At 44.0% G+C, this 121,896-nt stretch overlaps 2 protein-coding genes and 1 long non-coding RNA gene across 13 annotated transcripts; 1 reads left to right on the top strand and 2 right to left on the bottom strand.

Moving 5' to 3' along the window:
- Positions 1-349: 349 nt before the first annotated feature.
- On the bottom strand, positions 350-5,359 carry LOC309328902. The gene is made up of 5 exons (XR_014150872.1): positions 5,243-5,359; positions 4,705-4,780; positions 3,402-3,480; positions 1,719-1,808; positions 350-468 (listed from the first exon to the last, which is right to left on the bottom strand). It is a non-coding gene; the product is annotated as an uncharacterized lncRNA (long non-coding RNA).
- Positions 5,360-7,832: 2,473 nt separating this feature from the next.
- On the bottom strand, positions 7,833-19,907 carry LARP6 (La ribonucleoprotein 6, translational regulator). Of its 4 annotated transcripts, XM_081839070.1 has the most exons (4): positions 12,403-12,618; positions 11,967-12,014; positions 9,805-10,000; positions 7,833-9,121 (listed from the first exon to the last, which is right to left on the bottom strand). In XM_081839070.1, exons 1-4 carry the CDS (start codon positions 12,435-12,437, stop codon positions 8,030-8,032), a joined length of 1,371 nt encoding a protein of 456 aa, XP_081695196.1. In that variant the 5' UTR covers positions 12,438-12,618; the 3' UTR covers positions 7,833-8,029. The 4 variants fall into 4 exon arrangements, with proteins under 4 accessions (XP_081695196.1, XP_081695198.1, XP_081695195.1 ...); XM_081839072.1 differs by lacking the exons at positions 11,967-12,014; positions 12,403-12,618 and adding an exon at positions 19,839-19,907; XM_081839069.1 differs by lacking the exons at positions 11,967-12,014; positions 12,403-12,618 and adding an exon at positions 19,112-19,514.
- Positions 19,908-22,907: 3,000 nt separating this feature from the next.
- Positions 22,908-84,846, top strand: LRRC49 (leucine rich repeat containing 49). 8 transcript variants are annotated; one of them, XM_081838919.1, is made up of 17 exons: positions 22,908-23,186; positions 25,630-25,692; positions 27,841-27,928; positions 29,692-29,886; positions 31,652-31,742; positions 33,306-33,509; positions 38,460-38,526; positions 40,834-40,977; positions 43,472-43,533; positions 47,862-48,009; positions 51,672-51,755; positions 52,707-52,861; positions 64,336-64,573; positions 66,741-66,926; positions 70,010-70,119; positions 76,199-76,352; positions 84,156-84,846. In XM_081838919.1, exons 1-17 carry the CDS (start codon positions 23,127-23,129, stop codon positions 84,360-84,362), a joined length of 2,256 nt encoding a protein of 751 aa, XP_081695045.1. In that variant the 5' UTR covers positions 22,908-23,126; the 3' UTR covers positions 84,363-84,846. The 8 variants fall into 8 exon arrangements, with proteins under 8 accessions (XP_081695045.1, XP_081695041.1, XP_081695044.1 ...); XM_081838915.1 differs by having other exon boundaries at positions 23,015-23,186; positions 84,535-84,846; XM_081838914.1 differs by having other exon boundaries at positions 23,016-23,186; positions 29,746-29,886.
- The last annotated feature ends 37,050 nt before the right edge of the window (positions 84,847-121,896 follow it).

Below are 121,896 nucleotides of genomic sequence, written 5' to 3'. Positions count from 1 at the left end.
GGTGGCCCCTCCCTCCTAGAGCATCGTTTTCTGTCGAAAGGGTGGAGGAGGAGAAGCAGCAACAGCTTTTTCAAAAGAGAGAGGTTGTCTTTTCCATCCTATTGTAACCTTTTGCTTTTGTAAACTCAGCTTGTTGTAATAACCTTATGAGTGACATCTCCCTGAAAAGGGAATGAGTAAATGCCAGAGCAGAGAATATTCCAAAGAGCAAAGGTCCATTCAGGAATGCTTAAGAGGGCTGCGTTTACGGTAAACATTGATCCACTCTTGTCAAATGACTGCTCTTGCTCTGGTTTGTTTTCATTTTACCACTTGCAGGTTCAAGCTTAACCCCAGCAAAACATTCTCATTTGGTGCTGGCAAGTTTAATAAAAGCACAAAGAGCTTAGAAGCCGTCTAGGTCTTTTCTTTCTTCCTTATCTTGCTTGCTTGCCTTTTAACTGGTCCAGAGCCAGAATCGGTCACACACTACAAAATACCAAAGAGAGTTGCAAATTGTATGAAATAATTCACAGCCAAAGCCCCAAGAGAAGATGGGCATCTTGCCTTCCCAGGTGGCAGATGCAGCAGGTGGAGCATCTCACAGTGCAAGGTATCCCTGGACAAAAGCTAGGGAGGCTTCTTACCTGACTTCATCCTTCCAGCAGAGGGTTGCAGGTGCCCAGAAAGGGATCCTGCTCCCAGCCCACTGTTGCCTCTCTGGAAATGGCCATCAGCACTGCCAGTAGGCACTCAAGCAGTCTTTTACAAAGGCTTTGTTCAAGCTTAAAATTGGGGCAAGGAGGGCATACTGAGGACGTATGCAGCTGCCAGTTTCCTTGCCCTTGACTTAGGCCTGCAAGCTTTGCAAGGGTGTCATGCTAGATGGGGCCTTAGAAGTCATCTACTCCAACACCCCTGCAATAGTATTCCTAACAGCTTTTACTGATAGAATTTGCTTTCCAGATCCTTGTCCACCTTCACTCCCCTTCTCAGGGACATCTCCCCCCCCCCGCCCCCCACCATTCAGTCCTGAATGAAAGTAACCAAACACCAGGTAACGGAGATAGACCTATCTCTATCTCAGACTTTGGAAAGCTGCTGCCAGTCAGAGTCAATAATACTGGGCTATGCAGCCAAAATAGCCTGATTTCGTATAAGGCAGCCTCCTCTGTTCCTATGAAATATATCACATTTCATTATTTGTTTATCCTTGCAACAACCCTGTCAGGGGAGCGCATGACTTGCCCAAAGTCACCTAAGAAGAGCCTGCTGCACAGGGGCCAACCAGATGCCTGGGGGAAACCCGCAAGCGAGCTCTGAGCACAAGAGCCTCCTCTCCTCTTGTGCTCTCCAGTGACTGATACTCAGAAGCATTGCTGCCTCTGGCTGTGGAGGCAAAGCATAGCCGTCATGTGCTTGAACCCAGGCCTCCCTAGTCCAAGCTAGTCATGATCCTTCACGCAGAGGAAGTCCTGTGACCACATTCGCACAGGCGGAGGCATTGCTTGAGTGTTGGGCATGCATGTGTGAACTGGCCCAAACCCACTCCAAGAACCTGCAGGTGGTATTCAGCTAATCCTACTCAAAGTAGCTCTGCTGAAATTAATAAAACCAAGCCAGTCACATCTTGAAGGGGGCTGTTTTGTGCAGGCAGAGCTAGCATTGAAAACCACACGCTGTATCATCTGAAAGAAAGAAAAGAAGGTGAGAAAGGAGGGAAAGACCCAGGCACTGACCAAAGGGTTTGCCAGCTGCTCTCCAGGGCTTGACGGAATTGACAACATTGACATAATTGATCCACTTTTGTTCCCACGTAAGGCCAGGTCCTGAAGAAAGGAAAGTGATGAGTTTAGCATAGTTTCCCATGTATGGAAGAAAAAATATTCTTCTTAGGAATGAATTGAGGGTGCTGCACTCTGATCTTCATAATACATGCCCCTCAATCTCCAAACAACAAGAGACTCCAAGGGTTCCAAGCGCTTTACTTGGGGTTCACTTTCCTTGGAATGAAGGTCAAGAGAGACCGCAGTGTCTTTAGGATAGATGGTTTTATTTATCCCTATGTGCGGCCTGAGCACAGGATGGAGGGGCTCACAGAGTCAGCACCTGAGGACAGTTTGCTTCTCCATTAGTCGCAGCTTTGGGTCCCACACAGAGCAGTACAGAAATTACTGCCTTATACAAGTGAGACCCAGGGGCAGCACTGCCCATCAGGACATGGGCCTGCTTTCCAGGATTTCAAGCAGGGGACTCTCACAACCCTCTCTGGAGGTGCCAGGGGTGGAACCTGGGACCTTCTACTTGGCTGCAGCTCTTCCTCCAAAGCAGTTCATCTCTCTTGCTGGATGTGGTGGAAACTGCGGTCAGAACCTGGGGAGACCTGTTGCCTTGCCATCTGCCTGCCTCTACTCATGCACTGCCTGCATACTTGTCAACAAAGCAAATATCACACTGACAACGCAAGCTGGTGCCAAAGGCATTGTTCTGCTTTCCTTGGGATCACATCATCGAGGCCAAGAGGGGATCTTGTCGTCTGGGCAGCCCAGAACCTCCCTACACACTGCTCAGGCTTGCGCCCCAGGGAGGTCACTAATGCTGCTAATGCAGCAACATGACTTCACCCCCGGAGGTGCACTCCATTGTCTCTTGAGACAGACAGATGCCAACAACAACAATTGGCTGCAGGTCAGTGGGAGAATGCCCTGTGTGCAGAAGGCTTCGGGTTCAATCCCTGGCCTCCCTGGGCTTGGAAAGACTCCATGTCTGAAAACTGGGAGAGCAGAATCAAGTCTCTTTTACTACATTGGTCTTCAGACTCAGCAGCACAAAGCGAGAGAACAAAATTTAAGCTAACAGAATTCACATAAACTTGCATCATTAAAAATCACTACTCTTTAAAATGAGTAATTAAATCAGTAATTAGGGTTTTAAAAAACAGAACATATTCCTATTAGAGCATAATAAACATACATTACTTTTACAGATAGGTAGCCGTGTTGGTCTGCCATAGTCAAAACAAAACAAATTCCTTCCAGTAGCACCTTAAAGACCAACTAAGTCAGTTCTTGGTATGAGCTTTCGTGTGCATGCACACTTCTTCAGATGTGTATCTGAAGAAGTGTGCATGCACACGAAAGCTCATACCAAGAACTGACTTTATACATTACTTTGTTTAGCACAAAACACTATGAACTTATATCAAGGTGCATTATCCTGTTTTCAAATCTCCAGGGCAATTTGTAGCGGAGAGTGAACTGTGTTTCCAGTTTCAATCCAAACAAACATGCCTCAAGTACAAGATGTTTGCAGAAACCTTGGCAAGGCGTTCCTGGGAATCGCATTCTATGGCTTTTGGGTGGCAACAAGGGAGGGATGAAGGCACCTTCAAGACATCAGCTTAATCCTAATAAGGCTTTTACCTGTAGCCTCACTCAGATCAATGATCGTGGCTCCCCGGTGTTTAATGCATTCTCTCATGAATCCACGGTAGTCTACAATCTTCAAGGAGACAATAAAATAAAATTAGGAATATAGGAAGCTGCCTTGTACCAAGTTGGCCCATCTGCCCCCATCTCCCCATCTAGCTCACTAATGTCTACACTGGCTGGCAGCAGCTCTCCAGGGTTTCAGGCAGGACTCTCTCTCGGCCTCCATGGTAATGCCAGGGATTGAACCAAGAAACTTCCGCATGCATGGTGGGCGGAAGCTCTGCCCCTGAGCCACGGGCCGCCCCCAACTGCATTACCAACATGCTTTCCCCACACTCCTTCAGTAATAATCGTTTGTCTTGTTGTTTTTAACATGTAATTAATTTTCAAAAATTGCACTGCTGTGTTCATCATAATCACCTCCGTTATGGAGGTTATGGCCTATAGCTACGTTAGTGGTAACAATTGACTTTGCACATAGAAGGTGTCAGGGTCAGTCCCCGCCAGCATCACCACCTAAATAGCTTCCCATTTCTGGAGAGCCACTGCCAGTCAGAGTAGACAATACTGTACTGAGGTGGGTGGATCAATGGCAGCTTTATATACAAGCTTACTTTGAGGAAAACAGAATAAATTATCAGTACTTGTTGGGGTGAGAGAGAGAGAAAGAGCGAGAGAACAAACCAAGGTTATAAAAGATATCCAAGTTGATTACGCATCTTCAGGAAAACACACATTGAAGTTTGCAGTTATGCCAAGAGGTTCCTACACTGGAAGCTTGTCTTGCAAATTGGGTCCCGGCTGAGTCAGGAAAAACATTTCAAAGCCATTAGACTTGTAGACACAAGGAGACAGTCTCAGCTGTTCAAATAAATTGCAAATGGGGCACAGGGCAGGGACAGTCCTTTAAACATTCAGAGCCCCAAACCATAGAGCTGCCCGTGTCAAGTGCAGTACGGGGGTTGTGTTCTGGGTTATCGTATGTGTCAGCAGTTCCATGTAAGCCCATTCCGGCCCCTTCTGGGGCCAAAAGAGCTGTGTGCATCAGCAGTTTTGCGTGTTTTGGTTGAGAGCAAGATGGTCATTCCCTGTATATGGCAGAGGGAAATAATCCAGACTTTCAGCCATGGGCAATGTGCACTTTTGGTCGCCCAACTCAGCCAGGAAACAGATTGTCTCCCAAACACTCTTCAAGGGCAGCCCTGCATTGAGCTCATAATGCAATTGTCTAGGCTTGGAGCCACACCAAGGCCAAGACAACAAACAAATAGGGGGGAGGGGAATCCATACTTACAGGACTAGGAACGTAGAGGCAGGCGGGCCTGTGGATGCCATATTCTGGGGCGATGGCATAGGGAGGCAGGTAAGCTCTGTGAAAAAGGCATGACAGAGGACAAGCAGGGCTTAGCTTTCCTGTTCTTTTCTGACAAATGAATCCTACACCTACTACAATAGAAATCCAGAAAGGCTGTGCCCACCCAGCAGGGCAATTTCCTCCACCTGCAGAGCCACCCACAGTAGAAGAGCCTGCTGCGGCGCTCCGATCAACGGGCGGGCTGTTCCCCAGACTCAACCCTCGGGCCCCAAACTCTTGGCCTGGCGCCCCTGAAAGCCCAGCGCCCGGGTGTCCCTCACCTCTAGCACCTATGGGTAAGACGGCCCTGAGCCTCAGCCAGCATGGCCAGTGGTCAGCAGGGATGGGAGCTGTCATCCTGCAACATCTGGATGACCCTGGCAGGTCCCCCACCCTGCTTTAGAGATCCTCTATCACAGTCCCAGAAGCAGGGAGGTCCTCAGTGTGAAGGCACCTCATCTGAGCAGATGACACTTACCTGTAGGGGAAAGCCATATTGTCTTCATCCCAGCACTTGGCTGGCCCTAGGTCTGATTATTATTATTATTAATACCACTGTTACCCTACATACGTATTACCCATGATCTCACAATGGCTCCTGCCTGAAGCTGATTGGCCATTGTGCTGTGTGGCTTCACTGCCAGGCTGGACCCATGGGATACCAAGACTTATTAGGAGGCTGGAGCAGTAGAAAAGTTGTTTATTCACAAGCAGCAGAACACAGAAGCCTGTGGGCCCAGACCTCACTATCTGCCCCCCCCCCAGATCTTCCCTAAGCCCCCCTCCAGGCCACACCCCTTGCCAGCCTTGCCTCTCCCTTGCCTGGATGGAGAGGTGGGCACAGGAAAACCTCAGACGTAGCTGGAATGCAACTGGCCTTACCAACGGTTAAGAGCTGCATCTGTTGTTTTGCCCACTGTTGCCTCTGGCCCTGCTGCTCCTGGCATGTGGCCCCCAGAAGGCTTCCCATGAGGGAAGGTGGTCCTGGGCTGAAAAGGGCTCCCCTCCCTTGCTCTAGAATCAGAATGGGAAGGCATCTCAAAGGTCGCCTGCTCATGAGGTGAGGTGAGGCCATTGCTGCAGGCGGCTGGCACATCCAGCCTTGTGGAGAGCCTCCTCTGCTTGTTGGCTTCTCTGCTGTGCGCTGATGGCAGCGGGCAGGGCTATTTTTCTAGAAAAAGAGGTGCCGGAATTCACCATGAGCACCCTCCCTTGTTCTCTTAGAATGGCAATGGCACCCACCAGAGAGGTGCCGGAACTGAGTTCCGAATCCAGTGTGTTCCGGCTGGAAAAAAACCATTGGCAGTGGGTTCATGGCAGTAGAGGAGTTGGGGGTGGCAGGTGCACACATAAGAGCAGCGGGGGCAGCATTTTCTGCTTTGCCTCTAGCAGCAAAATTTCCTTGGCTGGCCCTGCCATCCATTCCGTAGTGGGGCAGGGTAGTTGTTTTTCCTCCATGGTGTCAGGGAGTGGACTGAGGAGGAATGGTGGGAGCCCCACCCCCTTCTCCTGAACCTTCCCAAGGGCAGGAGGACAGTATTGATGCAGAACAGTGGTTTGCAGAAGGGCATAGTCTAGAGGGGGAAAGCTGGGAAATAGTGAGTGAGGAGCAGCTAGAAGAGGAAACACCAGGAGAGAGACAGCTGGCAGATTCAGTGTCCTTGGACAGCATTCCTGACCCCCCTTCGCCTAAGACTAGACAGGCTTTGAGAGTGATAGAAAAAAAGCGCAACAGCAGCAAGCTCAGATTACCCGACGTAGGAGTGGCATAGATTAATGGAGACGGGGGGGGGGGTGAACCTTCACTGGGAGCAACACCATTTTTTAGGGAGATATGCATTCCTTTGTCTCCTGCTGTGATTATTAAAGAAACTCTGATAAGAATGCTCCTTTTGTTTGATCTTACAATCACTGCCACCGGGGAAGGGATCTAATTCCCCAAAGTCTGACACATAAGCATCTCACGTCCTGCAGTCTGCCACATCACTTTCCCCAACTGTATTTCCCAGTAACCTTTAGATTCCTCAGAACAAAATCTTATCAAGGATCATGAACAGCTTACCTGAATAAAAACAACCCCACTGTTGCTGGTTTCTCTCTGAAATACACAACCATGCCCACTCAGAGGCATTCTCAGATTATGCAGGTGGGCAATGTCTAGGTCCAAATAACCGGGTGACCCCACACAAACTAATGGCCTACCCTAGAATGTGCCACAGGGATCCAATAACTTCCCCCACCTCCAACCTAGATGAATGTAGCAAATTTTGGTTCAAGTGTTTACAGATTCCCTCAGAATTTGTGTAAATATTTTCCATCATAGCAGGGCCCCAAAATTTACTCCATATTAGTTTTGCTGAACCCAGTATTCTTTGCAACACTCAAGGGTCCTGCGGGGCAGGAGAAGACAAAGCAAACCCATGTCTGAAAACAGTTTTATACATTCCACAATCCAATCCACAGCTGCTTGGCTTGAAGCCTGATGAGCCAGGAGATAAAACATTTTTTAATGTTTGTGGCTTTTTATTCATACCAATACACTTTTTGTCTAAAAAAACACTCAGAATTGTCTTTTTGACAGTCAACGCTAGCAATATATCAGAAACTCCAGAGTTCCTTTCAAAGATTACATACAAGAGAGGCTTCGACATACTGTTAAAATAATGGGTACAACTCTGAGCATTGCACACACTAAAATATATTTGCACTTTGCAAAATAAAAAGGTTTCCCCCCTAAAGTGTTTGGTTATTCCTGTTACAGATAGGTAGCCGTGTTGGTCTGCCATAGTCAAAACAAAAAAATTCCTTCCAGTAGCACCTTAAAGACCAACTAAGTCAGTTCTTGGTATGAGCTTTCGTGTGCATGCACACTTCTTCAGATACCCGAAGAAGTGTGCATGCACACGAAAGCTCATACCAAGAACTGACTTAGTTGGTCTTTAAGGTGCGGTATCTGAAGAAGTGTGCATGCACACGAAAGCTCATACCAAGAACTGACTTAGTTGGTCTTTAAGGTGCTACTTAGTTGGTCTTTAAGGTGCTACTGGAAGGAATTTTTTTGTTTTGGTTATTCCTGGTACAAAAAAGAGAAGTAAAATGCAGCAGAGCTGAGAGTTCAGCCAAAATAAAATAAAATGAAGACAACATATAGATTTAAGTGCGAATATAAACATACAAAGCTACACAGATAGAAAAGCTTTTTTTAAAAAAAGGAAAATACTACAGCAATGCAAGTCCTTGAGGAAGACAACACTGGAACAGTCCATCAGTTCAATGCACCACACGAAGCTTCTTCGTTCTTTGTGGGCCTGTTCCTTTCGTGGCAGTTATAGAATCCCTTCGTACCATCAGGGCCCCTGGGCAGACGCAGAACGCCAACGGGTAACCCAACTGCAGTCGGTATTTTGGGACTCTGCATTGGACTGCCTACAGGACTTTTCTCTTGTGTCAGTGTCTGAGCTTGCCGCCGCCTCTGGACCCACGGGCTGCTGGAAGGAGTAACACTACTGTCCGATGAATAATCCATGCATCTCCTTGATGTCTCAGGGCTGGTGCTCAGGCTAAGCCTTCCTTCTCCAGCAAGTGGGGACATCCTGGACACTTTACGCAGTGCAGAAGGGCTGCTCCAAGGGCTGGATCTTGGAGACACGTTTGGGCTAAGATGATTGTTCTGGTAGGCAGAAAGACTCAATTTGTTGGAAGAGTTGCTTCTGCGCCCAGACATGGGTGATGCTGGGTTGCTCTCAGGCTCGGAGGAGCTGTTGGCTGAAGATTCATCACCAATGAACTGAAGTTCTTCAACCCTCTTGTTCACTGAACGCGTTTTGCTGAGAGCCTTGCTGGAGTCTTCTTCACGGTTCTTGTCTTTGAGGACCTTCTTTTTTGGAGGCTTCATTCCAATGAGGATAACCTTCATGGCAGTTTCGTTGTCCCTGATGCACATAGACTCGTGAGCTTTGATAGCAGCATCTACCTCTTCAAACTCGATGATCGCACATTCTTTGGTTCCCACTTGGCTGTATCGGCTGCTGAATCTCTTGATATCTGGTGGAAGATCCCGACCAGGCTTGAGGATGCGAACCGACGAGATGACACCAAACCTGACAAAGGCTTTGAGGAGATGCTCCATTATCTTCTCTTGAACACATCCATTCTCTTGTCCTCCATCTGGAGGATGGAGATCAGAAACCAAGCAGATGTCATAGACAAGCAGCATCTTGCTTGGGAGATTCTCGCTAGGGAAGATGGGGACAGGAGTGTTACGACGGACCTTCCTGTTGTCTTCATTCAGCTCCAAAACATCAGAATATTTCAGGGCATAAGATGTGGTTCTCCAGTCACGGGTCAAGTGTTTTACCTGTAAGGGAAAGGTAGCTCATTGAGAAAAGGCAAAAACATTCCTCTTCTCCCACTTGAACTATCTATGGTCTTTTAAACTGTTGAGGGTATTGTTTTCGTTTCTTTCTATGTTATGTCTTTTGTGGTTTTATATTGTAAACAGCCCTGTGATCCTCAGGTCAAGGGTACTAGAGAAATTCAAAGAAACAAATAAACAAAACACCAGAATAGTATGACATAGCCATGAGTGAATGGGAGAAGCTTTTGTTCACTTGCATAATTTGCCATTAGCCTGGCAGACCAAGGGACACAGGCACACACAACCTCCTTCAGGCTGCTGGAGGGAGCAGCAGGACACTCAGTGGCTCTGTGCTGGGCCAGCTGCATATCCTGCAAGACAGCCAGGACTGCATTCTTGCATTGCAGGGGGTTGGATTAGATGACCCTTGGGGTCCCTTCCAACTCTGCGATTCTATGACTGCCTCCTGCAGCTTTAGGCTGCCTGCATGGCCCATGTAATTGAAAGACAGCAAAGCTTTCTTATCGTGGAAATGCCCTCCGGTATCCAAGTTCTGGGCTGACACACAAGGGAAAAGGGACAGGAAGGGAAAACCATATGCATATAGGAGCATAGCCTGAACGGACTCCGCTGGCCCTTCTGGTTGAAGCAACACTTTGCAGCCACCATGCAACAAAGGTCACCTTTTTGAAAGATGTCAGGAGCTTGACACTGACGTATCCCATCTTGTTCCTCCGAACATGCTTCAGGAGAAAGGCATCTTTTTCAAGGTTTTCATCTGAGAAGTAATACTCAATCTGGGCCACCAGCTTCACGATCAGCTCCTGCTCCGGAGGTTTCCAGTTGTGGCCAAAGTCATCCCCATCATTCTCACCACCACTAGGAAGAGAGAGAAAAGAAGACAATATTGCTCAACACACCTTGATGTCTTATTACAATTTTACACCTGCATTTCTGCTTCTTCCAAGGGAAATATTGCTGCAAGGTGGAATCATTCTTGCAAGGCTCCTTTCAGAAGAGAGTCCTTCTGACCTACAGAAGCATTTCTTTTAATGGAATCACCTGAATAGGAAACTAAAACGATGGTTTCATTTACAGATAGGTAGCCGTGTTGGTCTGCCATGGTCAAAACAAAATAAAAAAATTCCTTCCAGTAGCACCTTAAAGACCAACTGAGTTAGTTCTAGGTATGAGCTTTCGTGTGCATGCACACTTCTTCAGATAGGTTTCATGTGACACTTAATGTGCAGCTATGCAACAATGGTCCTACTATGATGTTTCCTCAGAATTAAGCCTTGTTCAAGCAATGTTCTGAGAAATGTTAATTATTATTTTCCCATTTGTAGCTTCTATTTGCTGTTGCTTCCTGTTTAGTGTGACAGTGCTGTTACCGATTAATTGCTCCTTCGCCTGTCGGTTCCTGATCCAGATTAATTACTGGTTTTGTTTTTCTTTATCTTTACTGTGATATACTGTCTTTTTGCTATTCCAAAATAACTATTTCACAATAAAAAAATAAAAAATAAAACTGGTAGGAGAGCAGCCATTATGACTCTCCTGCAGGGAACTAGAAGTGACTGATTTTGTACTTCTAAACCTTTGTACTTCTAAAAGCCACAAGCGGAAGCTTCTAATTCAAAGGCAATGCTAGCACTGAAAAGCTTCAATAGCACTTTGCTATTCTACACCTGTTTGAGTGGCGCTACAATCATATTTTAAAATTAAAAGAAGAAAACAAGGCGCCATGAATCAGGCCCAAAGGAAAACAAAATCAATGAAATGTAATGGGTTGCCAAGAATAAAGTCTGTAAGAATCAAGTACAGTATGTAGAACATTAATGAACAGTAGCAATTTTAGATGGTAACCAAAGTCTTATGAGGTTGTCCATTTTCATTCACGTGTCACAATGTGACAGAGCAGGAAAGAAAGCATGTGAAATCCATGTATTAGAGGGAGAACTGGACATGATTGCCAGCCCTGGGAATGATGACAAAATGGTAATAATAATAAAATCTGTGCACTTCACAGGGTTGACAAGCTTGTTTGACTTACTGATGTCAGGCCCAGAAAAACACATTTTTACTTTGCAGAAATCCAAAGCCATGAAACACTAAATCCTGCAACTTATGTAGAACAATTTAAGGCACCAATTACCAATCCTATATAAGAACCCAATAAGAGCCCTAGGACTGGATTAGACCACAGGCCCATCTGTTCTCACAGTGAACAAGCCTCTCCCTTTGGAGAGCCCCAGGCAGGATTTAAGAGGACCAGCCTCCTCCCCTCTTGTGCCCCTAAGCACGCCCAATACTGGAGGGTGCAGATGGCCATCGTGGCTATTTTTGGGGCTATTTTTAATCAACAAAAGTCTCTAAGTGCTTTACATAAAACAATATGAAATATTCCAAAGAAAATACTGATAAAATCCCCAGATACATGGAAGTGTGTTTTTAAAACAGGAGACATGTAGGTGTCTCCCCCCATATATATAGAGAGAGGGAGAGAGACAGAGAGATAGAGGGTGCTCAAAGTCAACCATTTAAAAACAAATACATACACATACACACACACACACACACACACACACACACATATATATATATATGAATTACATGTCTGGGTAGGCTTGCCCAAACATAAAAGTTTTTACGCAGGCATCAGAAACAGTGCAGAGAAAGCCCCTTCCTAATATTAACAGCACCCACTGACAGCCTTATCCATCACTACATCTTCTGCAAACAAAAAACACATATTTTAGTCACCTCTCTCTAGTCCTCAAGGGCAGTAAAAACTACTTTGTTAAGTGGTGGAATTATGCCAGGTCTTGATAAACGGATGGCCCACCAGAGATATGATTCATCAAGTGCTGTTGTCTTACAAGTGTCACTTGGTCTGGAAAAAAAGAGAGCAAAGATGCTGAATACTGCTCTCCCCCCCCCCATTTAAAAACATAGATTGTGTTTTTTGAATATATCACACTGAAGAGTGCAATATACTCTTGTGCCTCAGCAGCTTTGGAGAGGCAAAGAACATAGGATTAGCCTTGACGTGTGCCTGTGTTTGGATTGTCTGATGATTCACAGGCAGATGAGTCACAATCTAATGTGGTTGTTTTTCTGGCTCCTTGATCATTTCTTTTTTGGATTTTGCCGTCTCCATAATTTTGCACCCCTCCTCTTCCCTTACCAGCCCCCACTGGATATTCAAATGCAGATTGCTAGGCTCTGTGGAGGCATTGGGGGGGGGTTCTCCTTCTCCACCTGCTCCACTGCTCACATACACACATGGATTCAATAGCAGATGCATTCCTGCCATTTCAAAAGGGAGGTTCCATCAGCCACACTGGGCAGAAGCAGAATACAGAGGGGCTTGGGTTGCCTGAGCCCTTGTATCCCAGCTCTATGATGGAGATCTTCTGGAGGTTGTCCACCGTGTTACAGAGGCCCAGCTGGCTTCAACTAGAAGCTGGACATTTGGTGGCACTGGTCCCTTCCAACTGAGATTCAGCACAGGAATCCTCGCTTTTGATTCTGGAGACCCATAACTGATAAAAACTGTCCAAACTAGGTTATCTTGGAATACTGCTATGTATACCCTCTAGAAAGATGGGGAGCACTTGGATCAAAACACATTAATAATACCTGGGATGCTATTGAAACATTATCATCAATTTGAATAATATGGCAACACAAAAAAATAATTTGACCTTTTCTCCCACACTTTGTGGGCAGAGCAGACTCTAAAAATAGGGAAATAAATGGGGATATGGAAGAGCTGAATAAATTCGGCCATATTAACGTTAGGCCAATTGATAGACGAGAAGGATGAATTTTATGTATACTCTTTGTTAAGAGTTATAGAATCATAGAATCATAGAATCATAGAATCATAGAATCATAGAGTTGGAAGAGACCACAAGGGCCATAGAGTCCAACCCCCTGCCAAGCAGGAAACACCATCAGAGCACTCCTGACATATGGTTGTCAAGCCTCTGCTTAAAGACCTCCAAAGAAGGAGACTCCACCACACTCCTTGGCAGCAAATTCCACTGTCAAACAGCTCTTACTGTCAGGAAGTTCTTCCTAATGTTTAGGTGGAATCTTCTTTCTTGTAGTTTGGAACCATTGCTCCGTGTCCGCTTCTCTGGAGCAGCAGAAAACAACCTTTCTCCCTCCTCTATGTGACATCCTTTTATATATTTGAACATGGCTATCGTATCACCCCTTAACCTCCTCTTCTCCAGGCTAAACATGCCCAGCTCCCTTAGCCGTTCCTCATAAGGCATCGTTTCCAGGCCTTTGACCATTTTGGTTGCCCTCCTCTGGACACGTTCCAGTTTGTCAGTGTCCTTCTTGAACTGTGGTGCCCAGAACTGGACACAGTACTCCAGGTGAGGTCTGACCAGAGCAGAATACAGTGGCACTATTACTTCCCTTGATCTAGATGCTATACTCCTATTGATGCAGCCCAGAATTGCATTGGCTTTTTTAGCTGCCGCGTCACACTGTTGGCTCATGTCAAGTTTGTGGTCAACCAAGACTCCTAGATCCTTTTCACACGTACTGCTCTCAAGCCAGGTGTCACCCATCTTGTATTTGTGCCTCTCATTTTTTTTGCCCACGTGCAATACTTTACATTTCTCCCTGTTAAAATTCATCTTGTTTGTTTTGGCCCAGTTCTCTAATCTGTCAAGGTCATTTTGAAGTGTGATCCTGTCCTCTGGGGTGTTAGCCACCCCTCCCAGTTTGGTGTCATCTGCAAATTTGATCAGGATGCCCTTGAGTCCATCATCCAAGTCGTTGATAAAGATGTTGAATAAGACCAGGCCCAAGACAGAACCCTGTGGCACCCCACTAGTCACTCTTCTCCAGGATGAAGAGGAAGCATTGATGAGCACCCTTTGGGTTCGGTCAGTCAGCCAGTTACAAATCCACTGAGTGGTAGCATAGTCAAGACCACATTTTACCAGCTTCTTTACAAGAATATCATGGGGCACCTTGTCAAATGCCTTGCTGAAATCAAGGTAGGCTACATCCACTGCGTTCCCTTCATCTACCAGGCTTGTAATTCTGTCAAAAAACGAGGTCAGGTTAGTCTGACATGACTTATTTTTCAAAAATCCATGCTGACTATTGGTGATCACAGCATTCCTTTCTAGGTGCTCACAGACTGTTTGCTTAATGATCTGCTCCAGAATCTTCCCTGGTATTGATGTCAGACTGACTGGGCGGTAATTATTTCCCCTTTTTGAAAATAGGGACAACATTTGCCCTCCTCCAGTCTACCGGGACTTCACCTGTTCTCCAGGAATTCTCAAAGATGACTGCCAGTGGTTTTGAGATCACATCTGCCAGTTCTTTTAATACTCTTGGATGCAGTTCATCTGGCCCTGGAGACTTGAATACATCTAAACTAGCCAAGTATTCTTGTACTATCTCCTTAGTTATTCTGGGCTGTGTTTCCTCTGCTGAATCATTTGCTCCAAATTCTTCAGGTCGGGCATTGTTTTCTTTATCGGAGAAGACTGAGACAAAGAAGGCATTGAGGAGTTCAGCCCTTTCTGTGTCCCCTGTTTGCATTTCACCATCTTCTCCTCTGAGTGACCCCACTGTTTCTTTGTTCTTCTTTTTGCTACGAACATACCCATAAAAGCCGTTTTTGTTGCTTTTAACCTCTCTAGCAAGCCTGAGTTCATTCTGTGCTTTAGCTTTTCTGACTTTGTGTCTACACGTGCTGGCTATTTGTTTGAATTCCTCTTTGGTGGTTTCCCCCCTTTTCCATTTTTTGTACACATCCTTTTTTAATCTTAACTCAGTTAAAAGTTCTTTAGATAGCCACCCTAGAGACAGGCACAGAATGCTGCAGAGCTACTATTCTACGCCACTGCTATGGGGGATGCCCAGTGTCAGCTCATTAAGACAGCGGCAATCCAAGATTATGCCTAGGATCTTCCAGATCCATTTATTTCTAGGTGACTCCTTGCAAGCAGCCAGTAGTGCGTCACAGTCCAGAGGGAGACTTCAACAAGCCAATCACACTAATTAACAGCAGCTTCCTAACAGGCCGTCCTGCCCTATTTCACTAATCTCTGAGTGATGCAGCCACCCTAATCTTTTTTCCTCCACCATGAAAACAACCACCTGCCCACTGCTCCAGAGTCTTGATGGAAAGAGGTGCCCAGCAGGTCACTCGTTCATATGTGTGCATGCGTGCCTGCATAAGACTGCAACACACACCCATACATCCAGCACAGCCAAAACTCTCCCATTCTCCAAGTGTCATTTGGAGATAGCAAGCAGAGACTCATACACTCCCTGAAATGAAAGTCATAGCCACATTGATGTGAGTTTCAGTTAAAGAACCCATGGTCTGAAGTGGATTTGTAAAGTGTAGTCCGGTGCAATCTCCAGTTAAAGGGTGTGGAAGGTGACAGGTCTTGGTGTCCCCAGTGGTGCAGTTAGGTGATTTTAGAATTTGGACTTAATGGCTTCAGTCTCTCTCCCTCCCCCCTCCCCCACTTCCAAATGTGATAAGCTGGTCCTACTGCCCTTGGGAGTCCTCCTGCTCATTTGACAGGTGGGGCACTGTGCATCTGCCCCCAAGTCCTGCCCTGGCACCACTGCCCATTCCTCTCTTGCACAGGAGAATCATAAATTCACTTCTCAAGATTAATGACCCTGAACTGAATTTGCAATAGAATTAGAAGTGGTTGTGTCTGCTGTTTGTTATGTACTTTAGATCACCTTGTTATGACACAATTTCCCTAAATCTATGACTTTCCTTTCTTGATTCATTCATCTTACTGTATTTCTTCCATAACATTTCATCAAGGAAGCTACTTTCTCTTAGGAAAAAGTTTCTGTGTTCACTGTTCCAAGCGGTGGTGCTGGCTATTAGCTTAGATAGCTTTAAAAGTGAATCAGGCAAATTTGGGGAGGAGTGGAACCTGCACATCTAGCAAGGGAAGATAAAGTGCTAGGAAGTAACAAAGGGGTTCACTCTGGGGCCCGATTATGGGCTTTCTAGAGGCATTTGGTCTGGCACCATGGTAAGCAGGATGCTGGGCTAGACTAGATGGGCCACAGGGTTCCTGGTCCAGAGGGGTTCCTGGAAGCAAAGCCTTACAAGGAATGGGTATATCTAACCTGGAGAAGAGAACATTAAGGGCACAGAGGATAAGCTGACTTCAAACACCTGACTTCAAACATCTGTTATGTAGACAATACAGATATGTTCAGTGTATGGGAAAGGCAGGGAACCAAATCTGGGCTCAACATGAGGCAGAGCATCTCAGTGGTGATGCTTGACAGTGGAGCAAACTCCCTTCACTAGAGGTATTTAATTCCCCCCCCCCCAATTTTTTAAATTAATTTTCCAAATTTATAAGAAACATAAAAGAAAAACATTACAATATTAAAAAGACAAATGAACAAACATATATCCTAACTGTTAACATCCCACTTTAATTATCATTATTGGATGACTTCCTCAAGTCTCCCTAGCTGAGTTTCCATATAACTCATTGTAGCAGTTTTCCAATATCTAATTTCGAATAAAATGAACTTATTCAAATAACATCTGTCTCTCTCTTCATAGTGTTCTCTATCCATAATGTTATACAATTTAACATATTTAACTCCTAGGCCAATTTGGTACTTACAAATAATTCTACTTATGTTATCTTAGAATATCTAACCAGATAGTTCACTGGAGGTATTTAAGCAGAGGTGGGAGGTCCATCTGTCAGGGAGGCTGTAACTGTGGATCCTGCATTGAGCAGCTGGTAGGACTAAAGGACCCCCCCCCCTCACGTTCTTCATGAAAGCAGAAACTTTATGGGTGGTGAAGAAAAACTCATTTGGCACATCCTTAGCTGCCGGCATTAACCGCCCCCCCCCCCTTGGAGGACAACATCGGTAATAAGGCTGGCGAAGGTGCAGCCCTCCAGATGTTGCTGGATATCAACCCTCCTCACCGGAGAGTTCAAGCCCCGCACCATCTGGAGGGGCCACCGGCTGCCCACCCCGAACTTGTAAGCGCTTCCGAAGGTGGCTTGCTGACACCCTCCCAGCGCACCAGGGAGCAGAGCCAGACGGATTTCGCGGGATGGAAAAGTAACGGAGGTCACCTCCTCCTTCTGCTCCTCCTCTCCTCCTCGGGGGCATCAGATTACAGCGCAGCGCAGCCCCCCCGCCCCCCTCGCCAGTGCCAGGTCAGCAGGAGATCCCTTCCTCTCGTCTGCCAGGCTCCCGGCCAAAGGCGACTTTGCAGCATCGCATGGATGGGCTGGACCGGAGGAGGAGGAGGAGGAGGAGGACAGGGCGAGCGACGCTTGGTGCAACATCCGGCTCCAGTTGCGCCCAGCTTCCTGCAGGATTTGGGAGCCTCTTGGGTCGCGTCACGCGGCGCCTGCGTCAGCTACTGCGCTAGGATCCCCTTGAGGATGCGGGGCACCCGCCCGCTCCTTGCCGGGGGGAGAAGCTAGCCCCCGTGCCCCTTGGCAGGGGAGCCTCTGCGTTGTTTATGGAAGGGGGTGTTTTAACCGCATCTATAGCAGGAGCGAATATGGAGCAATAGCAAAACATCATGCAAGGGGGGGGGAAGGGAAGGCGGGCCCGACGGGGGTGGCGCGGGGGGGGGAGGATGTTATTCTCTCTTCCAGATGCTGCAACACTCTGAGGCTGTGCACACATGGCCTGCTTAAAACGCGAGGTCGTACTTTTCCTCAATTCGAATCAAAGCTGCTTTGGGAAGGAAACACATCAAAGCAGAGCACCAGGATGGATAAGGCAAAAGCTACGTGCGCACCGCTTCCCCAACTGCATGCAGAGTCAACGGAACCGTGGGGGCCGCCCTCTGCCCACCACCCCTGACAATTGGCCAGGCTGGGTGGGATGTCAATGGGAGGGGGAGTCCCGCAACATCTCGACAGTCACGGCTGAGATTCTGTTCCTTCCTTGGTGGTGGAAGGCAGGTGGCAGCAGTTTTGCCAAGGTGAACAGTTCCAGTGTTGGCTAAACAGTTGTTTCCTGCACAGCAGAGGGAAGGGAATGCTGGGAGTTCCCAGACTGCGCGATTGGAGAGGGGCAAATGTGAGGGGACAGGACAGGGAGGAATTGGGGTAGAAACGTTTTCACGGAAAGGGCGCCCCCATGCCCAAAGGGCAGCTATAAGGAGGACTGGGTTTTGGTTTTTTTATGGACCTCATTCTCTTCACATCTTGGCAGAGCCAAACTGGATGTGACACCAAATGCATCTTTAGCAATCATGGTGGAGTTTGTCGGAGAAGGGCAGAGTTCAGCGGCAGAGCCCATGCTCTCCATGCAGGAGGTCTCGGGTTGAAGCCCCTAAGTAAGGAGCTAGGGGGACTTGGTTTAATAAGACAGTTTCCTATGGTCATGGATAGATACCGTAGATAGATAGATGATAGATAGATAGATAGATAGATAGATAGATAGATAGATAGATAGATAGACAGACAGACAGTAGCAGGTGAGCAAATTTAGACACTTCGAGTTGGGGGTGGGGGGTTCATGGAAGGGGAGGAAAGACTTAAGCCTGCTCTCTTGATATTCTGTGGACCTGATGGAGTACCACACACACACCTGCCACCATTTTTTTTTTAAAGAATCCTGATACCACTCAGCATCGCATCTCTTTGGTCTCAAGATACCAAAAATAGAAATGTCTTCTTTGTGCATTGAATTAGTGCTAGTCAGTGGCGTAGCCTGGGTTGTCAGCACCCGGGGCAAGGCAAGTAATTTGTGCCCCCTAACCCATGGATTTGCGCCCCCTAACCCGTGGATTTGCGCCCCCTAACCCTAACCCCCAGATGTTGCGCCCGGTGCGGCCGGCCCCCCCTGCACCCCCCACGCTACGCAACTGGTGCTGGTTACTGTGTGGATGGAATATGAGCTGAAGTGCATTATAGCAAATGCAATCACAGACACACGGCCACGCGTGCCTAAAAGGGTGACTGCGCACGTTACCTGGTCACTCTGAGCTGGATCCAAACTGCCTCCTTGTAGCTAACACAGGTCTGGAGGCTTAGCCAGCGGCTCCACCGATTCACCCGCCTGCTCTCCGGGGCGAGCTCCCCTCCATCATAGATGGAAACCGCTGAACTTCCTATGGAAGCTCGTGGGGGGGAAACTTCTATCTTTCTTTGCCTCCTCGCCCACTTTCTGTAAAGGAGAGTTTGCGACTTTCCCCTTGCCATCGGGCTTTTTCTTTTGCAAAAGCCCCTCACAAGGGCTGACACCTCTCCATTCCCCAAATGCAGAAATCCTAGACTTCGAGTCCTGCCTCCCCAGCCGGAGCGGGAGACTTCGCGCGTGGATTGTGAGCCTTATTCACTATTGCGGACTAATAGCGCCGTTTGGATCATCCACCAAATACGGCGAGTCAAGCCTCGCTAAACGGCTTCACGAAAGAAGCAGCAAAGAACCGCGTTGCTCTAGCCCAGCCCAGCCCCACCTCTGGCCGGGGCTGGAGGGGGAAAGACCGGGAGCAGCTTCAGGAGCGGACTCCCGCCTGGCACCACATGCCGCTCGCTCTGCAGTGGCCAAATGGCAGCCTGGCAGCGAGGCAGCCCGCTTGGGAGCGAGGGACACCGCCAGGCGCTGCCCGGGACCTTTTCAGCGGAGTCAGCCCAGGCCAAGCCAGCCCCCAAGCGGGAGGTGGAGGGCGAAGGGCGCCGAGGAAGCCCCGTCCTACCTGGACCTCCCGCCGCCGAAGCCGCCGTCCCGCCCGGCCTCGTCCTCGCTGCCGCTGCCGCTGCCCGCGGGCTCGTCGAGCCGGGCATCAGGCGCCGCGGCGACGCGGATCTCCACCGGGCCGGCGCCCCCGGCCCGCCGCCCGCCCGCCTCCGCCATGCCGCGCCCGGAGCCGGGAGGCGCCGCGTCCCCCTCCGCCTCCTCGCCGCCGCCGCCCGCCTCCTCCAGCCGCGTCCCGCTGGCCTGGAGCCCAGGGCTCTCCCCGCCCGCTCCTCGGGTTTAATCCCCGCCACAACCCGGCGAGGCCGGGACTGGAGCCAGGTCCCCGAGGCAGCTTCCGGGCCAAGGGGAGAGGCGACTCCGGGTCTCTCTCACCACACCGGGCTGACCAGGGAAGGAACTAGCAATGGTGGCTCTAGGGGCAGGTAGGTGGTCAGGTGCCCACAATTCAGCCCCCCTCCAAACCCCACCGGCCTCCTTTATAGTCAGCTGGTCTCTCTGAAGCAAGTCTCAGGAACCTAGTCCAGGGGTTTGAGGGCATCAGCCAGCATACAGACAGCTGTGATCTGGTTGACATAGGGTCCTTGGACTTTCAATAAGCTTTCACTGATGAGTAAGATTAGCAGTAACCATGGAATAAGAGGAGAGGTCCTCTTGCAGATCAGGAATTGGTTAAGAAGCTGGAGGAAGCAGGAACAGTTTGTCAGATATTGGAATGGAGAGAGCATTGGGGTGAGCAGTGAGGTGGCCAAGTCTTCAATACTAAAATGTTCAGGTTGAAACAAAAAGATATTGTGAAGAACTCCAAAATGATCTATCCAAATGGAGTGAAAAGGCAGTAAAATGGTGATGTGATTCAATCTAAACCAGTGTCAAATGATAACATATCGGGGCAAAGCCCCTCAACTTCATATAAATGCTCAAGGGTCTGAACTGGCAGCAACTGACAGGAATGAGCCCTTAGGGTCATAGTGGACATCTGAAGATGTTGACCTAGCTGTGAGAAAGGCAAATTCCATGCTATCATAGGAAAGGAACGGAAAATGCAACTGCTGATGGAATGCTATTACACAAGTTGATTGTACAGTCGCATTTGGATATTGTAGAGCTGGCAAACTTGGTTCAGAAAAGGGGAGTGAAAATGATCAAGTGGGACATTTTTGTTCAGAGAAAAGACAAGAAAGAGGTGACATGATAGAAGTTTATAAAATTATGCCTGGCAGGAAGAACAGGGATGGAGAAAAGTTTTTCTGCCTCTCATAGCGCTACAACTTCAGCACCTGCTTATCTACTCACGATGGTATGCTTTTGAACTGCTAGGCTGGCAGGAGTTGGGACAAAGCCACAGGAGCTCACCCCATTGTGTGGATTTGAATTGCTGACCTTAGGATCATCAAGCTCAAGAGGCTTCATGGTTTTGATGACTTGGAAAGCTGTCTGCAGACAAACACCGGAGATGAACGCTGTACCCCATAGTCAAATTTGACTAGACTTAACTGTCCAGGGGTCCTTTACCTTTACCTACAACTTGTGGACTTTCAATTAAGTTGAATGTTGAAAGATTCAGGACTGATAAAAGATAGTACTTTTTCATGTAGTGCATATTTAAACTATCCATGGTTGGTAGTAGCGATGGCTGTGCTCTGCCTCCAAAACTGAAGGAAGCAATGCTTCTGAGTACTCCTGGCTGGAAACTACAGGAGGGGAAGCAGTTCTTGTGCTCAGGTCCTCCTTGTTGTTTCCCACAGGCATCTGGTCAGCTACTGGGAGAAGAGGATGCTGGACTAGATAATAGAACAGTAGAGTTGGAAGGGACTCCAAAGCTCATCTAGTTCAACCTCCTGCAGTGCAGGAATCTCAACTAAATCCAGCAGATTCTTCTGATGTCCTTAAATAATGCAATGGCATCTTCTCCAGATGCTGCTGAAGCCCAGCTCCCCCATCCCTGAGTACTGGCCACTGAGGCCAGGGCCTGATAGGAATCCGGCAACATCTGGTGGGCCACATGTTCCCCAGCCCTCGCCATAGGGGTGGAGCAAGGCAGGTGCCTCATGCAACCCACACCTCCAGCTTCCATGTGAATGTTGCTAAGAGGGTAGTCAGGAGGTGTCACCTCACTCCCTTTGTGACTTAGCTGGTTACACCTGACATTTGGCCGCAGGAGCAATGCCTTGACCTCTTCCACATGCGCTACATCAGGAAGATTCTGGGCATCACATGGCAGGACAGAACTACAAACAAAGATGTGCTGTTCCAAGCTCATGTTACCAGCATGCTCGCACTTCTGTCTCAGAGACATCTATGCTGGGTTGGTCATGTCCGCAGAATGGAAGATGACAGGATCCTCAAGGACCCGTTCTGGGAGGGGAGATGGCTTCAGGCAAAGATGTCTGCCAACATGACAAGAGGGTAGGCAGCATTAACCCTGTCATGTGGGAATCCCTGGCAGCACCTGGAGACAGACATGTTTTGTATCCACAGCAGTGACCACAGGAGGAATGAACACTGAGAGGATTGTAGAGAGAAGAAATTCCCTGGTGCATCTGCAGCGGCACAAGCGGATACCTTCATCTGCCCCAGCTGCAACAAAACATGTCTCTCCTGTATCGGTCTCTCCAGTCAAAGCTGGTGCTGTAACCTTCCAAGTGCACTCCTCCTTTATCTCCTGAGACAGATGGATGCCAGCACCAACAATTTATTAAGTTTAATGGCCTCTTTCTCTTGCAGCGGGCAACAAAACTGCTAGCATATTTTCCAAGCTAAGCAGGGTGCAGCATGCTTTTGAATTAGATGGGAGACTGGTACGTGTCAGTATTCCTGCATTGCAGGGGGTTGGACTAGATGACCCTCGGGGTCCCCTCCAGCTCTACGAGTCTATGATTCTCGGGGCGCCTTTACAAAACCGAAAGAAAGCCCCGTGCTCCCACTGAGAGCGTCCCGTGAAGGCCGATGTCTTTAAAGGCGGCGGGTAGCCCTCCAGGATGCTGATGGACTCCAACTCCCATCAGCCTCAGCCAAGCGCTGCCGGTGCTGAGGGCTGATGGGAGTTGGAGTCCGGGAAAGTCGAGAGGCCCCGCCCCGGCAAGTTCGCTTCGAAGCCTCGAGAAAAAGGAGGGAGCGGAGGGCGGGGCCTTGTCCGGAAGCGCCGCGGTTGCTATGGCGACTGCCGGGTGGCTTCCGGCCGAAGGGGAGCGGGAGGAGGCGTCCGTCGCCCGGAGGGGTTTGGGCGCCGCCGCCGCCGCCGCGGGAGGAGGAGGAGGAGGCGGAGGCGGAGGAGGAGCCCGTTGCCATGGTGCCCAGCAAGTGCCGGCCGGCCGCCGCCGGGGCCCGAGCGGGACACGCCGTCTCGGTAAGCGGGGGGCGGGGGGCGGGGGGCGGGGGGGGCGCCTCCCTCTCCAGAGCCCGCTCTGAGGAGACACCAAGGGGGAGGCAGAGCCGCGCCTCACGGGCCCTCCTGCATTTGTGCATTTCACGCTTTGGAATCCATATATTTAATATTCATCTACCTTTATAACGTTTTCTCATCCTTATTTATATGGATGCAAAAACAAGTAAGGTGCTGGAAAAAGGCAGGATATAAATAGAATAATAATAATAATAATAATAATAATGCAAATGAATGTAATAATAAATACACATACATCTGTATTTATTGTTATTATGTGTGCACTAGTGGCCAAAACTGTGGAAACCTTTTGGGAAAAGTGTATTTCCAAGGTTTGATGGCATATAACACCACTTATTTTTGGAGTAATACCATAAAATTATATATCAGTGGAAAGATAATTTAATGAAGAATGTAATGCAATAACTTTTATGAAGGATTATTTATTACAACAGCAGTCATAAAAAAGAAATGTGAAACACATAGAAAAAATGAGATATACAAATTTTTTCACCATGTCAGTTAATATTTAGTTTGGTAACCTTTACCTTTAATTACGGCCATACAATGCCTTCCCATGCAGTGAATCAAGTTTTTTAGTTCTGCAGCTGTAATAATGTTAAACCAAGATTGAATTATTGCCTGTATTAATTGGGTTTTATTGCTGGGTTGTTTCTGACTAACAAGTTTCTTTAGTCGGCTCCATAGATTTTCAGTTGGGTTAAGGTCTGGGCCATGTATTTCTGGGCATTTACATTCCCATTAATGACGCAAATTCTGCCCACACCTTTTGCTGTCCTACAACCCCAGATCATAACGCTAACTGAGTGTTTCACGGTAGATGTAATGCAGGTAGGATGTAAATCTTCTCCAGTTCTTCTCCTCACGTATTTCATGCCATCACTACCAAGCAAGGAGATTGGGGTCTCATCACTCCAAATAATACTGTCCCATTGTTCCGCTGTCCAGTTAACATGCCCAGTTTCCTCCTTTGAACCTTGGAATTCTAGCATTCCTTGGAATTCTAGCATTTAGCATTCTAGCATTTAGCATTCTAGCATTCCTTGGAATTCTAGCATTTAGACAATATTCCTGCAGTCTGTGTTGAACAGTCCTTGCACTCAACTTCACATTACCTTGCACCATGTCATCTTGTATACACCCAGATGATTTTCTTCTGTCACATAGGCACAGTCTCTCATTTCTTCTATCATCACTTGCTGCTGTGCACCTTTTCCTGCCTTTACCAGTCTGATTTTGTAGTGGCTGAGTCTCCTGATACCTCTTCAAAAAATTAGAAATGCCACCTTTGGTTAAGTTTCCACCAATTTTTCTTCTGATTTCTTCATAACTGTACCCTTGTTCACTTAATAGTACTATTTCACATGCTTTCTGGGTGACCAGTCAACTCTTTGTGCCATTTCTTTAATTTTATTACGTTTTACAAGCTCACTAAATGAAAGAACACAAAAGAATCAACCAACTGAAAATGTCCTCCTCTCATCTCCAGTACATAGCATCAGCAGCTGAATCCTACTCTGACATTGATTGAATCATTGCCAAAACAATATGATACCTGATTGGCTCTCTAAACACTCCTGCTCATTAGCTACATTCAGATGAAGGAAAGCTACTGCATATCAACCTAAGCAAGTTGTGCTTCCTTTTTTCTGGTTACTTGGCTATAACTTTTGATAGAATACAGATAATTGAACAAACTTTGTTGCATTACATTCTTCATTAAATTATCTTTCCATTGATTATATAATTTTATGGTATTACTCCAAAAATATGTGGTGTTGTGAGCCATTAAACCTTGGAAATACACTTTTTCCAAAAGGTTTCCACAATTTTGACCACTAGTGTATGTTATCACCTTCATCTGTAATTATTATTATTATTATTATTATTATTACTGTATTATTATTATTATTATTATTATTATTATTAGTAGTAGTAGTAGTAGTAGTAGTATATCCCACCTTTTTTCCTAATAGGGACTCAAGCCAGCTTACAACTAAAATAGAAACGTATTTTTTAAAAAAATCATTAAAAACAATTAAACAGTAAAATTCATATAGTGACCACATACAGATCATTATTTATGTTCCAATTTTTATTTCCATTGCTTTTAAATTCATATATATCTATATGAGGTTTTAATCTTTCTTTAGCATACATTGGAATGTTTGTTATATGACATGTGATCAAAAACTGGTCACTGGATGTGGTGGCAGATTCATTAGTGATCTTCCATCACTTATTTCAGATTATTGGATTATAGAGTGTATCTGATTTTCTAGCATTCTTCACCTTCTGTTTCAAATTATATATTTTTCTAGCATTCTTCACCTTCTGTTTCAAATTATATATTCCTGCAAGTTATTAATACCTCTTCAATTTCCAGGCCAACAATTATGGGCTTCAGCTGGTTCTCCAGAGTACATCAGCAGCAGAAAGAACCAAGCCTGTGAGACCTGATTTTTTATTATTGAAATACAGCTGTACACAGTTGTCCAGTGTATTTGATGTTTTGTGTCATCAAATGATAGAGTACAATGCTTTCAATGAAATTTCCCATATGATTTGTAACTGTGCATATGATCTAATGTAGCCTTTGTCAATCTAGTGTCCTCCAGATGTTTTGGACTACAACAATCATTAGCCCCAGCAAGTTTGGCAGTAGTGATTGGAGCTGATGAGTATTGTAGTCCAAAACATCTGGAGGGCTCCAGGTTGACAATGGCTGATCAAATGTTTGATGTTTTATTGTGTTTTTTATATTTTGTTGTCATCCTGTGAGTTACCCTGAGTGGCTGGGGCAGTCCAGTCAGATGGGCAGCATATAAATATAATAATAGTAATAGTAATAATAATAGTGATCCAGGACATGAAAACACACGTATCTATATACGCTACATCACTGGTGAGAATAGCCAGCAGCACTTCACTTGGCTACTGATTTTTATTGCCTTGGTAGGTGATCCAGGCAGGGCACATTGCTGCCAACTCCTTTTTCAATTTCTTTACTGGCACCACTTGGTTGTCTTTTAAATGTATACTGTATCTATGAGTACACAGCCTCATATTAACCGTGTGCTCCAGTAAATCACTCCTTTCTTTCAGTTACCTATCTGGGAACAGCTTAATAGATATTATTAAGATATCCTGTCTGCATGTCTTTAAAAAGAAGCATTCAAACGCAATGCACTAATGGTCTATCTGAGCAGCATGAGGCATAGCATTAAAGCAGCTGGTTAATATACAGTGGGCCTACAACTTATGTGGGGGTTCGATTCTAGGGGTCTGTGCTGAATTGCAAAATTGCTCAAATTCAGGAAACCCAGGAACTGCCCCCCAGAACTGGCAGCATCCCAGAACCCTTGCGTCTCCTTCCCAAAGCCCAGTAGGTGAGGTGCCACCTTGCTTCCCAGCCTCTGGGAAGGAGGTGCAAGGGTTCTGGGAGCTTCCCAGGGCCCTGCCATGATCTCCCCAAAGCATGGTAAGCAAGGGAAATCCTCTGGGTGTACATGTGTGTCTGTGGAAATAAATAAACGAAGAGACTCTGCTCTCTGTTGCTTATTTATTCCCTCCAGATAATGTTGCGATTGCGCATGTAAAGTGAGTGCAAATTGCAGATTTACTGTACATCTCCTTCTCTGTCCCAAACTGTAAGGGAATCCCACATGCACAGTGAGGCATTGACTGCCCCCTGTTGTGAATATTATGAAATGTGATACTGACATAGAAGTGTACATTGGTATTCTACATCATACACATGCTTGGTTATATGTGTGGTGAGGGGAGGGGGTACAACTTAATGGGACTATTGATAGGACAATAGGAAGCTGCCTTATACTGAAACAGATTGGTCCATTTATATTGTCTTTGTGTGTATTGTCTACATCAGGCACGTCCAATAGGTAGATCGTGATCTACCGGTAGATCACTGGACGTCTGTGGTAGATCACTGGTAGATCAGTGGCTCCCCCCAAAGAAGCTCAACAAGTTTGGGTCCCCTGAAAAAAGCTCAGCATTCTTGACCTGAACCCCTAAAAAACTGGGCTTTCCTCCTCCCTAAGAAAAGTTCAACAACTTTGACCTGAACCCCCCAAAAGGGGGTAGATCACTGCCAGTTTTTAACTCTATGAGTAAATTGCAGTCTCTTGGGAGTTGGCCACCCCTGGTCTACATAGACCACCACCAGCGGATCTCCAGGATCTCATGCAGGGGACTTTTCCACCCCTCCCTGGGTTGAACCTGGGGCATTTTGCCTGCAAAGCTCTACCACTGAGTGATGGCCCTTCCACATATGGAAGTAGTTCTCTGTATCCAGTTTCCTGTGCCTGGACTGAACTTCCCAACCACACCAACATATCATTGGGCTGTTATATTAAATTTCCAGTCTACATCTGAAACCAAGGTCACAGTGCAATCCTATCTATACCTGTATGTTCAGAAGTAAGTCCTACTGAGTTAAGTGGAACTTATTTCCAGAAAAATGTGTGTATGATTGCAGCCTTATTGCAGTCTCAATACATGCAGATCCACGTTTTTCTTACTTTCTCATTTGTTTGCATTGACGTATAATGGTTTGTTGTAATAATTTCTGTTGCAGCTTGAGTTCAGATTACACAAAGAGCAGCCGTATCTTCATAACAGATTCTTGCAGCATGATCTTGAAAAGAACTATTCAGGAAAACAAGGTAACATTGTGAGACTGACTCCTCTTTTTTAAAGTTTGCATGCCAACCATGAAAAGAATAAATGTTTTTACAGCTGTAGCATATTTTCATTATTTGTAATTTAATTTCTCACTGTTTCTTGAAATAGGTAGCAAAGCTGTCTGCAGGCAAACCATAGATTTTTTTCTAGTTTAGGACCACTTTGAGATCCACACGGCAGATACAGTTACTGTGAATTTACTGCTGTTGCATTGATGTTGCCTGCAGCAAACACATAAAAGGGTGGCTGACACACCCAGTGGGGATGTGTTGGGGAGACCCAGTCCAAACAGGTTCTTAAAACTTTTGCAGGGGCTTCCAAAGTCACAGGTCATCCACATTTGACATGCATGTTCTAGGAAATACTGGTGTTTTATTATTTTGGTGTTATGTTAAGCGTTTGTATTTGTATATACTTTTTACATATGTACAGTGGTGCCTCGCAAGACGAACGCCTCGCAAAACGAAAAACTCGCAAGACGAAAGAGTTTTCCGTATTTGAGTCGTTCCGCAAGACGAATTTCCCTATGGGCTTGCTTCGCAAGAAGAAAGCCCATAGGGAAATCTCCGGGGACCTCTTTTAAATGCTGGCGGTGGGGAGCAAAGCCTTTCGCCCCCCTCCGGCCTTCAGAAGAGGTCCAGGAAGGCCGGCGGGGGCCGAAAGGCTTTGCTCCCCACCGCCAGCATTTTAAAAGCAGTCCGGGATAGCAGGGAAGCACGCTGCGCTTTCCCGCTATCCCGGACCGCTTTTAAAATGCTGGCCGTCGGGAGCAAAGACTTTCGCCCACCGCCGGCCTTCAGAAGAGGTCCTGGACCTCTTCTGAAGGCAGGCGGGGGGGAGCAAAGACTTTCGCCCACTGCCGGCCTTCAGAAGACCTCCGCTGTCCCGGGGACTTTTAAAATGCTGGGGGTGGGCGCGAAGGCTTCGCTGCCGCCTGCCAGCATTTTAAGATCGCCCCGGGACAGCGGAGAAGTCTCCGCTGTCCCAGGGGCTTTTAAAATGCTGGCGGTCGGCAGCAAAGCCCTCCTGTCCCCGGAGCTTGCGGGGTGGGAGGTGGGGAGAAGGGCTTTTCTTCCCACCGCCAGCCTTCAGAACAGCCTTCTGAAGGCTGGCGGTGGGAAGAAAAGCCCTTGTCCCCGCCCCCCAGCCTTTAGAAGAGGTCGGGGGACAGACTGTCCCCGGACCTGGTCTCAAGGCAGTTTTCATAGGAACACATTGATTGATTTTCAATGCATTCCTATGGGAAACCGTGCTTCACAAGACAAAAAACTCGCAAGAAGAAAAAACTTGCGGAACGAATTAATTTCGTCTTGCGAGGCACCACTGTATGCCGCTTTGAGTCACTGGATGTAGTAAGCAGTGAATAACTGTAATAATAATAATGATCTGCTTGATGAGGGGGATAGGAGATGATCATTCTAGCTCTGCCCCTGACTGCAGTCTCTGTTTCTTTTCATGAGTTCGAGGGGTAACTTCCATACTGTGGAGCCTTTTCTACTCATGTAGGCTCTCTCCTATGCATGTAGAAGTTGAGTCTATAACACATGGAGGGAGACTGTGGTCATAGCAAGTATGATAGTTTGTGAAATTCTCACGTATAGCTGATAAATTATAGCATACCTGCTGATTTCAAAGGGACTTCATCCCAAGTTAGTGTGCCAAGGAGTGCAAAGGACTGCAACTGTAGTTCTGTATTTTGATGAGCAGCACTGTCATAACCCTTATATATATATTTTCCCCCCAGCCGATGGAAGATTAAGTCCTTTATCACGCAGTAAAAAGTTGTATGTCCCTGTAGCACCAAATTTTGCAGATATTCCCGGCATGGAGGTGAAATATGGTGCAGGCTCTCTGGCAACATTTGGAGATTCCTCCTTTCCTAACCCTTCAAAATACAGACTTCAACAGGGCTGTCATAATGCTAGTCCAAATATTTCAGGTAAGTGATGAGCACCGATGTGGTGGATAAAGCAGGCCTCCAAACATTTGGCGTCTGTTGAAAGACAGGTAAAGGAGGACATGATAGAGGTGAGCATGATGTGGCTGATATGGAGAAACAGAAATGTTTCTATGTTTCATAGAACTAGAACCCAGTAGGGGCATCCAGTGAAAGTGAATGGTGGTAAATTTAGGCTGGACAGAAGGAATTTTGCTATTGCAAGACGTTGTGAGGGTGACCAATTTGGATGGCATTAAAGGGGGATTAGACAAATACATGGATGGTAAGGCTGTCATTAAATACCTGTGTACTACCTTCATTATCTGAGGCAGTAACTAATAAGTACAATTATTAGTTGTATCCCACTACCTTTGGATCTTCTGATAAATTGAATGAATGAATAAACAAACAAACAAACAATAATACAATTATTATTGCTAGGTTTCATGCTAGGTATGAAGCTGGGTTGAACGTTGGGCATCTGTGTAAAGATCTCAGCCCTGTTCTGTGCCTCTGCTCCTCTTCGCATAACGGGCACTGCATCTTCCTTTCCACCTTTCTCATATCTTCCAATGCTTGTTTATTCCAGTTCATATAATATTTATATTCATCAGTATTATATTTAATTATTATAGTTAAGTAATATATTCAAGTCTTCCATGGATCTCCCCACCCCAGTCATGCTTTATCCTTAGAACAATCCCATGATGCAGGTTAGACTGATAAATTGTGATTGGTCAGTAAGATTCATGACCAAGCAGGGATTTGAACCTGCAGCTCCCCAGTCTGGCACTCTTAATCCAGCCTTCCCTAACTTGTAGTCTGAAACATTAAGAAGGCACAAACTCCCATTAGCCCAGGCATAGGCAAACTTGGCCCTCCAGATGTGTTGGGACTACAACTCCCACTGTCCCTAGCTAACAGGACCAGTGGTCAGGGATGGTGGGAATTGTAATCTCAAAACATCTGGATGGTTGAGTTTGCCTATGCTTGCATTAGCCCCAGCCAGTGTCACCAGTGACCAGGGATAATGGAAACTATAGTGCAAAACATCCTAAGGTTGGGGAAGGCTATGGAGTTATACCATGCTGGTTCACATTATTATTATTTTTATCATCATCATCATCAATGTTTTTATTTAATGTTATGCTGGAAACACAACCCCACATATCATAAATGTAACATACATACCCTCACAGTTATTAATTTCATGGTTGCTTTGGCCAGTGCCTATAAGCCTTCAAATGCCTGGGGAGTGAGACAGACAGATGCGCCTCACCAGGGAGGGTATTCCACAGATGGAACCACCACCAAGAAGGCCCTGTCATGGGTCCATGTGAGCTGGGCAGCAGTTAGAGGCAGAACTACCAACAGGGCCTACTTGCTGATTGTAGCTATACACTTAGATGCATAGTTTGCCCTGCCCAACAAGAGGAATAATATTTCCACAATAACCCTGACTTCTCTTTCCTGTATAGTCATGGCTAATTTGGACCTTATAAGCATAGATATGAAATTAGAATATACATACTTTCCTTCCATGTGCCATATTGCCATGTCACTTACAAGCATTTCCCAACAATACTGCTTCCGACTGGCGCATAAGGAGCACATCCCCTTCCTTAACTCTGGCATTGCAACCTTGGCATCAAGTCTCTCATGTTTGTTCCTAGAGCTAGTTAGACACGTGCATCATTGGACAGTAAAATGGTAATATGTGTTTTTTTAAAAGTTAAATTCCTTTAAATGTTTATTTTTCTATTAGATAATATCACTTATGGGAACACTGCTTTTCCCCTAGTGCACCGAACTGCAGAAGAGAAAATGCAGCATTCTGACAGGCTGACCCTTGAAAGGTAAAAATAGAATTGGTGGGTGATGCTTTTCACAGTAATGTACATGTTTACATAGAAGGTGTTATGATATCATATCACACATACTCATAGGATTGCAGCCTTAGGCCACAGTCATAATCCCATTTACCTGGGAGTAAGCTCCATTTGAATTCAGTGGTACTTATTTCTGACTAGAATAGAATTGCACTGTTAGTCTGTCTGGGAAAATCATGAGCAGTGGCTAGTATTAAGAACTTCAATGGTTGTATTCCTATGTACATAAAAAGGTAAGGCTGCACAACCCCCATAGGAGGATTTGTAGTGCCATATCACAATCCTGGATTTCCATGAAGTTGGGGTGGTGGAGGGAAACAAAAGAGAAGGAAGGTTGCACAACAGCAGTGGACACGGCATGGGAGTGAGAAGGGAGAAACATCGAGGGGTGGGGAAAAGTGGTGGTTAAAATAACCGCAAAAGGTTGAATAAAGCAGGGTTGGAGAAAGCTGATAGAAAAATCATGGATTTAAATAACAGCGGAAGTTTGAATAAAGTACTATGGAATATTTGAGGGCAAAATGTTCCCTCAGAACAGGAGTTTACCTGTTTGGGAAATCAGGTCCTTTGCATTGCCATTTCCCCCTGGTTTTCTGGTTTTCTCTTTTAATGGGTACTCATGGCTACAGTGCATGCTCTGTCCTCATTGCAATCTTTTTGACTTCCTGATATTTTTGTGGTTTTGAAAACCTTGGACTTCCCCTGAGTATGCTGATACCTCTACCTTTTTTCTCACTGCTTCAGTCATGCCAACACATGATAAATGATAAATGATAAATTTTATTTATATCCCGCCCTCCCCAGCCGAAGCCGGGCTCAGGGCAGCTAACAACAATCAAATAATCAAATAATCAAACATTTTAAAAACATTTCATTATAAAAATTAATTAAAATCAAATTGGTGGCAACCGTTAGGCAAGATTCTGTGCAGGTTGCCAGAGGAGGGAGTCAGGCTGCGCCCTAACCAAAGGCCTGGTGGAACAACTCTGTCTTGCAGGCCCTGCGGAAAGATGTCAGGTCCTGCAGGGCCCTGGTCTCTTGTGACAGAGCGCTCCACCAGATTGGAGCCGCAGCCGAGAAAGCCCTGGCTCTAGTTGAGGCCAGCCTAACCTCTCTGTGGCTTGGGACCTTCAGGATGTTTTTATTTGAAGACCGTAGGTTCCTCTGTGGGGCATACCAGGAGAGGCGGCCCCGTAGGTACGAGGGTCCTAGGCCGTATAGGGCTTTAAAGGTTAAAACCAGCACCTTAAACCTGATCCTGTACTCCACCGGGAGCCAGTGCAGCTGGTATAGTACCGGATGAATGTGATCTCGCAGCGAAGACCCCATAAGGAGTCTCGCCGCGGCATTCTGCACCCGCTGGAGTTTCTTGGTCAGTCTCAAGGGCAGCCCCACGTAGAGCGAGTTACAATAATCCAGTCTGGAGGTGACCGTTGCGTGGATCACAGTGGCTTGAGTTTGCTATTAGAAGTGATTCCCTGTGTTTGTTGTCACCTGTACTAAACATTTCTTAAAACTTTCCCCTTCTAGACAAAAGCTGACTGTTTGCCCAATTATTGATGGAGAAGAGCACCTTCGTCTGCTGAGCTTCCAGCATAACTGCATAACACGGATCCAGAATATCTCTAATTTGCAGCATCTTGTTTTCTTAGATCTGTATGATAATCAGATAGAGGAAATCAGCGGCCTTACTACACTAAGGTCCCTCCGTGTCCTTTTGTTAGGAAATAACAGGTAAAAAAGGGAGGGGACCTTGACATACTTAAAAAAACACTTTCTAGTGTTCTCTGTGAAACTTGCATAGGGTGTGTTCACTGTAATGTCAAATAAGTCCCCCTACGGTTGGCAGAGTCGGAATGCAACATAATCTACTACTTATTGCTTGGGAATCACGACTTACCTAGCTGTCTGCTTGCAAAGTCAAAGCCAGCCCTGACTAATTTGGACATGTGACAATACAGAGGTGACTGTGGTATCAAACTAAGGTACAGAATTTGTGGATATGAGAAAAAGAATAGCAGTTTTGCCAATTTGTTCCCGAAGCAAGAACAACCTGGGGTGAATGCAGACTGTAGATTTTGAAATCTCCATAGGTGTACCTTGAAACGAACCCTCAAAAGTCACTACCTCAGCTGCCAAAATATTATGGTATGTTTATTAACCTTCCAACTTCTCAGAAGCATACAAAGCCCAGGGCAAGTGGGAACACGGGTTGCCAGTGGGAAGGAGTGTAGAAGCAAATGGAGTAGACAGAATTGGTCGGCTATTAGACAGAGACCGTTAATGTTGGGCCAAATTATGTAATTATACGCACACAGGCATGCTTTGCCCAAATTCAGTGCATGATCTGTGCTATCAAAAGTCTTGGCTACTTCTACAGTACAGTGAAGTGTAAACTGACAACATGGGTGAAACTGAACCTATAAATTTTTCGCTCTTTAGGGCGCACCTGACCATAGGGCGCACCTAGTTTTCAGAGGGGGAAATCAAGAGAAAAAATATGATCCCCCCCCCCAGCTCTGGGAGCAGCGGAGAGGCTGCACGCAGCCTGTGCACTTCTCCCAGACCTTCTCCCTGCTATTGCGGGAGGTGGGGGAATTCCACAAAAGCCCACAGGAGGGAGAAGGGACTGACTCGGCCAGTCAGTCCCTTCTCCCTCCTTGGGGAAAAGCCCCCAAGAGCGGCACACTCTTTAAAGGCTGCGTGACTCCTGCGGGCTTTTCTACGAGGTGGGGGAATTCCTGTGGGTGCTGCTTTCCCCCACTGCCAGCCTCAAAACCAGGTCAGGGAGCAGCGCAAAGGCGTCACATTCCTTCCCGCTGCCCCCCGAGCTTGTGGGGCTGGCGGTGGGGGGAAGCGTTGTTTCCCCCACCGCCAGCCTCAAAGACCAGACACTCCTGGCTTCAGCAAAAGCAACGTGAAGCCTCCAGAGCGCAGGCTTCGGAGGCTTCGCGTTGCTATCGCTGAAGCAAAGGAGCCCACATTCGCTCCATAGGACGCAAACACATTTCCCCTTAATTATTGGAGGGGAAAAAGTGTGTCCTATAGAGCGAAAAATATGGTAGGTCTCTTTGCAGACCCCATAAACACAGCAACCTCCCTAATCAGAGAGCTCATTACATTTGCAATGGTGTCGGGCCAACAGGTGAATTTTGCAAAGTTGGAAGCTATGTGCTTCAGCACCGCTCCTCACATCCAAAAAGAACTCGCTAACGCAGGCATAGTCAAACTTGGCCTTCCAGATGTTTTGGGACTGCAACTCCCATCATCCCTAGCTAACAGGACTCGTGGTCAGGGATGATGGGAGTTGTAGTCCCAAAACATCTGGAGGGCCGAGTTTGCCTCTGCCTGCGCTAACGTCCCCAAAGTAAAACTTTGCCACACCAAGTTCAGATACCTAGGGGTACAAATAACCAGAAACCTCAATAAATTATAGCTCCACAACTACAACCTCTTGTGGCGACAAATTAACAAAGACCTAAAGAGATGGAACAACATGAACTCTCTCAGACAAAATAGCCATGATCAAAACGATCACCCTCCCAAAACTAACCTACCTATTCCAAACCCTCCCAACCTGAATTCCCCCAGCCCAACTCCATAAATGGCCCCAAATACCTGCACCTCCCCTCCTCAGAAGGACGATGGGAAATCCCCAACATAGAAGCATATTATATTGCCAACCAAGTACGTCACATAATCCCATATATACTAGAAGATGAGACAAAACAATGAATACACCTGGAGAGGGACACAATTGAAAATACCTGCACCACAGCATACCCATTCCTCCCAAACGGAGGAAAATTCCCACAACACTAAACAGGTACACACAGACCATGCTTAAAGCATGGAAAGCAGAAGTAGGTAAACTGTCCCCAGCCCCAGCCCCACTAATTCCCCTGGTGTACCACCCATTATTCCATCACACAGCACAAAACCTCCAGATAAAAACCTGGCAAACCAAAGGCTTATATCGCCTAACAGAGTTCTATCAAAATAACAAACCCTTATCAACACAAGAAATACAAGACAAACTAGAAGACACCCAAATGCCCTGGCTGACACACCACCAATTACATGCCCTTGTAAACAATCCAGTAGTAAAATCAGCAGCAACTAGGCCCCTGACAACCTTCGAAAACCTCCTAACGACAAAGGGAAACGGCAAAGGGATGGTATCCGCAGTATACAAAATACTACTCCAAAATCCCACAAACCCCCTAGACATAATCAAAAAACAATGGGAAGACGACATAGGCTATGAGATTAACCCCACTCAGTGGACCAGAATTTGGTCTAAACCTCCCTTTAAATCCATATCAACGAAAAGGAAAGAACTCACTCTGAGACTCACAGGTGGTACCTAACACCGAGGAAATTAGCACTAATACACCCACGTACCTCATCAAAATGCTGGAGAGGGTGCACCTCCACAGGCACATACCTCCACATGTGGTGGGAATGCCCCAAAATCCAACTATTCTGGACAACAGCCATATGAGTAATATGCAAAATAACTAAGCAAGTATTAGAAATCACCCCAGAACTGGCCCTACTAAACATCTTCCAAGACAATAATTCCCACTCATATCACAAAGAACTCATCACCCACCTACTCTCAGCAGCCAGAAACATCATAACCAGACACTGGAGAGACCTGTCAGGAGTAAGCATGGACCAATGGTACCAAGTAGTATGGGAAACAGCCTTACGAGAAAAACTACCCAATCAACTGAAACTGACACGGGGACAAATAGAAGAAGACGCCTTCACCCCGGTGTGGCTCCCTTTTATCACATATACAGCCCAACAAGACAATGACAAGAATCCACCAATAGCATATGAATCAATATGGCTAACCTGATCCAAAAACACCCAGCCACCCCACTCACACATGGAAACAACAACCACCACAGCCAACCACAAACAACCACACCCTAGGCCAACCCCAACCTCTCTCACCACCAAAGGAACACAAGTGAATAGTAAAGAGAACCTGCACAAGTGACGCTGACACAAAACCCCGCACATAAATTAAGTAAAACAGAAACATCGCCACCTGACCCCACCTCACTTACTGTCCCCCCCCCCACCTCTTTCCCCCTTTTCTTCCTAATGTAACACTAATGTCTCAACAAATGAAACTAATCTGTAGAAAATGTAACTTGGAAAAAGAGATATTGCACATACTTTTGTAAACCAATAAATCTTTAATAAAAAAATACATTTTTTAAAAAAATTGTGCAATTGACAGCATGCATATTTCAAGACCCTAGTAAGCTCTGCAAATTTTTTTCCAGTTGATGGCAGAAATGTACATATTGGCTTTGAATAATAAAAAATAATAAGAGTAAGATTATTACTATTAATATCCCTCTGGGTGGCATGTAGAATACAGTGGTACTTCGGTTTACAAACGTAATCCGTTCTGGAAGTCTGTTCTTAAACCAAAGCTGTTCTTAAACTGAGGCGCGCTTTACCTAATGAGGCCTCCCGCTGCTGGTGCCCTTCTACCATTCGGCTTCTGTTCGTAGACCGAGATAAAGTTTGCTAACCGGAACACTACTTCCGATTTTGCAGAATTCGTATACCGAATAGTTCGTAAACAGAGCTGTTCTTAAACCGAGGTACCACTGTATATAAAAACATCATAAAACATTGAACAAGTAGAAAAACAGAGTATCTTATACCAGCTTGCACTCTGCTAGAGAGCAAGCCAAACTATACATGATAAAGACTCTGTACTATCTGAGAATATCGGGGCTGGGATAGCCTAGGAGCAGGAGCTAACCTCAGAAAGAGTCCCAGCTTTGCCCTGCCAGCTTTTCCCTGTCTTGTGTGAGGGGAGCCTGAGGAAATCGTCCTCCTTCTGTGAGGCTCCCTCCCCCCAGCACTGCAGAATGGTACACCACCTCCCTAGGAGTGAGCAGCTCCTGAAAATCCCAACATTTTCCTCCGAGACTCTTTCCAAGCTTTACTCACCACTCCTGCTGGTCTCAACCGGGAACCGGGTGAGAGTGGAGGAGAAATGCAAGATCCGCTTCCGCACACTCGAGGTGCCTCAAACTCGGAGGGGGGTGGGGTTGTTCAGTTGCGGCTATTAATGCAAGTCTGAATATGGGACAAACCACAAGTAACTATGAATTAAGTGGGGCTTTCTTCTTTATTTACTTCTAACCACCCTTGGATTGGAGGAGGGTGAGTTCCTGGTGCCAGTCAGGAACAGATTGCTAGGAGATTCATAATTTCACTCTCCTTTATTGGAATGCTTAGTACTGCAAGAAGTCTCAGAAGCTGCTGTTTTCCCAAGTTTGCTGTCGCATCTTGTCCTGTACCCACCTTCTTGCTAAGCACTCCACTTCCAGAATCCACACAATTTCAAGCTGGTGTATGGAGGTCTTCCCTTTTTTTCTGCCTCTGTTCAGCATGTTGGCTTTACCATTTACGTTAGCAGCAGGGGTAGATCTGTGGTTGAATCCCACTGTCCTTGCCTTCACATTGGGGACCTGTGTATGCTGGAGGTTCTGGGATGCACTGGCATTCTGCTTGGGATTAGATCCTCAGGTGGTTGGTTATGCTGGACAGAAGCCCATAGTAGATTAAAGCCTGGGCAGGGGTCAAATGGGAATAAATTTCCCCTCCTTGAAATAAAAATACTTCTTGAATGCTTGAATGTTTCAGAATAAGGAGAATATCAAACCTGGATAACCTTGTAAGCCTTGATGTCTTGGACCTTCATGGAAATCAGGTATAATGTGATAAATGCTTTTTCAGTTTGTACCATGGGGTACCTGTTGCTGGCTTTTTAGGTGTAGTGCTGCTTTGCATCTCCCCTTTGTTTTCATGAGACTTGCTAAATTGAAGGAACTTAACTTTGCATAGTTTTTCAGAATCTTACATTGAGTTAATTATGCCATCAGCCTGTGGAGTCTAGTGTATCATTCATTTCGTCAGATGACTAGATAACCACCTGCTCCTTCACTATATTGAAGAGTTAAAGTGTTTGGGGGCTTTTTATTTCGAAAAAGACATCTAGTGGGTTGGGGGAGCACATCTAATGTTTACAAAATCAGATACCATCTTATTAGGACGTCCATCCGACCTTGTAGAATCTGGGCCTTTAGTGTGGTGGCACATTCTCCTCGAAGTATCCTTCCATTACTCTTCAGGTGCCATCTCTCTTTTCTGTGCCTATCAAAGACCCTCCCTTTTCAACAAGCCTTGTAAGGGGAAAATCTATCTAATCTGCAACTGTGTTGGATTTGAAACTGTTCTGACATATAAAATTGGTTTGACATAGGGAATTTTTGTAATTACCTTTATTGATATTTTCACTATGGAATCACTTCAAGTTATTTTTTGAGAAACGATTATTTAGTGGAATCAAATAAATGAAATAACTGATCTCTCCTGTAGGTGACATATTAATAATGTTATCATGTTGATTCATTATGTTTGTACAGTTCTGTGCTTTTTAGCCAATATTGTTGAGATCCACTAAATGAATCAGTTAAATCGGTCATTTTGGTTATTTGGTCTACAGACATTGAACATCAAACATATGTTATCAAGACAACCACAGCAGAGAGAAAATGCATATATGTGCACACAAATTGTGCCTTTTAAAATAATAAAATGTGTGAACAGTCAGAAATAGTTTAAAATACATAAAATTTTGATTGTCCACTTTTTCCATTTAGTAACTAACCTGGTTTTGATGGCTATGGTGAGGAACATGGCTATATTTTCTGTGACCTTATGATTAGAGTCTGCCATTAAAATTGCAACAGAACCCACCTGACTACCAAAAAGTGTTAGTCAGTTCATGTACAGGGCTGGCATCAAGGATCAGCAGAGTTGAGCACCTGCTAAGGGCCCATAGGAGGCTGATGGAGAAGAGTTCCCTCCTGGACCTGTTGCAACAAGCAGGCTCACTTGCTGAGGGACAGGGTGAAGGCGAAGCATGGAAGGTGTCTTGCTCAAGAGCCCTCCCCAGGAAGTATTGGGAGCAGCAGTGAACCCTGGGCCTGGCAGAAATGGCAGCCCACCAAAACATGCAAAACTGCCCATCAATTTATTCAAAACAATAGGGAAAGATTAGCTTTCTCTTGTGTCATCATACAACAAGGCCGGCCAAAGAAGTTGATTTCTAGTAGGATCAGGGTAGAAAGAAGATCCCTCTTCACACAAAACATAATTAATTTATGGAATTTGCTGTCTTAAACTGTATTGATGGTCACTGGCTTAGATAGCTTCAAAAGGGATTAACATTCATGGTGCTTTTTACTAAAATGAATTCATGTGTACAGAGGGGAGTATCCTGAGTATTAGTTGTTGGGGAAGGATGAGTGAGAAGGATAAGCTGAGAAAATCATGCTTAATCTTGTGTGTGCTCAAACCGTACTGTAATATTTGAGCATCTTTGTTTCTACTTTAGTTAACATAATTTTATAAAACCATATATGTGTGTGTGTCTGTGTGTTGATCTATAGATAGTTTGTGTGTGTTTTAAAAAGGAAAGAAGGAAAGCTGTGATAGGAAGGAATTCCATTAACACTGACAGAAGAAGTTAATAAATAACATCTCTATGAATTCTTCATGAATCCCAGATTTCTGCTGTTCTGATAAATGCTTCTGCTCTTTTGAAAGGAGGCACTGCAGGGACTCCTAGCAAGAAGCCATCTTTGGAGAGTTCCAGTCTTCATTCTTAGCCACTTGTTTGTTCTCCATTTCTGTGTGATGTCAGCTGTACTGCTTGCTAACCCTATTATTTCAGTTATTTGCTTCTTAAGTAGTTGGTGCTCTACAATTAACTTATCCTTTGCATGGTTGCTTGGAAGTAAGTCCTACAGTGCTTAGTGGAGCTTACTCCCATGTAAGTGTGCATAGGGGTGTGACCATAAACATTTCACTCTTTTACCTCCATAAGATCTGGAGGCACAGTTCAGGCTTAGAAGAGAAGCTGCTTGTTTAATGGTGTCATTCTTAGAGGGGGGAAAGAAGGGTTGGGCTCAACTGATACAATCCTCATTCTTCCTCCTCTTCTCTTTTACAGATTGCTATCATAGAAAATCTCCACCATTTAAGTGACCTCAGAGTGCTGAATCTTGCCCGGAATTGCTTAACATACATTGAAAACCTGAACGGACTAGATTCACTGACGGAACTTAATCTTAGATATAATCAGATCAGAATTGTGGTAAGTGAACTGAATCCATTTGCTCTAGAAAAAAATGCTATAATTTGAATGAACTATATTGCTTTTGGAATTTTAAAACAAATTTCATTCAAAACAAATTCAGTTTTCTTTTGGTGGATTTTTTTGGGGGTATCAATGTATATTGTCATGTATAGTCTTCAGTTGAAGAGAGAGCCTATGAATACATATTTTGCAGGAGATCTATCCCTAAGGGATGTTTGAATTGCTGCAAGCCTTGGAATCTTAAGGTCATGGAAAGTCAGGGCAGACAGAAGGTGTCTAATGGCCATTGTCTGAACTGTATTGTTCTTGAGTAAGAAGAGGGAAAGCTGAAGGTTCTAGGCAAGGAAGAGAAGCAGAGGTTAGATATCCATACACCAAGGAAAGGAAGAGGTTTTGGGAAAGGAGGATTGCAGAAGAGCATGGCTCAGAGAAAAGGGGTGGTGGTCTGAGTTGGACAGCAGGGAAAGGCGCGCGAGAGAGAACCCTCCCCCAATAGTTTAAAAATTGTTTAATTAGCCAAAGACCTGGGAGAAGAGGAATGTTTTCGCCTGGCGCCTAAAGATATGTAGCAAAGGCTCCAGGCAAGCCTCCCTGGGGAGAGCATTCCACAAGTGGGGGGCCACCACAGAAAAGGCCTGTTCTTGTGTTGCCACCCTCTGGACCTCTCACGGAGGAGGCACATGAAGAAGCGTCTCAGATGATGATTGCAGGGTCTGGATTGGTTCATATGGAGAGATGTGGTCCATGAAGTCCATTTGAGTAGAAAATCAGCACATCAGAGAGGGACAAAATTGTCCAGGCCATTCATTGTTGTGATAGGTTTCTCCTTGCTGGCAGTGTTTGTTTTTCCTCTACACTACAGTGTTCTAAGCTGGTCCTGAGGATCTTATAACATTAAGAATTTGGTATTAGAGTTTGCCTGTTTTCTTCTTCCCTTCTTTGACCCCTTTCCCTTTAATATCACAGCTTTTTAGATTATAAGCCTGAGGGCAAGAACTTTTTTTATTTGTAAGACACTCTGGGAGTTTATCCAGCTAGAGAGTTGGGGGGTATAAATAGATTGAAATTGCTGCATTGTCTGTTAGAATCTACCTTTTGCTACATTAGCCATCTAGACTGTGCGCTCAGGACAATTGTTTAAGAAGCAACTAATCCTTGTTATCTTGAGCATAGACCTTGTGGTGGTGAGAATGAAACATCTGCATGACAAAATGAGTCTTGCTTTTCACATTGTGTAGGGAAGGGGTTTTTGTTCAAGAAAATCAACAATCTTGCCTATCATGATGTGGGTGAGAAACACCATGGACTGGCCCATATCATGACCCACATATTTGTCCCGCTCCTGAAAGCCAAGGAGACCCCTTGGTTATTGTTTTTGTATGTTACTATGTTATACATTTTTGTGTTTTTATATTGTAAACTGCCCTGTAATCCTTGGATGAAGGGTGGTATAGAAATTTAATAAATCATCGTTATCATTATCAACATTATCTTGGTGTATTTGTATCCACTCATTGCAAGTTGGAGAGTTGCCTCACCCACTGAACTAATCAGTTTGGTGGTGGCAATGGCAAAAATAAACATCTCTGACTCATGGAAGAATTGCATGGATTGTTAAAGTGATGTTGTTGTTGTTGTTAATAGTAATAATAATACAGTGGTACCTTGGGTTAAGTACTTAATTCATTCTGGAGGTCTGTTCTTAACCTGAAACTGTTCTTGACCTCAAGCACCACTTTAGCTAATGGGGCCTCCTGCTGCCGCCACGCTGCTGGAGCATGATTTCTGTTCTCATCCTGAAGCAAAGTTCTTAACCCGAGGTAATATTTCTGGGTTAGCAGAGTCTGTAACCTGAAGCGTATGTAACCTAAAGTGTATGTAACCCGAGGTATCACTGTAATAATAATAATAATATATACCTTCCCTGTGTTCCCACAAAGGCTGTGCATTACAAACTGATAACCATTTTGTGAGATCTGGAGTGCATTTCTGTGTTGTCTGTGGTGGGACTCCAACTCGTTAAGCTACTTGAGGAAGCAGGGAAATGTCTGCAGAGCACATTTCAGTATTGCTTGCTGCTGGTTGGACAGCTGCATGCATGAGTTAGCACTTGGATGCTTTAGACAACAGCATGACTACAAAATTGGATTTTATTTTGCTTGCCGTTTCATAGCGGTCTGCTTTCCCCTGCAGCTGAAACCCTGAGTCAGCACCTCAGTTCCTTTTTTGAGAAGCCTGCTCAAAAAGAGGCCAGCATCTACTGCCGCTGCGTTTCCCCTCTCTTTTGCTCAACACTTTCTGTTGCAAGCAGTCCAGCTTATTTTCCAAGAGGATCTATGCACCACAGAGGGATGGAGTTGGCACTGCAGCAAGGTTACAGTAAATTGCAGTAGGCATGTTTCATCCTCCAGAGAAGCAAGAGCGTATAGAGCATGCTGCCCTTCAGATGCTGAATTGGGTCTTTTTTCTCTCTCTCTCTCTCTCGTTCTAGAAAGATGTGGATACTTTGCCCTGCCTCCAACGTCTCTTCCTCAGCTTTAACAATATATCTCGGTAAGCGGAAACTGCTGGTGGGCGGGGAGAGAATCCGTTTGCTCTCTCAGTGCCTCACGTATTACCACTATCCATTTAAAATTAAATATTTGCCAGTGGTTACTTTTGTCTGACTGGTAGACAAATGATACAGTATACGGAGAAAGAGAACAACTATGAACCCAAAATTTAGCAAAACATTTAATCTTTTTTTCTAAGTGCACAGAGAAGAAATGTTTCTCTTCTGTTTTAAAATATGTCATTACCATACTTAAGTAGAAAGCCCGCATATTGATACTGCAGAGTCAATGTTAATCTGAATTAGTTTGTGAATCACTATTATTCTCATTATTTTAAAAATGCCCTAACTGGGTTTAGATTATACAGCCTGTTATATTTGCTCCAGACTGTCATGTAAACTGATGTCTCTTTAATTGAAGTTACAGGCTTCCATTTGTGCAGCTCATTGAGCATCCTTTTTTTAGTTACTAAAATGCAGCTTGTTCCTTTCTATGCTACGCTTCAACCTAGTTATGAAATCAGGAGTAAAACACCTTTTTTTTTTAAAAAAAGAGCTGCGTTTTCTGAATCTTATTCTCCCCACCCCCTCCTTTATTCTGTTTTTATATAATTTTGGCTGCAGCATTTAATTAAGCCTGTTTGCAAAATTAGCGAATGTATTCTTTCCTGGATGCACTTCCCCCTTGATCACAATTTAGTGTGTCTAACATCCTTTCTCAGAGGCAATTACGTGTTGCAGCGATTCCTCACTGCAGGATATTCAGCCTGGGATTGCAGCAATTACTCACACATTGGGAGGGTGGGGGAGGCAGGCAAGGGGTTTTGATTGCTCTCAGTGGAATTTAACCACGTGGAACTACTGCTGTTTGTTTTATTGTGCTTATGTTCTGGAGAAGTGGAATGGGGAAGTGAACTAATTGAAATAAGTGAAAATGGTAACTCTTTTGTTGTGAAAGTGTTGCTTGTTGGCTGCAGTTTAAACTGTGGAAGGATATGTGCCATTTGCTGGGTAGAGTTTTCAGTACTTAGGAGTTTATGTATTGCAACAGTGCTGAGAACCTAAACTTCACATTCAGTGCATATCCTTCCATAGATTGGATTTGGCAGCATTATTTAGAAATGAACACAGCCATTTTACCAACACTCCAGCTTAATCTGCCCCGCCCTCCTTTATGGTTTGGATTGTTTCACTTTGAATGATACATAAATCCTACCCTGATTTAACTTTTTTTTTTTTTAATTTTTTATTAAGAGTTTTTTAATACAATAAAGAGAAAAAGCCAGCATAAGCAAAAAAGAAAAAAAGAAAAAGAAAAAACAAACATAAAATTTAGCATCGTGTAATAACCAACTTTTCTTCATTTTTGGACTTCCTCACGTCTCTCGCTCCTACTTTCCAAATTTATAAAACTTTAACCAGCAATTTATCACCTTATTTCCATTCTTATTGTACACATTTCCAATATTTTGTCCCTAACTTTGAATATTTTTATCTAGGTCTTAAATATCTAATTTTACCATAATATTTATTTAAAATTTATTTTTCTCATAAACTTCACTCATTCTCATAGTCTTTTCACCAAACTTTATGGTGCCCTGTTATTTTCAAATCCCTCATCCTTCTTAACACTCGTATAATTTACAGTATTTTTGTAGATAGTCCTTGAATTTCTTCCAATCCTCTTCCACTGCTTCCTCTCCCAGGTCTCGGATTCTGCCAGTCATTTCTGCTAGCTCCATGTAGTCCATCAGTTGCATCTGCCATTCTTCCAGCGTGGGCAAATCTTGAGTTTTCCAATATTTAGCGACAAGTATCCTTGCTGCTGTTGTTGCATACATAAAAAATGTTCGATCATTCTTTAACACCCTCTGGCTAACAATGCCCAAAAGGAAGGCCTCTGGTTTCTTAGGGAAGGTATACTTAAATACCTTTTTCAGCTCATTATATATCATTTCCCAGAAGGCCTTAACCCTGGGGCAGAGGTGAAAGAACGTTCCTTCAGTTTCCTTACATTTCCAACACTTATTGTCTGACAGGTGATATATTTTTGCAAGCTTGACTGGGGTCATGTACCACCTATATAACATTTTCATAATGTTTCTTTCAAAGCATTACATGCCGTAAACTTCATACCGGTGGTCCATAACTTTTCCCAGATTTAACTTTTTTGGAGGGGGGGAGTGTTTGACTGGGCTCAGCAGTTGAAAGACTGCAGAGGTATATTGCTCTGCCTTTAGGATGTAAACCTTGCAGTCAGTGAGAATTACTTTCTGCTCAGTGTAACTGAACATCATTTTTCCAGTGTCCCAGTTTCTCTCAAGCAAAGTTCTGCTGTGGTGGTGGTAGTTCTGTACTTGGGGAAGGGAGACTGTGAGTTAGAAAAAAGAAAACTGCAATGTCTAGACTGGGGCTGAACTTAAATGGCCCTTTCCTGAGTTTGCTAACTGTTTCTTGTGCTGTGAAGTTGGAGGGGTCATTCTCCTGTGATGTCACGCTGGACTCAGGAGGGTTTAGCTCTTCCAAATGCTCTAAGGCAGGGATGCAGTCACCTCACAGGAAACTGTTTCATCAGCTCTGTTCACGGAAGTAACCCAAGTTATGTTCTTGCTGTTTGCTTGCCATTCTGTTGTCACATGCAAAACTTTCTGTACTTTCTAGGCGAATCATTTTTGAGATAGCCATGATGTTTATCACTCTTAGTGCTTAAATAAAAAGTGATGGTTCATTAATATTATGTTTTTCTTTAAAGTAGAAGCTTAAGTTCTTGACACTTCAAATAGAGATGTAATAATTGAGGGTGTGTGTATGAGGGAAGAGGAGTTGTACCTCTGGCCATGCTCCTTCTGGGTTAGTTTGTCCAGGTAAATGTGTACATCAGAAAGAGGGAATCTTCTTTCCAACAGAGGTCGTTCCCCCCATCTTTCCTTCTCTGTGACTAGCCCTCTCTTGTATTCCTTCAGTATTCCCCGTTGGTATTTCCCCCATTTATCTTTGTTTCTATCTCTCTGTATTTCTAGGCTTTCATGCGTTATTTCTCCTCCTACCAATTAATATAAATTATTGATAAAAGTAACTGAAGGTCATTTCTACTGTTACTTCTATATATTTCATAAATTTTATACACTGATTGTAAAAACAACAACCCTCAGAGCGGTTTTCAAAAAAATAATAAAATCATCAGTAAAAGGAACTGACAATAATTTTAAAAGTTCAAGAAAATTAAAATCAACAATAAACTAAAAACAGATAGAAACCTATAACTAAAAACTGATGTGTGTTTTAAATACCTTATTTTTGTCTCTGCCAGCTGGCCATCTGTTTGGGGAAATTAGATAGAGGATTTGCACTGGAATTTGATGCCCGGGAGCAGTAAATAATGGACTTCATCCCCAATTTACCATTTGGCATTGGGCCTCATCCCCTGAGCCACTGCACCTGGAGGACCTCTGGGTTCCCACTTAAATCATCAACAGCAGCCGCCATTCCTGCATGCCTGAGGGTGTGTCCCCCTCCCTTGCCTCAGTGGGACCAGCAAACAGGCCAGAAGGTTTGCAGTTAAATCCCCTCTGAATCAGTGGTCTCACATACGTATCTCTTTGGCCATTGCACCCTCCTGCCATTATCTGAGCCCCTGCCTTTACTTGCGCTCGTTCACTGTTGAGACTTTGTATTTTGTTCAGTTCAGGATCCTATTGCATGGGAGAGCCCTATGCTACCCCCTGCCCCCCCCCCCGCCGCTGCATTGGTGTTGTTGGGCAAATTTGACATTGGGAGAATGGGAAAGACAAGCTTGCAGGTCCAGGAGAAAGAAGCAGAGGTGCAGAGGAAACGTAAACTTTTTGATATATTTCCTTTTTTTAAAAAAGGGCAGTTGAAACAGCCAGCCCTCTCCTGAGCATATTTCATTCCCAACTGCATTGGTGCTTTGTTTATTGGTCACTCAGCCATGATAAACATTTGAGTGATTGAAACCATGACAGTGATAGATGTAACTGATATGACATCCCTCAGGAGCAGATCTGGATATAACCCAATTCACACATTTCAAACCTTTACAACAGAAAACCAGTGAATATTGTGAAAGTTAACTGAAACATCCCATTAAGTTTGAAAGTCACATAAAACCAAATATGTCAAAAAACCTTGACCAGTTATTGCAAAAATTCACCTTTCTCTATTTGATGGGGGGAATAGTATTGTTACTGCTTGCTTTTAATTAGTGGAATGATATCAATAATGGTTATTTTAAGGTTAATAGTCATAGAAATTGATGATTGTATGTTTGAGATCCGTGACTTGTGTTCCATTCCATTTTCTTTTCACCTAGTTTTGATGACATCTTGTGCCTTGCCGATTCTGCATCCCTTTCAGACGTCACCCTAGATGGCAACCCGATAGCGCAAGAGGCGTTTTACAAGCATACTGTTCTCCACCATATGATGCAGCTCCGACAGCTGGATATGAAGAAGATCACAGTAAGAGAAACTCTGTGGGGAAAACTCTGTGATGGGTTAAACCTTGAAATAAGCAAGGAGTTTTATTTAACCAGACTATTCACAGTGCCAGCAGGTTTTGTATTTTTTATTATTTTAAAAAAACTTACTACAGTTACTAAGAATATTTTTACTATTTTCTATATACAAAATGCTTAGCAATCTCCTCTGATTTGTCTTATTGACAACCCCATAAGGAGTGAGGTCTACACTCATTGAATTTATGTTTGGGATAAGAAGACAGCAGAAGGACTGTCTGTGTCAGGATGAGTTTCCCATTCCATAAGATCATTCTCTGAGGCTCTTCTCTGGGTGTTGGCTCTTTCAGAATTTAGGCAGGTAGAGCTGGAGAGAGTGGTCTCCCCCTCCCAAATTATGGAATCCCCTTCCCATAAATAAGCACTGGGAACTTTAGTTAAGATGCATCTTCTCTTCACTGTTGTTAAGTTTGCATTTTATATTCAGCATTTTAATTTTACTGGTATCTTTGTTGAAAGCCACTCTGAAGTAGAAAGCCAACATATAACATACAGATATTATAAATGAGCACAAGCAGCAGTCCCAATTGCATGGTAAGCTGTTTTTGCAACCAGTCTTTGTGTACAGTAAACCCACAACTTACACACATTTAACTTGTGCTCATTCAGCTTAACACATATGGCAAAAAATATAAATATATAAATATAAAAAAATAGAAAGGGGCTGAGTTCTGGGGGAAATGGTGTTGGCAATCCCACCCGCCATTGAACCCAATCCCTGTTTAAATTGTGAGCTTATTGTACTGCATAAAGACACAAGAATACAAATAGCCCCCACAGAAAGAGACAAACGAATGAAAGAAAAACTCCCTCCCATGTCAAGAATATAAACACCTCACCATTAAGGCATTAAGAGAGAGAGACAGCCTGTTCTCCTGGACTGGAATTAATATAAGAGGAAGGAACTAGTCTTCCTAGAACCCATCACCTCTTATTTCACTTTGGGTTAGGCTACATCATTGGGTAAGTTTGACAGAGAAAGCTTCCTGTCATACCACCTTTGGAGGGGCAGATTGTTGATCACTTTTCCAGAGAAAGCTTATCTCCATTTGCTCAGCTGTGAGAAGATGGATCATTAACCATTTTCAGAGGATGGCTTTATTTGCTCCCCAGAAGAGAAATAATAGGTCCAGTTCAACTTTACAGTGAAAGAAATGACTCTGAAACTTAGTAGCTGTCTTACATCCCCTCCAAAGATGTTTGTGTGAACCTTGCACCAAACAATTCCTCCATCCCAAAGGTATGATGCAGCTAAACAGGCTTTACTTTGAACCAATGGCTCTTTTAGCAGCCTATTTAACAGCTTAGTTAAAAATGTTGGAAATGCCAACATTACTATAATTACCATCTCTCAACAGGCATCCTTACAACTGCTGCAAATAAATAAATAGAATGAAAATGTCAGAATAGGTATGTCCTGAATAAGTTTGACAGCAAGGATTTTCTTTTTTAAACAAACCACCTGCTGAATACTCTTATTGCATTTAATATGCAGGGTCTATCCGGCCATACAGATTTTCTTCTTTCTAGAACTTTCTCTTAAAAAAATATATATTTTGAGGCTTTTTATTAAACATCCAAGATGTATATAAATGAATAAAATAAATCTAAAATTAAGAGTCACAAGATACTTGCATTGGAGAACCTTTTAATATACTTTATGGTAACATAATTTTTATTCATTCATGGTTGCATTGAGATATATAAATTTCTGAATGTATTAACAAAGTTGTGTCAAAGTGTATATACCAAAACTTACAATTATTACAGATATGAAATTATGTATAGTATTGTCTAATGCTTAGATTGGTGACCGTAAGTAAAAGGTACTTTGTATCAATAACAATTAGAATTTATAAAAATTTATGGGGAGGGGGAAGGTGGAAAATTGAAATATGCCCTTCATGCACGCACAACTGTCCTGTAAACTATTAGTACTGTTCTACCATAACTGTCACACCAGACTGCATTAAAATTGTCAGGTTTCTTTTGGCCTCTTGCTACTTCCAATTTTTGTGTCAGTTTTTCCAATAATGGAAGATGGTCGATGTTCACGGTAGACGAGGAACAGAGGGAAAAGCTGTTTCCTAGTTCTGCTGGATCTCTCAGTTCTTTTGATACCGTGGCTTTTGATACCATTGACCATGGTATTCTTCTGGGGAAGCCAGCTGGGGGCAATGTTATGCCGTGGTTCCGCTCCTTCTTCCTGGGCTGTGTCCAGAAAGTGGTGTTGCGGGATGAGTCTTCAGACCCCTCGGCTCTTACGTGGGGTGCCTCAGAACTCTGTCCTGCCGCCCCCTGCTTTTTAACATCTATATGAAGCCTCTGAGAGAGATCATCAGGGGGTTTGGGCTGGGTGTTCATCTGTATACGGATGATACCCAGCTCTACCTTTCATTTAAATCGGAACCTGTTAAGGCAGTAAACATCCTGTGTGAGCGTCTGGAGGCTGTTGGAAGTTGGGTTGCAGTCAGTGGATTGAGGTTGCATCCTGACAAGACAGAAGTACTGTTTCTGGGGGACACGGGGCAGGCAGGTGTGGGGGACTCTCTGGTCCTGAATGGGGTAACTGTGCCACTGAAGAACCAGGTGCGCAGCCTGGGAGTCATTTTGGACTCACAGCTGCCTATGGAGGCACAGGTCAGTTCTATATCCAGGGCAGCTGTCTACCAGCTCCATCTGGTACGCAAGCTAAGACCCTACCTGCCTGCGCACTGTCTTGTGAGAGTGGTGCATGCTCTAGTTTTCTCTTGCTTGGACTACTGCAATGCGCTCTGCGTGGGGCTACCTTTGAAGATGACCTGGAAACTACAACTAATCCAGAATGCGGCAGCTAGAGTGGTGCCTGGGATTGGCTGCCTAAACCATATAACACTGGTCCTAAAGGATCTTTGCTGGCTCCCAATACATTTCTTAGCACCATTCAAAGCATTGGTGCTGACATTTAAAGCCCTAAACGGTCTTGGCCCAGTATCTCTGAAGGAGCGTCTCCACCCCCATCGCTCAGCCTGGACACGGAGGCCTAGCTCCAAGGGGCCTTCTGGTGGTTCCCTCACTATGTAGTGAGATAGTGGCACCCTCCAAGTGGAATGCCCTCCTATCAGTTGTCAAGGAGATAAGTAACTATACAACCTTTAGAAGGCATCTGAAGGCAGCCATGTATAGGGAAGTTTTTAATGTTTAATGTTTTATTATGTTTTTATATATTCTGGAAGCTGCCCAGAGTGGCTGGGGCAATCCAGTCAGATGGGCAGGGTATACATATTTTTATTATTGTTATTAAGAACCTTTTAATATTTGATTTCATTGTGAGCATTGCTTTGTTACTTGGAAAATATGGGAATGCTTGGACTTCTTTTAATTGAATTACACAGTCTACCCAGTAGGGATACTTTGGGTTTGCTTCTTTGTTTTTTGCTTAGCAGCTGGACACACTGTTCTGTGAAACTTGAAAGCTTGTTCATGACTTCAGTGTTTTTACAAAATCCAGTATGACTTCCCTGTTACCTTTAGATCCCCTTCCCTGTTATGGACTGACTCCTTGCAAAGTTTGACTAGTACCATCGTGAGTCTCACCGCAAAGTGTTCTGTTTTATTTTAACCCAGGAAGAAGAAAGGCGCATGGCATCTGTTGCCTTACGAAAAGAGGAAGAGAAGAAGCGTGAAAGCCACAAGCAGACCTTGCTGAAGGTACCAAGCGGTGGCCTTCGTGTGATGCAAATGGAAGAGAACCGGGCCCTTCCCTCCCTTCACTTATCCCACCCCCCTGGTAGCTGCGTCTCCTTGTTATGGCTGCTCCTTCCCTGCTGGAAACAAACCACATGGCATCCTCCATCGCAGGGGAAGAGTGATCAGTGGTAAAGCACCTGCTCTTCTTGCAGAAGGTCCCAGGTTCAATCCACTGCATCTCTAGGTTGGGCTGGGAGAGAATCCTGTCTGAAATCCTGGAGAGGTACTTCCAGCACTGAGCTCGATGGACCAGTGATCTGACTCCATATAAGGCAGCTTCCTATGTTCCTATAAAGTGTTCCTATGTTCCCTCTTGGAAGGCCGCATAACCCTCCCAGGCACATACCCGTCAAAGGCATGGGACATCATTGTGCAGGTCGTGTGACTCATGCGGGAGCATGGCCTGGAAGACGCGGCCTGGCTTTGCTCTGGGACATGTTGGAGGGTATGGCGGAACCAGTCACATAACAGAAATGACCACAAAGATATCAACATTTGAAAATGGCTTGGCTTTTGAAAAACGGGTTCCACAGAACTTGGCCAACTGGGAACTCCTGCTATAGAGTATTTGATCTAGTCTGCCCATGCTTCCTACTGTCTTACCCATAAGAACACAAGAGCCTCTCTGGAACAGGCCATGGCATCCTACTTCTCACAGGCTTATGGGGAGCCCACAAACTACCCAGCAACTGTCATTGAGGGTCTAGCAGCCTCTGATTGTAGGGGGTCTATCTTAGTTAAAAGCCACCGATGTAGATTAATCAGTGTTGAGAGCAAACAGATAGCCAACTGAAATCAACATAATTTTCTGATTGCTGTAATTCCATTTCTTTGATCTTAGTTTCCAGAATGCCGTTTTGTTTTACTTTAGCAAACTCTTTTCTCAAACTGTATATTTGTATCTCATTTCAGGAAAAGAAACGATTAACCATTAGCAATATTGCCCATCAGTGGGAGAGCCAACAGAACCGCTCTGCCCACCTGCCTTCCAGCCAAGAAAACAACGAAGACAACGAATCTTCTCAGAACAGCAGGAGTACTCCATATGTATTTCCCGAGGAAACCAGGTATGGAGGCCTTGTTTTCCTGGCCAACAAGGGCTACGCAGCCTCTTAGAGCCGCCCAGGCAGGAAGTCCCCATGAGCAGCTGGAAAGTTCCTCCTCCTCTTCCTCTCTGTCTTTCCCTAATTTCATTTCCTGCCATCCCAAACAGACAGCTTGCTATTCATTCTCTTTACGGTCTGATTTTTCCCTTGTCTCACTCATAGCTTCTGAATTGCTCTCTTCCCTGCTATTATATTCACCTTCTGAAAAGAAAAGAAATCAACAAATAAAAATCCTTCACTTTAATTCTCTTGCTTCCGCTGCTGCGCTACCTCCTCCCCTTTTTCAGGCTCTAGCAGCCAAAATCAAACAGTCAGCTGGACTTCAGTGTCTTCTTGGGGGAAGAATCCAGAAAATCCACAATGAAGTGGGAAAGGCTTACAGCCCAACAGCAGCCTCAGTCATAGAATCATAGAATCATAGAATCATAGAATCATAGAGTTGGAAGAGACCACAAGGGCCATCGAGTCCAACCCCCTGCCAAGCAGGAAACACCATCAGAGCACTCCTGACATATGGTTGTCAATCCTCTGCTTAAAGACCTCCAAAGAAGGAGATGGCATGAGGCATGGGATCTTGTACTGGGGAGAGGGGACAACAAACAACCCAAAATTGGAGGTGAAACCCTGGGGCATCTTGCTTAGAGTTTAATCCTGCCCCCCTCTCCTGCAGATTGCCATGTGGAGATGGAGCAGAGAGGGAATCAAGAGTCACATGCTTCCCTCCCCATGTTACCATGGGAGATGGTCTTTCTCTATTACTGAAGTGGGATGTGATTCTGCCATTGGCCACTAGAGGCCCTCAGAGAACCACAGGTGGAACCTTGGTTTCTGGTTCCTGGCTGGAGGAAGTTTGGTAATCGTGTCTCTCTCTCTCTCTCTCTCTCTCTCAATATTATCACATACCCTATTACTCCCTCTAAATTTTGTCATTCAACATTAATTATGGAATGTGGGATAAAAGTACTGCCTGAGGCATTATGCAACTGGATGGTCAAATTCCTCTTAAAATGAATGGAGGAGATTTGTTAGCAGTGGGGAGGGTGGGTGGGAGCACTAGTTTTGTCAAAGACTTTGCCCCCCAGCAGAAAGTTTCCATTACACTGATGTATATTACAGAGTGGTGTTCTGTGTGTGTAATTTGGGCTGTTTCATCAGTTTGAAACATCTTTCAAAGGTTTAGGCAACATTAATGTGCGTCTTTGTGCATTCTCCAGTATTAGTGATCCTTTGGAATTGGAGTTTAGGCTTTTTGTGACTCTTTGATTCAGCTTGTTTTGGATATCCCCGTCTTTCTGTTGTTTATAAAGGTAGTGACGGAATTTAAATAATCAGAGGTCCACAAAAAGTATGAGGAGAAGTATACACCTTTGGTCTTTTGCTAAAGTAAACCAGAGAATTCTCTATAAGTCTTCAGAGTACCAGGAATTTTAGGGTATTTTTCATTTGCTGTTCTATGTTTGTGCATTTTAAAATTCCATTTGCAATTGGAATTAAAGGATTAAGCTATTGTAATGTATCAAGAATTTTCTTCTTCTTTATTTAGGGAAAGTTATATTGTCTTCTGGTGTGAAGTCCTTAAGGCGGCTCACTCCCCCCCCCTCTCTATAAACTACACTAAAATAAACACACAGACCCCAAAAGAAATCTGCAATAAAACCCTAAAAATAGGAACAGCAAATGACAGCTAGGAAAAGGAGCTTATAATTATAAGATAAAATTGAGTAAAATGATCTTGTGATTAAGAGAATAGCTGAACGCTGTACCGTCCAACTTGCCACAGTCTTCCACTATTCCACACACCTGCAGTCTCTCCCCAAATTCATCCACACAATTCAAAAGCACTGTCTGCTATAAGCAGTGATTTGTGTTTTCCAGAAAATGTTGAACTGGACAATTTCTCTGTGCAAATTAGGTTAATTCACTTCAGAAAAGTTAACTTACAACAGAAAATGTTTAGTTTGCATGCCATAGAGTAGGGGTCGGCAAACTACGGCCTGGGGGCTGGATGCGGCCCACCAGGCTCGTAAATCCGGTCCCCAGACCCTGCCGCCTGCTCGGTCAGTCCCTGCCCTGAGCTAAACCGGCGTGGCATTTCCTTGAAAATAAGCCGCAGGCGCCTCGCCGTGCGTGGACTGACTTCCGCAACACTGGCATGGCCTCGGTTTGGCTCCAGGAAGCTCCTGCAGCCAATCCAAAGCCACGGACGCCTCTGGGCAGGAGGGGAGGCTGGTGCGGTTTCAGATTGGCTGCAGGAAGTTCCTTGTTGTCCATGCGCTGAGGTAAACCTGGCACGGCCGTGGGCGGAGAGGCTGGCGTGTGGGCAGCGGGTCTGGGCCGCACCATGGGCATTATGACAGGTCCTTCGCGAGGCTTTAGCCAGAGCTTGGCGCCCAGCTCAGTGCTGCTGCCTGGTGCTCCGTGTGCGTAGCCTGCCCGCCGTCCTGGCCTTGGACAATGGGCCTCAGTGCGTGGTGCACGCCGCCTGGGAGCTCTGCGGTGACAGCCGATGGAGCGGCTGCTGCTCGTCAACAACACTGGAAAAGAGAGGACTGAGAGGAGATAGGATAGCCATCTTCAAATATCTCAAGGGCTGTCACATAGAAGAGGGAACAAGCTTGTTTTCTCCTTTTCTGGAGGATAGGATCCTAACCAATGGATTCTGACTAAACATTCGGAAGAGCTTTCTGACTGTTTGACAGTGGAACGGTCTCCCTCGGGAGGTTGTGGACTTTCCTTCCTTGGAGCTTTTGAAGCAGAGGCTGATGACCATCTGTCACGGATGCTTTAGCTGAAATTCCTACATTGCAGGGGGTTGGACTAGATGTCCCTTGGGGATCCCTTCCAGCTCTTCAGTTCCTTGATTCTATACTTTCATAGATGGTAGGAATTCATCTTCAGAAATACCAATGAAGTTCTGCTGAAAGTGTTCCCTTGATCCATCCAGCAGCCACCTGGATGTTGCTGGACTCCAGCTCCCTTCATCCCTGGCCATTGGCGTTGCTTCCTGGGGTGATGGGGGTTGTGAGCCCACCAACATCTGGAGGGAAGCTGCAAGAGAGTGTAAGTGTGCTGTATTTTAAATTTGTGATTTTAGTATTTGGCTTTAAAAAGTATTACAGTGGTACCTCGGGTTACAGACACTTCAGGTTACAGACTCCTCTAACCCTGAAATAGTGCTTCAGGTTAAGAACTTGGCTTCAGGATAAGAACAGAAATCGTGCTCCGGCGGCGCGGCAGCAGTGGGAGGCCCCATTAGCTATAGTGGTACCTCAGGTTAAGAACAGTTTCAGGTTAAGAAACCTGGACCTCCAGAACGAATTAAGTTCTTAACCCGAGGTACCACTGTAATAGTTAGAGGAGTATATGATCCCTCAGTCTTCCAAAATACTGTTTTTTCATTGGTATTTAAGTCCAGATTTTTCCCCTCTCTCCCTTCCCCATTGGAAGCATGTTTTCAAAATATACAGTGAGTTTAGTAAGATCAAACAAACAAACAAACAAACAAACGGATAATGCAAAATCAGCTGAATGAAGCTGTTAATTCTTTGTGCATGAATAGACTTCATAAACACAGGCTCCTTTGAACAGCTCTCCACAAATTGAACCGTCTGCTTCCCTGGTTGACGCCTGCACCTGTGTTATTTTAACAGAAACTGTTCTTTAACTGTTACTTTGTTGATGATTCATGAGATAATTTCTGGAATTATTTTGGGTTATTTTTCTCATATAGCTTTGAGTATGCCTGCCAAAGCCCATAATTGTAATTTATTTAAGCTTTTTTAAAAAGAAAAAATCATGAGACAAAAAAATCTTTGAACTAATGGCACCAGTGCTTCTTTTAGGATTCTTAAATGGAAACTTTGTGAGACTGGAATTCTTGTTGACATAAAGGTGAGGCAGAAATGTCTGAACTCCTTTCCATAAGTTCATACATGGGAATGGCAAAATCCTCCTTGCGGGACAGCTCAAATGCAATGCTGGCTCCGTCTTAGTCCTGGCTGAGAAACGGGGGACCCATCTTGATGATGTGCCCTGCCTTGCTGCAGAACATGAGAGAAGCAGGGCGGGGTAGTGGTGAGAGTGAGACAGGGGTTCCAATCCCCACTTGGCCATGCAGCCCACTGGGTCACCTTGGGCCAGTCCCTGCCTCTCAGTCTAACCTACTTCATAGGGGGGTTGTTGTGGGGATTAAACAAGGAGGGAGAACTATGTACGCCACCTTGAGCTCATGGGTGGAAAAGGTGAGCTAGAAATGCAAATAAATAAAAAAAGAACATAAGAAGCGTCCACAGGATCAGACCACGAATGCATCTTTTCCAGCAGCCTACTTGACAGGGTCCACAGCTTTATGTTGGCAGGAAATCTGCAAGCAGGTATTCAATGGCACCCTGCCTCTGAAAGATGGCAAAATGCTGTTTTGCTGTGGCATTATGAGAGTTGATGTTCTACTTTTTGGTTGTTTTTGTATCTGTCTGGAATAGCTTTATTCATCCTCCCCATTATGCCCTGCCCTAACATCTGTTGGATGAAGGGTGCTCTAGAAATGTTTCAAATGAGTATCTTAAAGAAAAGCACTTTGTGCATTCAGATATATTCAACCCCCCTTTCCCCAGGCTCAGCTGTCAGAGTGGAGGTGAGCTGGCCCAAGTGGGGAGGCCTCCAGCAGTGGAATTCAGGGAGGAAAGGCAGGTGGGGAAGTGACAGAGCCCCACTTTATACTGGAGCAGGGCAGAAATGTGAATAAATCCCAGCATGCCTTGCTTTGACTCCCCCTCCCATATGCATATTTAATTCTAACATTAAGTTTCTTTAGACTTTGCAACAAAATGGAACAAATTATCCTGAATATATTTTATAGTGGCCTTTTTTCAGTATCTGTCATCTGTATGAAGTTTTATTTTGTAAAAACATTGCATCCTACAGTAGCATCTATTAATGTTAATAATTTCACCCCTTTCCTTTCCCCAAGAACTCTGCATTAGTGTAGTATTAAGAGATTTCCCCCTCTATCCAGTTAAAGCAAAGTTCTTTGTGTAAAGTTTTCTTTTACTTACTTTTGGACGGGCTGTGAAGCTGGTTTATTCTTAGTAATTTCCTGATTGTGAACGCTGTGGTTCTTTAGCCAAGCTGTCTATAATAAAATGTAACATGTAAAATAAGTTTCCACGTTCTTTCTGGAAGCTGTAATTTTCTTTTATAGGAGAAGATGTTGGAAGAATCACTCTGCCTTTTCCCCTCTCAAAATAAAGTGGCAAAAATACTACTTTTATTACAAAATGAGCTGAACTATTTGCTGGGCTACAGTCTTGCAGAGTTTACAATGATCCTGGGCATTTTCCAGGCAGCGAGTTTTTAAATATTTCCCTCTCTTTGGTAAGTGGGCCTGCAGTTCATGGCACCATTTACTCTGAAGGAAGACTATTAAAGGCAGCCTGTGTTAGAGTAACCACCTTTGGGGGGGGGCTGTCAGGGCTTGTCTCCTCTTCACAACTTGAGGCCTTTGTCAAGGCGTTGTCTCACATTTCTTAATCTCTGTAGAATTTCTATAAATCAGAATTCTGTAGGTAATAGAATAACAGATCATCCCCTTTGTATTAAACTGCTGAGCACATACAGGTAGAAGCTGTTGCTTTAAGTAAGTGCCAGGATTTGAGCCTGTTGTGGCCCCCAGAAACTGGGACTAAGGGAAGATAAGCAGAGATTCTCACCTTTTGCTGGCCAAAGGAGGGACCTACAGGAGTCCACTATAAAAGTTCCTCCCTGCCCCATGATAATCTGCCCTTGCCTTCACTTTGCACCTCTCCCCCTGAGGAACTGGGGTAGGAGATAACTGCTCCCTACAGACACCATTCTCACTCCCTGCTGTGCCCAAGAGAGAGTTTCGGTACCCATATTCTTTCCAAAGAACAAAGATAATCCCTTGAGTTTTGGCAAGGGGGCGAACAACTAGAATCTATGATACAGCAAGCATGTGTCTTATCTCATATTTATTCAGAAACAGACAGATTTTTAGTAGCATTAGTGTAATGGAGTCAAGATGCACAGGAGGGTCTGTAGTTCATGGGATGACACTGAGAAGGTCCCAGGTGTTGACATGGATCATGCGTAGATTAGGAAAGGCCATGCGACACTTTCCTCCAATATGCTAAGTAGCACAGCAGACTGAAACATAAAATAAAATTTCAGTCACTCCCCCACCATAACTTTACACTTATGATGGCAGCCTTTGCCAACGGGGTGTCCTCCATGCTGGTTGGGGCTGATAGAAACCGTAGTCTAAAACATCTGGAGGGCCCCCTGTTGGCAAAGACTGTGTTATGGTATAATAGGTAAAGTTCAGAGAGGCGATGCTTGATTTTTTAATTATAAAAGTCAACACAAACAAACTTACTTTCAATATCATTGTTCTACTGTTCTCTGAAATTGCTTTTTTTTAAAAAGCTCTGTACGTGATAAATTTGAGGAACTGAGCCAGTACAAGGAAAGTAAACTTAATGCACAATGAACATTCTCTGAGTAGTGCCTAGATTCCTTTAGATTTCTATAAATATGCCCAATTGATGTTGATGCCAATTTTTTTTTTTAATGTTGGCACAAAGGTTGGATTCTTCCAGTAAGTGCTTAGACATATTGTACATTACGATACTCCCAAATATTTGACAGGGAAAATTAGATAAAAATGTTTTATGTTAAATAAGCAATTCCTAATATTCCTAATACAACATCTGTGAAGCATATTACTGTTGGAAGTATTTCATATATATTCTCTCAAAAGCCATGTAAGATATATCTGCATTATACCTCCAAGTAGATGCATACAACCAAGTGTTGAAGTGCATCCCCAGCTATTAACAGAAGTGTTTCTGCATAGGGTTCCATCCAGCCTAGAACAGGACACTTGGATTGCTGTTCATGGTTTGGGGGTAAGTTCACAGGAGTGGTGGTGAGGATGAACAATGACTCCCCTTTTCCCATCTTCCTGAAACCACCCCCTACTGGGTTCGGGGCTGGATTCCAATCCATTTTTTAAAAAATAATATTTTTATTATGATTTTTCAACAAGTTTTAACATATTCAAAAATTCAAATTGCTTTTTACAATTTCAGTTCACACCTGCCCCCCCCCCCAAGACTTCCCCCAGCTTCCCTTTCTGGTTTATAACATATTTGTTTGTTCTGCTTATAATTTTATATACCTTATATACTAAAATTAAAATAGTATTCTTAATCTATTCTTAACATTTTTACCTCATATTTGTGTTTTCTATTTATATTTGTCCATTGTAAGTGTTTTTCTCAAATCCTGCAAGTGAGTTCATTTCAATGCATTATTTCTGTATATACATCATTGTTGTTTAGTCATTTAGTCGTGTCCAACTCTTTGTGACCCCAGGGACCCGAGCACGCCAGGCACTCCTGTCTTCCACTGCCTCCCGCAGTTTGCTCAAACTCATGCTAGTAGCTTCGAGAACACAACCATCTCGTCCTCTGTCGTCCCCTTCTTCTTGTGCCCTCCATCTTTCCCAACATCAGGGTCTTTTCCAGGGAGTCTTCTCTTCTCATGAGGTGGCCCAAGTATTGGAGCCTCAACTTCAGGATCTGTCCTTCCAGTGAGCACTCAGGGCTGATTTCCTTCAGAATGGATAGGTTTGATCTTCTTGCAGTCCATGGGACTCTCAAGAGTCTCCTCCAGCACCATAATTCAAAAGCACCCATTCTTCGGCGACCAGCCTTCTTTATGGTCCAGCTCTCACTTTCATATATCACTACTGGGAAAACTATAGCTTTAACTATACGGACCTTTGTTGGCAAGGTGATATCTCTGCTTTTTAAGATGCTGTCTAGGTTTGTCATTGCTTTTCTCCCAAGAAGCAGGCGTCTTTTAATTTCGTGACTGCTGTCACCATCTGCAGTGATCATGGAGCCCAAGAAAGTAAAATCTCTCACTGCCTCCATTTCTTCCCCTTCTACTTGCCAGGAGGTGATGGGACCAGTGGCCATGACCTTCGTTTTTTTGATGTTGAGCTTCAGACCATATTTTGCGCTCTCCTCTTTCACCCTCAATAAAAGGTTCTTTAATTCCTCCTCAATTTCTGCCATCAAAGTTGTGTCATCCGCGTATCTGAGGTTGTTGATATTTCTTCCGGCGATCTTAATTCCGGCTTGGGATTCATCTAGTCCAGCCTTTTGCATGATGAATTCTGCATATAAGTTAAATAAGCAGGGAGACAATATACAGCCTTGTCGTACTCCTTTCCCAATTTTGAACCAATCAGTCGTTCCATATCCAGTTCTACCTGTAGCTTCTTGTCCCCCATAGAGATTTCTCAGGAGACAGATGAGGTGATCAGGCACTCCCATTCCTTTAAGGTCTTGCCATAGTTTGCTGTGGTTGACACAGTCAAAGGCTTTTGCGTAGTCAAGGAAGCAGAAGTAGATGTCTTTCTGGAACTCTCTAGCTTTCTCCATAATCCAGCGCATGTTTGCAATTTGTTCTCTGGTTCCTCTGCCCCTTTGAAATCTAGCTTGCACTTCTGGGAGTTCTCGGTCCACATACTGCTTAAGCCTGCCTTGTAGAATTTTAAGCATAACCTTGCTAGCGTGTGAAATGAGTGCAATTGTGCGGTAGTTGGAGCATTCTTTGGCACTGCCCTTCTTTGGGATTGGGATGTAGACTGATCTTCTCCAGTCCTCTAGCCACTGCTGAGATTTCCAAACTTGCTGGCATATTGAGTGTAGCACCTTAACAGCATCATCTTTTAAAATTTTAAATAGTTCAGCTGGAATGTCATCACTTTCACTGGCCTTTCTAAGTGCTTTCTAAGGCTCATTTGACTTCATTCTCCAGGATGTCTGGCTCAAGGTCAGCAACCACACTACCTGGGGTGTACGAGACATCCATATCTTTCTGGTATAATTCCTCTGTGTATTCTTGCCACCTCTTCTTGATGTCTTCTGTTTCTGTTAGGTCCTTTCCACTTTTGTCTTTTATTATGGTAATCTTGTACGAAATGTTCCTTTCATATCTCCAATTTTCTTGGAACAGATATCTGGTTTTTCCCATTCTATTGTTTTCCTCTATATCTTTGCATTGCTCTTGTCTCTCTCGCATTTTGCTTGCCTTCTCTCCCCCGCTATTTGTATGGCCTCATTGGACAGCCACTTTGCTTTCTTGCATTTCCTTTTCATTGGGATGGTTTTCGTTGCTGCCTCCTGTATAATGTTGCGAGCCTCCATCCATAGTTCTTCAGGCACTCTGTCCACCAAATCTAAATCCTTAAACCTGTTCCTCATTTCCACTGTTTATACATAAGGGATTTGATTTAGATTGTATCTTACGGGCCCAGTGATTTTCTCTACTTTCTTCAAATTAGGCTTGCATTTTGCTATAAGAAGCTGATGATCTGAGCCACAGTCAGCTCCAGGTCTTGTTTTTGCTGACTGTATAGAGCTTCTCCATCTTTGGCTGCAGAGAATATAATGAATCTGATTTTGATGCTGCCCATCTAGTGATGTCCATGTGTAGAGTCGTCTCTTGTGTTGTTGGAAAAGAGTGTTTGTGATGACCAGCTTGTTCTCTTGACAGGCCTTTGCCCTGCTTCATTTTGAACTCCAAGGCCAAATGTGCCAGTTATTTCTTTTATCTCTTGACTCCCTACTTTAGCATTCCAATCCCCTATAATGGGGAGAACATCCTTCTTTGGTGTCATTTCTAGAAGGTGTTCTAAGGCTTCATAGAATTGGTCAATTTCAGTTTCTTCAGCATAAACTTGGTTCATAAACTTGGATTACTGTGATGTTAAAAGGTCTGCCTTGGATTCGTATCAAGATTATTCTGTCATTATTGAGATTGCATCCCAGTACAGCTTTTGCCACTCTTTTGTTAACTATGCGGGACACTCCATTTCTTCTATGGGAGTCTTGCCCACAGTAGTAGATATGATGATTGGATGATCATCATATCTACTACTGTGGGCAAGACTACCATAGAAGAAACTGAATTTGCCCATTCCCGTCCATTTTAGTTCACTGATGACCAGGATATCAGTATTTATTCTTGCTATCTCATTTTTTACCACATCCAGCTTACCATGGTTCATGGATCTTACATTCCAGGTTCCTATGCAATATTTTTCTTTACAGCATTGGACTTTCCTTTCGCTTCCAGGCATATCCGCAACTGAGCGTCCTTTCGGCTTTGGCCCAGCCGCTTCATCAGCTCTGGATCTACTTGTACTTGTCCTCCGCTCTTCCTCAGTAGCATGTTGGACGCCTTCCGACCTGAGGGGCTCATCTTCCAGTGTCATAACTTTTATATGCCTGTTGTCTTTGTCCATGGAGTTTTCTTGGCAGGGATACTGGAGTGGCTTGCCGGTTCCTGCTCCAGGTGGATCACGTTTAGTCAAAACTCTTCACTATGACCTGTCCATATTGGGTGGCCCTGCACAGCATAGCTCATAGCTTCTCTGAGTTATTCAAGTCCCTTTGCCACGACAAGGCTGAGGCAGGGTGCATTGCCTAGTGAGTTTACGTCAGAAGAGGAGAGATTTGAAAAGAAGACTTCCTGGTTAGCATGACCCCCTCTCTCAGCAGTTACGCTACTTGCGTAGGGCTTGTGGGCACCGCTTTCCAAAGAATAGATTGCAAGCTGATACCGCCCTACTTCCAAGGAAGCACATTTCTATATTCAGTTCTTTTGCTTTGCATTGTTAAGAGATAAGGGGGCGGCAGGGGGTGCTGGAGGTGTAAATGACTATCAGACTTGAAAAGCTGGTATCACAGCATCAAGTTCATCCATTTTGTTGAATAAATTAAACCAAATAGTTTTAATTGGATTTTGAATTAATGTGCAATTAATTTGTATTGTTTTGAATTTTTTTGTATTATCTTCCAAAGTGGGTTGTGCAAACTGTTATTCTGAACAGTGCCTTTTATAGGGTAGGGTAGGGGGCACTGGGGATGAGTTTATGGAAGCCAGGAGGCAGTGGCCTGGAAAAGTTTGGGAACAACTAATGTAGACAATACTGAATTAGATAGTTGATCTGACTATCTCTCACAGCTAAAATAATCTGTCTTGGCATTCCTTGATGGGTTGTCTAAATGTAATTGTTTTATTGCATGCTTTGGATGTTTGTATTTTAAACATTTTGTAATGGGGTTTTATACTTTGTGAGCCACTTAGGAGCCCATTTTGTCATTAAGTGGTGTATAAATAAATAAATTGTAATTTTAAATATCTATTCTAAATGCCATGGACTGGAAGTGTTACTGAGCCACATGCTAGTTGTCAGTTGGTAGGTTGTTGTTGTTGTTTAGTTGTTTAGTCGTGTCCGACTCTTCGTGACCCCATGGACCAGAGCACGCCAGGCCCTCCTGTCTTCCACTGCCTAATCGGTAGGGCTTGCCTTTAAAAGACTGTTTTATTTCTCCTTGCAGGTCTCTTGATTCACTTTTGAACAAAGGCACGCAAGGGCTGCCTGTCCTCGATTCACACTTGGTAGAGATAGAAGGTGACACCGTGTACCTATATGGCTCTGGAGCTCTGGAATCCCTTGATCGAAATTGGAGTGTACAGACAGCTGGGAGCATCACTACAATCTCCTTTAATTTCATAGACTTTGATGAAATTGTTCCAGTGTTGCCAAAACTGAGGATCAGATTTCCCAATTCTCTAGTAAGAAGTTTTGTTCTTGATCTTTTAGCAATCTAGGACAAGATGCAGGATGTCCAAATGTCTAATTTGGTTCAGGAAAAGAACCTACAAGATGCCCTTCTGGATCAGGCCAAGACTCCATTTAGTTCAGCCTTCTGTTTCCCACAGTGGACATCAAGATTCCTCTGGAAAAGCCCACAAGCAGAACATGAGGGCAATAACACTCTCCCTTCAGTACTCCCCAGTATCTGATATTTAGTAGCACACTGCCTCTAATTGTGGAATGTGGAACCAGGGTTTAGTAGTTTGACCATTTGACTCAGGCTGAGGAGACCCATGGCCATGAGGCTCACTTGGTGACTTGGGCCAGCCACATTCTCTCAGCCTGACAGGCTTGCTGTGAGGGAGGGAGCACCCTGTACACTACTTAGAGCTCCTTGGAGGTGGGATAAAGAGATAAATTCTGTTTAGCCATCATGGCTAACAGTGATGAACAGATCTCCTTCTCCATGAAGTAGTATAATTCCCCTTTAAAACTTTCTGATTTATGACCGGTGCCACGTCTTGTGGCAAGGCAAGAAGTACTTTTCTTTTGCTTGTCCTGAACCCACAGCCAACCAGTTTTACCTTCTACCTTTTGTGGATGTCATTTGACTTAGCTTGTCTGTCTCTCTTATTTGTGTGGCATACCACATGCAGCAGATAATTTACCATACAACCCATGGATGGCAGACATTCACATTGTAGCAGAAAATGTGTGAATGTTCTCAGGTGGCCTCCTGAGACATTATGTGGCAAGGAGTTGTGCTCAAGATTGGGCAAACTTGTAAAAGCAGAATTTGGCAATTGCTGATGACTGCTATGATGGAATGACTGAAGTTTGCTCTTCTCGGCCATAGAAAATAATTAAGTGAAGAGCAGATTACATCACTGCACAGATAAATTGGCACCCAGACTACACCCACACACCCTCAAGCACATAGTCATGTGTGTTTTAAGTAGAAGTTTGCGCGCTAACTTGGGCAAACAAGCATGGAAATATCCAGAAACAAGCCATTGTAGCCTTCTAGCCATCTAGTCTGTACCACCACTGCTCCTTTTGCATGCCTAGAAGAGAGAGACAAGGTGAGTAGAGGAAGCTCTACCTCCTTGCTCATATTTGTACATGTGTGCTTGGAGAGAGCAGGTAAACAGCAAAGAAGAGGAGGGGGAGGTCCAGGGGTGAGCAGTAGTAGTAGTAGTAGTAGTAGTAGTAATAATAATAATAATAATAATAATAATAATAATAATAATATATTTGTTCCCCCGTCCATCTGGCTGGGTTTTCCCAGCCACTCTGGGCAGCTCCCAACAGAATAATAATAATAATAATAATAATAATAATAATAATGCAACAAAACATCAAACATTAAAAACTTCCCTAAACGGCTGCCTTCAGATGTCTTCTAAAAGTCAGATAGTTGTTTCTTTTCTTGATGGGAGGGCATTCTACAGGGCGGGCACCACTACCGAGAAGGTCCTCTGCCTGGTTCCCTGTAGCTTCACTTCTCACAGTGAGGCAACCGCCAGAAGGCCCTTGGAGCTGGACCTCAGTGTCCGGGCTGAGCAATGGGGGTGGAGATGCTCCAGGTATACTGGGCAGAGGCCGTTTAGTGGGCTCCCTGCTTGGATGTGCGTGTCAGCATGTGCTGAGTGATTCCAGGGTCTAATAAAGGTCCTGTCCAGCTCATGAATACTCACTGCAAGAGTCCCAGGACCTTGGTTTATTGCCAGGTCCGGCTCAAGATGATTTGCTGTCTGAGGCAAAGGGTAAGATGACATATCCACTCCTTATACAGACGCTGCCTTGGCTGGCAGTTAAACCTTCACCACTGGCAATGGGAGAGCATCCCCCATTGCACTTGATGGCAGCAGAGGTCAGGATGTGTGGTACCCGGCTATGTCTGCTCCACATCCCTCAGCATCTGGCTAATGGTTGGCTGGTCTTGGCTATTGCCCTATTTGGTATGTTGTGCTGGGTCTCAGTGCAAAGGCCTAATGTCAAAGCGAGTAGAGACCTTTGACTAGCACAGCCAATCTGGTGCTGTCTGATATTTCTCAAAATGGCCACCCAGCCCCTTGCAATCATTGTATCTTCCACTAAATGTCTAATGCTGCCTGCCTTCTTGTTTTGCTTGTTTCTTTACAGCACCTGAAATTTAAGGAGAACAACCTTGCTGTGTTGAAACAGTTCAATGCCTTAGCCCAACTTCGCCGCCTTGAGCAGCTAACAGTTGATGCTCAAGGAAATCCAGTTGTCACCTTCACCCTGTGGAAGTATTACGTGATGTTTAGACTGGGCCATTTCAACCTGCAAAAAATAAATGGAATGGAGGTAAGAATAGGCAGCATTTTCAAGGGGGGGCATTCAGACACCTTAGAGCTGGTTCAGTTGGTCTTATCACTGACTCACTTCTGCAAGAGAAATTGCTTGTGTGAGAGGTCTACTCACAGTGTAAAACAATCTCAGTATGATTGCAGGAGTCCCACAACAGGGCTGTCTCATCTCCAAGGAGCCCCAGTTACAGAGGACGTGCAAGAGTTTTTCCTGCCTCTTTTGCATTGCTTACATGAATTGGTTGTTTATCTGAGCCATTTTTCTGGTGTTCCACAAGGTGACAGATCTGTCTGTTGAGCCAGCTGTCATTCCAACAGCAAAAAAAGAAAAAAATGAAGTCATTGTAGAAGCTAAGCAAGAAATCCGGAGGTCAGGAAGCAAAAAATAAATAAATTAGGATCTGTGCTGCAATTATTTTTGTTGTTTTTGTTTTGCAAAACTATTCTATCTTTTGTTAAGTTCAGTATGTTTAATTGGTTATATTGGTCATACAGGAAAGCCTTAAATTAACTGATAATTGGAAACCATTGTTTATAATTTGTTACAAACTGGGCTTATATTAGATAACTAATGAAATATATACCTAGGAGTACAAATGGCAAGATTTACTTTCCAATTCTTTTCTGGCATGCATTAACCATGGAGTGCGGGGGGGGGGGGGAATCACTAAACTCAACTGAAACCTCCCAGAGGGAGGAGAAAGAAAGCCAGGGAATAGTTACCCTATAGTAACTCAGGACCTTATAAAGCAGAACATGCCATAAAATTTCTAATACCTCAGTTTGGACATTTTTCTTAGCTAAGCATAACTTATATTTATGAGAACATTGTAGAGCCATCTTGTACTATCAAGCAAAATGAATGCCTCCCTTTTCAGTCTGTCTTAGTTGTTGGACTCCATCTACCCTTCACACTGTCCAGCCTGGTCAGCAGCAGGGCCAAAGGATGGGCTGCTTTGTAGCCCAGCAGCATACGGATAGCCAGCCAGGTTCCCTACCCCTGTTCTGTGGAAACAAGCCAGTGTTAAGCCTTGGCTTATGGAGCTGGCTTGTTTCAGCAATTCAGATTTAAGATTAACCATGCAATGGATAAATGCAGTTGGGTTAAATTGTAGTGAATCTAAAATGGAAGTGGAAGCTTCCACTCTCTTCCTTGCAGCCATATTGGAGGAGGGAGAAGAAAATATGTGAGCTGGAGGATCCCTGCAGCTAAGTCTGCAATATGAGGGGGGAGAATAATGGCTCTGCAGAGAGAGTGTGTAGGTAATGTGCTTTTGAAAAATATTATAAAGGCTATGGCACCATATGAAGGAGCGTCTCCACCCCCATCGTTCTACCCGGACACTGCGGTCCAGTGCCGAGGGCCTTCTGGCGGTTCCCTCACTGCGAGAAGCGAAGTTACAGGGAACCAGGCAGAGGGCCTTCTCGGTAGTGGTGCCCACCCTGTGGAACACCCTCCCATCAGATGCCAAGGCAATAAACAACTATCTTGACGTTTAGAGGACATCTCAAGGCAGCCCTGTGTAGGGAAGTTTTTAATGACTGATGTTTTAATGTATTTTTAATCCTTTGTTGGAAGCCTCCCAGAGTGCCTGGGGAAACATAGCCAGAGGGGCGGGGTATAAATAAATTAACAACAACAACAACAACAGCAACAACAATTTATTATATTTATTTATTTATTTATTTATTTATTTTGGGGGAGGATGCTCCATAGGTGGATCTATGAGTAATGCAGTGAGCTCATAGAATCAGGCCCAAGTCCCCGCCACTCTATCTGGAGGTGATAAAAATTCTACTCTACCTTATGGTTGTTGTAAGAATGATTGTGTGAAATGCTTTGAAACACTATGTATTATTATTTGCAATAATTGCCAGTTTGGTTGCAGTCTTGCTGTGCGGCGTCAGGCAAAATGATAGTGAGTTTTAGTTCTTTGTCTGTAAAATGGAGGTAATTATGCCCTGTATGCCATGGCGGTTGTGAAAGGAGGAAGCTTGCAAAGTACTTGTGCATGCTGCAGCACAGACTCGTTAATGCTAAGTAAGAATGGGCACAGGCCATGCAAAAGAAAGCAGTTTTCAAATCATAGAATTGTAGAGTTGGGAGGGGCCCATAGGGTCAACTAGCCCCACCCCCTGCAATGCATCTATACAAGTGGGAGACATTTTACTGAGTTATTAAACCAGGGAGCCCACAAATACAGTATCCAGTGGCAACCTTTCATTTTAATTTTGGTGTAAAATTCTGCAGTAAAATTCTCTAACCAACGTAATCTACTATAGGAGAAAAGGCCACCAGCAATACAAGGAGGCCTCTGTCAAAATGGCACCAGGATGTTAGGCTCTTGTTATGGGCTGGAGGGAAGGTGGGGGAACAGGCACACACAGAGGCAGTGGCGTAGCGTGGGGGTTGCAGGGGGGGCCGGCCGCACCGGGCGCAACATCTGGGGGTTAGGGTTAGGGGGCGCAAATCCATGGGTTAGGGGGCGCAAATTACTTGCCTTGCCCCGGGTGCTGACAACCCACGCTACGCCACTGCACAGAGGTGACCAGCTGCTCCCCCCCCGCAAAACTGCACACTCAGCTGTGGGTACAGAAGGGACATGCTTGCTTGCCTTTGCAGGTGTGGCTACTGAGGTGCTGACCTTCATTGGCTACCAGAAGCCATGACTGCCAAACCCAGTCATTTTTGGAAACTTGTGCAAAACCTTTCTGGTGAAATGGAGAGCACTTTGAAGTGGATCACTTGGTGTCTTTTTATTAATTGCTTTGTTTGAAAATTTAACAAGAAAAGAAAAAAATGAATTAAAATGAAAAGAAGAGGAAGGAAAAAACACATTAATAATAATAAACAGAGATTTCTAATAATAAGAGTAGACCTCATTCAGTTCATATTGTGGATAGAGTGACTATCAGTACATGAATCTTAAATTAAACATGTAAGTTAACACAAGCCCTTCAGCTGTCCAAATGGATGCCTGTGTGAAATATGCAACCAGAGCAGTGAGGTCCTTGGCCCATTGTGTATTACCATGGCCCAGATGGTGCCACTTTGACCCCTCCATCTTTCCCCTTCTGCAGGTTACCCAGAATGACATGGTCATGGCCGAAAATCTCTTTGGTGTCTTAGCATATGTAGCATCTTCAGATGTACCCTACTGCCGCCTGCTTTCATTCCTCGGAGATTGCAGGTAAATATAAATACACACATGAGAGTCATTTTGCTTTGTATGCCAAGGCTGTGATTAGTTGCATACACATAGAGCTCCCCTGGGATTGTGCTTCCCCATTCAATTTAACAGAGGGGCAGCTTCTTTGTATGCACAAAAAGAAGCCTCCTGCAGATGTCCCTGGAGGCAGAGGCGGAGCAAGGCGGGTGCGGCGCACTCTGGGTGCCATCCTGACGGGGCTGACATTCTGCCCCCCCCCCCGCGACTCCCAAGCCTACAGCGAGCTGGGGAAAGGGGGGAGCTGCAAAGCGGCGTGCAAAGACAAGCCTACCCGCTAGCCATCGTCTGCGCGCGGCTTTGCAGCTCCAGCTCTCTCAGAGCTGCAGCCGCGGGCAGAAGATCCTGCCGCCGCCCGTTGGCTCATGTAGCGACGCTGTGCATGCGCCATACGTATGGCGCACATGCATGGTCGCCAGGCGGTTTGCCCCACCCCCTGACACCTAGCACCGGGGGCCGGTTAGCCTTCCTTCACCCCTGCCTGAAGGAGGGCTATGAGAGCATCTCTGAAGACATTTGGAATAGACAGTACAGTAGTGGGACAGGCGGACTGATTTTGTTTAGTTTGCCTCCCCCCTCATGAGCCTGCATGAGAACGCCATTCCACCCTAGAGATCACCCTTCAAGTCCCCTGATGCACAACAAATAGGGCCCTGGCAGAGAACCACCTTCTTTTGTGATACCCACAAAACGGAAGGTCCTCCTTAGAGAGGTACATCTCCCCTTGACTGCCATGAAGACCATCCTGTTTTGGTGCAATTGCTCAGAATTGTGCCATCTGTAAGGTTGTTCTTCCTCCTTCTTTAACTCTGCTGTTCTGGTCTGTTGACTTTCAAGTAGAGATTCATCACAAATGGCTGTTTCCATTCTGCTGCAGATGGTTTCTGCCAAATACTATGTTATTTTTCTCACAGTATGCTAGTTAATGTAGGTAACTTACATTCATTTCAGTGTAAAGGAAACGTCAAACAATGTGAACATAATTAATTAATTATGTATTGTTTGTGGACTTAAAGCCCCCGCCCACAACATAAATGAATAACTCTCGTATCTGCTTGAATGATTTTCATTCCTGATCACAGACAAATACACAAACCAGCAATTTCCACTTCCTTTTTAATTTTGCATTGAAATCTAGTGCGCATGTGTCTGCCATCATTGTGCTGCTTCAGTGGAGACTTCTTCATTCCTTTTCCCTGGAGACTTCAGTTTCAGATTTTGCCTACAACCACAAGGTGGCAATATCTTCCCATAATGATGGCAAATTATGTTCCTGGGACGCAGGTGGCGTTGTGGGTTAAACCACAGAGCCTAGGGCTTGCCGATCAGAAGGTCGGCGGTTCGAATCCCTGTGACTGGGTGAGCTTCTGTTACTCGGTCCCAGCTCCTGCCAACCTAGCAGTTCGAAAGTACGTCAAAGTGCAAGTAGACAAATAGGTACTGCTCTGGTGGGAAGGTAAATGGTGTTTCCGTGCTTCACTGGTTCGCCAGAAGTGGCTTAGTCGTGTTGGCCACATGACCCGGAAGCTGTACGCCAGCTCACTCGGCCAATAAAGCGAGATGAGCGCCGCAACCCCAGAGTCGTCTGCGACTGGACCTAACAGTCAGGGGTCACTTTACCTTTAGATATCCCTTTCACAGGTAATACAAACTGTTCTTTCCCCAACTTTCCTGCTTTTCGGTTCTTATCTTTAACTATTATTCCTCAGAGTCACTTATTTCACTTACTTTATTCCGTGACCAGACACACTCAAAATGGCGAAGGCCTTTCCCACTAGAGCTGGCTTGCATCTCCCTTCCTCTGAATCTGAGCTAGAACTGAACCCTTGCCTTTCCTGGGAACATCCTGTCCCTCCCTGTTGTTCCTCTTGCTCTCTTCTATTAGCTTCACTACTCTCCTCCCCTTTTGGGGAAAGCTTTCTCCATCTGGGAAACTGGGAACTTCTAAATCTAACTCTTCCCTGACAGATGACTCCTGTAGAAAGGCAGAATTAAAAACAGCCACCCTCCCTTTATTTATTTAGAAGATTTAATAAACCACTTAACACAAAAGTTCCAAAGCTGTGCTCATAACATTATCCTAATGTTAACATAAAGCAGCTTCATAACTTCAATTAGGCTCACATGTCTTGGTGGAACCACTGAGATCTGGGGGTTTACAGTGTGTTGTCATCAATAATGGGTGGAACCCAAAGTTCCTGAGAGACGGCCTCCTCCCCTGCTATTCTTTTTTTTTTTTAATAATATTTATTACTTTTCCAACAATTTAAACACTACAAAAAAGAACAATACAATACAAAAACACCACATAACACTAACACATTAAACTAACAAAACAAAAACAGTTTAAAACACATCAAATAATTTCAGTATCTTATCTTTCATTCACTTATTTCCGCAACCTCCTCACACCTCCCTTTTTGTATTCCACTTCTGTTAATTGTTTCAGCAATTCCTTTCCATCTTCCTCTGTTTTCTATCCTATAATTATCTTAGCACATTCTAACCTTATTTTTCCTTTAATACTCTATTAATCTGTTTATACTTAATTCCTTATAACATTTCTACTAAAGCCATATAACTTCATTCCAACATTTTTCTAACATTCATTAATTTTACAGTATTTCCGTAAATAATCTTTAAACTTTTTCCAGTCTTCTTCCACCGACTCTTCTCCCTGGTCTCGGATTCTGCCAGTCATTTCCGCCAGTTCCATATAGTCCATCAACTTCATCTGCCATTCTTCCCGGGTGGGTAAATCTTGTGTCCTCCAATACTTCGCGATGAGTATTCTTGCTGCTGTTTGTTGCATACATAAAGAAAGTTCTGTCCTTCTTTGGCACCAATTGGCCGACCATGCCCAGGAGAAAGGCCTCTGGTTTCTTCAGGAAGGTATATTTGAATACCTTTTTCATTTCGTTATAAATCATCTCCCAGAATGTCTTAATCCTTGGGCATGTCCACCAAAGGTGAAAGAATGTACCTTCAATCTCATTACATTTCCAACATTTATTATCGGGCAAATGGTAAATTTTTGCAAGCTTGACTGGTGTCATGTACCACCTGTAAATCATTTTCATTAAGTTTTCTCTTAGGGCATTACATGCCGTAAATTTCATACCTGTGGTCCATAACTGTTCCCAGTCAGCCATCATTAGGTTATGTCCAACATCTTGTGCCCATTTAATCATATCAGATTTCACCATTTCATCCTGAGTGTTCCATTTCAACAGCAAGTTATACATTCTTGGCAAATTCTTGATTTTTGAATTTAACAATTCTGTTTCCAATTTTCATTTTTCCACCTGGAAACCAACTTTTTTGTCCAAATTGTATGCCTCCATTATTTGATAATAATGGAGCCAATCTCACACTTTATTTTTCAATTTTTCAAAACTCTACAATTTTATTCTGTCTCCATCTTGTTCCAAAATTTCCCAATATTTCGGCCATTTGGCCTCCATATTGAGTTTTTTCTGTGCCTTCGCTTCCATTGGTGACAACCATCTTGGGGTTTTCTTTTCTAACAAATCCTTATATCTTATCCAAACATTAAACAATGCTTTTCTAACACTATGATTTTTAAAAGCTTTGTGTGCTTTTACCTTATCGTACCACAAATATGCATGCCAGCCAAAAGCATTATTGAAACCTTCTAGATCCAACACATCAGTGTTTTCAAGAAGCAGCCATTCTCTCAGCCAGCAAAAAGCAGCTGATTCATAGTACAGTTTAAGGTCTGGCAGGGCAAATCCACCTCTTTCTTTGGCATCAGTTAATATCTTAAATTTTATTCGAGGCTTCTTGCCCTGCCAAACAAATCTGGAAATATCTTTCTGCCACTTCTTGAAACAATCCATCTTATCCAAAATTTGCAATGTTTGAAAAAACAACAACATCCTTGGCAGCACATTCATTTTTATCACAGCAATTCGGCCTAACAATGATAACTTCAAATTTGTCCATATTTCTAAATCCTTTTTCACTTCAATCCAACATTTTTCATAATTATCCTTAAATAAATTCACATTTTTGGCAGTCATGTTAACCCCTAAATATTTCACTTTCTTAACCAATGTTAATTCTGTCTCCTCCTGAAACTTCTCTCTCTCATTCACAGTTAAATTTTTCTCTAAAACCTTAGTTTTCATCTTGTTCAACTTAAAACCTGCTACCTGTCCAAATTCTTGAATCAGTTCCAATACCCTTTTAGTACTAGATTTTGGCTCATGTAAAGTCAATACTAAGTCATCAGCAAATGCTTTCAGTTTGTACTGTTTAGCTCCCACTTGTATACCTTATATTAATCAGTAATGTCCTCTTTTGAACACAGTTTCAAACAATCCAAAGTTAGTTTCAATTTTCAGTTACTTTTACTCCTTTTCAAAAGCAGCCGGAGACAATAGAAACAATGTATTTCTCTTATTTAGCTAGCTGTCAATGAACGTTCTAAACGCTGTCAATGAGCATTCCAAAAGATGTCAGTCCTGCTAGCAGCCCGTTTCCAGAGTCAGAGCGGCAGTATTTTAGATCTCTTTGCTCTCTCCTGCAGGTATACTCAATCCACAACTTCCCCCCCTCTTCTCCTGCCTCCAAGGGGGGGTTTAATGTTCTTTACCAGTGGAAATTTAATCCTTTACAGTAGGCTTTCCAAGACTTCAGCTTGCAGCCTCATTGCTTCAGTCTATTTACAAAAGGGGAAGGCGGACTTCCTGTATTGAGCCTCCCCGTTACAATACCAAATTAAACTTTAAAAGATCCAATTCTCCTGCTTTAGCTCTACTCACGGGTAATTACTTTAAAATCAAATTGTCCACAGGAAAAAGTCAGCGCTCTCCGGCAACAGCTATGCGGCTTCGCTCCGTGGAAGAAGCAGACGATTCGAAGCACCGCGCCGCTTACCCGCTCCGGACCCCCGAAACCGGGTTTCCCCGCGAGTAGGGGAGGCGCAAAAGGTGCCTGCCGAATCCCACGCTCACAGGCTTCTCCCGCCTGTGATTTTTTGCGGGTCTCCGCCTTTGCCGTGGTGGCCAGACCCAGATTCCCACGGGGCAAATTCCTTCCCATCAGAGGAATTCCGCCATTACCGGAGGCACCAACCTCCGGTAGTCCCCTCCCGTGCTATTCTTCCAGCTCCCTAAGATCACTAGGAAGGGTGTTTCTTTGGGTCCCACTTCGGGTGGAGACATGGTTGATGATGACTCGAGAGACGGCCTTGATAGTGGATGCATCAGTATTGTGGAAAACCTTGCCCTGTTAAATGGATGGCTTCCTTTCTGGACATTTTTTGCTGGCTGATATCTGATGTTTCTTTAAATGGATTTGTTGTGTCTTTTATATTTGTGTTGTTTTTATTCTTTGTATTTTAATATATATGTTTAATATATATTATTTTAAAATGTTGTTGGTTGCCCTGCGTGATGGCATGGGAACCAGAAGGGCAAGATAGAAGCATTCATATAAAATTAAATAAAGAAAATATTTAGTTTCACTACTACTTTTTTCAGTTTTCATTTTGGTCCATCACCAATGTGTTTAGATTTCCCAAACCCCACCCCTACTTCCCTCTCTCTCTGAGACTCATTTACAATATAGTCATACCTCATGTTACGTTTGCTTCATGTTACGTTCTGTCAGGTTGTGTCCTGTGGCAACCCGGAAGTACACGTTACTTCTGGATTTCGTCACTCGCACATGCGCACAAGCACTAAATCGCGCTTCATGCATGCACACAAGCTCCAAATCATGCAGTGTACCTGCGCAGATACAGCGCTTCAGGATGCGCTCTTTTCATGTTGCGAATGGGCCTCCGGAACGGATCCCATTCACAACCAGATGTACCACTGTATCTGTCAAACACATCTATCAAGGGGCTGCAGATAACAGAGGAATACCTTGCATGAATCGGGCAGCAAGATATTCAGTAACCAGGAACCCATGAATTTGAATGGACAAGCACAAATGAAAGGTTACTCAGGCAATGGCCAAGCTACAATAATTTAGCTCTGTAAATCTCTCTCCCTCCTGCCTTGCCTGTCCTTAGGAAGAAACAATTGTGTTATCTTTTGGAAGCAAAGGGGAAGAAATTGGGGACTGCCAGTGAGGATGGCAATGATCGCCGAAAGCTGGGAGGAGAGAATGCCAGTCGGCTGGCGCTGAATTACACCACGAGAGATTCCCAGACAGAAAAGCTGGAGGTAAGGAGTTCCAGGTGGAGCAGACACTAAAAAAATTCCCAACTGTTTGTTTTTGTTACAGTAGCGCATTTACTTTTTAATAATAATAATAATAATAATAATTTATTATTTATACCCCGCCCATCTGGCTGAGTTTCCCCAGCCACTCTGGGCGGCTCCCAATCAGTGTTAAAAACAGTACAGCATTACATATTAAAAACTTCCCTGAACAGGGCTGCCTTAAGATGTCTTCTGAATGTCAGGTAATTCTTTATCTCTTTGACATCTGATGGGAGGGCGTTCCACAGGGCGGGCGCCACTACCGAGAAGGCCCTCTGTCTGGTTCCCTGTAGCCTCACTTCTCGCAATGAGGGAACCGCCAGAAGGCCCTCGGCGCTGGATCTCAGTGTCCGGGCTGAACGATGGGGGTGGAGACGCTCCTTCAGGTATACAGGACCGAGGCCGTTTAGGGCTTTAAAGGTCAGCACCAACACTTTGAATCGTGCTCGGAAACGTACTGGGAGCCAATGCAGATCTCTCAGAACCGGTGTTATGTGGTCCCGGCGGCCACTCCCAGTCACCAGTCTAGCTGCCGCATTCTGGATTAATTGTAGTTTCCGGGTCACCTTCAAAGGTAGCCCCACGTAGAGCGCGTTGCAGTAGTCCAAGCGTGAGATAACTAGAGCATGCACCACTCTGGCGAGACAGTCCGCGGGGAGGTAGGGTCTTAGCCTGCGTACCAGGTGGAGCTGGTAGACAGCTGCCCTGGACACAGAGTTAATCTGCGCCTCCATGGACAGCTGTGAGTCCAAAATGACTCCCAGGCTGCGCACCTGGTCCTTCAGGGGCACAGTTACCCCATTCAGGACCAGGGAATCCTCCACACCTGCCCGCCTCCTGTCCCCCAAAAACAGTACTTCTGTCTTGTCAGGATTCAACCTCAATCTGTTAGCCGCCATCCAACCTCCAACCGCCTCCAGGCACTCACACAGGACCTTCACCGCCTTCACTGGTTCTGATTTAAAGGAGAGGTAGAGCTGGGTGTCATCTGCATACTGATGAACACCCAGTCCAAACCCCCTGATGATCTCTCCCAGCGGCTTCATATAGATATTAAAAAGCATGGGGGAGAGGACAGAACCCTGAGGCACCCCACAAGTGAGAGCCCAGGGGTCTGAACACTCACCCCCCACCACCACTTTCTGGACACGGCCCAGGAGGAAGGAGCGGAACCACTGTATGACAGTGCCCCCAGCTCCCAGCCCCTCTAGACGGTCCAGAAGGATGTTATGGTCGATGGTGTCAAAGGCCGCTGAGAGATCCAGCAGAACTAGGAAACAGCTCTCACCTTTGTCCCTAGCCCGCCGGAGATCATCAACCAGCGCGACCAAGGCAGTTTCAGTCCCATGGTGAGGCCTGAATCCCGATTGGAAGGGATCCAAATGGTCCGTTTCCTCCACGCGTGCTTGGAGTTGTTCAGCAACCACCCGCTCAATCACCTTGCCCAAGAATGGCAGATTTGAGACTGGGCGATAGTTGGCCAAATTGGCCGGGTCTAAAGATATTTTTTTAAGAAGCGGTTTAATGACCGCCACTTTCAGCGGGTCTGGGAAGGCTCCCTCACAGAGGGAAGCGTTCACCACCCCGCAGAGCCCATCGCCCAGCCCTTCCCGGCTTGCTTTTATCAGCCAGGATGGGCAAGGATCAAGGAGACAGGTGGTCGGTTTCACTCGTCCAAGCAGCCTGTCCACATCCTCGGAGGTAACAGATTGGAATTGATCCCATGTAACAGGACCAGACAGAACTCTAGCACTCTCCCGCCCTGGCCCTGCTCCCACAGTGGAGTCTACCTCCTTCTGAATCTGAGCGATTTTATCTGCAAAAAACTTTGCAAAAGCATTGCAGGAGATCTTGGGGTCCCTACCAGGCCCCGGTGGTACAGGTGGTTCTGATAAATTGCGAACCACCTGAAAAAGTCTCCTGCTGCTGTTTTCTGCAGATGCAATGGAGGCGGCGAAGAAGGCCCTCTTCGCCGTCGCCATTGCCACTTGGTAGGCTCGACGTTGAGCTCTAATCCGTGTCCGGTCTGATTCAGAATGAGTTTTCCGCCACCGGCGCTCTAGCCGTCTTGGCGATTGTTTCATCACCCTCAGCTCCGGGGAAAACCACGGGGCTGTCCGGGCTTATCATATATGTGGGTTTATCATATATTTATCATATATTTATCATATGTGGGTTTATGATATATTTATCATTGTGGGTTTATCATATATTTATCATATATTTATTTATAATGGGTTTATCATATATTTTCTTCTGCTTCAAACAGCACAGTTGACTTCTATCTAGTGAAACAGTTTATTTCGAGATTTAACTGGAACATAACCAATACCTCCTGCTCTGCAACCTAGCGGTAGCACTATTAAAAATATTCATAAAGCTGGCATATGCACATTTGTTGTAAATGGAGATATTCAGCACAGGCTGGACATACCCAAAGACATTCTCTTTCTCCTTCTTTGTTCTGCTGTAAAATGAATATAAACAGATTAGGGTTTCACGGGCAGAAAGCTGTTGATATATATTTGGTACAGATGTGCAGCTGGGAATGAGCAAATACAGATGTATTTATTTTTATTGACCACCTTTCAGCAAAGAGAGTTCCCAGGTTTAAAATTCACTGTTCAATCAGTTGGTGGTGTGGAATTGGGGGGGGGGCAGCCAAAGTGTATGAGAGAGGTATGGTATCTTCTACTACCATCTCCACCAAGTGCCTTAGAATCATAGAATCATAGAGTTGGAAGAGACCACAAGGGCCATCGAGTCCAACCCCCTGCCAAGCAGGAAACACCATCAGAGTACTCCTGACATATGGTTGTCAAGCCTCTGCTTAAAGACCTCCAAAGAAGGAGACTCCACCACACTCCTTGGCAGCAAATTCCACTGTCGAACAGCTCTTACTGTCAGGAAGTTCTTCCTAATGTTTAGGTGGAATCTTCTTTCTTGTAGTTTGGATCCATTGCTCCGTGTCCGCTTCTCTGGAGCAGCAGAAAACAACCTTTCTCCCTCCTCTATGTGACATCCTTTTATATATTTGAACATGGCTATCATATCACCCCTTAACCTCCTCTTCTCCAGGCTAAACATGCCTAGCTCCCTTAGCTGTTCCTCATAAGGCATCGTTTCCAGGCCTTTGACCATTTTGGTTGCCCTCCTCTGGACACGTTCCAGTTTGTCCGTGTCCTTCTTGAACTGTGGTGCCCAGAACTGGACACAGTACTCCAGGTGAGGTCTGACCAGAGCAGAATACAGTGGCACTATTACTTCCCTTGATCTAGATGCAATACTCCTATTGATGCAGCCCAGAATTGCATTGGCTTTTTTAGCTGCCGCGTCACACTGTTGGCTCATGTCAAGTTTGTGGTCAACCAAGACTCCTAGATCCTTTTCACATGTACTGCTCTCAAGCCAGGTGTCACCCATCTTGTATTTGTGCCTCTCATTTTTTTTGCCCAAGTGCAATACTTTACATTTCTCCCTGTTAAAATTCATCTTGTTTGTTTTGGCCCAGTTCTCTAATCTGTCAAGGTCGTTTTGAAGTGTGATCCTGTCCTCTGGGGTGTTAGCCACCCCTCCCAGTTTGGTGTCATCTGCAAATTTGATCAGGATGCCCTTGAGTCCATCATCCAAGTCGTTGATAAAGATGTTGAATAAGACCGGGCCCAAGACAGAACCCTGTGGCACCCCACTAGTCACTCTTCTCCAGGATGAAGAGGAACCATTGATGAGCACCCTTTGGGTTCGGTCAGTCAGCCAGTTACAAATCCACTGAGTGGTAGCATAGCCTTGGTAGCCTTCTAGATTTCCAGCAGGCTTAGTGCCCCTCCAGACACTCCCAACTGCTTTCCAACTGCAGCACTTAGGGGCCCTTGATGGGGAACAGTTAATTCGTTTGTCATTGAGAAATGTGTGTTGTTTAGGGGAGACCTCTGAGTGGCTAACAGTATGGTCTTACACATGTCCTAAATCCCATTGGGTGCAACAGCACGTATATCTAGGCAATTGTGTTTAGAATTGCGTGGATATAGGCAAAAAAGTAGTAGAAGATAGAAGACAGATTAAAACATTATGTAAAAACTCCTCTAAAAAAACAACCCACCACCAAAAGAGGGCACAATAGTCTGCATTCCTTTTTCTTCACCACTTGTAGGATCTGTGTAGTCTTCAAAGGCAGCCCACTTCATAACATACTGCAGTAGTCTAGCCTGCATGTGGTCAGGACATGAGAACACCTTATGTATATTAACAGGTGGGCCTGAAGCTGAGGCCAGTTAGTGCTTTTTATGGCCAAGGTCAATTATGAACAGAGGCCCTTCCCCACTCCCAGAGCCACGTGTACAGAATTCTTATAAAGATCAAGAAAAGTGAGGCTGTGTAACACAGGGATTTGAAGCAGTAAATAGTATGCAAGACAAGCTAATAACAAGGCTTCACTTCATGATTCCATCACGTCTCAAGAAAAGACTATGTAGCAAAATAAGGTCCCTTGAGGAATCTCGCAACTGGGTAAATTGCAGATTTTTTTGGGGGGGGGGTGTTATTAGGAAAGGCAATGTTCCACATGTGCCTGTAGATCAGGGGTATCCAACATGGAGCCCTCTAGGTATTGTTGGACTTCAACTCCCATCAACCTTGACCATTGGCTGTGTTCCTAGGGCTGATGGGAGTTGGAGTCCAGCATCTGAAGGGCACCACATAGGCCACCCCTGCTGTGGATTTTACCAAACATCCTATGGGAACAAGTAAGAAGGAGAGTAACTGCCAGCTCAGCTTGTCATCAACTGCAAACTATCATCATAAATGTGACGGGTAGTTCACCCTTGAGGGCAGCAAGTTAATGTTACATTTTCAGATCGAGGCAGCTGGAAGGGATTTTCCCTCTCTTCCACTACCCATTAAAAACAGTTCTATGTGGTTTGCAGGAGCAAGTCATGACCTCACATTTTCAGCTGGGCTATAAATCAGTTGGATTAAACATTGTGACGGCTTCCAAAGAGCCAATTGTCATAGGGCTTTGTGGAAAGCCTTGATAGAAGGGGATTAGAATAATTGAACAAGAAAGCCTCAGTGTCACAACAATAGATTCTCCCCTCCCCACTCATCAGTGGAGGCCAAATTGCTTGATTTTCTAGATCGCATTGATCAAAAAATGTTTCCCGACACAGAAGGAATACTGGTGGGTAGGTGTAGAGAGAGAATTCAGAGATACAAATTCAATACATAATAATGGGAAATGGTGCTCTATGGCACAATATTAAAGTACACTGCCTAACAACCTTTTTCATAACAATAGACTTCCAACAGTATTGACAGTAGAAGTTGCTGCATCCAAATGATTAATGACTGCCAGCTTCAAGAAATACACACCAGTGTTGTTAATAGTTACATCCAAATACATTCCTGCCAACTGTGGCACTAAAAGAAACACACATCGTTGCTTTTTAAAGCCTGCAATCCTTGCTATATAATTATATAACCTTTAGAAGACATCTGACGGCAGTCCTGTTTTGGGAAGTTTTTTATGTTTGATGTTTTATTATGTTTTTATATCATCATCATCATCAAACCTTTTATTGGCATCACATACAAACTTCCATAGCAAATCAGTACAAAATTACCGCCTTCCCAGTGACACAAAACATTTGTCAAATGAAAGAGGCAAGGCAGTCTAACATTACATCTCTAGGTCTCCAGGGAGATCAGACGTCTGCAATGTGTTTCGACGACAAAAAACCAGATAAAGATATTTAGCCACTACCTTGGTGATCTCCTGATTATTCCCCAATAATAGAAAATGTATGACCTCTAACTCTAGTTTCCATTTGGAGCTGCGGGCAGAGATCAACATATAGTTTACATTTCAGAACCATATGAGTAAGAGTTTCCACCTGATGGTCTTCACATGGGCAAATTCTTCTCCTTCCACCATTCCCAAGAACCTTCTCCATAGGAGGTTTGAAGGATTTGAATTATAATGCCCTTCTTTCTTGAGGATTAAGCAAAAATTCAAGATAATTGTGGTTAATTTCATGTGCCCAAGAAAGTTGAAAGTTAAGAGGGGAACATGTTTTCTCTGCTGCTGCTGTTAGTTCCTGGCATTCAATGTCCCACATCCTAGTTTTTATTATAGCCTTGGCAGATGGTGGGGACATTGATCGCAAAGATTCCACTGACAGCCCAAGTTGCTGTACCGTTGTAGCCCTGGGGAAAGAAAGTTATCTAGCAAAACTTCACTAGGGAGAGGATCTCTATCTGTTGTGAGGCAGATGTTTAACCCAGGCTATGGTCTCTACCTTGTGTTGACCTCCCTCTAGACACAAGGCTGCATAGGGTACACAACGTGGGACAGCAAAAATCTTAAAATGGAAAGCTGCCTGCACTCGTTCAACCATCTGGGTAAACCCTGGCAGCCAGACTGGAATTCCATAGAGCAACTGAGCTATATCTTTGGCATTGAAGACCTTGAGGGCAGAGGGGATATGTGAATTACCTCTTGTTATAAAGAAACGCATTGTGGCCTGCATAGACATCTTACTGGCTCACCGCCATTGCACGGTGCGAGGACCATAGAAGCCTATGATGGAATGTGATTCCCAGGTAGCTGCATTCGAATACCAGCTGGATGGGTTTCCCACCAAATACCCAGCTATAGCTTTTGCGTGAATTATGTTTTTATATGTGTTGGAAGCAACCCAGAGTGGCTAGGGCAAGCCAGTCAGATGAGTGGGGTACAAATATTTAAATTATTATTACCCTACTTACCTGTGAGAAAGCCTCACTGAATTCAATAGGACTTACTTCAGAGTACATGTGTTTTGGACTTCGCTGCTATTGTTTAAGCAAAATGAAATACAAGAGGCGCTCCATATTTCTTTTTGCTCACATTGATTTTTGCCAGATATTAACATTAGGTCTGTTGGGGAAGTTTGCTTTTGACTATTTGTGTCTTAAAACCATGGAGAGAAAAGGAAATTGGGACTGAGGGAGATGTTGGTATAAGGTCTGGAAGGGCATACGCAAGCTTGATATGTACATGTCTCACAGTCCCCCTGGCTACAGATTTTGAAAATGCATTTTGGTGTTTGATTCTTTTTCTCCTGTTGCAATTATTTTTCACTGTTTCCAGTGCCACCCCCACCGGATGAGCAGGGTATAATTATTATTATTATTATTATTATTATTATTATTATTATTATTATTATTTGTGGAAAAGTAAAAAGAGAAAACAGTAAATTGATGATAGATTTGTTTGTATTTTTGTACAAAGAAATGTTGTTTATTGTACACTGCTGTGGTATTTTGCAGTGTTTAGTGCTTTATAAATATTCCAAACAATAAACAAACAAACAGTTGCCAAGCAAGGGAGAGCACATGGCACTAATGGCCACACCTTGCTTTGATACTGACATTTGAACTGGGCTAACATTTTGTATATTCATTTGAAGTGGAAAATACTTTGACAGCAGGCTGCTGTCTGAAGTGACTAGAATATTTTTGTTTTTAGCCTACCTTGGCTTGCTTTATAAGTTGAAAAATAGCTTTCTTTCTCTTCTGCCAAAGGGAGCTTGGCAATGCTCAAACACTTGTGTTCTCTTACCCCAGCAGAACCTGCTCTCAAAACAGATCCTTTGGTGTTCCTTGTTGTTCACTGAGGACCAACATTTCAGCCCGCTTCACTCTTATGGCTTTTTTAAAATTAAGCTTAGCTGCTCTGGAGGAATTTGTTTCCTGACCTTCACCCTTGAAAATGGCTCTTTTGCATAGGAAGCGAAGGACAGGAAGGACTTCTGCCATTCCTACATCCAGGACTTGGTGAAGGAAGCGGCTGACATCAATATGAAGAATGAGTCCTTGCAGAAGCTCTGGCCTCAGATGTTCATTGAACTCGTCAGAGACGCAGTGATTGAGATTCGCAATAAGGATTCCTACATGAAGCTCTGCCTGCAACGGATCGCCGGTCAGAAATCGTAGGGACATGGCTTCCTCTGCCCTTCAGGGCCACCCTACATTTTCCACAAAGGCCTAAAATAGTGTAAAAATTACCATCATTCTAGGACAGTGTGTGTGTGTGTGTGTGTGTATATATATTCCATTGAAGAAGCCTCATTTTCACCGTAAAATGTTCCCTCTTTTGCATTTTCAGATGGAGTTCTTTTTCCTTGTTCAAATATACACCCGTGTGTCTATACACCAGCTTAAAGCAGCAATATGCAGGTAACTTGGTATCTGTGCTGTGGTTTACTGGCTGTTTTTTGTTGCTGATGCTGCTGTTCTTTTTTGCTAGAGCACTCAAATTACCAGGTAAAAAGTCCCACTCTCTCTTATCCTCATCCTTTCAGCCGTTTTCCTGATTTGGCACTATTGTTGTTTGAGTTGGGGCAGAACTTCTCGGATGGAAATACTGGATTGAGGGGGATTGAAAAATCAATAAATTATTCTTTTTGTAAACCCCAAATTTGATCTTTAGAGAATTGCTTTCATTTGGTTACAATGGCACCCTGCAATGCTAAGCTTAAGGATTCAGTAGCAAAAGGTACTAATAGATCCTGCAAATACTAAAAAAAATCAGGGATTTTTTTTTTAATAGATTTTATTTTTGCATTTTCTATTTTGCATAAACAAATGAATTAAATATGTAAACATATAACCACTTGTGACTTCTCTCCCTCCCATTTTGGATTTTAATGTAATGATTTCCCCCTCTGCATCTCTTTCATAACTCAATTTTTTATAAATCCTTTGTCAATCCATAGTTCAAATTTTTACTACAAGTTTTCTGTCAATCCTACAAATGTATGTAATTGTTTAAAATAGCTTTTCAAATAAACTATAAACTTTCCCCATTCTTTATTAAAGACCTCCTCTTCCTAGTTTCTAATTATTCCTCTAAGTTTTGCCATCTCAGCGTAGTTCACCAGTTTTAACTGTCACTCTTCCTTGGTCAGTGTTGTACCCTCTTTCCGTTGCTGGGCTAACAGAGTCTGCCTGGCCGTGGGCACCTACATAAATAGTTTTGTCTGGTCCTTCGGGATCTCTGGTCCTATAATGCCTAAAAGAAAAGCTTCTGGTTTATTAGGAAAAGTTATCTTCAACATTTTTCCAGTTCATTATATATCATTTATCATCTTTTATCATCTTACATGACCACCACACATGATAAAAAGTACCCTCTTTTTCTTTACATTTCTAGCACGTTTTAGACTCTTTTTTTGTACATCATAGCTAATTTGCTGGAAGTTAAATACCAGCGATAACATCAATTTCATATAATTCTCCTTCAGAGTGTAACACACTGTATATCCCCCCCATTTTTTGTTATTAATTTTCACAAAATTGTAAACAAACATAAATCATAACCTTATTAAAGTTATACTTATTAACATTGTTAAACAACTTCCTCGCTTCCCCTTGGTTAAATTTCAGTGTATATCCTTTTAACGTTTTCCAAGTCAGAATTCTTATAAACTTAACTTAATCGTTTAACATCCTTATATCTTTTCAATTTGAAATTAAACATATTAATTCAACACTTAACTTATAAAAAATCCTAAGCCAATCTAATACCCGCAAGCTGTTTCCAATTAATTTAACTTAACAAATTTAGCTAAATAATTATTAAATTTTGTCCATTCTTCCCGATACTCCTCCTCCTTCTGGTCGCGGACTCTTCCGGTTAGGTCGGCTAGCTCCAAAAAATCCATCATCTTCATCTGCCATTCTTCCACAGTTGGTAATTCTTGGGTTTTCCACTTTTTAGCTAGTAAAATTCTAGCAGCAGTTGTGGCATACAAAAATAATTTAACATATTTCTTGGGCAATTCCCGACCAATTATTCCAAGAAAAAAGGCCTCGGGTTTCTTTATAAATATATATTTCAACATTTTTTTCAATTCATTATAAATCTTTTCCCAGAAGTCTTTCACCTTGGGGCAGGTCCACCACATGTGATAAAAAGTTCCTTCTTTTTCCTTACATTTCCAACATAAATTATCACAGTTATGATAAATCTTAGCTAATTTAACAGGGGTCAAATACCATCTATACATAATTTTCATTATATTTTCCTTTAACACAGTACATGCGGTGAACTTAACCCCTTCCACAGTCTTTCCCAATCATCAAGCATTATGTGATGTCCAATGTCTTGCCCAATGTCTTGCCCAATCTATCATCACAGATTTAACTTATTCATCTTTTGTATGCCACTCCAACAATAACTTATACATTTTAGACAAATTTTTACCTTTAGTGTCCAACAACTCTGTCTCCAACTTAGATTTTTCAGAAGCAAAACCGTTTTTTTAAAATCCAGTTTGTACAATTCATTAATCTGGTAGTAATGTAGCCAGTTTAACTTATCTTTGATTAAATGGTTTTAATTTATATCCTTCTTGATCTTCCAATATTAAATCAGAATATCTCAACCATTTGGTATCCATATTTAACTTTTTCTGGGCCTTTGCCTCCATTGGTGAAAGCCACCTGGGCATCTTTCTTTCTAAAATATCTTTATATTTAATCCATACATTATACAATGATTTCCTAATTACCGTATTTTTCGCTCTATAGGACGCACTTTTTCCCTCCTAAAAAGCAAGGGAAAATGTGTGTGCGTCCTATGTAGCGAATGTAGGGGGGAGGCAGGCGGGGAAAGCCCCCAAGAGCCGCACACAAGCTCCATGTGGTTCTTGCGGGCTTTTCCCCAGGAGGGAGAAGCGACTGACTGGCCGCATCAGTCCCTTCCCCCACCTTGTAGAAAAGCCCACATGAGCCATGCACACTTTAAAGAGCGCGCGGCTTCTGCGGGAGGTGGGGGAATTCCCCCACCTCCTAGAAAAGCCAGCAGAAGCCGCGCAGCCCCTTTAAAGAGCGCGTGGTTCCTGTGGGCTTTTGCAGGAGATGGGGGAATTCCACCACCTCCCGCAAAAGCAGGGAGAAGGTCTGGGAGAAGGGGACAGACTGCCTGCAGCCTGTCCGCTGCTCCCAGAGCTGGGGGAGAATCATATTTTTTTCCTTGATTTCCCCCTCTGAAAATTAGGTGCGCCCTATGGCCAGGTGCGCCCTATGGAGTGAAAAATACGGTACATGGTTTTTAAATGTATTATGGGCCTTTACCTTGTCATACTATATATATGCATGCCAGCCAAACACATTTTCAAATTCCTCCAAATCTAATAGATCTGTATCTTCTAAAAGCATCCACTCTTTAATCCAGCAGAAAGCTGCTGCTTCAAAATAAATTTTTAAATCTGGCAGGGAAAATCCCCCTCTTTCTTTAGAATCCATGAGTAATTTATATTTAATTCTGGGTTTTCCCCCTACCAGATGAATCTAGATAAAGCCTTCTGCCATTCTTTAAAACATTTTGCATTGTCTATGATTGGAAGGGCTTGGAACAAAAAAAGCATCTTTGGCAGCACATTCTTCTTAACCACTGAAATCTGGCCCATTAGTGACAATTTTAAATTTGACCATATCTCCAGATCTCTCTTAATTTTGTTCCATAATTTCTCATAATTATCTTTTTATAAATTCAAGTTTTTCCCAGACAGATTCACCCCTAAGTATTTAACTTTTTTCACAAAATCCAGGCCCGTCTTTTCTTGTAATGATTTTCTTTCATCATTATCCAGATTTTTCTCTAATACTTTGGTTTTGCTCTTGTTTAGTCTAAATCCTACTCCCTGTCCAAACTCTTGTATCAGCTCCAGAGCTTTAACTGCACTGGAGTCTGGACCTTATAAAGTCAATACTAAATCATCCGCAAAGGGTTTTAATTTATATTGTTTGGATCCTACTGTAATACCTTTAATTTGTTCATTCTTTCTAATCATACTTAGCAAGACCTCTAGGACTGAAATAAACAGCAGAGGGGAAAGTGGGCAGCCTTGCCTGGTTCCCTTCTCTATTCTAATTTCTTCCGATACCACATTATTTACAATAATTTTAGCTTTTTGTTCCTGAAAGATCGCTTTGATACCATTTTAAAAATCTTGACCAACCCCCATACTCTCGAAATTATATAACAATGTATCTTGGAGATTTATGTTATATGTCAAAGGCCTTCTCTGCATCAATAAACATTAACATTGCTTTACAATTCTTTCTTGCTTCCAGTTTTTCCAAAATATCCACAACATTTCTAATATTATCTTTCATATGTCTTCTAGGCAGAAATCCTGCCTGGTCCTTGTGGATATATTTAGATAGAACCTTCTTTAGCCTGTTAGCCAATATATTTGCAAAAATTTTGTAATCCACATTGAGTAGGGTGGTCTATAGTTTTTAACATTGGATCTATCTTGACCCTGTTTAGGAATCAGAGTAATATAAGCTTCCTTCCAGGTTTCAGGTGCTTTGCCCCCTCGCATGATGGTAACTTCTACCAGAGGTTGAATAAGCCAATCTTTCAGTGTCTTATAATATTTCGCTGATAGACCATCTAAGCTGCATTGAATTTATTGCCTGTTCAACTTCCTGTCTTGTAATTAACCCTTTTAGTAGGATCTTTTTATCATCTGGAATCTGCTGCAAACCATTAATCTTAATAAACTGCTCAATTTTTGCCAAATCCTCTTTGTCTTTTTTATACAGTTGTTTATAATATTTGTAAAAACATTTTCTTATATCTGCAGGGTTCTCTACAGATTTTCCTTATGTTACAATATTTGTGATAGTACTTTACTTTTGTCTCTTCGTTAACTGCCAGGCTAATAATTTCCCACATTTATTTGCAGTTTCAAAATTTCTTTGTCTCATCCTTCTTATCTTCCATTCTGTTTCTTGGTTAACTAACTGTGAATATTGAATCTGTAGGACCTTAATTTCTTTTTGAATCTGCAAATTCTTTGGGTTTCCTCTAAGCTTCTTCTCTTTATCTTTTAATTGTTCCATAATTTTATCTTTTCTCTCATTCTGTGACTTTCTCCTAATAGAGTTTTGTTGTATCAGAAACCCTCTCATTACTGCTTTGCTGGCATCCCAAATAACCCTTGTTTCCGTTCCCTGATTCATATTAAGTTCCAAATAGTCCTTTAGGGTTTGGGGGGCTTTATTCACAATTGAAGTACTTCTCAACAAATCATCATTCATTCTCCATCCAAAGGAACCCTGTACAAACATTTTCAAGTCCATAGAAACTGCATTATGATCAGAGCAAGTTTTAGGGCAAATTTCCATTTTTATTACTTTAGGAAACAAGTCTCTGGATATCCATAGGTAGTCTATTCTTGAAAATACTTGGTTAGCATCTAAGAAAAAAGTAAAGTCTTTTTCCATTGGATTCTTATTCTCCATATGTCTGACAAATCAGATTTGTCAGTTAATTTGTCAGTCGAAGAACGCCTTAGGTAGTCTGCCAGAATTCGATACCTTTGATCTCTGAGTCCTATCCATCATGGTAGATGCAACAGAGTGTAACACGCTGTAAATTTTAATCCTCTTGTTCATAGTCTCTCCCACGCCGCTCATTCAATGTTATAGCCAAAATGCTTGGCCCAGTGGATCATAACCGATTTGACCTGTTCATCTTTTGTTTGCCACTCTAATAGAAGGTTATACATTTTGGAAATGAACATAGTTTTATTTCCTAACAGTTCCCTTTCAAACTGGGAGGTTTTATTTGAAAAACCCTTCTTTTTATCCAACTTAAACATTTCATTAAATTGGTAATATTGCAACCAATCTGTTACTAATTCCCTTATATCTTCAAACCTCTTTAGTTTTAAATCCTGATCTACATCATTTCATAATTCTTTATAGGTTGCCCAATCATTTCTCATACTCTCTTTTTTCACCGATATTACTTCTAGTGAAGAGAGCCACATGGTGCTTTTTGTTCCAATAAATTTTTACATTTATCCGTATAACATGGTTCAGAAAAGCTTTATGAACTTTAACCTTGTTATACCACAAATAAGCATGCCAACCAAATCTGTTATCATGCCCTTCAAGATCTAATATGGAACCATTTCCCAATGATATCCATTCCTTTAGCCAGCAAATACAAGACGTCTCAAAATAAAATTTCAAATTGGTAAGGAGAATCCACCTCTCCCTTTAGCATCAGTCAATACTTTATACTTTATTCTTGGTTTCTTCCCCTGCATTCTTTAAAGCATCTTATATTGTTGATCTCTGATACTGTTTGAAACAAAAATAACATTTTTGGTAGCACATTCATTTTTATCACAGATATTCTTCTCATAAGTGACAAGTTCACCCTTCCACAAATTTCTAGACTCTTTTTAACCTCTCTCGAAGCTCTGACATAATTATCTTTAAAAATATTTATATTCCTCAGTGTTAACCACACTCCTAAATATTTAATTTTCTTTTCAATCATTATTCCTGTTAATGATTGTAGATCATTTTTAATTAGGTCATTCATGTTTTTCACCATAATTTGTGTTTTGTTTTTGTTAAGTTTGAAACCTGCTACCCCTCCGAATTTGTTCTAAAACCCTTGGTACACTGACCATAGGTTCCTCTACGGATATCACTGCATCACCTGCAAATGCTGATATAAGAGCTTATTTGCTCTCTGCCCCACTGTTATCCCTTTGATTTCATTACCAGATCTAATTCTTTTAGTCAGAACCTGTAAAACCAATATAAGCAGCAACAGTAACAGGAGACAGCCTTGTCTTGTCCCCTTAGTTATTTTAAATTTTCCGGTTAAAACATTAAGAAACAATTGGAATTGGTCAGCCTGAGGGCTCCTTCACACACCAAAAGAGGTTTTAAGTGTAATGTGCAAATCCAACTCACATTTTGTACAAATACACTCATTAGGGATTAGTGTCAAGTTCCGTTTGAGCATACACTTGATAGCAAATGCATGTTTGCCTTCGGATAATGTATGAAGTGGCTCCAAGTTAAATGAGAACATACAATACAGTCCTACAAGCTAAATGTTTGGGTGCATTCTTTTTATATTCTTTCAAAGCGATCAGGGTGGGGTTTTGTGTGTGTGTATTGAACTATTATGATAGAAAAGGAAAAGGAAAAGAATGGGGAGGGAAGGGAGCAATAAGCATCTGTAGGCCACCAACTCTTTCACATTGTTACATAATCTGCATTTAAAATTATCCAGGCAATGGTTTGGATTCCTGGTGGAGTGGTCAGTACAGGAGGCAGTCCTGGAAAAGGAGCAGTTAAACAACTGTTGGTCCCAGCGAGGCCAATGGAAGGGGCCTTTGTTCCTCTTCTTCCTGTGAAGCAACTGATAGAGGCAGTTCTGGGAGAGGAGCCAAAGGACAGTCCCTGCTAAGCTGATGTAGGGGGCTTCACTGCCTCCTCTATTTCTCAGAAGCAGCAAATAGGCTGGTCTCTGGTGGAGACTGTTGTTTATAACTAAACAAAAGTGACTCATAGCAGCTTACTAAAACAATATAAACACTTGAACCAGCTACAACAAGCACAACCAAGCATCTAGAAGGCTCCAGGTGCTCCATCCCTGATCTTAAAAAAGACTGCCAGGGTGACAGGTAGACATCTAAAAATGTTAAAATGCAAAGCTCAAATGAAACAAGGCGCATCACAGGGTGGGTTCAGATGGAGAATGAATGAATATTTATTGGAAAGTGAAGAAGTTACTGAAAAGGCTAAAACCACCTTAAAAGACTATTTCGATTTGAACCTTAATAAAGAAACATGCATCGAGGTAGTCTGGGATGCCAGTAAGGCGGTCCTAAGAGGCTTTTTTATTCTACAAAATAGCTATAAGAGGAAAATGAGAGAACAAAAGAAAGAGGAAATTCTTAGTCAGCTAAGAGAATGTGAGAACAAATTAATAACAAATCCGAAAGATGAACAAAACATACAAATAACAAAAATACTACAAACACAGTACTCAATGCTGACAAATCAAGAAATCGAATGGAAAATTAAGTTAATGAAGCAAAAATATTTTGAATCAGCTAATAAAACAGGTAAACTACTAGCTTGGCAATTGCGAAGAAGGCAAAGACAAAACGTGATAAATAAGATAAAAACAGAGGAGCAATTGATAGAAGACCCAAAAGGAATAAAGGAAAATTTCCTCAAATTTTATGAGAAATTGTATAAAAAGGAAGATGAAGATATAACCCAAATAGAAAAATATTTAGAAGACTGCAGCAGGAAGACTATAACAGAGGAAGAAAGAACTCAACTAAACAAACCTATAAAAATAGAAGAGATCTAGAATGCGATAAGAAAAAATGAAATTAGGGAAGGCCCCGGGACCAGATGGATTGTCTGCTAAATATTATAAAGTATTAGAAAACCAACTAACACCAGTGCTTTGTGACATCATGAATAACATATTAAGAGGAGGAAGGATACCAGAGTCATGGAAAGAGGCCCACATCACGATGATCCCTAAACCCAATACAGATAAACTAAACATTAAAAATTATAGGCCTATATCATTATTAAATAACGATTACAAAATCTTCGCAGGATTCCTCCCAAATAGGTTTCTTAAAGACAATGTAAGACATACTATAAACATTATTGAATATCTGGAGTGTAAGAATGAAGTTCCTGCGGCGTTGATTTTCATCGATGCGGAAAAGGCTTTCGATAATGTTTCATGGTCGTTCTTACTAAAAAGCATGGAGAAAGCAGGGATAGAGGGCGAATTCATGGAAGGAATAAAAGCAGTATATTCGAATCAATCTGCTAAATTGATCATAAACAACAACTTAACAAATCCATTTAGAATTGAAAAAGGAACAAGACAGGGCTGCCCTCTATCTCCGCTTTTATTTATTATGGTATTAGAAGTAATTGCGAACAAAATAAGAGCAACATCAGAGATTCGAGGGATCAAAGTAGGAACGAAAGAAAATAAATTAAAAGCATATGCAGACGATTTGATGTTATCTTTAGAAGAGCCGCAAAAAAGTGCGAGCAAGGCTCTGGAAATATTAGAAGAGTACGGCAAACTATCCGGTTTTAAATTAAATAAATTAAAGACAAAAATGATGATTAAAAATCTGGGAAAGGATGAAAGAGAAAAACTAGAGATACAGAACGGAATTAAGGTGGCTAAAAAAATAAAATACCTGGAAATTTGGTTAACTACAAAAAACATAAATCTAATTCAGGACAACTATTTGACAACATGGAAGGAAATTAAAAAAGATCTAGATACATGGAATAGAGTCAAACTCTCATGGATGGGAAGGATGGCGGCAATAAAAATGAACGTACTCCCGAAAATGTTATTCCTGTTTCAAAACATTCCAGTGATCAGAGGTTCCATAATGTTTAAGGACTGGCAGAAAACTCTTTTGAAATTTATATGGCAAGGACTGGCAGAAAACTCTTTCGAAATTTATATGGCAAGGGAAAAGACCAAGAATCAGATTCAAACTACTCACAGATCGGAAAGAAAGAGGGGGATTCTCGGTGCCAAACCTGAAATTATACTTCGAGGCCTCCTGCCTTTGCTGGATCAAAGATTGGATAACTCTGGAAAACACTGACTTGTTAGACCTAGAAGGGTTCAACAATAGGTTCGGTTGGCACGCCTACTTGTGGCTAAACAAAGAAAAGGTACATAAAGGGTTTTCAAGCCATATTATTAGAGGTCCATTATATGAAGTTTGGGAGAAAAATAAAAAAAAATTAGAATGGAAAACACCCTGGTGGTTATCACCAACTGACATTTTAATAATTAAGAAGGTAAACATGGAAGGAGAAAGACTGACATATGAAGACCTACTGATAAGATCAGAAAGCGGCTGGAAATTGAGAACATATGAAGATCTGAAAGAAAGATTAACAGGCTGGCTGCAATATAATCAAATAAACGCAATATGGATGGAAGATAAAAAAGTAGGGATAAGTGAGAAAAAATCCAAATTTCAGATAGAAATAATTGAAGGTAAAACTAAGCTATTATCCAAAATGTATGATATATTATTGGAGTGGGATACCAAAGACGAAGAAATAAAGGAGGTCATGATAAAATGGGCAATGGATTTGGGACACAATATAGAATATGAAAAGTGGTCGAAATTATGGAATAATGGAATGAAATTTACGGCAAGCGTCACACTCAGAGAAAACTTGGAAAAGATGATGTATAGATGGTACATCACACCAGCAAAATTAGGGAAAATGTATAAAACAGGAAATAAGATCTGCTGGAAGTGTAAAATAAAAGAAGGCAATTTCTACCATATGTGGTGGACTTGCGAAGAAATGAAGAAATTTTGGGATTTGATTTATAACGAGCTAAAAGAAATATTTAAATATACCTTCCCTAAAAGACCAGAGGCCTTCTTACTAGGAATAATTGGGGATGAAATTAAAAAAGAAGACAAGACACTATTCCAATATTCGACAGCAGCGGCCAGAATACTAATTGCACAAAATTGGAAAAGTTCAAACACACCAACGGTTAAAGACTGGCAAACAAAATTATTTGAATATGTTGAATTAGCAAAAATGACGCAAAAAATTAGAAACCAAAAAAATACAAAGTTCATTAGTGATTGGAATAAATTTATGGTATATATAGAAGGAAACTATAGGAATTTAAAAACTATAGCAGGTTTATTATAAACCTTACGACGCGCAAACCATCAAAAATTTATTAGCTGCAGAGAAAATTTCTTTCTTTTTAAGAAGCCCGAAATCGGGAGGGAAGGAGGTCAACAGGAGGGTAGAAGAAAGATCAAAATACCTAAAGGCATAAAGTTTTGAAGTATAAGACAAAGAACCTAACAGAAATTGATGTTGTTGTTTTTTTGGTGTTATGTATGGATATTTGTTCTTTCCTGTTTCCCATTCTTTTTTTCCTGAAACTGTTGTTGCGTTTTTTGTCTTTTTTTCTGGTTTTTCTTTTTCTTTTTTTTTGTAACTGAAACTCAATAAAAAGAATTTAAAAAAAAAGAAAAGAAACAAGAGCATTACAAAATAGAGCCAGGCAGAAAGTGTTGGCATTCCCTACAGAAAAAACCTAAGGGCTCTATGCAGCCAAGGTGTACTCAGAGTAGACTCACTGAAATGAATGTACCAAAGTTAGGCATGTTCATCAAAAATCTACAAGTTATGGATCTAAAAGGTCTGGCCATTAAAAAAGTGTTTTTGTCTAAAAAGAATTCTTTTGGTGCTATTGTAGTAAAGCTGGGCAACCTCAGTGAAATGGCTGCATCGCCATAGTTCAGTGGCAGAGTATCTGCCTTGCACACAGAGGTTTCCAAGTTCCTTCTGTGGCATCTCCAGGGAGGACTGGGAGATGCCCCTTGTCTGAAACTTTGGAGAGCCGCTGCCCTTCAGTGTAAACATACTGAGCAAGATGGACCAGTGGACTAACTCAGTGTAAGGCAGCTTCCTGTGCTAACCATGCATCTCACTTCCGAAGGTGGGGAAAAGAGGGCAGAGGGAAAGGCTTCTGAGACTGACCTCAAGGCTCTGGCAGGTTTGTGCAGGAGGAAGGTCAATTACGAATCAAACTAACTAATAGCTGTTGTCAGATTTTTCTTAGGATGCCTTCCTTGTTGATCTCAATTTTTGTTCAGAGGTATCAGGCAATTGCATCCAGGTGAGTGTGATGCTCCGATGTGGGGGTGAATCTGTTCATTTGCACGCCTCAGGGGAAGAATCCTTGCAGCAAGGGGAACTTGGTGTCCTGGTTACCTGCTCTTTCAGATTAGGTTTCTTAGCTGAGTGATCGCCCAGCATCATCCCTGAACTAATGCACGGTTAGGAACATAATTATCCTTTGGGTTTCTCACTTCTCCTAATTTTGTTGTGCATCTCTTGGCTCAAGTAACATAGAGATAAGATACATATTTGAATAAGATGCATATTTTTATATGGATGCAGAGATAAGACAGTGCAGGCCATAAATAGACTGATCCATCTATCCCTGGAGTATGTACAGCTCCTTCTCCCCATGGAAATGGTTGTCCCTCTGCCCTCTGTTAGCATCTGCTTGCACAGTAAGGGTGTGTACCAAGTCCTGAAGCCTTTCACGGGTTGGACATGTTTTCCCATTTGTTATGCATTCTTGTTCAGAGTAGGAATCCAGATCTTGATGACTAAGGCTGTATCTCGTTTCCTGCTTTGGAAAGAGGATCTTAAAGGGGGAAAGTGAGTGTGTGCTCTTTTGTTTATCTGGAGAGTCTCTGTAGCATGAAAGGAGCAGCAATTCAACATGATGTGCCTTTGCCAACATTGGGAAAAGAACTAAAGGGGTGGGGGGTGGACTGGAGGTTTTTCATTCACATGCAACCCATGTTAGATAAGTTGCCTTGTTTGCCAATAAAGATCTGTATCTCCAAAGAGCTTCTCCATCTTGTGATCAAACTCTGAGTCACCTTGGCACAAGTTTGTATAAGCCATCTCCCCTTTTCATCATCTTAATAATTACAAGCCTTTGAAAATACAAATTGAAACTATCCTGAAGCTCAGCCTGTCTCAAATGCATACTTGCCCTAAGTATCTCATTCCTTACAAACAAGCATAAGTACATTTCACACCCCCCCCCCCGCCTCTCCATTTGAAAAGAAGTCAGTGGGTGGATCTTGCTAATTTTAGCCATAGGTTCGCTTTGCTGTTGTAATTTGTGGCAACAAACGGGTTTGGCGCAACTTAGACCCCTGGAAGTTCTTAGTAGCTTCCTCTATTGTTTTCTAGTAAGTTCAGACTTTGAAGTCTTTTCATCCTCTTGTCGATACTTGTCTGTCTTTGTGGCTTTTTCTCCATTTCCCACCATTCCTGGAATACTAACCATATTAACCTTCAAGGGTTCCAGTGCTTCAGAGATGCAGGGCATGGGCCCTTAGGCCTACATTTGCAAAAAAATGTGTCAGTGCTAATGCCTATGTGTATATGCAAATTAAGGCTTTAAATGCCACAGAAAGTGAGCCAACTGATTTCCCAGCCAGATAATCCCATAGAAATTCTTCAGTTAACTTGTGACTTACCATAAACAAGTTCCTCTTCAGTTCATTTCCCTCAAATGATCTCCAGCATAGCCTACTCCAGATAAATTTAATTCCATTCAGTTAAACCCATCACCCCCAAAATAATATCTAGAGAAAATATTAAATTTATATGAATATATTTTCCCAAATGAACACCCTAATTGGTAACCAGATCATCTACCCTCCGATTTGATTTCCCCTAAATTCATTACCTACCCAGAATTACTCAGTAAGAGCTGTTCAACAGTGGGACGGTCTTCCTTGGGAGGTGATGGACTCTCCTTCCTCGGAGGTTTTTAAGCAGAGGTTGGATCTGTCATGGATGCTTTAGCTAAGATTCCTGCATTGCAGGGGGTTGGGCTAGATGACCCTTGGGGTCCCTTCCAAATCTAGAATTTATGATTCTATGAGTCCCCTTCTTTTTTTCTCCCCTTGTTGTGTAAGTTTCTCCTTTCCCTTACCTCACCTCCACTTTTGTGTCCCGCACCCAAAAAGGATTGTCAGCCTGTGGAACAAGGCTTGTACTATTTTTATATGATTTCTAGTGCATATCATTTGCTTTCAGGTATTTGCCTGCCCATCTGGTCTAGCCTCCTGTTCCCACAGTGGCCAACCAGATGCCTGTGGGAAACCTGCAAAGCAGTTGGTATTTAGAAGCCCTGCCGCCTTTGAGCCTGGAGGCAGAGCAGAGCCCTTGTGGCCAGTGGCTTATCAATAGCTCTCTCCTCTTCCATGAATTTGTCCAGTCCTCCTTCAGTGCCACCTACACTGGTGGCCAACATTGCCTCCTAGGTTGGGAGTTTCATAGTTTAAGCATGAGAAAGCAAGCTTTTAGCAATGTTTCTCAGGATCCCACCCTTTCTCCAAGGAGCTCTGTGTGGCTTACATGGGGTTATCTCAGTTTTCCCTCACTGCAGCCCCCCTGAGAGGTTGTGTGAATATAACCTACGCAGTTAGCCTATACCTTTGCAAATATTTTATTTCATTAAGCTTACTACATGCAGTACCCAGTATCTTTGATCCCTAGGATAGCTCCCCTTCTCCAGTGGCTTACCCAAAAATATTAAAACAGCAAATTATAATAATATAAGACAATTTCATAGTATAGCTGTACTAAAACACATGGCAGTTCTATAGCAGCAGCCGTTATAGTGGCAGAAACTTAGGAAGCCTCCTTAGAATTCAGACCTATGGGTTGCTGACTTTTGCAACTCTCCAGGGCTTCTGTAAGGGCTCTTTCCCAGCCCCAAGAGATCCAGGGGTTACTTTTCCATGGAAAGGACAACTCTGCTCTCCTGCTTCTGGATTCACAGGATGCGTCTTCCTTGCTGAAGGTCACAGGACCTTTGGTTCCACCATGACAGAACATAAACTGTAGTAACAAAAAATAAATAGGGAGGGTGTGCCTGAGGCAAAACTGGAAGGTGCTCTCCTGCCCCCGTCTCCACCAAAGCCAACCTTGCCTTGAGATTTTGGCACGCTCTCTCTGGGACCGCTGGGACAGTCAACGCTGCTTCACTGGTGGTGGTGGGGCGCCTGTGGGCTTCTGCTACTCAAGGCGGCTGCCTCAGCATGCCTCGTGGCACACCAGCCCTGTTCATCCCCGATATGCCATGTCTAGGAAAGCCATATTCCTCCTGCCTCGCTCCATTACTTCCAAAGTTCTGTGAGAGTGATAGAGCAATGAGTTTCAGGTGCACCTGGAATTGGACCCAGAAACCAATATACAGTGGTGGTGGACCAGAAAAAAGATTATGGCAGGAGCGTCTCCACCCCCATTGTTCAACCCCCAGACACTGAGATCCAGTGCCGAGGGCCTTCTGGCGGTTCCCACACTGCGAGAAGTGAAGCTACAGGGAACCAGGCAGAGGGCCTTCTTGGTAGTGGCGCCCACCCTGTGGAATCACCTCCCACCAGATGTCAAGGAAATAAACAACTATCTGACTTTTAGAAGACATCTGAAGGCAGCCCTGTTTAGGGAAGTTTTTAATGTTTGATGTTTTATCACTTTATTATTATCATTAATATTTTGTTGGGAGCAGCCCAGAGTGGCTGCGGAAACCCATCCAGATGGGCGGGGTATAAATAATAATAATAATAATAATAATAATAATAATAATAATAATAATGCAATCCCTCGTAGCCGAGTAAGATTGTCTTCCATGTACACGGTCTTAACAGTGAGTCCGTAAGTGACTGTGGAGGCCAATTCTGGATCCACACGTCCTTCCACAGTGGGGGGTCATAGGTTTTCAAGCGGGAGTTGATCATGGTGAGGGTTTGCCAAGTGTGCCTTCCTCTTAGCACATTTCTCCCTTTCGTCCTGAGTTCGAGTGTCTTCAAAGTGCATGACATCTTTGATAAAGGCTGTTCTCCAACTGGAGCGCCTGCAGGCCAGTGTTTCCCAGTTGTTGGTGTTTATCCTACATTGTTTTAGATTTGTCTTGAGAGAGTCTTTAAACCCTTTTTGTTGACCACCAGCATTAAGCTTTCCATTTTTAAGTTTGGAATAGAGTAATTGCTTTGGTAGATGATAATCAGGCATCTGCACAACATGACCAGTCCAACGAAGTTGATGTTGAAGAATCATTGCTTCAACACTGGTGATATTTGCTTCTTCCAGTACACTGGCATTAATTCGCCTGTCTTCCCAAGTGATATGTAGAATTTTTCAGAGACACCATTGATGGAATCTTTCAAGGTGTGGGAGATGGTGTTTATAAGTGGTCCATGTTTCACAAGTGTACAGTAAAGTTGGGAGTAAACAGCTTTGTAAACAAGCATCATGGTTTCCCTGCAAATGTCCTGGTCCTCAAACACTCTGCCCTTCAATCGGGAAAAAGCTGCACTCGCAGAGCTTGGGTGATGTTGGATTTTGGCATCAATGTCGGCCATTGTGGGAAGATAGCTGCCCAGGTAGGAGAAGTGATCAACACTTTCCAACATAACACTATTGAGTTGGATTTGTGGCACTGCAGAGGGGTTGCTTTGTGCCTGTTGGTGCAGCACTTTTTTAATGGATGTTGAGCAATAGGCCATGCTTTTCGTAAGCTTCTGCTTTTCTAGGTGGTGACTTGCATCTTACATTTTAAGATATTTGAAGGAAAAATAACAGTGCATGTTCATGATAGAAGTTTATCTATGTGGCAGGGGAGAAAGTGGGGAGGGAGCCCCCCGCCCCCTCTGGTGACACCCATGGGGTTTTATAACCCTAGGTGGGATATACCGATGGGAATTTTGAGGGTGGTGGTCCTGCAATGTTGCAGTTTGAACCACAGCCACCATTATTGATAGTATTTAAAAAACAAAAAACAAAGAAACTGTGTTGCCTTTCCACTCTGAATATTGTAGCTCTGAGCCCCCTGTCAGCTTGCCTTCCAAGCCTCTTCAAAGAGTAATGTGCTCAGATCGGTCCTGTTGGCGCTCGCTCAGCAGCCGTGCCCATGGAAGTGATACTATTTCAGTTCAGGCCAAATAGTCCCCTTTTTAGTTAGCTTGATTGATGACCCCCCTCCATACATTAGAAAGATGTATTCCACCTCATATTCCACCTCACATGTTGGGGGGCTTAATCTGGATACTGAAGCGAAACCCCCTTCTGCTTAAAGTGGGGACCATGCACAGAAGGCGCTAGATTTCACCTCCCAAGAAACTGCGTATTCTGTACCCATGCAAGAATCAGGATAAGAAAGGGGGGAAAGAAGCCCCCCCCTGCATGTCTCCATTCGTGCCTTTAACACTTAAGTGCAAGGGAGGATCGCCCAGAATCACATCTGGTTTCCATCGGCTTGAAATATACTGTTAGACAAATGATTGTAAAGTTAATTCAAAATACAGTGGTGAAGAAACTGGGCCTATGAAATGTTGTGTTTGCATTACTTTATATACACTCCCATCGTCTAGACATCTTATTTGGGTATACGAGAGACTTTAATGGCATTAACGTAATTTACATTTGGTGAAACAAGTCATGCCAGCGTTTTGAGAAAGGCTTGGCTTTCCAGCCGTGTATTATCTGGTGTGTGTGTGTGTGTGTGTGTGTGTGTGTGTGTGTTGCTGTGTCCGAGCACTCGCCCTTGTGCCTTCGTAGCCCCATAGCAGGCATCTGTATGCCCTCTAGACTTAATGGCTCGTCATATTTATCTGTGATAAAACCAGCCAAGAAACCAGAAGGCAACTCACCATGTTCTGTTAATTTTGAGTGTGTGTCAACAGGATGCAGTAAACTTTTCACGCTGACCATAACTTTGACTAAATGCCTGTTGCCAGCCTATCATCCTGTGGGGTGGGGTGGGTGGGTGCAAGTTGGTCTAGTGGTCTGGCTGTAGAACAATTGCCCTGAAAAGTTCACATAAGAAAAGCTCTCCTGGATCAGGCCAATGATAATCCCATGTGCAAGCTGTGAAGGCAACAGCCCTCCCTGGTTGTTTGACCACAACGACTGGGATTCAGACTGCATCTGTACAGGGAGGTTCTATATTTCCATCATGCGCTATTGACAGACTTATCCAGACTTAGGCCAAGAATGCTAAGCATTGCCACGTATGTAATGGTGACATCGCTCACACAAATTAGAATTCAGTATGAGTTTGTGTTGCTGAGTACTGTGAAAGAAAGGATTTACTGCAGAGTTCATCTGCACTTTTACTAGACCTGTATTTTGACCAGATTGTGTACCGATCAATTCCCTCCAGGTATGAGAGCTTTTCTCGTTACTCCATGGCTGTGCCTTGTGAAAAACTGATCTTACCAGCTGAATTGAGCAAAATCTCTCTTCAATTTTTCCAAACTATTTGCCAAAGTATTTGCCAAAAAACCCTGTATAATGAAGTTGCCAAACACCCCTTTCTTGGGGCTGATGCACCACCACCACCTGAGCTTCTGAGGGTGGCAGAGGGTCTGCTCTGCTGATCTGGACCCCTGAGAAGGTTGTCACCTTTATTGATATTGGTAGCTTTCTTTTCTTTTCCTTCCTCATGACCCCTAGTATGGAAATTTGCTTTTTCTACAGCTGACTCGCACTCAGTCAGCATCTTCATTGAGAGCCAGTGTGCAACAATGGTTTGGGTGTTGGACTGGGGCCTGGGAGACCAGGGTCCAAATCTTGGCCATGAAGCCCATTGGGGCCAGTCACTGCTTCTTGGCCTAACCTACCTTACAGGGTTGTTGTGGGGATCAAATGAGGAGAGAGAAAACCATGTACACCACCTGGAGCTTCTTGGAGAAAAGGGGGAATGTAAATGCAATGAAACAAGTAAAAATTAAATATGACCCCAAGGTCTCACTCCTGGTCAGTCACTACTAGTTCCTATGAGCATATATGTGAAATGAAGAAAGAAAGAAAAAACCAACCCTGTGCTTCAGTTAACGCTTGTTTATATAGATTTTTATTTGCTGCTTTGCTGCCCATTCCTTCCGTTTGGAGATATCCTTTTTCGAGCTCTTTGCATTTTGTTCTAATGGCCCTGAACAGTTTGTTAAGCGGTTTAGTGGAAAATCAACTTCAGCTCAATTAAAAACAATTTCCAGCAGAAATCTGGCAGCATCTTCATACCTCATTAGGGGCTGAACTCTACTTTGTCCTTGTTTTCCATAGCCTTCTGTATAGGTCTGCAACTATCTCAAGGCTGCACCTTGGCTTCTGAACGACTCCGTTACATGGAACCCCAGGGGCAAACTCAACCCCCCCCCCCCCGCTAGCCTGTGCTTTTCTTCCTAGGCCAAGCAGACATGGAATGTGGAGCCGCTTTTTACTCCTAGGATTGTTTGGTGGCAGGGGCTATAAATCAGGGGAGGACAGAGCTAGCAAAGTTGGAACATCTGGCTTACCTTGACCAAAAAAGAACCTCTCAATTGCCAGAAAGAAATCCCCTGACTGTAGACTGCCTTTGTGAGCACAGAAAGGGCAAGCAAAGTTTACAGTGCAACCAAAATAAGCCACCTTTCCTCTCATGAATCTGGATCTCCTCGGAGACCCTTCCTTCTCCAGGATCCCTACCTCTGTATCAGGTGAGGCAGGTGAGAGCCTTCTGGGTTGTGGAATGCACCCCGCCCCCCCGCTCACCTCATGCAGAGTCTGTTTTCCTTACAGAGCCACTTACCCATTTGGTTGTAAGTAACTTTGGGTTACCTTGGACAAGATGAAGTGATTAATAATAATAGTAATAATAATAATAAATAATCTACTCTTCTTTCTGAATTTTTAAGAGTACATCTCCCACAATTGCAAACAGAAATCAGGGAGGTCATGCTCCACTAGGGCTGCAGCATCCATCCCATCCAGATTGTTTTAGCAGGAGGAAAGCCCTACTGAACTTAAGGAGACATTCAGTTTTTTAAATTATAAAACTATCCCACACCACTTTTGAGCTTTAAGAAGGTCTCTCAAGGTTGTGGCTATGAACACAGGAGCACTGCTGCCTTTTACTGAATTGGGCCATTTGGTCCATGTAGCTCAGTATTGTCTACACTGACTGGCAGCAGCCCTTCAGGGTCTCAGGCAGGACCTGGAGATGCTGGTGAATGAACCAGGGACTTCCTGCATGCAAAGCAGATGCTCTAATATTTGTGAATTGCCTTGATTTCAGGTTTAGTTTTCTCTGTATCTCTTGTTGCAAAAGAAACCAAATAATACCAATAATTAAAATAACACTCTGCCACTGAGCTGCAGACCAGGGACGTAAAATGTCAATACATTTTTTTTGAAAAAGCATTCAAGTCTCAGGTAAACAATTTCCAAGCAAATGTGAACAGAATTGCATTATAAGTCATCAACGTGATTCAGATGCCTATTCAAACAGGGCGGTTTATTTTGTGAAGTATCAATTATCCTTCAGACCTTTGCTAAAAAACTATTTTCACTGGCAGGAAGGGAGATGCAGCCAGTGGCTTGCCTGAGTTCAGATATTTTTCTCCAGATGCAGCCCTTTATTTGCACTGATATTTCAGCTTTCCCACCGGCAGCTCCTTGCAGGGTTGCTCTGTGTGGTCTGGCCCAGAGCACAGAGGTTTTGTCCAAAGACTTTTTGCACTGGTTAACCAGGAGACCCAGGAATGTCTACATGCTCCTTTTGAAGCAGAGGATAACCTCTGAAATGCATAGTAAGATGTTTCCATCTTCACTCTCCACCCTTCCCCCTTGAAGCATTCAATCCCTAAACAAGCATTTACCCACTAAACTCTTTGCTTCTCCGGCCCAGCCTCAGTTGCCTTTTCCCCATCTTAGAAATGGAGCAACCACTCAGAAGTTTCTCTAAACTCCAATTGCCCATTGTAACTCCCATGGTGTTTCTTTGGAGGACTGTTAAAAGAGCCACCAGTGGAAATGAGGAATAGTGACTAACTCCTTCCTTGTGGAGCTTGGGGTGGGAATAAAACTTGCAATACAAATATAAGGTGTGACCAGAAAGTTCAGTAAATGGTCACAGAAATCGGACAGTGAGAAATATTTGAACATACATGCCTTATAGGCCTTCAAAGTAGGCCGCCTATGATATGATTCACCATTGACAACGTTTGCAGAACTGTTGGAAACTTCTGGAGAAGTCCTCTTTTCATACTGCTTTCAGTTCCCTCGTCACAGCAGCTTGGACGTGTGAAATGTTGGAAAATCTGTGCCCTTTCAATGCAGATTTCAGTTCTGGGGGGAAAATAAATAAATTCGGTGGGGCTAGATTGGGAGAATATGGAGGGTGGAACAACTCAGTAACCTCAGTAATGATTTCACGCAGAATATGCAAGTCTTTTGCCGTCATTCGGCCGATCCTGCATCAATAACTCACGAACTCTGTCGACATTTGCAACTGTTCTGCTTGTTGACGGTCTGCCAGAACGAGGGTCATCTTTGATGGTTTGCAGCCCTTCACAGTAACGCTTAAACCACTCATACACTATCTTTCGAGTTACAGCCTCATCTCTGTACACAATTGTGAGCATTTTGTGGGCTTCTGATGCCGATTGTATGTTTGAATATTTCTTGCTGTCTCATTTCTGTGACCTTTCACTGAACTTTCCAGTCAAACCTTGTAGTTAGGGTGAACAAATTTTCTTAAGTTGGAAGCATAATTATACAAAACAACACAATATTTGCTCTGTGTTCTATGAGAAATGCATGCATTGTCTTAAAGTATGCTATGTACTTGAGCAAAATCATTTTTACCCAAATCAAACCTTTGGTTAATAAACTGCAATGCATGCAATTAATCAACTAAATTTTCTATTGGATCAATGCCAGGGCTGGCTCAACCAGGAGGCAAGACGAGGTGACAGCCTCAGGAGGCAGATCCCAATGTAGATCTTTATCATTCACTTGCTCCTGATACTGATCTTCACTCACCCCTTCTTCCCTGGCAGGGGTTGCAGGAGACACCCAAATGTCTTGAGTTGGCTCTCACCAGTGTCCTACTTCATACAGAATTGAATTCGGCTTTTGTGCAATTGAAACATTTCTACTAGAACTCCTCTCCATGAGTTACTTGAAGAATTGACAAAGACTTTTGTCCACTCTTGCCTGCCCCTTCTCCTTTCTCTTTCTCCATAAAGATTGGCTGTGGCCATAAGGCCCAGCTCTGTAAACCATGTTGCAGCAAATGGAACAGTTCCTTTGATCTGCATCTCATACCTGTACTTGAATGCAGGTTTCAAGTTTTCTGAGGCTGACTTGCTATTTGCAAAATAAAAAAGGTGGTGGGACACATAGAGAGAGGCATTATTGCCATTTAGCTAACCCCAATGGCCTCCCTAATTAGCTATTGTGTTGGCCATTGACAAGCAACGCTTTGATGGAAAGCAAAGTTAATCAAGGACTCAAGGATGGAGCCATCACCTCACATTATTCCAGCACATCGGCCTGACTCAGAAGGCCAGTAACTTTCAAAGGAGGTGCTATGGGCTCAATAGATCGTGCATTGCTTTTGTGAACATTCCCAGCTTTATCTGCTTAGGAATTTTCCTAACAACAACAACAGCAACTCAAGATTGGACAAATAAAGTGATATTGAGTTCATTTCTCCACATTCCTGCATTGGTTCTGATGTTTAATTTTTTATTTTAGAAAGTCCTCATGAAAATTTACCAGCATTTTAGCATATGTTCCTCCTAATGTACATGTTCCTGAATGCAATTTTGCTGAGCATAAACATTTTTGCAAGCAGATTTCCTTAATAAAATTCATTTCTGCATGTTGTTTTCACATATACATTGTGCTGGTCCCGAGGGCTAACCGTGCAGCGAGGTCCGATTCCAGTCTAAGGTCAAGGGTACGGTATGGAGGCTGCCCCTCAAAGCTGAAGCAGGGTCCAAGGCAGGGAGTCGGGTGAGGTCAGGAAGAGCAGGACAGGGTGCAGGCAGGAACAGGCTACCAACAATGTTGCTCCTGCAACCTGGGACTGGGGCTGGCTGGCTTTTATCTGCCCCGAGGCATAGGGCGGCCCTGGTCCACAGGTGACTTGCCTCTCCTGGCCTGGGGCCTCTGCAGCTCAGGAGAGGCTGGAGGGTTCCCGGACCCAGAGGCAACCTCAGCTTCCTCTGACGGGGCTGAGAGTGGAGCACCTGCAGGCAATGGGTCCTCCATCACCTCAGGAGCCAGAGCAGACTCAGCTGGTGCCTGCACCTGAGGATCCAGCACAGGTGAGGACCCTTCAGGCTCAGGCCCCAGCCCCGGCTCCACTGGTTCTGGAGGCGGGTCTCCTGTGCAGGCTGGGATTCCTCAAGTTCATCCTCCGAGTCCGAATCCCAGGCCATCACATGCATGCATTTTAATGAACATTTTCTTTTAATATACGTATCTTTGTGCCTGCTCTTTGTCTGGAGAACTGCATCACGAAATCTGGAGAAGCGTGAATTTCAAAGGATATTATATTGTATATTGTTTTGGGAAGTGTGAATTCTTACTAAATGATACCAAACTGATTTTTTTCTCCCATTCCTACAAGAGGATCAGGGATCATTTGCTGTTCTGTCTTGGGCAGCATTTCTCCTTGGGCCAGCCCTGTCAAATGACAACGTACCTTTTGCTTCAGGCTTTTAAGAGATAAAACTTCTGTGGAGCCCAGCAGCGATTCTTTAGCCTGCTGCCATACAGGAAGTGCTTATGCTTGTAATGTGTTCGCACCAGAAGGTTTTTTATTGTTTTAAATATTGTTTTGTGATGTTGTGTTTCATCTGATTATGTTATGAACTGCTATGGGATCTTATGGGAAGACACACAGTCAAAAAATGAAAACAAATAAGCAAATGATCTAGCAAGCACACAAAATAAACTTATAAGAATCAAATTGCTTTGCATCTTCTAATCTTCTGCCTAGTGAAGGTACAGGGATGATCAGCAAGCACTAGGCACACACTTTTAAAATGTTCAAAATGTTCAAAATGTTCAAAATGTTGAACAGACTATTTTAGGGCCCACCTGAATATATTTCCCTATTTTGTTAGATCAGCTGTAGAGGTCTTGCTCCTCATCTTTTCATTTCCATAAGCAAAATCTGCCAGGACATTGAATCAAATGTTCTTTATTGTAGAACCCACTCTGTGGCATTCCTTCCCCAGGGATATATGCAGGTCCAACTCAGTTTACTGTTTCTGCTGACAAAAGGGTATATTGCTGCTGCTGCTGCTGTTTGTCTTGACATTTGTTTTAATGTGTTTAATGGTGGCTCTCTTAGGGTGGCTTTATGGGGCGGAGGTGGCTGGGACATGGTGGGACATTGGCTGAATTTCCATAATGTCACAGAATGTCTTGAAGGAAAATCCTTGAACAAAATGTGGGAGATGTGTCCTCAGGCAAAGAAGAGCTGTATTTCTGATGTGTCCTGGGGGATGTGTGTTCACACCTCTGTCATCCCTTGCTCTTACTCCAACCTGCCTCCCAGGGTTGGTGTGAGGATAAACAATGGAAGTGAGGACCATGTTTCCACCTTGAGCTCCTTAGAGGACGCAAATGTTGTAAACAAATCTCCCCACATTAATCTCCCTCCCCAAACCCATGATTGCCCAGAAATTGCCTGGTCTTGAAATAACTTTGCTTTCCCATTGGTCAAGAATTTTCACATTTTTCTTTTACAGAATCAGCTTGTAAATTTAGTCTTCCTCTCTCTGTGTGTTTCATTTTTGTAATTTATTAGCGTGGCAATTCTACGTGCTCCATCTTGCCAAAGCTGAAAGCCAAAGGTTTGACATGAGCAAGAGGCTTAACAAACACCGTCTCTGGCTTGGCTGCCTCGGCAGGGGGAGGGGGCTGAGGGCTGCTCCAAGATTCCCTTTCGTGCACGCCTGGTGTAGCCAGGTACAAGCTCAGGGGCTTGAGCAGAGAAAACAGCAGCCTGCAAAGCTGTTTGTATTCTTTAATCAATCTTTAGAACATGATCAGGGTTCAAAAGACACATTCCTCCTTAGTTTTTGAGCTGAAGAGCAGGTGGCTTAAAGAAAGGAAGGTTCCCAGAGGTACCGTTCTCAGAGTGGTTGACAAATCAATCCCTCTTCCCAGGGAACTCTGGGAATTGTAGCTCTGTGAGGGGATAAGGGACCTCCTAACATCTCCTGGCACCCTTAACAAACTACAGCTCCCAGAATTCCTGACTGTTTAAAGCGTCATCGTCGTGCTTTAAATGTATGTTGTGGCCCATAAATAAAACATTGACTGTGCAAAGGCAGTGAACCAATGAGGGGCAGCTGCAGGAAAGGCCCTGCTTGTGGGCTTCCTAGAGGCACCCTGTTGGGGGAAATGGGAGGCCTGATGTGGTGGACCCTCATTTCATCCAGCGCGGCTCTGTTTTTCTATTAAAAAGCATCTGTCTGGCCGCATTGGGAAGCAAGTTGTAACATCTGAATACCAGTTGCTGGAGACACAGGAGAGGAGTGTGTGGCTTGAATCCTGCTTGCTGGCTTCTCAATAGAGGCATCTGGTTGGCCAGGTTGAGAACTGGATCCTGGGTGAGATGGGCTGTTGGCCTGATCCCACAGGCTCTTCTTACTCTCTTAAATCCAGCAGGGCCCTTGCATTGTAAAGTCTTAATATCCTCTGATAAGGGAATCATTTCTACAGATGTCCGGGGCAGCTTGAGACGTTGTTGTTTAGTCCTTTAGTCGTGTCCGACTCTTCGTGACCCCATGGACCAGAGCACGCCAGGCACTCCTGTCTTCCACTGCCTCCCGCAGTTTGGTCAGGCTCATGTTTGTAGCTTCGAGAACACTGTCCAACCATCTCGTCCTCTGTCATCCCCTTCTCCTTGGGCCCTCCATCTTTCCCAACATCAGGGTCTTTTCCAGGGAGTCTTCTCTTCTCATGAGGTGGCCAAAGTATTGGAGCTTCACGATCTGTCCTTCCAGTGAGCACTCAGGGCTGATTTCCTTCAGAATGGATACGTTTGATCTTCTTGCAGTCCATGGGACTCTCAAGAGTCTCCTCCAGCACCATAATTCAAAAGCATCTATTATTCGGCGATCAGCCTTCTTGATGGTCCAGCTCTCACTTCCATACATCACTACTGGGAAAACCATGGCTTTAACTATACGGACCTTTCTTGGCAAGGTGATGTCTCTGCTTTTTAAGATGCTGTCTAGGTTTGTCATTGCTTTTCTCCCAGGAAGCAGGCGTCTTTTAATTTCGTGACTGCTGTCACCATCTGCAGTGATCATGGAGCCCAAGAAAGTAAAATATCTCACTGCCTCCATTTCTTCCCCTTCTATTTGCCAGGAGGTGATGGGACCAGTGGCCATGATCTTTGTTTTTTTGATGTTGAGCTTCAGACCATATTTTGCGCTCTCCTCTTTCACCCTCATTAAAAGGTTCTTTAATTCCTCCTCACTTTCTGCCATCAAGGTTGTGTCATCTGCATATCTGAGGTTGTTGATATTTCTTCCGATGATCTTAATTCCGGCTTAGGATTCATCCAGTCCAGCCTTTTGCATGATGAATTTTGAACCAATCAGTTGTTCCATATCCAGTTCTAACTGTAGCTTCTTGTCCCACATAGAGATTTCTCAGGAGACAGATGAGGTGATCAGACACTCCCATTTCTTTAAGAACTTGCCATAGTTTGCTATGGTCGACACAGTCAAAGGCTTTTGCATAGTCAATGAAGCAGAAGTAGATGTTTTTCTGGAACTCTCTAGCTTTCTCCATAATCCAGCGCATGTTTGCAATTTGGTCTCTGGTTCCTCTGCCCCTTCGAAATCCAGCTTGCACTTCTGGGAGTTCTCGGTCCACATACTGCTTAAGCCTGCCTTGTAGAATTTTAAGCATAACCTTGCTAGCGTGTGAAATGAGTGCAATTGTGTGGTGGTTGGCGCATTCTTTGGCACTGCCCTTCTTTGGGATTGGGATGTAAACTGGTCTTCTCCAATCCTCTGGCCTCTGCTGAGTTTTCTAAACTTGCTGGCATATTGAGTGTAGCACCTTGACAGCATCATTGTTTAAAATTTTAAATAGTTCAGCTGGAATATCATCACTTCCACTGGCCTTGTTATTAGCAGTGCTTTCTAAGGCCCATTTGACTTCACTCTCCAGGGTGTCTGGCTCAAGGTCAGCAACCACACTACCTGGGGTGTACGAGACATCTATATCTTTCTGGTATAATTCCTCTGTGTATTCTTGCCACCTCTTCTTGATGTCTTCTGTTTCTGTTAGGTCCTTTCCACTTTTGTCTTTTATTATGGTAATCTTGTACGAAATGTTCCTTTCATATCTCCAATTTTCTTGAACAGATCTCTGGTTTTCCCCATTCTATTGTTTTCCTCTGTTTCTTTGCATTGCTCGTTTAAGAAGGCCTTCTTGTCTCTCCTTGCTATTCTTTGGAAATCTGCATTCAATTTCCTGTATCTTTCACTATCTCCCTCGCATTTTGCTTGCCTTCTCTCCCCCGCTATTTGTAAGGCCTCGTTGGACAGCCACTTTGCTTTCTTGCATTTCCTTTTCATTGGGATGGTTTAGCGTGATTTTTAGATTTTGAGACGTTGTTAGCCCGAGGCAAAATTGTGAGGCTTTGCAAGGGCTTTCCCCTCCCTCCTCTCCTGGTGGCAACGCTGGGTGGCAGAACATCTCTCCTCTCCCTGACTTGGCGAAGGGAGGAATCCTGCAGAGCTTTGCTGCTGGTCCCTCTCTCTGCCCCCCCCCCCCGATTGGGGAGATCATTGGCAAAGCAGAGCTGCGGTGGTGTGGATGGGAGGGTGGGCAATGCACCTCCTCTTAGGTTTTCACTGCCTGAGTCGGCTCATTCACACTGCCTCATCTGTGGGCTGGCTCTAAACCTATCACTACTAACTTGTGTATGAAGAAGTATTTCTAGGGAACAAATTTTCCTTGCTTTTCCTACCGGAGACCACTGGTCATAAAATTGTCAAAAATCTAAAGACTGAATGTTCACAACCTTTAGTGCTTGGTTTTACCTAGTACTATCAAGAACCCTCAAATTCTTTTCTCCGTTTACATTTCTCTGCTCAAGAGAAAGATTTGGTGTTTAAGGTCCTATTCATCAAAACAGAGTCTAACTTTTAGCATTTAGGTGCAACAGATAAAAATGTGTTATGGGGATGCCACCCTAGACACCCCAAGTTTTAAGACGAGTCCCATGAGTGAGCTTATCAGTCCTGAGAAGGCAGCCCTGCTGTGTCCTGTGTGTGCTAATGAGGACTATCAAGGGATTAAAGGCTATCCACATGGGCAATGCAAGTGGAAGGGAGAAAGATGCAGGCCTTCAAATGGATGGTACGTGTTGTGCAAGTCCAGTGTGAAAAATTCAGACATAGAAAAAGGTCAAGTGGGAACTGCAGCAAAGTATTGCAGCACATCCTCACCTTCTTCTCCTTCCCCCTTTCCATAGTTCTAGCCCAGTAGCTGCACCCTCCTCCAGCAGGTCATTACAGTCTTCCCTCCCACCTCCCAGATTTCAATTTTCTTTTCCAATTGATTCTCAACCTTCATTGCTACTGAGTATGTTTAGTCCTTGTCTGAGGGTTTTTTTAGGGGGAGGGGAGGCGAAGAGGGTTGTCCCTCATTTTTTCCTCCAATGCAGTATTTCTGCAAATGTCAGCATTCCTCTGAGCATAAAAAGAGCCTTCTGGATCAGACCCACCTAGTGCAGCACCCTGTTCTGACATTGGCCATCCAGATACCATTGGGAAACTTGAAAGCAGGATTTGAGCACAAGAGCAGCCCTCTCCCCCGCTTCCAGTCCCTAGAATCAGAAGCATGGCTGCCTCTGATCATGAGGGCAGAACATTGCCATCATGGCTAGTATTCCTCCATGAATTGATCTAATCCTTTTTTAAAGCCATCCAAGTTAGGGGCCGTCTCTGCCCCTGTGGGAGAGAGTTCCATATGCACTTCTGATAATTCCTTTCTCAGTAGCCTCACTTTGGACCCATTTCTGTTGGCACTTCCCACCTGAACTAGCTATTAGAACAGGTATTAGAACAATGGAGAATTCACATTCATTAGTCCTGCTGTTTTGCAGGATGGGAAGAGACCAGACATTTTGAAACTTTAAACATCCAGTGAGAAATCCAAATGAGGAAAATTTTGGAAGCATGGCTAAATTGTTTTAGTTAGATGCCTGGGCAATCTGTTACTCAGGTGTTGCAGAGGCACACCCTCTAACCATAAAATGGAAGCAAGTCCTTGTTTCCATAAGCGACCTTGAGAAATCTTGCACTACTAAGTTTGGCAAACATTTTAGAACTCCCGGTGGGTTGTTGGTTTTTTAAACGGTCATTGTAAAACCCCTCTTGCCATGCCTAACTGTAAATATAACCCCACTGCCAAGAAGACTTCATTAGTGTAGTTTGCATTTTAATAGGTAGCTTTTGGCTGAAGCACAACCTCTCTGAAGATGTGCATGTGTGTCTGCTTGGCACACGTTGCTTAATGAGGTAAATGTTCATGGCGTCAAATGTCCCCTCCTCTGCCCCCTTTGCCTGCTTGGTTTTGTAACAAGGCTTTAATTAACCACACCGAAAGAACTGTAATCTGTGGGAGGAGGAATTTTGGAACGAACCCTCAGCGCTTCCCTCAAAGGCCAGGGGTTAGGACTTCCTTTCTGGAGGCTCTACAAGCACCATTGATCAAAGCCATGAGCCAGTTCCTCATTGAGCCTGGCAGCTGTGGGCACATCGTGGAGACTGCAACACTGAGAAATGTCAGACAAATGAATAAAACTACATTTTCACCACCTCCTGAAACTTTTGACAGATTTCTCTGTCAGAACAGCCAATGAAGTAATTAGTCCTTCGTTTAATCCTTTGGAGACGGGGGTAAATGGGCAGGCTCCCAAAGAGAGGGAAGGGGCGTTCAGTGCCATAGCCATTTCCTGAAAAGTTTTCACTGGTTCTGTCATTGGTTCCACAACTGGCCAACTTTCACCTCACACATTGAAGCACTGTAGTAAATGTGAAACAGCCAGAAGATCCTAAGAAGCAGCCCTAACCAGAGGAAACGGCTATTTCTCCAACCTTTGCTCACTCCGCAAATAAAGTCTTTTCACGATTGGGAGGACTTCAAGACTTCAGGTTTATAATGTGGACCTTGCAGAGGCCTTGTCCTCTTGGAATCAAGTAACTTCTTTGGAGAGATACTGTAAATATTTCTGGTGTCCTCCTTTGCTTTCAGAGGAAGATATCTGAAACAGAACATGATGTGGAAGCCTATCTCTTCTCAGCTGCTTACAGCATTCTGCAGTACACTAGTAATTCTTTTGTGCTACGTGGTTCTTTGTAAGCATCACTGAAATACACACTTTGTAACTGTAATGATGTTTTCTCTCTTGTCTTCTCGCCATCAATGCATTGTTGTTATGGTCCTGTGCCTTTTCACATTTTTGTGTGGTGGTTATTTTAGGAAACCTGGAGTGTATATGCACATAAATTACATGTATAATATATTACTCATATAATATAGCTTATAATCAGGGCACACAATAATGTGTATAATAATGTGTGAGAATTTGTACTTTAATGGAACCCAGGGGAAAAAATCTTGCTCCATCTTCCATGTGACAATCAGTCCTTCAGTATCTCAAGAGGCAGCCATTTGAAGATGGCTGTGGTATCACCTATTAGCCTTCCCTTCTCCAGACTAAACCTACCTAACACCTTCAACTGTTCCTCACAAGGCTTGCCTTCAAACCCTTTATCATCTTGGTCACCCTCCTCTGCATGCATCCTGTGACTTGGCACCCCCCAAATTTCTTTACATAAGATGCTCAGCAAGCTCTTGCATAACTAACATCAGGATTTTTTAAAAACAAATGCAGATCTTCCTTTGGCTAAGTCACAGGAACATCTGTCTCACTTGTCTGTCTTAATCTGCAGCAGAACCAGAGACCTACAGCAGGCAAGTCATGTCCCAAGGTTGTTGGCTTGCATCTGTTTTCTCTGTACGCTTTTTGTAAGATGCCACATGTAATTAAAATCTCTTTTTTATATTTGTAATGACACCATGACAGGATTCCTATCCTGCCCCTCTGCATGAGAAGAGTGACGGTTCAGCAGCAGTTCAGCTGTCTGCTTGACATCACACTGGCCTGGTGCATCATGAAGGAAGGGAGGTGTTGAATGTTTATTAATATATATTCCTCACCAACTTGGGAAATAGCTATGTCTTAAAAGATATATTGGGACGCGAGTGGCATTGTGGGTTAAACCACAGAGCCTAGGACTTGCCAATCAGAATCCCTGTGATGGGGTGAGCTCCCGTTGCTCGGTCCCTGCTCCTGCCAACCTAGCAGTTTAAAAGCATGTCAAAGTGCAGGTAGATAAATAAGTGCCGCTCCGGTGGGAAGGCAAACGGCGTTTCTGTGCACTGCTCTGGTTCACCAGAAGCGGCTTAGTCATGCTGGCCACATGACCCAGAAGCTGTATGCTGGCTCCCTCGGCCTGTAAAGCGAGATGAGCGCTGCAACCCCAGAGTCATCTGAGACTGGACCTAATTGTCAGGGGTCCCTTTACCTTTACCTAAAAGATATATTACATATCTTGGAAAGTGATTTTTCCGCCTATCTGCCATTTGTTCTCCACAGATTCGGCCACCTCTCAAGATACCATCACCAAAATTGGCAAGAGGGTTCCCAACATGGGGGTGGCAGTCCTCATTGACACTCGGATGCCGGGCACCATTTTGATTCAAGATAGCAGACTTCCCCCATGTTTTGACATAGTTTTGGCTGCCTCTTGAGATACTGCTGCCAAACTCAGCATGAGGGCTCCTGAGTGTCCATATTCATGGATGTTTGGATGCCCTGCACCATTTTGAATCAAGAGGGGGGACCAAAGTGTGACTTTGGCATGACTTTGCCTGATTTTTGGCATGACAGATCCAAACTCACAAATTGCACTATCCATGTAAAATACACAATATTTGATGGTCTCTACAAATTCCCAAGCAGCACAGGGCAATCGCCACTAGTAAAATAAGAAGAAATAAGCAAATAATGGATATCCCCCCCTTTTTTTGAGGGTGAGAAGTGCACAGAACACAGATAGAGAAGGCTAAGGACTGTCTATCCCAAATCGCCAGCCGCAAGAGGATAGGTATTTTTTGACAAAATACTGGAAAGCATCAGATAAAAACTTCAGCATTTTTTTCAGCCATGATGGTAAAAGAGACATCTTAATTGCTCATAAATTGACAGAGGAAGAACTTTGATTTCTGTTGGGATTGGTCATGTGTTCCAAATTAACTTATGGAAATCATTACCCACAGGATGAGGCCCTGGCCACTTTTGATAGCAGTTTTTTTTATTTTAAGGATTAGATGAATTAATGGACCATTAACATTAGAGCCTTTGGCAGTTGCTACATAAGAGTGTGGAATTATAGATTTCTGAGACATGAACCAGGAATGGGTAGCTCTAGCTACACTTGTGTGAGCCACAGCCACAACTGCATCTGGCGAAGTAGACCGTAGTCCATGAAATCTTAGGGCATGATAAATTTGTTAGTCTTTCAGGGTAAACATGAGAAAGGAGAACTCGCCGCAAGAGGTGACATTTTTGACATTATATTTCCTTTGGGTGCCTCAGAAACGTCTGTTGGGAAAACACTGTGGGCAAACTGCTTCCCGTTTTCACATGTGTTCCCCGAGGACATTGTTGTTTTGGGATTTAAGGGTCAAATCTGTCTCTTCTGCCACCCTCACCATTCAACCTACCTCTGCCTAGTCTAATGAGATCACCCAGGCGAGTTTACACAACTCCTTCTGTCATTCAGCAAGGTTAATCCAGGTAAATGAATAGAAATACCTAAGCTTCAACAGTGATAGAACTGGAGGGAGTACAATCCACATTCCATCTCTGCCCACTCACAAGGGAAAGAATCTTGGAGGGTACAAATCTGTGCTGGCATCAAGCATGCTTTTCTCTGTCAGTAAACAGGTTGTGCAAAAGGACGGTGATGAGTGATTTGCTTACCTGGACTGATTATGAGAGGCCCAAGGGTTTGCCTCGCCTCGCCTCGCCTCGCCTCGCCTCAGTTTCAGTTCTGCTGGGAAGGATATGCCATGGACAGGAGCGCCCTACCAGTGGCTACCAGCTACAGTGGCTATAATGCCATTTGCTGGAGACAGAGGCCGATTCAGGGCAGTGAGACTGATTCCGCCACCCTAGATACCAAGCCTAGGAGCAGTGCAGGGTGTTGCAATGGTGACGTAGTGAATTGAGCAGAGCAGAAGGCACTGGCCTAGATGGGTCATGGGCCTGATCCTACAGGGCTCTTCTCATGTTCTTACCACAAGCTACTTTGGTTTGGTTTTGCTTATTTTCTTATTTTCAGCCTAGAACTATAATGGACTTAATTACAAGGCTAGATTTACCATCCACTCCACCCCAATTGTTACAACAAAGTTAAAAAATACATAATATTTGAACAATGCGGACTATGGAATTCTCTGCACAAAAATTCCCCCTTTAGCTTTTTTGAAACCTCTATGTCTACATTCACAGGTCTTTCTGCAACAATGAGCCACTCTCTAACTCCAGACTCAGTATTAGCCCTCCTGGCCATTGGAAGTGATTTAAATTCCACCCTTGTTCACAAGAAGCTCCTAGCTCTGTTGCTGGATGCAACAGGACTCAAAATAATCAAACGCTGGAAATCTGCATCGGGTTGCTCTAGGGATGGATAGTTTGAGAGCCTGTGGGGCACAGTGATGTAGCATGGGGGGTGAACCACGCACCCCCACACGCGCTAGCCCACTTGGCTCCCAGCTGATGGGGCTCCCCCCACACCCTGCCCCTGCTCAGTGTGGGAGCCACCGCCCATCAGCTGGGCGATGGGGCTGCCTGTGCCTGACAACGAAAGAGTGAAGAGGGCTCTTCACCCTCCATACCCTGCCCCCGCTCGTCTGGTCCTCGCCTGGCAGCAGCAGCAGTGAGGGGTTAGCGTTTTCTGTCCTCCCCTGGGGTGGGGGCACATGTGCACACACCTGCCCTGGTAGGGCATTACCTTGTCTAAGAACCCACTGCAGGATGGTTCTAAGAGAGGATACAAAATGAGACCATTTTTATGTTGCCTGGCTTCTGACATGCTTCATAAAGAGAAACAGCATCCCACTGAATGTCAACTTGAATAAAATACTGGGAGCGGAGCAGGTATGCCCCAATCCACATAATTGATCACATGATGTGGTGCACACCCACCCACCCACCCACCATTTGAATGACAATGCCCTTAAACTTTGGGGGCAGGGTTGGTCCCCTCAAATATTTTATTGGAGGGCTGAAGACCCCTTGGCCATAGGAGCTGGTTCCTATGTTGCGCCAGGTGGTGAAGCTCCCTTATTGTACAATTTGACTCTTCCTTCCAAAATGTCCCCCTTCTTGGAATCTGTTTTATGACTCTGTGTCTGCAACAGTGTCCTGAACCTTATGTTCAGTTCCAGCTGCAGTGAGGTGCTCTCCTCTGTCCTTGTTCTTTGTTTTGTATTGCTTTTATTGCATATTGCTTTTGAAAACTCAGTGAATGCATCTTTAAAAACCCAAACTGTCTTTCCACTGGGTTTTTACCTGTCATATTCTGTCTGCCTCACTTCTGTTACGGTGATTGTCCTTTAAGGATGCAAGTTTGAATGTTCTACTGTGAGGCCTGAGAGGCCTGAGGATGAAATGTGGCTCTCAAGCCTCTCGGGAGGCCTCCCCCCCCTCCCCTCCCCCAGTGCTCTGGCTGGGCTGCTCACCTGGGCGAGATGGAGGCAGATCAAAACCTCTCTGACTTTTGGCACGGCTGGAATGTCTGCTGCTTGGTCCACTTTGGCCTTTGGCACCCCCAGTCACCAGCATGTGGCCCCTGGAAGCTTCCTTGGGAGGGAATGTGGTTCTTGGGGTGGAAAAGGCTCCTCCTTCTTGTTTCACACCATTAGTTGAAAAGGGGGCAAGGCTTGATAGAAACTGCCTTGGAATGTGTGTTGTGAGGGGGTGACAAAAGGAAAGTGCTTATTTTTATTTCTTTAAGAAGTGAATTTACTGGAGGGAGTGAGGGGGCGGGGCAGGCCAAGCGGCTGGTTGGGGGCAGCGGGTGGGAAAAAAGAAAAAAAGAGAAAAAAGAAGTGAATTCACTGAGTCAGTTTATGGGTGAAGACAGGAGCAGACCTATTTACAGACTTGGGCTGTGGGCCAGCGTTCCATCTTACCTGTGTGTGTTGATGCACTTATTCCCTGAACTTGAAGATGAAATGAAAAGCACGACGTTCGGTGTGAAAATACCCCAAAGAGCAAACAAGCGAGCAAACAAAACAATCTGGGGCGGCTCGAAGGCCTCACCTGTCTGTCTACCTGCCCGGAGCCCCGCGAAGGCGCTCTTCCTGCGGCGGCCACCAGGGGGCGGGGCGGCTGAGCGGGAGGAGCCGGGCGCGCCAGAGGGGGCGGAGGAGACGGGCTTCTTCCGCGGCGAGCGCGGAGGAGAGGCGCCTGCGGCTCCCCGGCTTCTCCCGCCTGGCTCCGGGACTGACTCCGCATCCCTGCGCCTTCAGCCGGGGCATCTCCCGGGGAGCCCGAGAGACTGGGAAGGTAGGAAGGGCGCCTCCCTCGCCTCTTTCTCGCTGGGAAGCGGGGCGGCGGCGGGGGCTCCTCGGACCGGGGCTTGCAGCACTCATTCTGCTCAACATTTCTTGGGGGGGGGGGGGAGTTGGATTTAGGGAGAACGGCAGGCGGCCGCTTGAGCGCCCATGAGCAGAGCCAAGGGGAGCGTGGAGGTTGTCTGTGTGTAAATGGGTCATGATCCAACTCGCAGCCCCAGAACTCTCTTGATTTCAAACATGTTCCTAACTCTCCCCGTGAAATCCAGGTGGTTTGCAGCCTAAGGAGCCTTATGCAGAAAGCCCATGGCATTTTCCCTTCATAGGTGTGCATTTACTTGGAGAATTGCAGCCTTAAGGTGTGCAATTTCAGTTGGATCAGGTCCTCATTTGGCCGGAGGAATTGATCTGGCGTGGCACACCTGTTGTGTAGCTCCCTGACCCTCAGAAAAGCGATATACAGGGTGAGTCTTTTAAAAGAGGCTCCGTGGAACATATGTACTCGGTATCCACAGGGCCTCTTTTAAAGGACTCACCCTGTATATATGATTCCATGCTGTTGCTTCAAAGGCTTCCTGTTTTATCTGCACACTCCCAAATTATGGCTGCATCCCCCACCTTCTCCTGTTGCAAGTGATCATTTCAGAATCACTCCCCCCCCTTTGCCCCCAGGCTCCAGCCATTGGAGGTATCCTAGTCACAGCAAGGGATAAATATGTGTGTCTAAAATGACTGGGGATGGGTGGGGTGGGGGGGCGTGAACATGCCTTCCCCTTGGCTTTGCTCCATAGCTGAAGTTTGAAGTCTCTCATGATGGAAGGAGATAATGAGGAAGCTGGTTCCAGACAGCATGAAAGCAAAATGTCTGCTTTTTAAAAAGAGTGCATACCATTAATTACTCCAGGTTTTTTGCACTCCGTGGGGCCAAGGAATGTGTCTCCAGTGAAACTGTGTGGCTGCCTTGAAAGATGCACAGGGACAGATTTGGCAGGACTTGTCTCCTTCCTCCACAGATTGCACCAGAATGAATGGAATACAACTCTGTGTGCATGTTTTGCCGGTTTACTTAGTTTTGTTTAATTGCATTTTAATCTTGCTGTTGCGTGAAGGCAGCATTCAGGACAGCATGCAGTCACGTCTCTTGATCCTCTCAAGGAAGCAGGATGCTGGATTGCACTGCAGATAGCTTTGGGAAAGGTGTGCTCTTTAAGAAAGACCCCCCTCCAATGAAGGCATCTGCTCCCTGCTGTGTTTCAGATCCCCTGTGTTTATTTCTGAGGACAGCTTGTATCTCCACCCCCCCCCCCATTATCAATGATTAAATGGAGCTACATATTAGGTGTGAATGCCAGCAGCTCAGATCCATTTGTTTTTCTTTTTTCTTTTAAATGGTTTTACCTGTGATTGGAGTATAATTTGGTAACCATAAGAAATGTTCCTGGAAGTCATTGCTACTTCAGGAAATTAATCTTTGCCCAAAGTGGGCTTTTTATTCCTTTCCAAGAAGCATCCCTTTGCCAAACAAAGATTATTATTTTTAATTTTCCTCTTCTGAAGACTAAAATCCAGGTATGGATTTTTCATGCAGCAACAAACAAAGAAATAGCCCCTTCATCCAATGTAGCTTCCTCATTCAAATATTTAGCAGCAGCAGCAGCAGCGACTGGACTTAGCTGCCAGGGGTCCTTTACCTTTACCTTACTTCACACAGCACAGTTAAGCTATGGAACTCACTGCCACAGGAGGCAGTGATGTATATCAAACTTGGGGCTTTCTCAAGGCAAAATGTGTGCCCTACCGTGGAGCTATAGCCCCCTCCAAGTTTTCAGGACCTCTCAAATTCTTTGGTTCCTGCTATCTTCCGTTTCAGGTGCTGAAAGTCGTCTCTCTGCCTGAGATTCTGGGGAGCTACTGCTAGCCAGCATAGACCAGGGATGGGAACTTGTGGCCCTCAAAGCCTTGCCAGATTCTGAACCCCAAGAAGCCTACTGTGGCCAATGGTCAGGGAGAAGGGAGTTGGACCATAGGAAGGATTCCTGGACTACGCAAACCAGTAGTTTGATTGGGTAATGCAATAGCTACAGATTTTCAACAAACTGTTCTGAAGTGCTTGGGGAAACGGATTTTGAAGAGCAGGTAATTTGGCTGTAACCCCTCCCTGCGGAACCAGCGCTAGTAGAGGCTGCTCCCTTGGGACTGGGGGTGGAAGGCAGAGAGTCCCACAGCAGGCGGCACCAGAGCCAATGGCAGGACCAGGCAACTAATTCTAGTTTGCCCCCCCCCTTCCCTGCTGGCATAGGAGCCAACTGCTAGGGCCTGAGGTCCCTTGTCCCCCAATAAGATATAAGAGTGGGCTGGGTCCCCCAAAGTTGTCGGGCATTGCCATTCATATAGCGTGCATGCGCTGCATCTTGTCATCGATTATGTGGGTCAGGGCTTACCTGCCCCCCAATATTATATTCAAGTTCGCATCCCTGCCTGCTGGGTTCTGTGTGGGGCAACAGCAGGACTAAGGAAGAGGCAGGAGCCTGAACTGGTAGGAATAAAGCAAGCGGGTGGGGCTGGGGGCTGGCTGGCTCAG

The sequence above is a fragment of the Podarcis erhardii genome, assembly GCF_964252035.2.
Source record: "Podarcis erhardii genome assembly, chromosome: 14".
NCBI lineage: Eukaryota > Metazoa > Chordata > Lepidosauria > Squamata > Lacertidae > Podarcis > Podarcis erhardii.
Note: the sequence above shows the minus strand (reverse complement) of the source record. Positions and strands in the feature narration are given on the sequence as shown.

What these genes read in the sequence shown, in the direction of transcription:
- LARP6 (XM_081839069.1), bottom strand. Translation starts at nt 19,341, where the DNA reads ATGGCAAGGGGAAAGTCGCAAACTCTCCTTTACAGAAAGTGGGCGAGG. An exon ending in ATCCAGCTCAGAGTGACCAG is followed by an intron (nt 10,001 to 19,111) that starts GTAACGTGCGCA and finishes CTCTCTTCCTAG; the next exon opens with TGGTGGTGAGAATGATGGGG. An exon ending in TCCTGACATCTTTCAAAAAG is followed by an intron (nt 9,122 to 9,804) that starts GTGACCTTTGTT and finishes TTTCCCTTACAG; the next exon opens with GTAAAACACTTGACCCGTGA.
- LRRC49 (XM_081838919.1), top strand. Translation starts at nt 23,127, where the DNA reads ATGGTGCCCAGCAAGTGCCGGCCGGCCGCCGCCGGGGCCCGAGCGGGA. An exon ending in CAGCAGAAAGAACCAAGCCT is followed by an intron (nt 25,693 to 27,840) that starts GTGAGACCTGAT and finishes TTTCTGTTGCAG; the next exon opens with CTTGAGTTCAGATTACACAA. An exon ending in GACAGGCTGACCCTTGAAAG is followed by an intron (nt 31,743 to 33,305) that starts GTAAAAATAGAA and finishes TTCCCCTTCTAG; the next exon opens with ACAAAAGCTGACTGTTTGCC.